At 42.6% G+C, this 132,643-nt stretch overlaps 2 protein-coding genes across 2 annotated transcripts; one reads left to right on the top strand and one right to left on the bottom strand.

Annotated features, from left to right (window-relative positions):
• The first annotated feature begins 22,856 nt into the window (after positions 1 to 22,856).
• LOC121616820 (roundabout homolog 1-like) lies at positions 22,857 to 44,132 on the top strand. Its single transcript, XM_041951628.1, has 28 exons — positions 22,857 to 22,987; positions 26,739 to 26,859; positions 27,852 to 27,990; positions 28,090 to 28,217; positions 30,243 to 30,251; positions 30,564 to 30,688; positions 30,790 to 30,961; positions 33,288 to 33,493; positions 33,596 to 33,677; positions 33,772 to 33,940; positions 34,047 to 34,213; positions 34,361 to 34,482; positions 35,465 to 35,699; positions 35,918 to 36,039; positions 36,205 to 36,376; positions 36,625 to 36,822; positions 37,551 to 37,577; positions 38,276 to 38,315; positions 38,510 to 38,664; positions 38,816 to 39,181; positions 39,270 to 39,389; positions 39,482 to 39,617; positions 40,317 to 40,457; positions 40,568 to 41,004; positions 42,090 to 42,230; positions 42,323 to 42,544; positions 42,633 to 42,787; positions 42,920 to 44,132. The coding sequence occupies exons 1-28, from the start codon at positions 22,868 to 22,870 to the stop codon at positions 42,932 to 42,934; spliced, it is 4,242 nt and encodes a 1,413-aa protein (XP_041807562.1). The 5' UTR covers positions 22,857 to 22,867; the 3' UTR covers positions 42,935 to 44,132.
• Positions 44,133 to 55,006: 10,874 nt separating this feature from the next.
• LOC121617529 (roundabout homolog 2-like) lies at positions 55,007 to 127,672 on the bottom strand. The gene is made up of 27 exons (XM_041952722.1): positions 127,618 to 127,672; positions 123,556 to 123,882; positions 88,028 to 88,185; positions 87,069 to 87,189; positions 86,777 to 86,915; positions 84,668 to 84,804; positions 83,273 to 83,284; positions 82,638 to 82,762; positions 81,464 to 81,635; positions 77,993 to 78,198; positions 74,582 to 74,663; positions 74,302 to 74,467; positions 73,623 to 73,789; positions 73,414 to 73,535; positions 71,592 to 71,823; positions 66,059 to 66,183; positions 65,789 to 65,960; positions 64,509 to 64,685; positions 63,333 to 63,359; positions 63,126 to 63,165; positions 61,402 to 61,529; positions 60,454 to 60,726; positions 59,433 to 59,595; positions 58,670 to 58,927; positions 57,674 to 57,879; positions 55,421 to 55,582; positions 55,007 to 55,281 (listed from the first exon to the last, which is right to left on the bottom strand). The coding sequence occupies exons 1-27, from the start codon at positions 127,670 to 127,672 to the stop codon at positions 55,007 to 55,009; spliced, it is 4,227 nt and encodes a 1,408-aa protein (XP_041808656.1).
• Positions 127,673 to 132,643: the final 4,971 nt, after the last annotated feature.

Below are 132,643 nucleotides of genomic sequence, written 5' to 3'. Positions count from 1 at the left end.
ATATGCTATTATGCTGCAGGATTTTTTTTTGTTTCAATGTAATAACATTTTTAGGCTTAAATGTCAGGTTGAAATATGTGTATCACACTAATGAAACTGTTTCCTGTTGGAATCTAATGGTGTTACCCTGCTGCATCTGTAGAGACTCACACACACACACACACACACACACACACAAGACAAGTGAAAGTTGTGAGTTTACAGCTCCTCTGTGGTTTATGTTATGCTATACTGTGCATAACATTGATCAACTTCATTCTAGTGGCTTCATATACTTATTTTAGGACACCGAATGTCATGTGTGACTCTCAGCACTGCCGCCCTGAACTGCTGAAGTGTTCCTACGGGCTCGTAATCATGGCAGTTCTGCCCCGGGTCTCCGAGGTCAGACGGATGAACAGCTGATTTGACTGTTTGACAACCTGTCAGCAACTGGCCTCCCACCAGAATAATGTATGCCTATGAGTGTCAGTGAGAGAATGGAAGATGAGACAAATAGCACCTGTTACTATGTGAACGGAGTATTTCTGACTGGCCACTCATATTCTACTGCTTGCTCGAGAGTAAAGAAGATGGGAAAATGCCTCTTTTTTAATATAATTTTTATTTGCTATTTCCCAATATCAAAATTCTTGCTTTTTCTGGCATCAAACAAAGAATCTTGTTTGTACAGTCTGTGCCAAATTAATATCAAAGTGCAAATTTAGCCAGTTCCGTCACAGCACTATAAAAAGCAGCAGCACCTTTTGACCTTTTGACCTTTTTGACTAACCTTATATATTATCGCCGGCAAGAAAAGTGTAGCAACCAAGCAAAACACGATCAGACATTGTTGGTATTGATAAATGCACACAGGGACTGAAATGAAACACAAACTGAAGAAGAAAATATGAAATGATGACATCAAACATCAGTATCTGTGCAGATTTAACAGGAGGAGTGGCAGCTTTGTTCGCTCTGAGCGTGATGGCTCCTCCATTTTCTTGAGCCACAGTGTGTATAGTAAGAGACAGATGACGGTGTGCTCTCCTGCCCTAACGCTCAACTTTGCCTTGGCTGCAGAGTGCTAATGCGATCTGCTTTTAAGCAAGGCGTTATAGGCAAGACGTGAGAGAAAACAGCAGTTTTAAGCAGTTCTTGTCTCTTTAATTGCTTATTCATTGATTGTTTTAGTACCTCAGTGTCATCGCATCCAGCAATTAACTGTAAGTCCTTCCAGCCTTATAGTTCATTGTTAAATTATTTGGCTCCTCAGTTGGAAGTAGTTCCACCTAGATCTATGAGTCTCGGTTTGTTGCTACTGGATGTGTTTGATAGCTTTAGTATTTTCTTGAGATGTACATCCTGTCAGCTCTCATCACTCTTTCTTAGATTTTGGGCCTGAATGTGATTTGTGGTGCAACAGAGCCTGATTTTCAACTGCCTCGTCTATCGACTGTAAACAAACTGCGCCTTCATCTCTGCCTTTGCATCTTCTCATGAAAGATTCACAGATGCGCGTAAGAGTGATGTGCTTTCCCAGGCTCCTCTCCAGTACGTTATCCCAGTGGCCTCCGAGCAGAGCTGGCTAATTATAGGATCACTGAATTCATTTGGAGCGAGTGAAGTGAACTAGGATTCACTGCTGGACTGATAATTGGATTGATTGGGTGCTGGGATTCCTGCAAACCTCTCTCTTTTAATGCGCTACTGTGGCCCTCAACAACTGTGGAGTTCTTCACTGTGCATGTGTGCCTGCGTCGGTTATGTCACTGTTTGTTGGTCAAAGCTCTGAATGAATAGCTTCTACTGGCTACATCGTGATTTCTGCGCAGAACATGCGGCTCTGCTTTCTCATTTTTAGGACAAAACCTTTTCTCATGGCAGTCCACCAGATATGTGCGTGTTACATGTGCCATGAGAAATGCGCCGCTGAAAGTCTCGCAGCGGAATGTTGACAGGCAATAAAACACACCCGCCCTGCCGCCGCAGACGTGCTTCTTTTCCGTCCACTCTATATTTTGAGTGTGAGAAGCCTCTCAAGATGAGTGGTTGTTTAATTGACAGCTGCTTCACTAACTGGTTCCCCTCACTGACAGATGAGGAAGTTTTTACACTAATAGCCATCGGACACCTGCGTGTCTTGTCAGTTTTTCCTTGAGGTTTGTTGACAGCGTGCGCAGAGACTGCGAGTGTGATGTAGGAGCGCTGTCAGTCTGATGTCTTATATTCTCGCCGTCACCTATTCTCCCTCACTCACACAAAGTGCCATTTATAAATAGTGCAGAGCCGAAGCCATGTGTCGTTGTTGTTGGCATGCATTTCTTTAAACCCCCTCCCCGTTTCTTGTACCTCTAGAAAAACAAACTGAATACATATCAGGGACAGAGACGTCATATCTGATTTAATTAGGGCTTTTCATACATTCCTTTCACGCATGGATCTTTATAACATATTATATTTATTTCCACTTGCAGTTTTGTGTTCTTATTTTTCCATCGCTTCACGGTTTTTGTTTATCTCAGTTGCACAGTGTGCTCTTTCCTGCATGTGTTATCATTTTAATAAGCTGATGTACAGTAAATAAACTAAAAAGTCCGAGGAGTTCATATGAAATGTATGGTCCGCACACAAAAGAATGGTAAATATCCTGGGTCAGGTCACTCATATTCCCTCTCCTCTTAGTGTATTTTCTTTCTTGGCTTTGCTTGTTTGAGTAGAACTTGGCCTTGGGTCTACCTCTCTCCACCCTCTCTATCTGCTGCTGCTCTGTTGGCATTGATTATCTCAGACCTGAGGTATCCGCTGTGTGTGTGTGCACGTACTGTATGTGCGTGTATCTGTTTCAGCGTCTCCAGCCCCGCTGCACGCTGAGAAGGCAGATATCTCTAGAGGTTCTGTAATAGAGCGGATACTGTTGCCTGCCTCGCACTGCCATGGGGGATGGAGGGAGCATTGGATAGTGGGGAGGGAAAGAAATAGGGGAGAGGGCAAAGGATGAGAGTATCCACCATTTATTTGCAGATATGAATGAAATCCTATCTGTTTGATTAGCCCTTTGACTCCACTGGTCACAGACGCTCCGAGTTTGAACTAATTGAACCGTGTTTTTTCAGGAGATATCATGTGGAATGTACTGCACTGTGCTTTACTGTTTCACGTCGGTTTCCAGCCATTCATTTATCCACTTTGTCGTTCGGGATTAAAGGGTCAGCTTGACCCAAACCAATAATTCACTCGTTTATCATGGTATCTATCCATGCAGAGCCTTTTGTTTCTATATACTGACGGTTTGTCTCTTAGACTTTTGCCTCAAAAAAGGATTTTTTTTTGTAATATGTAGCTTTGATGAACCCACCCCTTAACAGCACAATTTTAGAAAGTAACAGCACAAAGCCTGGTTCAATAGCAACAAACTGTTCTGTTACTCACGTTCACAGCATGTTCTCAATGGTTTCCATATGGTCTATTATTTTACTGGAAAGTAGTTACATTAAAAGCTGTTCAAGGTGATGCTGGTGGAGTATCCTGGGACCAGTTGTTTTGGAAAGATATGTTACTTTGTTGCTTTTTCTTCAATGCCCTGAGCACCACAATTCACCATTCAGCTCCTTTGTATTGGGGTAGCAGCAGAAATCTGGGGCTGAGCTGGGCAGCTCAGAAGCTGGGTAAACAAGTCCAAAACTATCTGCATGTCTAAATATCACTAGTGTTGAATGAGAATTCTTTTTTTTTGTAATTTGAGTGAACTGGTCCTTTAATGAAGAGAGGAAAGAGGCCCATTAGGACAGAGGAATAGGCATAGGTAGCGAGGGGGTAGTTGATATTGGGAATAGACACGTAACCTTAATTGATATTAATGCTTCCTCCCTTAGTATATGTGTGTCTTTAGGAACAGCAGCACAGCTAGATGACTCCAGTAGCAAATTGCTTCTGGGAGGGAGAAGTGCACGGAGCGTCACACTCTCATGAGCACACAGCAGGGAATGTGCTGTACATTGTTTACAGTATACACAGTCTGCCATGTTTAATAGCCCTCCCTGTCACTCCCATTTGGTTTCTGAACAGAACAACACGCTCGCAAACACCAGGACTTTAAAAGCTCCTGCATGTTAGTCAGCGCGCTTCAGTGGTTGCTATTAAACACAGGCTACCTTCAGCAGAGACACCTACTGGGTGGAATTACGGGTTTCAGTCCCAGCAAACCTCCCCGTTCCTCGCCTTGTAAATAACTGGAAGACTGCTGAAAATGTATGTTGACCTACCACGTTTCGTTCAAACCCCCGAGCAGTTCCATATTTACATGAAGCGGAGCGGAAAAAAAAAAAAAAACAGCGTGCCCAACAACAAACCAATTAATTTGGACACATGCTGCCATATGAAACGGTGAGTTGAAATTAAGAAAATGGAAGTCAACCATGGCTAGACAGAAAACCTTGGTGTAATTCGGAGCTCAGCGGTTTGTTGTGTGGGAGGTGGAGAAGCTAACACCACAGACTGAAGCGGAAATGCTAATTAAAACTGACCTCGACTCAACCCCGAGTCCCTCTTCTACATGCCATCTTTTTCTTCAGGAGGCCTATAGAGACACAAAAGCGAGTCTCCTCACAGACTGTGAAGGACAACATTTCATTCCAGACTGCCCTCTTTTCTCATGTCTTCCTATTTGGATCCAGACAGTGCTGAGTCCACTAAGAGGAAGACAGCTGGAGGGATTACAGTGAGCTAATTATAAGATATCTATCCATAATTGCAGCGGATTACGCTATTATTCATACAGAGCTTAGCTGCACAAATGCCTTAACCACCATCGCGTTACGTAGCATATATCACTATGTGCTATTCACTATTTCTACAGTTGAAACTAAATACCACATTTCAGTTAAAGTCGGCATGCATCATTGATGAGTCCGTTTGGCTCGTGCATTGGGGCGATTGTAGGACGGATAAGAGGAAATGGCATTCAGGTAGCAGATCACACAGTGAAACTCATTGCAGGAGGAGTGCATGATTTGACTTCTGGGCTGGCCTGCAGATGACAAACAGACACTTTAGTTGAGGAAATCATTTGAGCGAACAGAGTCTCATTGGGGAAATAAACAGAAGTCCTGTTTATTTCCCCACCTACTCACTCCTTCCGTACGTTAAGAGAAATTTATATGTGGTTATGAGGAAACTATTTTGAAACATCACCTTGAAAGTTTCTCCTTCTCTTCTTCATTAAGTTGCATTGTGAAATCAGCACTGAAATATTACCGCCAGCGTTTCAGCAGCTCAATGATCAACCATGAGATGAGTTGTAGCTGTAAGATCACACCAGATGTGACCTCTTGTTTTTGATTCTAATAATACAGAATGCTGAGCACATACTAGCTGCAGCAGTATGTGATGGTTATACTAGAAGTGTCTCACAGCATTTTAGTTTTAGATCTAGCTTGGCTGTGAGATAATCGTAATAAAAAGTTAGTATATTGTATTAACAAGCTAATAACATCTGTCATGTGCTAACTCTGAACTGTGTCTCGCTGCGCAGTGTCCCAGTAGAGTATGATATAAGGGGGGCAAGGGGACAGATGGTAAGTGACACACCAAAAAAATAGTATTGGCTAAATATGCATGTGCTTGTGAGTCCAAATTTAACAATCTCTGACCTGTGAATCGGCAGGCGAGTTGACATCACCAGACACCAGAAATTTGTCTTTTGCGTGGGATTCAGTGGAAGTGAGTTAGTGAACATTCGCAGAGCATGGCGTGTTCGCATGTCCTTCCATCCATATGCGCTTCTCTGTAGCCAGGATGACAATATGTTGTTTATCAACCTCGCTGGTTTTTAAAATAATCTATTTAGCAATATGTTCCCTTTGCTTTCTCCTACCTCCTGCCCATCAGAGCAGCTGTCTCTGTACACATGGTGCAGCAAGCCAACCTTAACGTTTTCTTTGCACTGCTGCTAAAACCAATTAAATTTACGACAACCCCTCCCCTCCTCCCAACTCCTTTCCCTCTGGTGTGTGTATTCATGTGTGCATCTGTGTATGCATGCCACCAAGGGCAATGTTAAGAGCTGATCAGGTGGGAATGTGACATACTTTCTGGTTGTGCTTGTGCCTGTCTCTTTCCTAATCCATATGGGCGCAGCACTAATTAAATCCAGCGGCTCAGCCATTCACACCACTGGCTGCTTGGCACGGAGCAAAAAAATCTGTCTGCGTTCTGTCAGGTAATATGACAAAACCGGCGGGGAGATTTTATGTGGGTGTGCGTTCACGTCGGTGAGAGAGAGGGCGGTGTGATTGAGGCCCGCAAAATGAGTTTGTTTGTGTGCAAAAGCGGGAGGGAGTGTTCTGGCCTGCAGAGAGAGAAATATTAATTCTAGTGCGGTGTTTGTAGACGGGGCAGTCGGATTGGCTGTGGAGGATGTAGATGTCTTTGTAAGAGGCTAGATTTAATAGCAGAGGGGACGTCATGTCATGAGAGGCCTCCTCACTGAGCCAGCCCTGCTGGAGTCACAGACAGACTGGCAGGCTGCTTGTGTCTCCAGAAGTGGGTGCCTCTCTCGGCAATTTCCAGCCCCTATCGACTCTAAACAGTATAAATGTGTGCCTCCCCTCGCCCCTGACCCCATCACTCCCCGCGGCTTTCTACCAGCTCCGTCCATCTCCACAGCAGAAACTTATTACTGTGTTTTAAGTGAGGTGGCTTTAGCTCCAGATTTATCATCCCCGCCTTTATTATTATTTTTTTTTTTTTACATTTTCCACAGATGTGCATGACTACTTGTCTGCAGCGATTTTATAATTGTCCGCTTGATGTGCGTTTCCCAGTAATTTCACAGGCAGTGTGTTGATGTCCTTCACGGATTGTGTGACAGCATGCTTGGTTAGCCTGTGCTGCTTGGGAGGGCTAATGTGTTGGTTTAATGGTGTTGTGTTAACAGGATAAAGATTTATGGGGGGGCACACCAGCATGTGTTCTGTGGTCCACACAACAGATAGATAAACAAATGGAAATTGGGTCCATTTGTCACTGCCCGGGCTTGCCTTGGATGCCGCGTACCTGTGGAGTGCAGAGCCCAGCAGAGACGTGACAGTTCGTCCCGGTCAGTGTCTTATCGGGTTTTCTGTCACAGGTGTCCCGGTGAGCCGGTTCCAGCAGCCTGCACACACTGCTGCTGGGTCACTGCTCCACCAAAGGATGGAACAAGGCAAACAGCTATTCCGCTGTCTGATTTCCTGTATCACTGGTTGAGTTTGATGCTGTAATGAAGATCTATATGCAGCTTGAAAGCCGCATCCTGAAAGAGAAGGGCAGTGAAATCTTTTAATCAGTGAATCAAAGCACATATTTTGCATTGATGTGGACATTAGAATTTGCAGTCTTTAGTCAGTGCCCAGTACTCACCAGTGTCCTTTTCTTTTTAATCAACGTAAGTTCAGGTAAAAACTACAGCGCAGTACTGATGGAATAAATATTGATTGGCAAAGTGTTATTTTCGGTTTTCAGTCACAACGTGCCCATCCTTTATTTGTGAAAATTCAGTAGTCCTTTGTGTCTGAGAATTACTCAAATTATTGTGTCACACTGGAGACACGAACACACAGGAAGTGACACTGACATTGTTGGGTAGTAAAACTTCCCATTTAAAGTAATGACGTGCAGAGATCAGGGTTTGCATCCCGAGTCCCGTGCTTCGCTATAGGTTTAGGCAATGAGGACACTTTGGGTGACGATAGGAAATGATTGTTGCTTCAGTTAAATGATAATAAAGTAAACATGAAACAGCCAGACTGGAAACGAACACAGCCTCCCAGACCGACGGAGGCCAGTTTGGCGACAGTGGAATACAGTGCTGAGGTGGCTTTCCCCTGGGCTTTTTGGCCCCTGGCACCCCGGGGCTGAGTCGGCTAATTGGACCGCTGGTTGCATGGCTAACTGAGCCAACAAGCAGTTAACGTTTACTTTAGCAACACAGTACAGCTATCTGTGCATCGGGAATCAGCCAGAGTCGAGGCAGAGCAGCCAGAGGACATTTGAAAGAAAACCGGAAATTAATTTCTCCATAAAATAAGATCCAGTTTCACCAAAATCAGTGAATAAAGAGATACTGTTGTATTTTTGTACAAGGTATACAGTTTTGTATTTGCTGGAGGAGTCCTAAAAATTCGACAGTGTTTTATGTAACACAGAATTAGAGTACTCCCCCGGGTGCAGGATGACTCATCAAGATTTTTTTTTTTGTTTTCCCAAAAATGACAAACTAAAGCTACAAAACCACTTTTTTTTGTCATTGTTGGGACGTTTGCTGAGGTATACGTGACATCCGGCACAAGAAGTGAGAAAAACACATCATTTTCATGGGAACTTCAAGTGTAGCCACCACAGGCAGACAGTCTAATGCAAGCGAATGTTTGTGACGTGAGCATTCTGCAAATCCATTCAGTGCCAACGTTTGCCTCAGCGTGTCGATAAAAAATAGAATCCGGGCGGCATCATGTTCCTAACAAAACATATTGCTGTTGCAAATTATTAGTATATAAATGTCATTTCCAGGAGACAGGGCCGTTTATTAAACACATTTCCCTATAATTTCCTCAGGGATACAAGCTGTGCCACAAAATGGGGAAAAATCTTCTCATGCGCTTGAAGTGCTGAGTTCACCAGAAGCAACAGCAGTTTCTTTGGAACGTAGAAGAAGCGGGTAATTATCATGTTTAGTGATAGCTTCCGTGGCTGCATGGACAAAGGAAACTCAAACTTCAGCATTTAGAAAAAAAAACTGTGAAATGTTAAAGCACTGCAGCGTTAACTCTTTAGCATAAATTGTGAGTCAAAGACTTCATCATATAAATGAATACACAGAGTGATCTTTAAATTACAAATTTGTGTTGGCCACCATACAACAGAATGTGCTCCTGTTGGGTTATTTATTGAAATATAAGACCCAGCTTTATGAAGCAAGTAGAAGCTCATTGCAGTTCTTCATCCAGCAGTTTTTCTATTCATTTTTCTCTCTCATTTTTTTTGCATTCATAGAAGAGAGAGACGTTGAGGCAGAGACAGACATGAAGCCACAGTGCAGTTGTGTGGTTTACTCTGGTATTCTGCTGACATGGGATCCATTAGGAGGGTTTGGGGGTTTAGAGGGGGGTGGTGGGGGTGGAGAATGCACAACGGGAGAGAGAAAAGAGGAAAGCGTGCATCGGCCTAAAAATCTAAGAAATCCAGCATAGTTGAAAGACTTTCGAGCAGGTTTGAAGCAGGAGAGAATTAAAAAAAAAAAGAGGATGGGAGGAGCAAAGCCTGGAGAGATGGTGAGATAGCTTAGAGGAAACAAAGGAGATGAGAGTAAGCAGAGATTGAAGCTGGAAGACAGGAAAACACAAGGGAGAGTGAAAGGAGATGAGGGTGTGCAGCACTGTACATGCAGGAAAAGAAATGAGAGATGAGAGGGGACTTGGTGGGGGGCTGATTCAGCTTACTTCGCACTGGTGGAGAATCAAAGCGGCGTGGTGGAGCCCATGCAAAAATGTAGACCCGTGGGTTTAGTGTTGCTGAAAAGATTTTCAGGTGTGCACTTGCCTCGCCCGAAATTGTCAATGACACACACCACTGACCTCATCCTGGCCTGCTAATTCGCTCCTATCCAGTTAGGTGAGTCACCTAATGTTGCAGAGGACTGACTCAGGATAGGTGCGTGTATTTCGACAGAGATTTTTCACGGAATACCTCACGCTAATGATAAGGCAGGGCGTCTGTATACACACTTAGTGATCTTTCCTGTGGTGCCCAAATGATACCCTCCATCCCTGTCATCACTGGAGCCTCGCACGCCAGCCAATGGGAGTGTCATGGGATTGCCAAGGAGATTGAAAACACCTGGAGGCTGGCATCATCCGACGGCGCATCAGTCTTATTTACATGGAATCAAACACGGACAGATGAATGTTTGTAGCCGCGGGCCTGCTGCAGTGTTTGTGATAGAGATTTTCAGAGCAACACCGAGCGGATGGGGGGAATAGGATGACAGGGTGCTGCGTTAGCTTCATTTTCCAATGAGCTTCATGTACTTACAGATGCTTCTCAGCGATGCACCTCTCACACTTTGCTCACTTTTCGAGGAATATATATACATGCAAATGTCAATTGTGCCTCTGACCACAGCATCAAACGGAATGAGTTATCAGAGACAAGACTGGGTGAAGCCTTCAATATCAATTTTTTTGTATAATCACGTTTTTTTTTTCCTCCCCTTCCTTTGCATATCATTTTGAGTCCTCTGCTTTTCCCTCCCCCATACCTATCCATGAACTCTCCTCGTCAGAAAGACAAATTACCCAGTGGGCTGCTCTTTTAGCTGTGCTTTCTGTACAATAATCAATTTGAGGACGAGAGAAAGAGAAGGCTAGAGGAACGTGAAATTATTCATCAGGGTCTTTCAGTAGCGGCGCTGTAGAGGTGCGGGGGATGGTAGGGGCTACCTCGTCCACCACGAGATAATTAGGGAGAAGGCCAAAAAGCTGAAATAAGGGGGAGACTGCAGGCCGGCAGCGAGAGAGAGAGAGAAAAAAAAGAGAGATGGCGAGCGGTAGATGTAGAGATGGGGGGATCATAGCTGCTCTGAGAGCAGTTTGTTGTTATATTTGGAAATCTTGAGATGGTGTTTAGTTTGTCGTCCCAGCAACAGACAGATACACAGGAGAGGATGAAGGACAGCCTGCCGGGGCTGGTGACGAGTGAAGAGGAAGTACGGAGAGGAGGGAGGAGGAAGAGCTTTGAGGGGAGCATGACTCGGGAGTCAGCTTCAGTTAAACTACTCAGGAGAAAAGAAGGATAGCGCGAGGAGGGGAAAAATGAGCCAGGCGGTCTCTCTCTCTCTCTCTCTCTCTCTTGGCGAGTGTTTACTCAGAGACCTCTTGTTTCCTACCAATTAAAGGGGCTGGGGGACTGCTTCAGCACGGTCCTCCTAATCTCCCTCCCTCCTCTGCTCGAGCTGTCTTCACTCTCTTCTCCTGAAATGTTTGCTCCGTCTGCAGTTTTTCAGCGTTTAAACACCTCACACATCGTTTAACATCATTTGAACCACTCGCACATTTGCAACTGTTTTTAACTCCTAGCGTTTCCATTCATGTGACACTCGGACTCATACATTTGACACTGACATTTTTTAAAGTGCACTCTAACTGTTTGCAGGTATCTGCAGAATAATCCGTAATATGTTTGTCTTGTATTAATTACTTGCATTATCTGCAGCAGCCTGCATTTTTTTCCTGCTCTTATCTGTACCCTTCTCTGCGCTGCTGCAATGACCCGATTTCCCCAGAGGGATCATTAAAGTTTCATCTTTCACCCCTTATTCATTTCTCTCTCCAGTCATTCCTCCCTGGTGCAGCTCGGTCCAAACCAAACAAGCTTGTCGTTATACTCAATTTCTCTTCCCGTTCCTGCTCTAAATCACCCGTCTTTAGCCACTCCGTGACTTGAAGGGGCTCTAAGTGCCAGAGACTACTGTTGGTAGGCAGTTTTGTGTCGTAATAGTATATGTGAATACATCACATATACATTACATTACATCACATATGGTCTTCTCAAAGGGTAATAAAAGATTGAGAAGTGAGAATTCAACTTGCTTGGAAGCAACGATTGTTTTACACCACCTGCTCGTAGTGCCTAGCACGTCTACTTCGCCCCTCCTGTGCACGTTGTTATCAGCATCAAACACCTGACTTGATGCACTAAATGGCAACATTTTTTTTTATATATCTCTGTGCTGAATCTCTTCACATATCCGTCAGTTGTGAGGAAATAATGTGTCAAATGCAGCCTCTACACGCGCCTTGGAGTCACGTGATTCTGCTATCTGTACCTGCACTGTCAGCATCTTTTCCCGTCACGCCAATGTAATTTTCCCCGGTTGAATAAAAGCATTGTTGTGTGTTGTGTATCTCACTGCAGAATATACGGCTGTCAATCATCATAATATGGCTTGGAATATAATGCCATAGTCTCAGATATTTGGGTGAAAACAGCCTGTGATTCTGTCTGGTATCTTTGTCTGATTCATTTTATTTTTTTTCTCTTCACACTGGAGAGTGTTATATACTTGCCCATAGCCCCTTTCTCTCCTGGGCCCTGAATTGTCTCTCAGATTGATGGGTAGGGTACCTCGGGGTACATTAGGATGCGTAACATGGCTGCAACTGTGAGTGTGTGTGTGTGTGTGCTGCGTGTGATTTGTACACGTGTGTGCGTGTTTGTTAATTCCTAACTTTGCCTGTTTTGGCATCCGCCTCGCCGTAAAGCGAAAACACTACATCGCAGCGACTGCAGAGTCGACCAGTCAGCGGTGCGTTCACTGTAGCTCTTTGTTTCTTTGTGTCTGCATCTCTTCTCCTACCCACGCTTGTACGTCTTTGTCTTGCTCACTTTTCTCTTTGTTGCAATGCATCGCCCTCCCCACCACCAGCTCTTCCTCATCCTCCTCCTCTCCATCGCCTGTCTTTGTGACCTGGGTGCACTCCTCCCTTGGAGTGTCTCTCCTGGGTTTTGCTCTTTATTATTTCTGTCTCTCCACACTCTGTCTTCTTTCACAAACAAAGGCCAGGTAGGAATTAGGGTATATACTCATTTAAACAAAGAATGGGCCTCTAAGCTTCACTAATGCTCTGTCTGCAGTGTGTAATTGCACATAACCTGAAGTTTGCCCCTCTTCGCTTTTTTGTGTACAGTTCATAGAAGGTGCTTATTTAGAACCCGACCTAGCCCGAGGAAATTTTCCAAGCATCACTGCTAAGGTCATACTGCTCAAACAAAGATTTCTATGGGCCAATATACTAGAATACATGTGTCTAAAGGTCTGACTGCTGCAAAATCTTTGTCACCAATCTCTCTCATTCAGACTGATTCATTGGCCTTATTAGTGGAAAAATCTAGAAATGTGTTCTTTGTCAGTGCAAAAAAAAAATAATTGACAGACTCTCTCTCTCTCACACACACACACTCGCATACAGGCTTCCCTCCGCTAACCATATTTTATCTACTCGTTAATGTTCCCAATTACTCTGTCAAACACTGCCAACGTTTTGCAGCGTGGCACGTTTATTGAAATGGTAATGCAACCATCTCAAAGTGAAAGTCTTTCATTCACTGGCTTCTAAGTGGATTTATTCATGACAATTTACTCTTCTCATGCAGGATTACACTAATGAGAGGGTTAAAGGGTGGTGTGTGTGTGGCTTTTCTCTGCTTTCATGCGAGGGACTCTTGCCCTGGAGAGAAAGGGCCCACGTTTCGACTGCTTCCAGCTCTCGCCATTATTGCAAAGAAGGGGACTTGATTTGGTTTTGTGCCACTCTCATGCTCATTGCTGTGCACTTCCTGCTGTCTAAAGGATTCAGGTGTCTGTTATTGCTTTCACAATTAGCAACCAGCCTGTTTTTTGTTTTTTTTTCATGAGATTTTATCTAATTTGAATCACAAACCAGTTTTGGTCTTGATTGTCTCTGTTGAGTCAGTGAATTGCTTCACACCTGGAACAGTAATAAAGCAACGCTTGTGTGCCACGGGACCAGATTGTGAGCCGTGCAGGAGGTCAGGTCCCCATGGACAGGTATTGTTAGCACAGATATCAGTACGTATGTAGGTCATTGTGCTTCGAGTTCAGCAATCCCCAGCTATTGCCTGTGCTCTATTGCCATTTTAACCTGCCACTGTCAACACCCTGTCATACACCTCTCTATGTCCCCTTGCTTGCCGCCCATTAGTGTCATCCGCCCAGCACAGTTGTTTGCTCTCTCGCCTCCTATTATCACTCACACAGAAGGAATTCCAGTTTTGTTTGGAATAATTAAAAGGCAGTTACTGCGTGACTGGAGATGGCGGTCAGGTCACACTTTTTCTGAAGCTTTCAGCAGGTGCTTAAAGTAAAGGACATGCTTAATGAGTTTAATTTCCAACGCACAGTTAACGTTGTTTACCTCAGGTGGTTGTATGAACTTATGACGATGGGCTGAAGAGCTCATGGTCTAAAAAAACAGGTGGCAATAGCAGTATAGGCATTTTATTTAGACTTCAGGTTCAGTCATCTCTGAAGCAGAGGTCAATGCTTGAATAAGAAAATGCAAAGGATGGCAAATTCATGCCTTCAGTAATCTTTATTATATAGCTATATAACACATTTCAGAGAAGTGTGTCCCTCCATGCATTGTGTGCCCAGAGGAAGGAGACACTTGCCCAAAAGCATTTGCACTGATTGGATTGGCCGAGCTGCCATCCTGAGTCTGATTTACTCTCTATTCATTTATTTTGCTTAACAGAAGCTTGATTTAATGAAATAACGAAGCCTCGGCAAAATTAATTAGAAAACGTACTTAAAAGCGATTACAAATGGATGATTTGAATGATTGTGTTTACGCAGTTGGTGCCAGAGGAAATCATATAACACAAATAATACTTAGAGCAACTGTTTTTAATTTATTTTCCCTTTTATTCCATTTAAGTGGAGGGCACCAGCTCTAACAAGTAGAACCCCTGTGGGTTGACTGCCACACTTCAATGACATACAGGTCAGTTGAAACTAAATATAGTAATTGCTCATGTAGCACAGAAGCCTGTCATTGTTGAAAGAATGTAAAGGAATAGATATAGCTGAGATACTATAGGCTATACTGTATCCACTGTATTACCTAGTCATCAAATAAGTGTAGCAACAAGTGTGTTATACACATACATTAGCAGACTTAGAGAAAACCCTACAGACACAGAGGTATTTGCTATGTTAATGTTAACTTTTGTACTCAGAGCTGATTGCTTTAAGACAATGCAAATTGGTTCATTATTATTTTTAATGAACTAATGAAAAAAGGAGATTTGGAATGGGTTTGCTGAAGTCATCTTTGGCGGAGTTTAATCGGGTGGTTGACATTTAGCTGTGGACAAGTCTTTTCAAATCTAAGCATAATCTGATCTCATCCCTGTGCTGTTTACTGTAGACAATGAATCATTATCCGCGACTCTGGGCTTCTGTACGCAAGGAGAACAATGGTGAATCATGGCGGTTAGACATTTGATACCACACGTTGAGCGTTGCGTTTGGTGCTTTTTGCTATTAGCCAACTTTAAAATTGTTTGATGTGCAGCAGGTGTGTCCAGTGTCGTGCAGTATGTGGTCTGATCTCCAGGGGCAGAGCGCCCTTGCTTTCCGCTGTCTGCTCCAGAGTAAATGAGCGTAAGTTATGTGTGGGAATGTTTTCAATAAAAACACTATGTATCCCATAAACAAAAGAACAAGTGTGTGCGTCTGTTTCTCCGGACATGTGTAGCAGCTTGTCGGCCAGCATTTCCTCTCAACTTCTCACAAAGCCTTAAATTGATAAAGTTCTCCGCAGCCCATAAAGATGTGTACAGCGCGGCACCGGCTCTTAAATCTTAAAGCCAAACACAATGCAGCGTCTGTGCGACTGTACTCACATGTGTCTCGCTTGATTCTCAAAGGCTTTAATATTCGACGCTGGTTTTGTTTCGTACTGTAGCAGCATGTGTTGGTGAGATGAATCATAACAAGGAAGCAAGGAGTTATAGAGAAGGGAGCTGAGGGGAAAATGTCTTTGCTGCTCGCTCTCTGAACCTGCACCACCCATGTTAAATGCAGTCATCACAGAACTCTGATCACCGTCCTGAGAATTGATGTCACTGTTTTGCTTTATTGACATGAGGCAGAAATCAAGACTTTTTAGGCAACAGCAAGAAGTGCGAGTCAACCTTTTGCACTTCCGTGTGATTGACAATTTTCCCTAACCTTATCAGAGCTGTTTCACCCGGCTCTTCTGCCACTTCACTAATTCTCCTAATCTGCTTCATGTCCGTCTGTCTCTCTGTATCTGCCCTCTCCTTATTCTCAGCAGCGCTTTTCCTTCTTCTCCTTTTTCCTGTCTTCCTTCTCACAGAGGGACAGGATGAGTGGAGGAGATTAAAATGGAGGTTACACAATCCTTTTAGCTGGTTTTAATGTCTGCCCCTCACGAGTGATGTGTTCTGCACGTACATCAACAGGATTAAAGTGTCAGAACATCCGAGAACTGATGAACCGGTGCATCCATCCTCGCACACACACTCACACGGCATCATGGTGCACCTAAAACCCCTGTCAGAATGCAGTGCCTCTTAATAGGTTGTGTGTATGCCCGTTGCACAGGTACCATCATTTCTGTCAGACTTTTTTCAGACTTTCTTATCTGTTGACATTGAGTTTTTCATACAAAGTGGATTCCAAAAAAGTTGGGACGCTGTGTGAAACATACAGTAAATAAATGTGATCATTTGCTAATCCTTTTTGACATTAACCCAATTGTAAACAGTACAAATACACTATATTTAATGTCTGACCTCATCAGCTTCATTGATTTTTGTAGATATCTGCTTATTCTGAATTTGATGCAGCAACATGTTTAAAACAAGTTGGGACAGGAGCAACAAAAGTTGTGGAACGCTCCAGAAACACCTGTTTGTTCATTCCACAGGTAAACAGGTTGATTGGTAACAGGTGATAGTATCATGATTGGGTATGAAAGCACCACTTTGTGAAACACATGATTGTATAATGGATGTTAATACATGGACTTATGAGCACTTCATGAAACCGCTGCTGGTAAACACAGTTTGTTTGCAGATGATTGCTTTCTGTTTTATTTATTATATATGTATTATATATATTCTATTTGTTTTACACAGCATCCCACCTGTTTGGAATCATAGTTGCAGGGCTGAACAGCATAACTGAGCAGACTTAGTGAAGAGGCTTGGTTGGAACTAAGACGCTGAAAACAAAACAACAAGGAAAAGAAAAGAAAAGAAGAAAGTATTAGATTGGCTGGGGTAAATTTGTGTGTTCTGTTTGTACTGTTAGCTTGTGCAGCAGGGTTATTTTATATCTAGCTGTGACAGAGACAGAAAGAGATCAAAATAATGATATTCAGAAAAAAATAAAACAAATAAATGTCTGCTACTAATCCAGACAGCACAGGTCAGCTTTAGGTTAGCATTCCTAACACATCTTACATAAAGATGTGCTTAGAGCTAATGCCATGGCCTGGCAGAGCTGCACACAGGGAAAACTCTTTGAGTCTAAAGGAGAGCAAGATAAAAGAAGGATTTAAACAGAAAAGTTAGCCTGACAAACATAACCGGCAGCTTTCTCCCGGTAAGCGAGCCTCTGTGTTGAGTTAATTGACTCACCAAACCTAAGATGGATTTATGGCCCTGCGTGCAAAAAGATGTGGTAGCCCTGGGACTCCTGTGAGGAATGATTTCTTTGCAGAAAATGAAATTCAAATAGGGGAGCTTGGGGAGGACAGGCAGGGAATTTTTGTTTCCTTCCTAAGCAGTGTGCGGCGTCTTCTGGATGTTAGTGTGTTATTCTACAAATCTCGTGTGGTGTAGTTATGAGACTGAGCTCATGCATGTATCCTAATTTGTATGTGGAAGACCTTTATTTTTTATTGGATTTGCTTGGTTGCCGTTCATATTATGTTATTGGCTTTGGTATGTGCTCGCAAAGGGGTGTTGGACCCACTGGACCTCCTGTGTGAGTGTGTGTGCATGTCTGCCTCTTTTTTTCGATATATCTGACCAGCTATACCGTGCACGAGCGGCACATATTGGTTTTTCTGTGGAGCAGCTGTTTCTCCTGCAGCTCTCCGTCTCTCCAGACTACAGCTCTGTGAGGGCAAGGAGGAGAAGAAGAGGTGGAAGAGGTGGTGGAGGAGGAGGAGAAGGGGGAAGACGGATAGAAGCAGAGAGGTAGGGGGTTGGGAGAGATCAGGAGATAGATTGTGGGAAAAGTCAAGGATTTCATATCTGCTGGGGTTGGATGATTGCTGTGTTTTTAAGGTTAGCTGTAGGTAGGTATATTTATATGTTTTCAAGCCAGTTCTCTGGGAAATTTTAGCCTGAGAAGGCTGGTTTGTATTTGAGCTGAAATGAATGTTTTTAAGCACTGGGAAACATTAAGACTTCAGGACAGTATAATAGATGCCAGTACTTATTTTTACTTATTACTACTTACTCATGGAATAATGTGTTTTAGTGCGGTCTCAGTCCGGAGTGCCACGCAACAGAGAAGGAACCATAATTCCAGCTTGTGCCTCTGTCTTTTTTTCTATTTTAGTATTTACACATCACTGACACAGTCTGATTGAATAGAAAGAAAAATAGTCGCACTCTACCTGCACTATGTAAGGAATAACAGAAGAAAAAAAGAGAAAATGAATCCTGTGCCTTTGCTTTACAAACTTGATTTTCTAGCGAGCATCCCATTGAACGTTGGATTTTTCTCCCCTCACTACTGAACCGCTTAGAGGAGGCCAGTGTGTATGAGATACTTGAATACATAACCGATGAAATCATGCATGTATTCATTAATAATGTATGGGGCTCTGATGGATTAAGACTATCATGGTATTCAGTGAATACTTTTGAATAATACTTAAATAGCATGTCCATTAAAGGACATTCAATCAGTGACATTGACTTTTAACTGTTTAAATCGTATGTTAAGTCAATACCAAACTAACATGTAGTTTTTCAAATGGAGGTTTTGGGTTCTATTTAACTGAACATTGAATACTTTGGTGGGCTTGGTGGCTGTTTTGGCTTTAAACTGTATCACTTTATCACTTTAAGGCTCTGGCAACCTGTGATAGGCATCTTTACTGGAATAAAAAGGAATAATTCAACAATTTGGGAATCCCTATCATCACCGTGAGGTTGCCAGGTAACCAGTGGGTACTGCAGAAAGCCACTGCTCCCAGCCAAGACATAGTCCAGCGCATACACCCCGCCTAAAACGATGTATAATTTTTAGAGATGAACAAAATAAAATATAGTGTATTAATTAGTGAGCCTTCGATGTGCTGGTAGATGGATTTTCTTTTGCCTTGAGGGTGGTATCAGGCTCCTCATCTAACTCTCGGCAAGAAAGCGAATAAACTTATTTCCCAAAATGTTGAACTGTTCGTTCATGCCTAAGTTCAACAAAACCTTGTGAAACCTTTTATGACGAAAGAGAAAACACTTTGGCGATTGAGGACTGTTCTGCTGATTCTGAATCTGCTATTGACAGTCAGGGTTAAGTGTCCCTCCATTTAATTTTCTCACAAAGAAAGCCATATTTATTATATGGTTGGCGACTAATTATGCAGATCGTGCTCAGACCTCGCTGACTGTACAAATGTGGTTTCATTCTTAATATTTAATTACTGGAGCCAGCAGTGCCATAGCATGTTTCCCTAGTTTTATTTGTGTTGTGCTTTTTTGTTATATGAAGGTTCTGATAAGAAAAATAATTAAAACATATAAAAATAGAAAACACATCAAACTAATGATGCGGAAATGTAAAAGTGTTTTACTCTCTTCTTCCTAAAATCCGTCAGCAGTCTCTAAATGGCCGTTTGGATTGGCTGATTGCTAATTGTATTCCTCCACTATACAGTAATATGAGTTGGAAGCAGAAGTATGCACAGCTGTCGTCAGCCCTGCTTTTGGCAAATCTTAGCTATAACTGATATTAAAGCGTCAGGGCCTTGCAGTAATGTTGACTTTGGGACATGCAAATGATTGCTGCACCAAAACAGTTGTACAGCTGGACGGGCAGTATGTAAAAGCACTTTGAATACGAAATGGAGGAAGAAGGGAGGGTTAGTTTTTGACTGTGGCGACAAAAGGTGTCTCCGGCTGTCTCATGCAGTGATGCAGCGTGATAAGGTTACTGTGGGTACCCCATCCCGCCCCTGTCTGTGGGGTTAGCTTGTGTTCCTATTTGGTACAGTGGTACAGAGGATTATTGGAGCTCGGCTGCAGCAGGCCTTTCAAGCTCTGGCTCAAGCTCCAGAGGACTAACAACAAGTCAGAAACTGTCAGATCCAGGGTAGTGAGGCCAAGGGCTGATGCTTTGAAGTGGGCTATGAGATTCTCATCTGGAGGGATCAGATGGAGGGAGAAAAGAAGACAGCGAGAGGTGCAAAGCTCCAGCTGAACAGGCAAGCCGAGTTGGATTCAGACGCCGTAGAGGTGGCTCTCAGTGTTAGAAGCCAGGGCCCACATGCTATGAATGGCTTCGGAAAACCTGTGAAATTCACACGTGTGCAACTTGTGAAATAAACAAGCATGATTGACAATTACGAGAGACGTGATGGCATGCAAAACCTTCAAACACTGATGCAAGAGAGGGAGTGAAAGAGAACAAGGGAAAACAAGATGAAAGTAAAGTAAAAGACGGAGTTGTTGAAGTTGACGGGGAGACACGGGAGAAATATTAATGATTCTGCAATCAAAGCGTGCTGAGACAAAAATGATGCCTGTGTTTTGATAGCGGAGGTAAGAAGAGGCTTTAATTTGTGTTGATTGTCCCTGAGATCAGGGCAGTCATTGCAGGTTGTTCGCATTTTATTAATCAGCCTGCAACGTTTTAAAATGTATGTATCCAGCAAATGGTGCCTGGTTTGCAATCGCCACAGCGATTTAGAGTTAGACGGTGCACATCAATCCGAGGGAGAAGCTTCAGCATGTGTTGATAAGTGCTAATAGATGACAAGAAAAAGCTGCTGAAGAGTGTCAACGCCAATCCTCCAATAGGTCTGGTTTTTACATGACATAATATTTACAGTTGTGTATGGTTGCACGGTTTTCACTTGGGCGTGCATGATTTCTTATTATAACTCAATAAGCAGATGCATTTTTCCCTCTGACAATATGAACAGTCACTTTTACAAGCACGTCCCAGATAATTTGTGTGCTTGCCCTGCAACAATAGCGTAACGTGCAAAAGCGTGCCAACTTTTCCTCGTTCACATGCACACTTACGAGAATGTTCTCCGCTTACCTTCGTAAGCTTCCTCTGCTTTTAACCCTCATCTCCCCTGACCTTATTTCTTACACTAACTCCACTGCTATCACTAAGAATAAATCTTTAACAAAGGGGCTTAAGGAAATAGTCTAGGCTTTCAGATCCTATGGAGACATTTGGGCCGCACAAGATAGTAAAAACAGATGTGTAACCTGATTGCTATTGGAATTAAAAGATAGTATCAGTCAATCAATCAACATGCGCATGCAGGCACACACTGTACGCGCAGCTCTGATGGTCTCGCTCTCTTCCTGTCTGCAGTAACTTCAACCATGTTTTTGTGTCCCACGAGGAATGCCTTTTATCATGTGACACGGCGGTGGTGTTGGTGGGGAGGGGGTCGTCAGACAGCTGTTTCCCATCAGCACTCAGTCAACTGCAGTCAGCCAGTCGCAGCCCCGCTCAGGGGATCACAGGGGCAGAGCAGCAGAGTGGAGCTCAAAGAGGCGCGGGGGCCAAAATACCTCCAATTAGAAGGTCATCCCAATTTGTTCTCCCATATCCACGGTGCTCATCAGGCGTCTCCGGCCCGCTTGTCCAGTGTTATGTGCAAATCTGAAGCCCGGCGGTGAACGAGTTGCCACCATCTGGGAGCGATTATGCCTTTTCCTCATTGTTTCCTGCCTTTTCACCCCAACCCAGCTCCGCTGAGTTCTGCTGTGCTGCTCTCTCCATGTTGGCTCAGCTCCCTTGGCTTGTTCAGGTTCTAAGCCCCCCCTGTAATTTAAGACTGGGAATGCTTAACGGCGGTCACTCATGCACAGGCGTCTACATTAGCACATGTTGTTCACCTCATCAGGAGCAGAGCTTTGCTCAGCTCTATGGAACAAAGGGTTGTTTTCATTCATGATGTACCCCTTTCTCTTTTACACGACCACACTTTTTTTGGACACATTTAGTGTTTCATCAGAAATGTGCTCCTCACCCTGCTGTTTCCTGCTTGAGGCTACAGCAGAGACCTTTATGTACGATCTATGGCGGAGACTGGAAGGAGCTGCCTGTGGCCACCAGAAATCACACTCTTCTGCTGGGCCTCTTGGAGCGGGTGCGAGTGTGCTTTGTCTCCAGTTCAGCTTCTGGCTGGCGAGCCCTCACTCTGTACGCAGGCTACTGGTTGCGGAAAGATGATAAATTGCTGCGGTGGCTTTCTGCTGTCTGCTAGTGGAGCCGTCTGGATCTCACCTTTCCACATCGCTCTGTAGCAGCGTATCTTCTTGTCTTACTGTCAGCCATTCAGACAACCAGCTTTCTCAGCAGCTTTTCTCAATAGACCTTGTCCCCTGCTTGAGTAAAGCAGTAACCACATGAGGGATCCTGGCAGATTTTGTCAGTTATATTACAGTGCTGAATTACATGAATTATGTATCTTATATATGATACAATAGATATATTAACAACTCATCACTATGACAGTATTTTGGGCAAGAGTTGGTGTGCTGTTCTTAAAATACGTGATGGACAAACCCTTTATTATGCTGTCTACAAATGGAACTCGTAAGGTTATATTTTTGACATTGGAGGTCAAGCACACAGCATCCTGCTGTTCAAGTGGTTTAGGTCCTGGGAACACTGTCCTCAGTGACTGACAGTAAAACTGATGGTGGCCCCTGTTCCCTCCCCAAAAGTGGCGATAATGTTGTGTTTTGTGCATTTCATTGCCATGCTCAGAACAAGAAAGGGGTAGACAACAACAACAAAAAAAATACAAGTAAAAAAGCTAGTTCCTTGGACTTTAACATTTAAAAAACACACATCAGCATGGACTCTTTAAAATCCCCACTTTTGAAAGCCTTTCACATCCCATCAGTCAGTCATTGACATGAAGTCCTCTTGTTCACACGACCCCACTCGAATGCACTAACGATGAGATTGAATATTGTGATTTATCGCTGTGAAGTCATGGGCTAATATCATTAATTTTATTGACCGTTCCGCTTTTCTGTTTGTTTTCCAGTTTTACGCGATGACTTCAGACAGAACCCAGTGGATGTTATGGTGGCAGTGGGTGAGCCCGCAGTGCTCGAGTGCCAACCACCCCGTGGGCACCCTGAACCCACCATCTCCTGGAGGAAAGACGGTGCCAACATAGACGACAGAGACGAACGAATCACAGTAAGAAATGGCCGCTTTGACCTCAAAGGCATGATATGTGACATTAAAGTGTTACCCTCTCCTCTAGCTTCTGTAACTTCTGGGGAAACGTGGGAAAGACCAGATGATGCGTCATAGAGAAAGGAAGCAAGTCCGCAATCTAGCTTTCCAGCCACTCTTACTGTTGGTTGTATTGCTCACTCGTGATGGAGCATGATTGTCCATTTTCATCTACAATGGTGGTTCTTTAACAAGGACAGCAACAACTCCCAGGATCCCATGCTACTTCACGACGTCATCAAACTCCACCTTTTGCTATTGTTTTGATGGAGTGACCCCTAGCTGCAGAAATCACACACCATGTGTTTAAACATTACAAATAATTCTGACCTTAGCTCTTACTGTGAGACGCCTTTAATCACAAGGCTCCACACCAAACTATTTGGTATAAATCTTTGGCATTTAGTTGCCCTTTTCTGACCCCTAAAGAACCAATTACCGCTCACCTCAATAATTTAAAGTACGGAAAACAAGCTTGTTAAGTCAAGATCCAATAACTGCCGTGTGGTCATGAGAACATTAAATAATAACATCAGTACCCGTGTCTTCTCTGAGATCCTGCACAGAGCAAAAAATGCCAGGAGCAAAAACTAGTGCATATGCAGAATATATTGCTTTTGATATGCCTGATGGCGAAAACACATGATCACAGGAAACAACACCAAGCTGGCACCAGCAAGTGTCATCATATGAGCTACAGCATGCTATTAATCTGATACATTAAGTTGTCAGTTGGCATCCAGGACGCTGCAGCGAGTTTCTTTTCATGTGTTTGTACACACTGAACTGATTCCAGGCCCATAAGCATCTGATGGGTCAGGCCAGCAAGTCCTTTAACTCAAGAACAGAACCAGTTTTGAGCACCTCTCGTGATTTTATTTGTGTGTGTATGCGCGTGTGTGTGTGTTGATTTGTTTATTTGAATGTCTGTGCACGCCCCAGGGGACACGCAGGAGCAGATTCAAAGCTCACGTTAGAGTGGAGTGACAGGTAGAGTCTCCCTGGGGGACTGTGATGGACAGAGCAGCTATCTCTGATTTAAGGAGAGGCATGGATCAGAGCCAGGGGAGGCTCCTCTGAGGGAAATACAAAGGCTGCTTTTTGCTTTGTACTTTCTGCGTGCCTGTCTTTGTCCTCCCTAATCATCTTTTCTATATGGAAATATGTCTTTGCCATGAGAGTTCACTCAAAGACATCACTTACTGTACAAAGACCAAAGGAGTCCACCACAAGTTATTCATGGCTACTTCCCATTCTTTTGAGTGTCCCCCTTGTGGCCTGGACCATCATTTATTAATACTGATATGCAGATAAAGTTGTGAGTAAATTCTTAATAACCATTTTTAGAGGACTCTCACACACAGGAAAAGTGATTTATGGATTTTAATTTAAAAATCAGCGTGCCTTTATACAGAAAAGTACATGTAAATCACACTCTAAGCAGCTTCAGAGTGTGTGTGCCTGTAGGGCATCTAAGGCTATGCGAAGAAGAAAGAGAACACACTGAAACAGAGCAGGAACGAAAGCTGAGGTTTCAGTGTCCGAGATGGAGGATAGACAAACCACATTTGGACTTCTTAGCAATGGAATTGCTGCTAAAAACGAGGAGCGGTCAGTCCAGGAAATAAAAAAGCGCCTGGTCTGCTCTTTAATCAGCTGCTAAAGTTACTAGTGCAGCAGTATTTACAGCAAACAGCAAGAAAGTTGCAGAGCAGAAGTACAGCATTAGTCAATGGCATCGGTTGTAGCAGGATCATCTTTGCAGTCCTTGGGGAATCATTTACTGGCATCATTACATTGCCACAAAATTTGATATTGGTTCATCAAGAGACAGTTATTGCTTAGACTTAGCAACCCAAGTGCAGGCGGATGTTCGGTGAATTAAACACAAATCTCTTGGTTCAGCTGGGTGATCTCAATCACCTTTCAATATAGTTGTGCATTTAATGAAAATATCAGTGCGTACTCTATGGAATGGAAAAGTGCAGTATGGGAAAGATTATGAGCCAATAATATTAGATTTATCCACTGACATTCAAGTAATTTGAAAAAAAAAAAGCCCTCATGTCATAGGTTCCCTGTTGCATATTTGCATATATTAATTTAATTTTATTAGTAACTGGGTTTGTCATGCAATGTATTTCTCTTGTATTTCAAATAGCTAAATTACATTACAATATTTAATAAAAGCAACATTCACGTTTTTATATATTTTGTATTTGTTTTGGTCCAATAAAATACTGTACAAATGCTGTCACTGCCTGCCAAAGCATGCACCCTGTCTTTGTCTATGTCAGACGTCTTTCACAGCAGTTGAAACACTGTTCCTGTATGCAATCGTGCAATTATGTTTTTAGTCATGTATAGAGCATTTTGCATTGACTCTAATTAGAGACCACACATCCAAAGCTAATTCACTGAATGCTAACAGGAACCTCCCAAAGTCCCCCACTTGTCCTTGAGAAGTTCATACAACTGCAAGTCGCACTAGAGTTTCTTAAATCCTCCTCTTTACCGAGCCATTTGCAACAGATTTGAAATGTCAGCCATAGTTAGGCCGGCTCTTGGTTGTTATTTATTTGGTGTACAGCATGAGCTGTTTGTGGAGGTGGTCGGTCAGCCTGGAGGGGGGATGACTAATAAATGAAAGGCTGTTGGTTTCGTCCCTGCAGCAGCAGTTTAATGATGCATTTCATCTGTGCGCTGGTGAGTGGACATTGCTTGCCACGCCAGGTGCTGTGTAGCATTACACAGACACAGCGCTTCAGGTAGCCTTGACCTCTGACCTCTGTCGAGAAATAGCACTAACTGTGCTATTACAGGCTGTGTGTGTGCAGGCATGTATGAATAGACTGATTCCATTGCTTAGTGTGAGCAGCAAAAAAAGCTTAAATCATAAAAAAGGGGTGCTGAAGGTTTAATTGAAGTTGATGCCTGGGAGAAGGCTTTAGATGTCTGGGAGGAGGGAATGGCCTCGTGTTTGTTTTGAGGTCTTCAAAGCAGCGTTCCCGCTATAGTACACATAACAGAGTACACATAACAGAGCAGCAGTTCACATCTGCTCACTGCTGCTCGGTTATCACCTCTAACACCAGGTAGCTGCAGACCATTGGCGCAGCAGCTCACATACAAAGCACCAGAAAGATAGCGGCTATAGTCTGTGGGGGTGTATGGTGGAGAGGGTATAAAAGAGTGAAAACAGTATGGAGTGCATATATCCTCTACCTCTTTATTGTGTGTGTGAGTGGGCCTGTGTGTGTGTGTGTGTGTGTGCGCTGATATCAGTATAGAGAAGGTAAAAAGTTTCGGAAAGGCTGAACATCTGAGAAAGGTCTCTACAAAGAGGCAGCGCCTTTGTTCCCAGGGTTCTGTGCTAATGTAGCGCTAGATATGAATTATGTAATTTCATAATGGGTGACCTTCCGTGTGGCTTGAAGTGCAAATTCTATTCCTTAGATGAAGAGATGCATACAGATGCACGCAGGCACACACAACGCTGCTTGCTGTTATGCCATCAAGTGCATAGAAATACGACCAAACCAAAGACGTGGTTATGTGTGGGCGGCATCGTGCATTAAAGTAATTACGTCCGCAGAGAAAACTTGAACATTTTATATATTAAAGGGTGCGAACCTGTAACTCGCAAACATAGCGCTCGTACGGATGGAAAGGTCTTGTGTGAAAACAGCTCTGTGTGCTTCATTTCTTCTAGATTCGCAGCGGCAAGCTGATGATCACCAACACCAGGAAGAGCGACGCGGGGAAGTACATCTGCGTCGGGACGAACATGGTGGGAGAGAGGGAGAGTGAGATCGCTGAACTCACCGTGCTCGGTAAAAGTAGCGGTTCCGTGATTGCATTTCACAGTTTTGCAGTGCTCCACTTAGTCTAAGTACCCTCTCAGTTCATGGAGGTTTAGTTTGCCAGCCCGCTACGTGAGGTCTTTGTCATCGGGGTATAACGACCCATTAATTATATTGATTATGCAGCTTTGGAAAGGTTTCCCACCAAACACGTCCTGAACATCTACCGCATCAATCTCTACAACCCCTCGAACCTTTCAGCACCAGAGCTCCCCCTGCTACCTCTAACAGCCCCTATTCCAATCGCCTCTTTCCAGCCTCTGTTCTCCAACCCCCACCTCGCCTTTCCCATCAGAATAGAGCTCTTATCGGTATCATATGGTTAGATGACCTTGGCTGAGGTTGGGAGTATAGCGCCTCAGAGAACCATTCAAGGCTGTGGGAGTAATCCTGCTGAATGGAGACACTGGTCAAATTACAATATGTCATTCAACAGGTTGTGCATAATAAATTACTTTGGAGACCGACATATGATTATCACTGGAATATAAATTATTTCCAAACAGAAAGTGCAATATGTATCGTAGCTCTCATAATTCAGTCATCCAGCTGAAGTGATGGGAGCAGACGGTATTCATAGTTGTCTTTGATCACGTTTTCATCAGTGATTTTCTGTCAAAGTGAAATATTACTTATTACCTATTCAATGTTTTCTGTACCTCACCAGATAGTCCGCTGACAGTGCTCACGTTCATTATATGAATTCCAAAGTCAACATTATTCCTTGCATCGAGCGAATGTTATGTTAAAACTATGACAGAAAATAAAACCTGTGATCATAAGACTACAAATGGTTTTGCAGTGAGGTGAGGCAGTGAGAGGCTGAAAAAACGGACATTTTTTCTTAGGAATAGATAGTACATGATGTGATCTACACAGCAGTAGCATAAAACAGTGCAGGGATGTGGATGGCATGGCGGTGATGATTATATTGATGTTTGTGCTTGTTGCTGTTCCTCTAGAGCGCCCGAGCTTCACGAAGAGGCCCAGCAGTGTGGTGGTGCTGGCAGACGAGAGCGTGGAGTTCCACTGTGTGGTTCACGGAGACCCTGTTCCCACTGTCCGCTGGAGGAAGGACGACTCTGACCTGCCTAAGGGCAGGTGATGCACAAAGACCGCCTATACGCCTTAATTTACCGTGCAAACGCGGCGCTCAACTTTTCCTTTCATCTCTTGACTGTGTGTCCATCCTGCCTGCAGGTTTGAAATCCTAGAGGACCATACCTTGATTGTTCGCCAAGTGGCCTCTTCAGATGAGGGCTCCTATACGTGTGTGGTGGAGAACATGGTCGGAAAGTCTGAAGCATCCGCCACGCTCACTGTACACGGTCAGTACAACCCACCCCTCAACGCGCAATCCTCCAACCGCAGCACCACCTTCACTTCTGTATGCGGGTCGCACACTTTTTTTCAGAGCTTCAGATTTTCCTTTTTTAAGATGCTTGCATGGCAGCTGCTTCTAGCCTAACTGGAGAACTAATCCGCTGCTGTAGTTTCACAAATTAGCAGGCAGTCACTTTTACCTCGCCTTTTATACAGACCTCGTTTTGCGCCTCAGGCTGCTGTTGCTCTCAAGACAGTACAGACAGGCTGAATTATCTCCTGGGTTTTTTTGGGTTTTTCTTTTTTTTCCTTTTCACTTCCTGGACTGAGGTCATATAATGTCTGCAGCAGACTCCAGTTCTAAATAATAGGCAGTATAGGATGTCGCAGCAGTTTGTTTACCATACGGTGTCATAGTAATGTCCCGCATGGACTGAGAAGAGCATGCAAAGTAAATGTTTGTGTGACCGCAGAAAATGGATTCAGTGGTCTGAGCCGTCCTGCCACAATGACACCCTTTAGTTCTTAAATGAGTGGCAGGAAATGAGCAGTAAGTAAGACACCTCTCACAGATGCACATACGCCATACACTGTGTGTGTGTGTGTGTGTGTGTGTGTGTGTATAATTCATTTCTACACACACGCAGACACACATATACACAACAGTGGCACAGTGGGTGACACAGACTGCGAGGACAGTAGGACTTAATTAACAATAAGGCAGGGCCGGCTGCATGCTGAGAAATGACACGGTTCCAATTACATCGTCTTCCTCTACCTCCCAAAACCTGAGAAAACGAGCGTCGAGGGGGACCGTACCTAATTTGGCCAGGAAATGGAGAAGGGCAGGAGTAACTGGTAGATGAGTAGAAGTTGCGTTATGGGAGGAAACAGAGAGCCACTTAAATGAATGTGTGTTTTATAATGAAATAAAAGATACTCTGTCTTTTTACTGACCGAGGACATTTGGTTGATATTAAACAGTTGCCTCTTGAAACAGATGTAGCAGGCCAAGGAGCTCACTCAATTTAAGGTTTGTACAGATCCCAAGTATGAGATCAATTGACTCTTCAGTGCTGCACTCATTAAAAAGATCTGCATTTTTTCAGGTATTAACGGGAGAGAATGATGTCTGTACAGTACATGATATGCATCTTTTCTGCCAGGGTGCTTAAATCCGGCTTTTCTACAAAATCATGCGCTTTACTTTTTCAAGAAGGCATTCTTTGAACACAAAAATGTTGAGCAATAGCCGCAGTCATCCTCTCGCTGTAGTTCCAAAACCAGCTGCTTAGCTAACCATTCATTTCACCATAAATCTAGTTTACAGATGTCAAAATGTACAGTGGTTCCCATCTTGAAATGTGTGGTTGCTTGTGTCGTACATTTTAGCCAAGCAGATGCCTGCATAGCACCAGCCACCAGTCCCCCCTTCTACCTTCCATCCAGACACAATGCCCCTTCCTCACCCCGCACACGTTTATGTCCTCATTAGGGGATTAGATCTTTGTCCGAATATGCCTCACGGCTGCCGGCTGCGTAACTTAAACCAGCAATTACTTATACTTTTCACACTTCACAGTCTGCTAGTCTGCTGGGTCTAATAGGGGATGAACAGCATGCCTTATCCTTTGATATCTGGCCTCTTTTTATTTTTTTTTTCTTGGTCATTATAGTTTTGGACACCTGAAGATATACTCTTTATGACACAGTCAGATTTACTGAATCATATACATTTATAAAACATCATATATATTAATGAAATTAGTTGTAAAATAACATGCATATCCTCATAAACACCAGGTTCAGACTAGGGAATAAATATTAGTGAAACAAAATGCAATAGACAGATAGTGTAGATGCATTCCTGTTTGCTCCTGTCTGTCCACTGTCCTTTCATGCTTATTCTGCTGTGCTCACCCATTCAAGCATGTGCCAATACCGTTGAGTGCATCATTGTAGTTCCATACCCTGTACATGCCTTCATTACTCATTACACTGCTCTTTTTTGTGTGTCTTTTCCCTTGTAGTCAACACTGGTAAGTTGTCATCCATCCCTCATCCACCTCATCAGACAGCAACAGGAAATCATGAGCCCCTGTTATTATCTGGAACTGTAATTCCATCCACCGATACAGTATGTAATTCATGTTATGTGTGCATGAATAGATAGAAACTTGCTGTTTATTTTCAATCAGGTAAATAAAGGTAATAATGGTAAATAGTGATTGTTTCTTGCTACATATGCATGTAGCCTTTATTCCTTGAGATTTTTTCTGCATACTGAGATGATCTAAAGCTGGGAATGAGGAAAATGTACCAGGCTGCCATGTAACTCTCTTCCTCTGCAGTGCCCCCAGCATTTGCCATACGCCCCAGGAACCAGGTGGCGGCAGTGGGCAGGACGGTCACCTTCCAGTGTGAGGCCACTGGCAACCCACAGCCTGCTATCTTCTGGCAGAAGGAGGGCAGTGAGGTGAGACTGACCCTCAGTCTGCCATCACACTCAATCACTACTCAGTGCAAATCACGCCAGTGAATGGGTTTCTAAGTCTGTGATCTCTGTCCCCCCTCCAGAGCCTTCTCTTCTCTTACCAGCCTCCGCAGCCCTTCAGTCGTCTTTCGGTCTCCCAGATGGGCAGTTTGACCATTACCGATGTTCAGCGCTCTGATGGCGGCTTCTACAGCTGCCAGGCTCTCAACATCGCTGGCAGTGTTATTACCAAAGCCCTGCTGGAGGTCACAGACTGTGAGTAAAGGAAAGGAGTGATTGAGGGCAGATGGGGGGACTTTCATTCAGCACATTTCTACCTTCAGTGTTTTGTCTTTTGGCTACTTTGCCGCCGCAATTTTCCTTTGTTGAGCAGGCGTATTGGGCTACAAACTGGCCTTGGCTGCGGACTCGGGAGACCTTCCCTCCCTTATAGGTGTGGTAGCTGGCCTTGGTTAGCAACTGCCAGAGAAGGGATTTCAGGAGATGTTGTTCACATGTTGTGCTCAAAAGGCTCTGTTTCCATGGTGATTGTGTGTAAAGAGTGTCTGGTCTTATCTCTCTTACCTCTATTTAATATAAATGAAGAGAAAAAGGGAATATAGAAAAATGATTATCCATTACATGTCCAGTTTCCATTAATACAACACAGTCCCTCGTCCTACTGAAGATTTCTGTGAATTAAAGCTTTAGCATTGACATACGATATGTTTTTAGGCCTTTTTATATGGAATGTGTTGTGAGAGACCGCCAGCCAAGTCCTAGGTGATGAAACAACTGTGTTAATTGTTTAAAAAAAGCAATTTAAATGTGCTTGAAGGCCCACACAAGTAATTACACACCGCCAGCAAAGCCTACAATCTCCCAATTAAATGACCTGTGCGATCATGAATGCATGTGTGTGGCTAACTTTGTACTGTGTACATATATTAAATTAATGAAGATAATTGCTTCAGGCTTAAACAGACAGTTACTGCATCTACACACTGAGTTGTTCGGTGCAGCCCTATTAGTGCTAAAAGATTATCTGCTGCTCATACTGGTAGTCTGCTCTACAGCCACCTTACCAGGGAAATGAGAGGCATCCACTGACTGAAAAATCTATTACATGTAATGGAAATAAAAAAGACGGGGTCGTGTTTTTTTCAGTGGTCTATAGCACAGCACTCTCGTCTGTACCTGTTTCTCTCCACTCTCCCCTCCCCCAAATTCTCTCCATCCCACCACACTCCTCTCATCCACGTTTGGAGTGGTGCATTTGTATGGAAATAACTGGTCCGCATTACCTCCGGCAGTTTTCAAAGCGTGTTTCCATCACCTTTTTTGGGGGGTATTTTTATTTATTTATCTGGAACCCCTGCCCCCATCCACAGGGTTTTATAATGTAAGAGAGAGAGAGAGAAGAGAGTTCTGTTATCTAAGTGGGATTGTTATTAGTCGGGCTTTGCCGTTGTGATTGGAGTCGGCTCCGGTAGAACCTACTGCCGAGTGAACGATTAGTTGCTCTCCGCTGGAGGGGAAAAGTTGATTTCTTTTTCCTTCGCTGCCTCCACAGCCACCTAAACCTATTGTTCTCTCTTTACCAATTTGCCTCTCAATATCTCTCACATCTTATCTGTCTTTCATTTTTTGGCCGCATTTCATTTTGTCTACTTTAATCTTTTCTTACTTTCATTTCTGTCTCTCTCTTCATAACTTTGATCTTTTGTGAACAACACTTCCCAATTTCCAATTCCATAATATACTGTTGACAGGATACCGCTTCTTTTCCGTTTTGCCTTTGTTCTGTAATGAGAGCGGAGATACAGACAGGAAAAGGTTATACGGTATGTGTTTTAGCCACTCCGCCTCAGCCACAGTCCTGTGACACACTTCAGTTAAGAAACCCTGTTTCCTCTATATTAGGAATAAAAAGCACAAAAGTCAGAGACTGAGATCTTTCCGGAATCTAATGCAGTGAAAATCAAGTGTTTTTGTCATCTAAACGTAACCTTGCTTTACCCGTACTGTACTTATAATGACCACAATGTTCCTCCGACCTCAAACAGATGCTTTTAGCTGCCAAAACCTGACCACAAAAGCCTTAAACATGTTTTGGCTTGAATTGCTTTTGTAGGCGAAACAATAAAAAAAGAATCAATTTCTCACTGTACAGTATGAATAACTTGCATTTGCAGTGAACAGCGATCTTCTCATTTTATTTAAAATAAAAAAAATACAAGTTTGGAGTTTCCTCGAAAACGTATCTGCTATGCAGGTCTGCCAGGGAAAGTTTGATCTGAGTGCAGTTTGTAGCAGACACCAGCATACTACAGACAACAGAAATTAAAACAGAAATTATTATCTGTTTTGCTGGCTGTGCCATTGAACAGCAGTTATTTCACAGTTTTCCTGATGTGAATGTCTCTCTGTTTTCTGTTGTGTGCTCAATCAATTTTTAAATGCATGCTGCCATTTTTTCAGTATGCTTTAATCCATAATGTTTCCTGTGTGAACACACTGTGCAGTCTGCTCAATATAGTGTTTAAAACACCTGTGTTAACATCATTAGTCTTTTACTTACCTGATTTTGTTGTTTCATTAGCCGGGTCGGACCACCCTCCGCCTGTGATTAGGCAGGGTCCGCTCAATCAGACTGTGGCCGTGGACAGCACCGTGGTCCTGGGTTGCCAGACGGCTGGCTCTCCACCTCTGACAGTCCACTGGAAGAGGGATGGTGTGGTGGTGTCTCCTGTTGACTCCCGCATGTCCATAGCGGACACAGGATCGCTGGAGATTCGCTACGCTAAGGTAGGGGATGGAGCAATACGGCAGTTTGTAGTTAGCAGCTGCATCGCCTGCGCTGAGCCGAACCAACCCACAGATTTCTGCCTCTGTATTTCCCCTCCTCAGCTGGGCGACACAGGCTTCTACACTTGTGTAGCGTCGAGCCCCAACGGAGAGGCCTCCTGGACCGCGTATTTACAGGTGGAGGGTAGGTTATGAAAACTGAGATGGAGGCTGTTAATAATCCTGAAGAGACCTGTGCAGTCTGCACTTTCATGAATTTGTTGGTATCTTTGTGGCAGAGTTTGGAGTTGTTGTGCAGTCCAGTCAGCCCGTAGACCCTAACCTGATTCCCAGCGCTCCATCTAAACCTGAGATGACTGACATCAGCCGCACCTCTGTCACTCTGTCGTGGAAATCAAACCCTAATGCTGGCGCAACGGCTACATCTTACCTCATCGAGGCATTCAGGTTAGACATACGTAGCATCCAGCATGTTTTAACTACTTACCGTATATTGCAGCTACCATCTGCTGAAGCTTCCCATGTACCTGTGTGTTGTCATTTCTCCCTGCAGCTACACATTAGGCAGCAGATGGGTGACCCTAGCTGAGCATATAAAGACACAGACCTTTGTCGTGAGGAACCTGAAGCCTGCAACTGTCTACCTGTTTATGGTCAGAGCGGTAAATGCTTATGGACTCAGTGACCCCAGTCCAATCTCCGACTCTGTCCGGACACAGGGTCAGTGTGTGTGCTTTTCACTCCTTTCCTCAGCTTTATTTCACAATGAGCAAATATCACTTGAAACTACAGACGCGCTGCATGTGTATTTCAGTTCAAATGATTGCGTCATTGTTGCTGTTTCTTGCCGTGCGTTTGTACCAACAGACAGCACTTCCACCGTGCAGGGAGTGGATCACCGTCACATCCAGAGGGAGCTGGGAGACGTAGTTATCCACCTACACACACCGGCCGTCCTTTCATCTTCTGCTGTCAGGGTGCAGTGGATGGTAAGAGGACCGAGCCATGATGACTGTCCTGCACACAGGCTACATTTCTTGCTACAAAAGGGTAGAAAGAAATATGGGAAAAGGTCAAATGGGCAGTTTTACCAGCAATGGTGAACACATGTTGTACATCAACAAATGATATAAAAGCTAAGGGGTTAAAATAAAATAATACCAAGACTGTCTGTAGCTCACAGAGTTTTTATCAGGGATTATTATAGAGTAGTTTTTTAGCCTCTGATATGTTTTCCCTTATTTTTCCAAGCAACATGAAGGGGTGAGCTCTCTGAGACTTTCACCAGAGATACAGTGAAGCGCAGAGATGTAAATAGTTCAGGGGGAGCATCAAGGCTAAAACTGTCTCGTGTGAAGTGTTTAGGGATTTATTTCATGCTGAAATTACACGTGGTTTTCTCTCTAAACATTTTTTTCAGCAGACAATAAACCCACCACACAGAGGAGGGAATTTATCTCTGCTGTGATACATTGAGTTTTGTTCCAAAATGTATTTGCAGCATTTTTCCGAGTGTGTTTGAGTGTGCGTGTGCCTCCACAGAAATCTTTTCAAGCCATCCTTTGTCATAATTATGTGGTTTAAAGGGAAAGCGCTTAGTCCTATCCTGGCTTGATTTGCAGCACAACCATGCTGAGGGGAAACTATTAATGACCTCATATTGTGGTTTACGGTGAGAATTTGCAGATATGAGGAAATGTTAATCTGCATCAGCCTAAAGGCACATGGAATTAACTGAGTTTAACAGATCCTTCCTGCAGGATGTTCACTCTCACACAAGACGAGGCTCTAACCTTCCTGATGTATGTTGTTTTAGCTCACATGCAGGTATTATTGCAGATCTCAGACAGCAATGAAAACTATAACATCGCTTTGATTCCCACCCAGCTCAGTTGCTCATGATCCAAGTGGGTCTCACTGTCACGTGTTGTGACATTTACGCTGCATGTTTTATCCCCGCGCCTCCGCCAGGTCGAGCAGCAGTCCCCATACATCCAGGGCTACAAGGTGCTCTACAGGGCGTCTGCTGAGCACGGTCAGCCAGAGGGGCAGTGGAGCGTCCTGGAGGTACGTGCCCCACGGGAGGATGGGGTGGTGATCGGTCAGCTGAAGAGAGGATCCATCTACGAGTTCAAAGTGCGCCCGTTCTTTGATGAGTTCCAGGGAGCTGACAGCGAGGTGAAGGTGGTCAGGACATTAGAGGAAGGTGACTGAGAACTTTTGTTCTAAAGTATTAAATGTACTGTATCTATAAATAGCTGCTACTCTTTAATTCCTTTTAATTTTTGTATATCTGGATGACTAAAAAAAGCCAGGTATTGCTATTTTTAGTGTGCAGACCTGTTACAAATCCATACCTGGGACGCACACAGCAGCAGATCATGTTTATGTCTGCGTGCTTAACTCTATGCTTCATTGTCTTAGCCCCAAGTAGAGCACCCCAGGGCGTTACTGTGACAAAGAGTGATGCCAACGGGACTGCCATTCTCGTTGCTTGGAAACCGCCTTCAGACCCGGAAGAGGCTGGAGTCATTCAGGAGTACAAGGTAGGAAGAGAAGGCTCTCCTGCACTCATGCTCTGAATCATGCATATCCCAGTTAAAATGTAAATGGCAACTTTGTGAGGCTTTGTGATGGAGCCTCCTGCGTTGTAGGATGTGTCCCTCGGGCAATCACTGTCATCTCGTCTCCTCCTCACCGTCTCTCGGCAGATCTGGTGCCTGGGTAATGAGAGCCGGTACCACGTAAACCAGTCGGTCGATGGCTCCACCTTCTCTGTGCTCATTCCCAGTCTGGCACCAGGAATCCGCTACAGTGTCGAGGTTGCAGCAAGCAATGGTGCTGGACCTGGGGTCAAGAGTGACGTCACTTTCTTTCAGTTAGGTGAGAGTCATCCCCAAAACACAGGGTTTGTTTACTAAGGTCAAACCTTCTACAATCTTTGTTAGCCTCCTTTTCACCATACAGTGTTAAATAAAGCACCATATTGTGCTCAGCCTGCTTTTGTATCTCTGCTGCTGCATCAACATTTTTGTACGCACTAAAATCTTCAGTTGTGCTTTCTGCACACCATTGCTGTTGTTTTCATGCACATCTAATGATTTCTCTCTTTCTGCTTTTTTACTGCTTAGACTCTGCAGGCCAGATGATGGATATCAGTGAGGAGAGAGACACTTTGTCTCAGATCTCAGATGTGATGAGGCAGCCCGCGTTTATTGCCGGCATTGGTGCCACCTGCTGGTTGGTCCTCATGGTTTTCAGTGTGTGGCTCTACCGCCACCGCAAGAAGAGAAGTGGCCTCAGCAGCACATACACTGGCATCCGCAAGGGTTTGTGTTTCTCTGTTGTGTGTGCGTGTTCTAGAGTTTGTGTGCGAGGTGCTCACCATGTCAGCCGAGTGCGTGTCTGGAAAACAAGTTGTCATGTTACTTTTGTAGGTACATTTGAAGGTCATTGTGATTGTAGGAGGGATCAAGCCATGACATGATGCCACAACACTAAACAGCATTTCAGTCTTCATCTCAGTGATATTTAGGAATACTTTCAGAGGGTGATAAGCACATCAAAGGGTGAAAATAACTCGGGTCTAATCTTCCTTTGACACAACGACTTCAGAAACAAATTTGCATTTGCGACTATGCAGACAGTCAAAGGCTGACCTTTAGTCGCCCATTTGCGGAGTGTCATTTCCTCCATGCAGCGCAGTTCTTACAGGCACAAACCTGTCAACCTGCCATTACCGTGTCGGCCACACTATTGCTGTTATTTTCCCCCTCTCTGTCTGTCTGCCTGCCTGTCACCCCCATTAACCTTCACCTGGACGCTCATGTCAAAGACAAAGGCGGCATGAAGGCAGATGGCATGTGGTTATTTAATGTTTGTACACATCAGTTTTTCACGTCAAGAGATGTCCGTCACACGGCAGAGAGTACGTGCACAGACGAGACAAAACGGCACAGCATGAATAACCAAGCACATTCAGTAGCTTTTATGATAGAAATGTTTATTGAAATGATTTCAGTTTGCTCACCTTACCTGTCTTTGTCTGTCCCAACAGTGCCGTCATTCACCTTTACACCTACAGGTATGTGCAGCGTGGCTCATCAGATCATGTAAATTATTATAGTGTTTATGTTTTATGCAGCTCAAACATCCCAAGATGAAATTGCATCCTGTCTCTCTGAATGATTGTTAAGGACTAACGTGTGCAATTCATCTTAGAAGGGGAAATGTCTGGAAGTGAAGCTGAAAGATTCAAAATGCTAAAACACAGAACACAGCAGACACAAATGAATGAAGTGAGATTAAATGAAATCATCAAGAAAAGGAGACAAATGTGATTAAATAGTTCTTCTCAATGTAGAAGCTACACGATACAGTATGTGATTGCAGCACTAGCATGTAAGCCCATCTGCTCGCTAGGTTAGGTGCATTTTATTAAATAGGGAAAACAGTTGAATGTATTATGTAGGACATTTTTTATTCGTTTGATGTTTTGCTGGTGGAGGAGAAACTGTCTCAAACAGTGTTTCTGAATCAGTTCTGAAGCAATGCTGAGATCGGTAAAGGCACAGGCAATTATTTGTGTTGTCTTCATGCACATTAAAGCATAGAGTTAGACTTTGTCTACCGATGTAAGCATGTGTTGAAGTAAGTCTAGACACTAGGCTTAAGATTTCTGCTTCGAATGTCTTCCTGCCTTTCATGGTTTCTCTCTGCCTTTGGCACTTCCTGTTGTTGACAGCTCTTCAAGGTTTAATGTTTTTCTGTTTCTCTCTGCAGTCGCATATCAAAGAGGAGAATCTGTTTGCAGTGCTGGCAGGTGAGTGATATTTTTGTTCCTTTGTGTTATATAAAGACGGACAGGAGGAATGCACTTACATTGTGGAAACACTAGGGGGAGGTGTCTCCCTGCTCTAACTGATGAAGCTCATGCATCCACCCCATGCTCCTTCATCAGTGAAATATGAAAACATCAGGTTGTGATTGACAGCACTGTTGTCCTCCTTGTTGCAGACCTGGCCTTCTCAGCATGGGTGAACCTCTGAACCAGCTGTGGCTGCCAGACAATTGGCCAAATGCATGTGCCAATCACAAGGACTGTAGCATCAACTGCTGCAATAACGGCAATGGCACTAGTGACAGTAACATGACAACATATAGCCGACCAGGTCAGTGTATGTCATCGTTCACATACTATAGGAGCCTCTGATATCCATGTGGCTTATCTAATAAAAATCAAACAGCTTCCAGCAGTGCTGAAGCTTTGTGACTTGCATTATTGCTGTTTTCACGTGCCACTTTGTTTCATGTTCCCTTCAGCTGACTGCATTGCTAACTATGGAAACCATCCAGAAAACAAACAGGGGGGACAGCTTGGTTCTGAGACGGCCATTTACAGCGATGTGAACCTCTCCAACAAGCTAAATGAGATTAAAACATTCACCAGCTCCAACTTGTGCTATGTGAGTCCAGGCGGAGATTCAGCAGCCACATATGAACCCATCCCGTACGCCACCACACAGCTCATTCAGGCCAGCATTAAGAATAAGGCAGCCACCGGTGGCACTATAGCAGAGCCTTTGGACATGCCCTGCTGGAAACAGCCCCCCAACTTGCCTCCAATACCAAAGGAGATGGTAGCACAGATGCAGTACAACATAATTGAGCAAAACATGCTGAATAAAGGTAAAATATGGTTGAATCTGGTTTGCTCTACACCAGTTCTATAAAAACAAGAAAGGTGTTGCAAGTTTGCTTGCTTCTTTGTTTTCAGATCATCTGCAAGGAAGCGAAGGAATGATCCATCCTAAAACTATCCCCTACAACCAGACACGGGATCACAGCACAGGAGGCTCACACCACAGCTCAGACAGAGGCAGCAACAGCACCTCAGGTAAGGCCAACAGCTCCGCGGCACAGTGGTGAATTTAAATGAGGCCAACCATACGTCTGTGTTTACCTGGAGGTCTTCTCCTCATTTCTCAGGGAGTCAGAATCAAAAGAAGGGACTGCGGGCCCCGAAGATCCCAAAACATAATGCTGTAAACTGGGGAGAAGCCCTGTCTCCCCCTCATGCTAATGCCTGTGACTGTGATGAGTACAGCCTACCCATGGAAAGGAGGTATGGGGGGAAAAAAAAAACATATGCATGTACTTCTAAACAGTTCACACTCATGCAAACACACATGCATAGCTCCTTTGTTGGTAGTGTTGAAGTTGGAACTTGAAAGAAATGGTTACAGTTGTGCACTTCAAAATGGCTTAAAATATGCACAGAATGTATGACTTTATGTCTGCATAAAGATAAAAATAGCAATATTTCTGAGCCAGTCATGTTAAATTACAGCCATCACATATTTTGCAAACTGTAGCCCATCATATTAAACTGACTGAAAAAAACAATGATGTGATAAAGTTATCAGACTCGTACAAGCACAATAGGAGGTATGCCGTTACCTACAAACCTGCCAAAACATGGCTGTATTGTCACCGCCACCACAAAACTAATTATACGATTTAGATTTTTGTCATTTTCAGACAGCCAGTGTACTATGACAGCAGCTTTTATATAGCTGGAATGACTTAATGAAATGTACAATGAACAGAAAGAAGCTTGTGTTCAAGAGATGCAATACAGGACAGATGGTGCAGAGAGCATATTGTTCATCTTTGTAGGTTTTTCTGTGATGGAAGTTTGTGTTTGGTGGAGGGCCGAGGGATTTGCATTGATGTCTAATGGGCTGTGACTAACATGTCAGGACTTTCGGCACCCCTCGTTCCTTTGGCCATTACCTCATGTCAGTTGTCCTTTTCTTATCAGCTTTGATCCAGAGGAGAGAATAGATGGCTGCCCGACTCCACCAGTTAGAGGGGCAGCCTCATCCCCTACTGAAGTGTCCTATAGTCATCCACCTATCATACCACCACAGGGAGACCAGCATGATGGAACTGAGCACCTCGGGTAACCATATTAAACCTTCCTGACGCTGCATGAAACAGTATTTAACTGACATTACATTTTTTTGTTGTTGTTGTAATAAGACTGCACATATTTTTTTATGCACTTTCCAGCCAACACATCGCAGGCCCTCCTTCCCCAACACACACCTACAGCTCCATACCCCTGTTCATGGACACTGACGGGCAGGAAGAGGATGAGGAGGAGGCAGAGGAGGAGACAGACGCAGAGCTCGCTGAAAATCACTGCAGCCAAGACCATAACCGGCAGAAGCACAAACACCAGCTGCACCACCCCTCTCCACACAAGCTGCTCCTCCGTGGACTGGAGCAGACCCCAGCCTCCAGCACCGGGGATCTGGACAGATCGGTCACAGGGTCCATGGTTAACAGCTGGGGCTCAGCATCTGATGACAACATCTCATCAGGCAGGTCCAGTGTTGTCAGCACCTCAGAGGGATCCTTCTTTACAGACGGCGATTTCAACCAGGCAGTCGCTTCCTCGCGGGATATCGTGGGCCTGCGCATGTGCAGATACCCCGAGGAGTCAGGTGAGAAGGCTTGTGGGGAGGAAAGGTTTTATTCTGTGTTCATATTAGCTCCACCAGTGCCATGGCTCTACGGAGGGTAGTGTCGGCCTGTCTTTTGGTACATCATTTTGGATGGATTGTCATCATGGATTTTGTTCAGACATTCATGGTCCTCAGAGGATGAAGTCTACAGTACTGAATTAAGTGATCCCTTGACTTTTCTTCTAGTGCCAACATTTGCCAAGTTTTGTTTTACTCAGTAAAATAACTTGATATCTGCCAGATGGAGTGGCATACAGTTTAGTGTCCATCCAGAGGCTGTATACTAATGACTAATGTAATCCTTTTTTTGTGAACCACCATGAGGTTGACATTAATGATTCTTAGTAAAAGAGTAGTATCAGATGAATCGCTCTGAAATATGGTATTGATATTCATGTTTCTATGGGATTAGTTATCCTTGACTTCTCACCTAGTTCCATCATAAGGTAGATTCATTTGCTACAGTGACTGTTCGCACGCTCATGTTAGAATTTAGCTCAAGCTCGACTACAGCCTCACCATGCTGCAAGTGTGCCTTTAACATGTTTCTAATTTCTAATATTTCCTTAACATTATCTACCTTGATTTATTTGCACAGGAATGAGATGATTAAGCAGATAAATATATATATAAACATCAAATATTTTACTGGATAGCACTAAAAGACATTATGTACATTTTTCATTTGTTCATGTATGATACATACATACATGTGTATGAATGTATCAGCCAAAGGTTTGAAAAATGATTGGTTTCCAGGAGTTAACCTGGGCTTCTCAAATCAGAGCAATATTAAGCCCTTGAAAGCTTGGTACTAAATCTATTTTTATCTAAACTTAAATGTCTCTTTAAAGGACTAAATAAGCAAAACTCATGAATTACTTCAATTGGTTTGTTTCTTTAGAAATGATTCATTAAGCCTAATAACTAATTCCTAAATGTTATTCTTAAGTCAGACATTTAGAATGACTGAATCAGTATTTATTTACATTTACTGTTAGTATGTAACGTGTTATGTGATGTAAAGATATAATATTTGTGCTGAAGCTGAGTGATGATTTCAGGCCGGCGGCACCAGCGACCCAGCAGCCCCATGTCCACAGACAGCAACATGAGTCCTGCCATAACACATAAAAGGCCCAGGAGGCATAAACACAACCAGTCTGGTCAACAGGGCTACCAACCAAAAGATGTCTTCAATGACGGTAAAGACTGAAAAAATTGAGTCGAGACTGACTCCTGTTTCTCAGCTGATGAATCTAACGGTCGGATCTCTGTGCAACCCCGGTGTCCCCAGACTCTTGCATGCCTCTGAGCTTCTCCAGCCAGATGTCCCACGGTGACTACAAAGTGAGGGGGGCCACGCTGCCTCGGATGGGCTCTGGGGAGGCGCGGGGTCGACGAGGCAGCGCCGGGACTCACAGGGTCAAGGAGGCTGCGTGCGAGCAGACAGAGAGCCAGGACAAGCACAAGACTCCGCTCGGAGGAAAAGGAAGCAGCAAAAGCCGACAGCACTCAGGCACCACTTGGATTATTATTTCGCACTTTTTAATGAGTGATTGAGCGACTGGCCAACTGAAATCGTTTCTCTCTCGTCTCTCCTTCAGAATTTGGGGACATCTTTCTGTACAGTCGTCCCTCTTTCCCATCAGGTCAAGCTCAGAGGGAGCCTGATGGCACTAATTCATCCAGCTTTATGTCATGTGGAGACTCAAGGACCAAACAGAGAGGACAGGTGGCATCTACAGGACACGTAGAAGAGGTAAACTGAAACCAGGAATCCAGATAAATTTAGTTTGGTGTTAATTTCAAATGTATTTGTTTTTTATTATGTATGACAGTGTACGTACATTAAGTGCAAGGAAATAAACGTGACGCTGTTTTGTTTCCACAGTTCCTGAAAAGCTAAGAAGCAACGTGAGCACAAAAGGAATTTCCTACAGTTGCTTCAGACGAGGGACTTTGACCTTTACGATACGGAAAGAGACTGCACAATCCATGCTGTTGTTTTCTATTTCAAATTTCTCATTAGGTGTTGGAAAAAAGAAAAAAAAAGTGCTCTCATGTGTAAGTCCGCGGACTTCAATTTGACGCACTGTTTAACGTTCGCTTTTTCGGGTGACCGGCTTCGTGGAGCCGGAACCGCTGGTCGCCCAGAAAAGTAAGATGAATGCACATTCGATGGCGGTCGTGAGTGTCTACGCAAACATTGTCCGTGACGACTGCTTGATGCGGGCCGTACATGATCTTTGCTTGTCAGTTGTCTTGTTATTTTACTGTAATTGTCATTCAGTCATTACCAGCCATCTTGTAAACTCTTGAAATTGTTTACTGCCACAGAAGTGCTTCAAACTCAAATTTTATATAACAGTGTTAATGTTTTATAAGTGATGTACATCTTGTCTTTGTATTATTTGTTCTACTTTGGTTATAAAAGCACAATCAATTAATTTTATTCTAAGTCATTATTCTATGAATTTCAGTCTGGAGGAAATCAGTCTTTGGAGTCTTGTTAATCATTTCAGCAGTTCACTTCAGGCTGAGAAAATGATTGTTGATTGTGATTGTGCATACGGTTGCGTACATTTGAGCTGCTTTCATTCAGATTTGAACTATCTGTTGTGTGTACTGAGAGAATTGCATGCAGATTCACCTGTAGGGGGTTTTACTTAACATCCTGACTGCTTTGTCCTCCCTTTGGGATGATGAAAAACCTGGTCATGAACTGGTTCCATTTATTGTTTTGAGTCCGTTTCATTTAGTCCTGTGTTCCCGTTACCTTGGCCATAACTTCTGGAGTAAGGCTGGACAATACGCTTCATTTAATTACCGAATATGAATCTCATACAGACCTAATTTCAATCATATAGAAACTTTCAGTAAGGATCATTTATTCTAAATTATATTATTTCCAAAACCTTAAACCGGACAAGTATCAGAAAGCCAGTAGAAGAAAGTGAATATTATCAGGCACTAATGTATTAAGAGTATACATATATATATTGTATATATATAGTTTGTTTATAATTCTCAATTGGTCATATTGTCCAGCCCTGTTCTCTAAGTTATATATGGAACTAATATGTCACTTTAACTAATCTGTTTGAATAAATATGGCTGTTCCTTAAGCAACAACAACAAATAATCTTTTAACTCATTCTTTTAACCTCAAGATATTTTGAATATCCTCTTTGCATTTTCAAATGAAACACTGATTTTCAACCAAATAATCTGAAAATATTCACAGGCACACTTCCCTCTTTTCACTCCTGTCTACAAACAACCCTGCCTTCTACAAATTATGTTTGCATCCTGCTAATTTGCATTCATAATTACGTTGCGCTGACAAACGCAATCGCTGCCTGGATCAGGCGCACAGTCAGCGTTTGTTTGCTTGAATGAAACGCCACATTATATGTACCTGGCAGAGAGGTGGTTTTGGTGGATGTCAGGTATACAAAGTGCAGGACTGTGACGCCAGAATCCAGGGTTCATGTCCAGACTGTAGAGGTAGAACTGTACTGTTACTGGTACTGTAGTAAAAAAGCTGTCAAAACATAACCATTAAAAAGTTTAATAATGCTGCCTATTTGAGGTGAAAACAATTGAAATACATTGACAGTAAACACATATTCAGTATAAACATCTTTGCGCATGTGTTAATTAACATTTTCTCATTATGTTCACAGTAAACATAATTCAATCAGCATTACAAAACTTCAAAACGTATATGCTGTTGCTAATTAGTGTATATAAATTTAATTTTTAGGTGACAGGGCTCCTACAAAAGGTGTTTTTTCAAGTTGGAACTTTAACAAAACTAAAAAAAAAGTATGATGTATTGTGTTTCCTCGTTCTTTTTTCTGAAAAAACAGATATGAAACACACAACAGCACAGAAACATTCATCTCAGCAACTCATGGGCAAGTGGAAACCTGGAGTTTTTCTTTAAGACCTGGAGAAGTTTCAAGCAAATGAAGCTCATACAGCACAAACAGTCACTCCACCGTGACCCTCAGCGATTTAGACCAGGAACTCTATTTAATACAATTGACATTTTAAATGGACTTTAAATTGATTAAATCTTGTAAACTGAAGTGGGAAAAGCTCTAATTATTGAACCATTGTTTCAAATGAAAACATCTTCAAAGATATTAGTTCATTCCTGTTGTTTTAGTTCAGCTCCTGACTTCCAGCTGTCACCAGGTTTGGCTGCACGTCTCCGAGCTCGTCCCGCAGGTAAAGCCGTCCCGTTCTGTGGTTGTGAGGGGAGGTGGATGAGGAAGACAGGTGTGCGATGAGACATGCTGTTTATTCACTCACTTATGAACCTTCATCAACAGAGCAGCTGTGTGCTGTTGAAAGAAATATATTCTTTCACACGTCTTTCAATGGGTGTCGGGTTGACTTTCCCACGACTCGCACAGTAAGTGGTGCATCATCTGCAAATAATTACAGTGGTTTCATAATTATATTGAACTCACTGATTTATTAGCAAGGTCGATTCTGAACCAGCTCCACTCGGCAGGGATGAGGGAGGGGAGTAAGTGACTTTTGTGGTCCTGTGGGTGGCTCCCTCTGATTTCACCCAAATGTGACTGACTGCCTGAGAAGCCCCAAACTCAGGAATGAGTCCTGGATAAACTGGTTTGGAGAATGCTCACTTTGTTCTCAATCTGAGACCTTCAGGTTAGACTCACGTGTACTGAAATTTATGTTTCTTGGTTGACTCAGATTTTAATTAGAGATTATTTGAATATTGATGAGGGTTGCTGATTTTACTGTAGGGTGTCCTGTTTGGCTTTTTGATCTGAATGGAAAAAATATCCAAAACTCCATAGCTATCGTCAGTATTTTCATATTAACAATGGACCACGTGTCTACTTGTACAGAGAACTTTTCCCTGTCTTCAGTTCTCCACAGCTCTACAAGTCGTTGCTTTGGTTGTGGTTGGCTTGTACTGTTTTATTTAGTCACTTTCATTGCTCTTATCATCATCAAAAACTCTAAAAACGCACTGTATGCTACCTGCCAAGCACCAAACTGGAGACAAAGTTAGCAACTAGCTGTTGGACATGTTCAGCATTTAGCAAATGAAACGTTAGATATTTCCTCCAGGAGCTGGTGGAGACCAAAAACAGAAATATTAATCCAATTAAATTCTGATGTTTCTCCATGTCTGTTGAATATGCAAATAGAAAACTGATTTCTATTGTTTGTCATATCATCTTAGTTGTCTGTGTAGTTCATTAATGTCACTTCAAGTTGCCGGAAAAGGTTATTACAAGTATAATTTGTTGATCTGTCACTGTATGAGCATGTATCAGGCAGTACAACCTTCTTACAAACTGCTACTTGGCCATTTTTCTAATCACACCTCTCAATGCAACACCAGTTCAGTCCTTCATCAGCACAACAGGACCTGAAAAAGCTTGTGTGAACAGAATGAAGTAAAGAAAGATGAGGAGCATTTTTAAACCCAGAATCACCAACATCAGCTGAGTCTACTTGACAAGCTCTCCTGTAGACTCGCTGATCCACAATAACCCACATTACTCAAGTCACTTCAAACAATAGTATGTACCTTTCCACAGCTTGTTCAGTCTCAGCTGCTCTCACACACCTGCTTTGTGACAGTAAGTAAAGTAAAGCTCAAATTGTGCTTAGCAACACAAACTTTTCAATATTCTGATGATCTAACAATAACAAGAAAATCACTTTAGAGCTGAAGAAACTCTACAGTACAGATTTCTGTATTTTAAAGCCATTGTGTTGGGGAGTGTAATTTGGAAGAACTTTATAAGCCACAGTAGGATAATTTATCAAATTTTATATTGATTGCACACAATGAGCCAAGGAAACACTAAACACACACACACACACACACACACACACACATAATGGAGAACATTTCCGTATGATGCTTCCTGTGAAAAGATGTCATCCTCACACGTAATTGCTGACATTTTGTTACCTTTCATAAAGAATAAACGACTGCATTAAAAGTTGTTTGCCCATTTACAATAGGTGAGAGGCACAAAGGCTACTTCCAGTAAAACCTGTGAGATCCTCCGTGTGCTCCACTTGTGCGAACAGGCTGACCTCCTTTACAGCCGTCAGCAGCCACGACACAGTGTGATCCACCTTTTTGGTCCAATTAACATTTCAAGCTTGAGTGATGTGATTGCCATGACTAAATGGTGGGTGATGTTTAACTCATGCTGTGAAAGATAATGCCCACTCCAATCAACATCACTGACCCCTAATTGCTGAGTATATGTATATATGTATATATATATATATATATGTGTGTGTGTGTGTGTGTGTATACATATATGTGTGTGTGAGTGTGTATTTTTTAATCCTCTGTTTATAAAAGATTATCAACCTCTTCATTGCTGCCTCTGAGGCAATGGTTACACAAAAAAGATGGAATGTGCATAACTTAAATGGAAAACTTGAATATGCAATATTTAATGTTTTTCTCCATCATGTTTACTGAGTCATTCATGCAACCAGGCGCTTCATGAATTATTCCAACAACTTGATTGCAACCAAATAGAATTAGAGCAAGATTCAGCTCCATGAGTTATGCTGTTTTCTTCTACTTCCCAACACCATGAATGGCTGCCTTCATGCCCATCTATTTCTTTTTCTCTTTTTTTTCCTTATTCAAGGACAACTGTCTACAGTAGGTTATTCACAAGTGTTTGCCTTGGTTTCTAAGATACTGTGTGTGAATGTGTGTGCGTGTGTGCGTGCTTGTGTGTGCTGCCAAGTCTCATTTTCAATTTTGTGGTGTTTATCCAGCAGATTCTCTGCAATCTGTTGACAAAGAGCCGGCCATGACAGCTAGGGCAAATGTGGCGGAATTGCGAGAGAGGCTGACAGAAAAAGTGAAACTGATGGCTGTCAACCCTGAACAACTCTTCATAAAGTGGACGGATCTATGGAGACAGTATGGCTGAGTGCTGCACGGTGAATGAAAACGTCTCCCCTGACCTACCAGCTGTGCCACACCATAAGTCATGTGGATGTTCAATTTTCTCACACAGCAAACGCTGAATGTAAACATAATCCAGAAAACGCTTGCTTTTGTCGAACCGGCGTACTTTGGCCTCTTGAACTGGTACATGCATAGGATTTTCAGCATAATGAGGTTTATTGAGGATGTGCAGGAGGCACTGTTGCAGGAAAGAAGTCTGGGGGTGATGAAGACATTGATTAGCTTCACAGCAGCGGAATAAACAGGTGGTGGCAGAGATAGGCGGCGTGTCTCAGCTCCGAGCGGCAATGTTTTCCCGTGTCACTGACATCCTCTGAGGCGAGGAGGGCGCCAACGTTGAGGACTGGGGGAGGAGGTGACAGTGGTGTTGAGTGAGACGTTATGAGTGGAGGGGGGCAGGAGTAATGAGTGCAAATTTATGATTTCAAATTTATTGCAGGGGTGTTTGGGAAAGATTACTTTCTCTTAAAGCAGGCAGTTGGTGAGGAATTAGGAGGTGTCAGAGATAATGAATCTGGTGGCGAGGTGGGGCTCGATCCATCAGCGCTAAATTCAGATTTGTTTATGGAGATATATCACTGTCTGTCACCATAAAAGTTGACTGCGAACCAGGGGAGGATGTGTCCTACGGTGCCAACAGAGGAATTACTGCGGCAGATGAGAAGGGAACGCTAAGTTGTCAAAAGCTGCACTCGAGGCAAAAAGGATGATGGCGCGGCCTTATCTGGCATCAGGAGCGAGGGGGCAACTTTTAGAGTGCACACAGGCTGACAGTGACTCAGAAAGATCCTGAGATGCGATTTTCTAGCACAATGAGAGACAGAAGGCTGTGACAAAATAGATAGTAAAAAAAAAATAAAAACTATTCAAAGTCAATCACAAATATATTACGCCACAAAATGCAAAAACAGAATGTGTGACAAAATGTTTTAGGATTTACAGAAAGTAGTTTGAATCCATGCATTCTGATGGTAAAGGATGGGGGTAGTTTTATTAGCTGTGTTAAATGCAGCCAGTAAAACCCACTGTTGGTTTAAAGATCCCATCCATCCATTTTAAACACTTCCGCTTTAAATAATTATTTATGTCTGATCGTTTTCCCACAAAACTACTTCATTAAAAAATCTCCTTCTCCCTCATTACAAAATCCAGAATCCATGAATATCTAAATACCCCTCATCTAAAAAAACTGTAACTACTGGACCAAAGATTCCTTCTGCTGCACTGAAAAGTTCATTCTCATTACGAGTGTCTAAGGTGAGTGCAGAGAAACCTTCCCCCCTAGCAGATGACTGTGAAAACAGTGAAGATTAAACATCCAAGTGAAGCAAAGCTAAAAAAAAAATAAGTCCCATTTTGGAGTGGTGGAGGGGGCTTTGAGTAAAACCTGGCCGGCAGGTGTTGTTGTCTCAGCGTAATTTGATTTCGAATTAAATCTGAGACTTTTTTGAAACCTGACAACCCGACTGTAAACGCACTGGCTGTTACTTTACTTGGGACTGTTTTCGGATTGGCTTGAGGCATCTTGCCCTGGCTCAGTGAGATTCACACGAAAACATCAGCAGACAAATTGTAAGTCAAGACTGTTGAAGAAAAACTTTGAGCAGCAGTGCAGAGACAATCTGTCCTAACTAGAAAGGCGTGACTGCAAGCGTGCCGCTCCGCTCTCCGGGGGAGCTTCCAGCAACAAGAGCTGGATCTTGGTTCCAGGATTAAGCAGTAGAGCTGTTCTCCACTGTGTCTGGATATATAATTTTGAGCAGGCATAGATAAAGATACATATCAATACCAGCATGCAAAAGTCTTTTCTGTATTTACTTCAGTGCCATCAGAAACCTCCAGGAGAGGTCTCGCTTCCTCACGTCGGCGGCACGGTGTGAAGTGGCAACATAAAGAAAGTAGATGAAGCATCAGGGTGAACAAGATGAAAATTAATTGGTCACTGTGGGAGCTAAAGGCCAGGAGACCACTGGCCTTTAGCTTACCCTCAGGGTAGTGGAGCCGCTGAGCGGGACCCGCGGTCTCAGGTGGGGTGCATGTTAACCACCACCCTGTTCCACTGTCGCAATTAGCCAAAATGTCATGAGTCAGAAATCAGCCTTTGGAGGCAACGCTACAGATAATCATCCTGAAAAGGTTGCCCACTGCATGTTGGGGAAGTTTCACAAAGTGATGCAGCGTTGGCATCTAAAAAAAAAGAGAGTGGACGCTTCCCTTTCTTCTTCCCTTAAAGCAGCAATAATGAATATTTGAGTTCACAGCAGCTCACATAGCGTTCTGTATACTTAATGTAAACTTGGCTAAAGGCTAAACAAAATGCAGTGTAATGAATGCAGTTAGGTGTCTCGCCTGAGCCTCGCACGGTGAAATATAGCAACCTGCTTTGCAATTCATGTTGGTCTTGTTTCAAAATACATAACTGAGCTTTACAAGCTACTTAATCACACTGACTTCGAACCCTTCGGAAATGTATGATTCTCACAGTTCTTCTGTCTAAAACTGGCTCCACAGTCGGATGGTGGCACTTAGAAAAATCCTCTGTGTAAATATGCTGTTACTTTTTGCATGTTGTTATATCTTGAGTCAATACGAGTACTGTCTTGTGTGAGGCTGATTTTGTTCGTGTAACATGCAGCCTGTCATTATTATCATTATTATTATTTTCATATCATTTAATTTTCCCCAGAAAATGGAGTGGTTCACTTTCTTTCTATTTTCTATTTTCTTTTTTCTTTATCCTTTTTTTGTGGCATCCACAATCAGAAAGCCCCTCATGCAGGCAACACTCACTGATTTTCTTCAATATCTTCATCTGTTCAGTTTGAGGTGGCGAATGCACCTGCAGGATGGTGAAAAACGCTTAGTTTGAAGCGGGTATTCACAAATTCCTTCGATGAGTGATGTGAGTTTGTAAATGTTGTTTGTCATAGAATCTGCTGGAAATAAGTCGACCCTTATTCTATCTATTTATGCAACAGGCAGGTAAAAAGTGGGGGTCAGCTACGGGCAGCTCTCCTGCTCACTCCAGGTCTTCCAGCTTGAAGAAGCAGCACAGATTTTACATGATGACTGAAAAGGTATCAAAACCTCAAACAACAAGAATACTACACTCGTACGGCAGCTTATAAACCTGCAAAACACCAAGAACTCTTTCACTTTTAGCCTACTTACAAATGATGAGGAAAATGAAATATAGACATTTGCACCCACTTGCTGTCTCACATTATTATTACACTAACATTAAAATACAGAACATAAAACTGTTTTCTTTTAAATAGTAAATAAAAATCTGAATTGATTGAATTAATATGGTCCCCTGTGCTTTGTTGCCATCATTACTTTGAGTGCTTTCCGCAGATAAAGGATGGCCATTCCAAATATTTTCCTGTCTTTTGTAGCTGTGTTCAAAGAAGTGAAGCAGTTTGAGGCCAAATTGTTCCCCTGAGTGCTGAAAAAAAAAATATCTCGGCAGTAAACAACAGTCAGAGGAAACTGCTTTTTCGTCCAACCAAAACCACAACACCCCATGAAGTGACCGTGCCATTACAAGACCAGTACATTAACTTTAGATGAAGGAACTGTAGCTCTGTGAATGCAGGTGTAGCCTCATAATTGGGCTCTGTGGGCTTGGCTATGTATTTCCTTTCTTCCATTAAATTCACATGTACTACAGGCTGGCTGAATGAGGAGGAGCCTGATCAAGATGTGGTGCTGGGATTGTGCTGGGGGAGGGGGTCTGGTCAGGACAGCCAAATTGTTCCCAAGAGAGTATAGAATCGACTGCACAATACCAATTCTTCTGTCCCCGTAGCACTTCTTCAGACCCAACCAGCTGGATTTAAAGCTTAAATGGTGGATTGCACATGATGCCCCCTGTCTGCACAAGCTCTGCAGAGAATCCTGATCCTGGCTGTCCGTCCCAAGATACAGATACAGCCAAGGTGTCCCACGCTGTGTATTGCACCTATTGCACCTTCACATGAAGTCATCCTCCCCAGTCCAGATCTGTGCCAGGGGAGCCGTCACATGGTCCACAGGTAACACAATGGCTGTATTCCAAACGACCTGCTATACTTGCAGTGCGAACGTGATTTGGACAAACTGTAAACAAAAGTGAAATCTGCACTATGCCAAAAATATCCAGATGTTGTATTGATTCAGCAAAAATTTCCAGTATGCATTGCACCAGTCTACCTCGCCCCCTGTTTTCCCACAATGCAAAGCGCTAACTGTGCCAACAATTGTTTTTTTTTTTTCATATGCCATTTCATCAATAAACTCACTTCTGAGAATTTTTGAGACGAGAAATCGAATCAAAGATTTCAAACATCGGTAGTTTTGCGAAAATGCGACACAACGCCGGTGAATCTCCCAGGTAAGTGTTCATCTTTCAGAAAATTGCGAAAAAGCACGTTCATGGCTCTTCTTGTTTTAGAGAACGAGGGGGTTCTGCACAGTAGTGCTGGTTTGCCATTATCCACATTATTGTTTACTTCAGCTTTCCAAAACTGGAAACCGGCTGCGCCCGGCCAGGCATACTGCAAAATAAATTCAATGTAATAGTTTCATACTGCACACTGACATGAAAAACAGTATGCAATATGTACTGCATACTGCGCTCATCTGTAATATGAAGTCAGCATGAGTCTCCTGGCTTGTCAGACATGGAATAAAGCTGAATCTGGAATTTGTTCAAGCAGTGGTCAAGACTTTTTCTTCTTTTTGATCAGGGACATCGGTCAAACTTATGGATCGCTATTTGCATGTAAAAAGATTTCACGGGGCGTACACCGTAGGGCACACCTATTTAAAAAACATCTAGAGCTGCTGGATCAAAAAATAAACTGAAGGCAGAAGTCAAGAAAAAGATCACTGCACTGAACCTCCCAGCTCCCAGCAAATTTAACAGAGCAATGGCTCAAAACCACATGCACTTAGTGTCTTTCCCATACATCTGATTTATAGACTCCCTGGAGGATTTGAATAAAGGAAGATAACTGTCTGGGCACCTACAGTAACTACACTATTATTTTATTCCTTTTTAGCTATGTGACTTTGCTTCTGAAGATGATTTAATTTATTATATAAAAAAGAAATGACATATCTAATAACTATATTTCATATAAGATATATGAGATGATATGAACTAGCTTGAGTGTATAAGAAGGATTTGGAAATCACAAAATGGACTCAAAGCGTGTAAGTGCAAACAGACTCATAGGCGCTGTGAGGAGAAACCTGGTTCATTTTCACATACACATTTTATTTTGCATCATAGGATTGAAAAACGGCCCTACTGTATGTGGCTGTGTATTCCTGAGGGCAAACCAATCTGGCAGGTAAAGATTCTTCAAAGGGAGAGAGAGCCATTACCAGAACGATGATCAGAACAAAACCATTTAAACAAGTGTAAAGACATGGCATCGTAAATCTCATTGGCAGAAAACGCTAAATGGCTGCAATTTCAAAATCTGGAAAAGTTTTTCAAAAGAATTTGGCAGTAAGTTCTAGTCTATACATCTCGGTAAGGTGACAGTGTCGATCCATGACCATTCAACAGTGTAGTACATTAGAACAAACCTAGTAGCATTTCTTTGATGTTTCACATCATATATAGTTGTCATTAAACTCTTCATCTTATTTGTCTTCAGGTGACATCAGGACATTTTGGCCACAAATATTTCCCTTTACTATCACACTGCCCTTTAAATATTGCATTCAGTATTCAATATGTCGCTGTATGTAGTTGGAAAAGAACTACCAAAGCAAATATATAGATATTTTTATTACATACTCTTTCTGGGAATGGCAGCGAAGTGACACATACCTATTTTCCTATGTTTTTGCTTTGGATATCACAACCGATGTGTTGCTTTGTTACCATTAAAGGTTTTGGTAACCATTCATTGAGAGCCATTGTTAGTATAATGCATAATAGGATTCCCAGCAATAGTATGAAACACAGTTTGTTATATTGGCATATCATTCCCAAGTAATTAACTGTGTCTTTTCCATGTAACTCTCAATATATGAGTATTTCTCAAAACAATTACAGCACAGCCAAGTATATATCTTCTGTTCAGGTTCTGTTTAACATAGACGTCCCTCTTTGCCATCATTGATTCTCCTCCTCAGCTCAGCTGACAATGGGTTTGTGCTTATTTTTACCAAAAACGCTCTGTGCAAAGTACAACAATACAGTAGCTTCATCAAAATAAGCTAACAGTTTGAGCATTAATGAAAAATGATTCACAGTAATAAATCACAAAAGAGACAACATTGGGTTTGGCTTGCATAGCAAAGCAAAAGAAAGAGAAAAACATTAAAAAATATATTTACAAATTATGCAAGTCCTTTCTCATTTTAATTAGTCATTTTGTCGGGATGTTTTCTTCTTCTCCACTGTGTGAATCTTTGTACAGCGTGTGACAGAAAATAGAAGCGGACATATAACATACTGTTTACTCTTTTGAAGAGGGGGATGAAAATAACACTGTGAGACTGGTGTGTCTGTGTCTGTACATGACATTTACAGCTCTGCATTTTATCTCGCACTCTGCCTCTTTGTCTTCATTCCGTCTCCTCTCCGTCTTCCAAACATCATTCTGTGTCACTCGCAGAGAGAAAATCTCATAGCGCTTACAAACAAGGTGTCCTGGGACAGGCAGCAACTGCAGGGAATGATGCTGCACAAAGACTCTGAAAGAGAGGCCGGTGCACACACCAAAGACGGCAATGTGAGCATTTCTGTTTCACAACATCAGGATGTATCTCAGTTTGGATGCAAGATAGAAATAAATGGGTTCTACAACTAGCATTCTTACTGAAAATGGTGGCATACTTTTTCCAAATCTACAATTGTGTGACAAGATGAATAAATGTGAATGCAGTGTATTATTTCTCTTGGCAGATAAAGGCAGCGCTAGCTTGTGTTGGATTACATGCATTATGTGTCATGTGCTCACAGATGCATCCTCACGAGGACTGACACTTACAGTGTTCCCTTTTCTCTGTGCTGTTTGTGGGAGGGTGCCCGTTGTGGGAGGGATCTGCGCCAGGTCTCTTGTGGGATCCCCTGCCCAGGGTGGCCCTGTTGGACGCTGTCGTGCCGCTCCAGGAAGCCATATGCTGCCGCTCCAGCGTCGACACGGTCACCATGCACTCCTCAGACGGGTCTGAGGCCGCAGCTGCCCACGAGCTGTGCATGCGGGAACCCACGCCGTGCAGGGACTTCATGACTGGTGTGTGGGCTGTTGAGTGGATGGTAGATGAGGGTATTTGGCAAAGGATGCTAATGAGGCATCGCGGTAGAGGCGCTCCTCGTTGAGTTTACTGTAATAGAGGATTATCTAATAAACAAGGTCTGAGAGTGCCAAAGACTTGACTCACCGTCTGTGTTGGTGTCTCTTCGTCTGGGCAGAGTCCCGACCTTGTCTGTCTGCGGCTTGAGGCCAGTCAGTGGTGCCCTCTTGTGGCCAAGGCTATGCGTGCCCTGTGCACCGTGGTCTGCGTTGCCAGAGCTATCCGAGTGACACTGCTGAGAGCTTTTCCCTATAGCGAGTAGCAGAGAGAATTAATGGAGATGAAAATGTGGCTCAGCATGCTTGAGCAAGTATTTAGCTCACATACAATGGATAAAAATTGACAGTGAAGTGTGGATACTTCCCTCTTCTTAAACACAGAATAGCGTTACTAAATGCTTTGATCGGAAGGCCTCACAAACCATTTTTGGCAATATTAACGACCAGTTGTATGATGTTCAAAACCTCAAGCAGCGTTTGAATATTTTACTGAAATCAGACATCATGGAAATCTGAATTAACAAACACGCCATTAAAAGCATGAAGCCACGACTGCAATATGGAACCCCCTGTGGAAATACTGCCACCACCCAGGCTTTGTTCATGATTTGTTTCACTGGGCTGCAGATATCTCCTCCCTTGAATGCATTTCTAATCCAGCCACTTATAACATGTGACAGCCAAACACAAGACGATAAATGTTTGCATTGCTAATTGTTTGTCAATATTTTTAGTCACGCTGACCCGTATTTTGCCCTGCGACGGGTAATCAAAAGTATTGAAAACACATATTCTCAATGCACAAGTCAATCTCTTAACCTATCAAACAATGGAATCTAAAAATGGTACAGCTCAGTCCCCGTGGGAGAGGCCTTCAAGTGAATCTCTAAAGAAATGCTTTCAGGCAGAACCCTATTTATAAATGCATCAAATCTTAAATGTTAGACGTGTGACTTTTCAGTACAGCACTACTAAAGTTTTTAAAATATTCTATGTTGTGGTTTTGATGTCTATGCGAGAAGAGGCATCAAATAACTTTTAACAGACTGTCTGAACATCTCTTTGACGAAGAATACTGACAGTGAAAAAAGGGTACCCATGATTTAAACTAGATATCTGAACAATTTTGAGGCTATCACTGTTTTACTTTACACTAATTATGGTTTCTACATTACCTTTGAGTGTCAATCACTGTCCCTGCTGGCTACATAAAGATATTCCTGATCTGCTAGCCTAAAAGACAACCACTAGACTAGCATGTGGGGGCTTGCACATGTGTGATTAAATGAGCTACTGTATGCCTTGGACTTTGTTCTGTGCAGTGTGTCCGTAGGTGATAGTTCAGCCAACCAGCGGACCGTGTTTTGCGCCTCAGTGGCCCAAATCCTACTGGCAGACACAATGTTGATATTGGACAATTCTGAAAAACCTTGGAATATGTTAAATAATTATGTCTTTACATTATTTATATGTGTGCGTGGCAAATGAAAGGCATGAAGGGAAAGCATGAAGTCATGGTTTATAAAAGCCAAAACTGTGGTCAGACACACAAGCATCCACTACCCTGACCCCCACGCACTCACATTTTGCCTTCTCTGTATTTATGCTACGTAAAGATAGCACTTCTTCCTGCGCTGGCACCGAACGCTGTCACGGGAGTTAAACTGTCAGCTGCAAAATCGTCCAACATGAACAAAATTCCTACGGGTGCGCCGCTGAGTGGCTGCGGTCTCTTCAGCTACACGCGGGAGGCAAAAAAAGCAATGTGTCTGCACTTTTTTATACGATCTGTCCACTTTTACACATCTGCATGCAGGCTTATGCTTGCATGTGTGCTCCAGGTTAGAGATAATGAGAAGATAACACAATCCAACAATCCATAAGGTGCACAGGAATCAATAATTATGTCCAATTTTGACTTTTATGAATAGATGGATAGCCATGTTCTTAAATGTAGTGTGCTTTTTAATAACAATGAGTCTAATCATAGCTAAAAACAGCTGGATATCTTACTTGAATATGTACCTGTGTTTCTGTCATCCATAACATTTTCAGTACTTTTATACATCTTAATATTCTTGAAATTATTTGGTATATATTAATACATAATCTATTTATACATGCTCATATCTAGCATCACGTTATCTATGAAACTATCATTTATCCATGTCTATCTGCAGCTGCATTGGCCAAACGTCAATACACTTTGTGCAGCAGAAATGATGTGGTGATGAAGCCAGTCAGCTGTGGGCCTGACTTTTTTTTCTGCAATGACGCGCTGGTCTATTCATTTAAAAACAGCGACCTTAATCAAACAATTTTTACCATATGCAAGCCATACCTGAGCCCTCGAGGTTATCCATGCTGTGACCAGGAGTGTATTCAAAGCCGCACAAATTCTTTGACACCACAGCATATCGCTCCTCCTCCTCCTCCTCGTCTTCTTCAGACAGGAGAGTGGCCCCCAAGTCGGAGCCCAGTGTACTGGACATGAAGTCCATCGGAGGGATGGGGGTGTTGGACACATTTGGACTGCTCTTCATGTGCCTAATTAGTTGTGGGGAAATACATATAAATGAACAAAATACATGTGAAAAAGCACTGGAGGTCAGATAATGAGCAGGGAAAATGCTGCAAAACGAGTTTCAGAATGCAGAATCAGTGCATATTCAGAAAGGATGCAGAGACTATGAATGCCTGCAGTGATTTCTCTGATTACTTTCTCAGCGCTGGTGTGTGTTGTCCTAACACAATGGAGTTGTAATTGGACTGGATAAAGGATATCTGGATGGGCAGGGCTGTCACCAACATGCCTGTTATCTCCCCCACAGCTGTCCTCCATGATGGCTCACATCCCGCCATGGAGGAGATGCATGCATAATTACCAAGTCTATTTACTGATGTCAGAACAGCATGTTAGACTAAACCCAGTCATTACCCTCCAACACGTGTTGCCACTGCCTTGTCAAGTTTTCCAATGCTCCATCAAAGGTGTAATCAATGGAGAGCTGTTTTTATCGCTCACAAGAAACACGGACCGCAGGTTCGGGCTGACACATGTAAATACCAGCATTATAAGACGCCCAAACATTGGCCATTGATATGCAAAACCCAAACTATCAACAGAATAAAATGAATAAAATTACAGGTATTGCTACTACTCTGCAAAGCAAACGTATTTGAACAAAATTGGGATGCATACACACAGTCTAAGGCTTGAAATGATCTAAATGTCACACAGATCTTTCTCCTTTTTTTTTTTTCAAGAAATACATCAAATTATAGAAGGGAGGCAGTCTTAAAAAAATAGTTAACTGGAGCTTCAAAAGATCCTTACCACGCCTGCTTGGCCACTTCGTACTGGTAAGCTCTGGTCAGCTCATCCAAGTGGGCCTGCAGAATGGACTGCATCTCCTCGTGGTGGGCGGAGCTGAGAGAGGAAGAGGAGGGCTGGCTGAAGGGAGGTGCTGCCGGCGAGGAGGCTCTCCCTCTCAGGGGGGGAGTGGGACCTCTTTCCTCCTCTACCTCGTTGTCCAGATTCTGGTGGCGGTAGGTCTGGACGGACATGGGCGGGGCCCAACTGTTGCTGTCGTATCTGGCATGCAGACAAAACGCTTTCTGCATTAATCATCACATTGACTTTGCTGAACAGCTGATTGCATTATTATGATGAAGAGAATGTGAAATGAACACAAAAATATTCTCACCACCTACGATAAACCGGCCTAAACTGATACTAAACTGATCTTCCCCTCGTCAACATTGATCATATTACTAATATTAGTAGTAGTGACAGTAGTAATAGTTTTTTTCATATTGGGAAAATAGGCAGCAAGATAAGTTTAGCATTGTGTGAACTGTGTGAGGCTCTCGTCTAGGCTCTCTGATGGAAGAAACACACACACACACACACACGCACACACACACACACACTCACACACACACACACACACACACACACACACACACACACATCCTGGACACAGGTGCAGGATAGTGTGACCTCTGTGTTTGCATGTGTTCCTTCTCTCAACGTGCATTTCCGTGTTTGGGTGCATCTGTTCCAGGGCCGAGATTGATGAGATATGAACGCATCTTACCCTCCTCCGTGGCTTTCCTGGGGGTAGCGGTCAAGGTCAACCTCGGTACCAGGGAGAGGGTGCATAGGTGGTGGAGGCAGGGGAATGTTAGCCCAACATGTCCCATTTGATTTAGAGGCCTTCGTTCCACCTTTCACCCTCTTTTTCTTGCCAACCTTTGCACCTGGGGGCAGGTAAAGAGGGAAGGAAGTTTAGTCTTGTCTACACTACATTAAGAAATCCCTGTATGCTCTACACACAGACGTTATTCTATACTGAATTCACACACACTTGAACACACACATGCCTTGGAAGCTACCTTCTATCTGTCTCTGCTATCTGAACTTTTTCAAACCTGTCTCCCAACCAGCGTTCATTATTTCTGCTTTTTGTGTGCTGACAGCACATTAGGATTTTTTTCTGAATGCTGACATTTCTTAAAGAGGCATCAAAACCTGCGGCGAACCACTTTAAGTTGCTTTCACACAGCTTCCGCACTTGCTCAACTTAACTCTGGTAAGCCTGACATTTAGCTCCAGCACACAGCCCATTGTGCAAGACTACGAAAGCAGAGACAGAGATGCCTCCATGACTTTACTAAATGTATATATGCTGCATAAATAACTCAGAACTCTCAGGGATTTTTCCGCCATCACTAATCAAGTTAACCCAAAGAAATGCGTCATGATCGCGTGACATTTCTGGGCTAGATAAGCTCTCAGGGTAGAATTGTGATGAAGACAGAAGAGTAATTAAAAACACTATCCTAAGGGTCCATTCTCAGTAAATATGGAAATAAATTCTCTCCTTTTCATTTTGTTCTTTCCCTAGTTGAGTTTGCCAACTCCCTTGTAGTATTCTCTCCCACAAAAAAGTAACTACCTGTCATTTTATGGCAAAATGTTGCTTTTACTGGGCGTTCAAGCACTGCTGCAGTCCAAAGACATCAAAGATACGCACACATGAGTGCAAACATCACTCACGCACACACACACACAGACAAAAACCCAGAATTGTGCTCTATTTTCATCATGGCTCGTACCACTGCCAGGGCGTCTGTCAGTTAGCGAGTAGCCCAGGTTTGCTATTTCCTGCTGGGCTTGGAGAGAAGCCTTCCAGCGGGGATCTGGCCTGTCCACAGCCAGCTCGTGGAAGCTGTTGGACTGGAGAATCTGAGTGGTGGCGTAGGGGGTGGGCTGACTGCCTCGCGCTGGGCTGCTGTAGCCTGCCTTCCCCATGAAGTCAATACTGCTGTAGATGGCACCATCGGACAGCATGGTGCCCGTCTTCTCCACTGCTGCGGACGGTAAAACATCTGAGACAAAAGAGGAGGGTGACAGACCGAGGAGGGAAAAGGAAAAGGGATCATGGAGAGATAAGTTGACATGAAGTTAACGATCTTTAAGGTCATTAACACTCCCTGCTGCTCTGGCACTCTGTATTAGTTAAATACAGGTCTCAAATGGACTTGATATAAATGAAAGTGATTATCTACAACCATAATTAGCATGCATCACACTGTGGAAGCCCGGTGGAGTGGTCACAAGAGGGATATTCAAACAGCGCTAACCTTCAGCTCTACTGTCTTGCACACATAAAGCCTGCAGCTCATCGGGGTTCCAATGGGCTGAGGGAACATGCAAACACACAAATACACAACACAAACACACATACTTATTCATACGTATCAATCTCACACATACTTGTAAAATGCACAATGGCAGGGCATGAGAAAGAACGACAGGCAAAAAGTATAGCAAACACCACAAACTTAAGCCAAATATCAGGCTTGTCAAATCACATTAGTAAAGTATAGCCCTCAAAGGCTCTTTTAATTTGTCTGCCTCTGTTTGTTTCTGTGTGTGTGTGTGTGCATGCTTATGTGTGATGTCTTGTCACTGTGCTTCCCAATGGATGAGCATCAAAACTGTCCGACCAGGCATCGCTAAAACTGTATTTTCCATCACTCAAGCCTGTTTATGTTCCTTACCTCCTCGGCCAAAGTTGCCGCTGCCCTTTGGACTCCCTAAACCCCCGTTAGCTGGTAGGCTCGTGGACGGCCAGGAGTCGGCCAACCAGGGGAGGCCTGGGTCACCCGCTTTCAACAGCCCCGGACGACTGCGAGGGGTTGTTTGTGGAGAGACACAGAGAGGAGAGGAGGTGAGACAGAGAACCGGTGGCATAGTTAAATATCTAGCTTACACCGCAACAGTATTGCTCATTTTCTTCCTGCTGCATCAACAACAAATTGATGTGAAAACTCATTCAGCATATTCTCGCCCATGGAGCAGCTCAGCGCACGGGCGACAATAAACAACACAGAGACATAAAATGGCAAGTCTATAAATCAGACTTCTGCCTCCCCTTGACTCCACCACCCCTAACTCTCCCCGGAGATAGAAGGCAGGCCTAAATACACACTAAATCCACTTTAGAGCCTTAGCACAACAGAAATTTACATTTTAAATTGAGAATCATGGGCAGCCTCTGGCAGATCAGCTACACTGGTGCACTGTCTCCATAGCAACAGAGACAGCAAAAGCCCATTAGGTGGTTTAGTAAAGCTACCGTGTCATTTTGTCTTAGTGAAATACAATGGTCATGAATACAGGCTTTGACTTCAAGGCAGGAAAGTTGCGGGCAGCAATTCAGGGAGGGAGAAAACAGACAATTTACAACCACTTCGTATCAGCTGCTGCAAAAATGGCAAAACATTCACATGCCTCGTGCATCCTGTTCGCATATGTTTACTTAATGTGAGGCTACACAGTGAATTTTCCACTGTGGCTGAACCGCAGAGTGTCAAGGGAATTGTTCACAGCTGACTTGGTGATGGCTCAAAGGTGTTCAAACAATTACGTCAATAATTTCCATTTTAAAATGCACACGCATGTACATACATTTGCATACATTTGCTAAGAAACACATGCCGGCACCAACACAACGGCACATGTGTGAGTACACAGTGGGAAGATGCTGGCTAATGCACACAAAGGGGTTAGGCAAGAAAGTTTATTTTTAGCGCATTATTTGCAACATTTGCTCTAGCTCTGGGCTTGCCTGCTTGTTTAGGTGTGACAAAAAGGAAAGAGGGAATGAAGAAAAAGAAGAGAGCCTTTATTCTTCCGCTTTCTGCAAAGCAAATGTGGCCCTGTCTCTTGTTGTTTCAGTGCACTTTGATATTCAGTGGATACAGAGGTAGGCTTCACTTTGAGCATTTTGAGCATGCCGGAAATTCTCATGGCCACCGAGTGGAGTCTCAAGGTCCGGCGCTTTGTTGCTCCATCCCCGCGTACGACCCATCGCAGCGCACCGTGGGCCAAGCCTTTCAAACAGCACATTCATCACCTCTCCCCTCCTCCCACGACCTCTCACTCTGCCAGCAACCCGAGATGAACTGAGCTGAGAGCCGGCGAACAAAACAGCGGCCCACCTGCATTAATTGGTAGCGCTCACTTCAAAGGAGTGATTAATGATTTCATCAAGTGCACATCAGTGCAAATCATACACCGATATGAGCAAGCGGCGGGGATATTGGAACATGTATGCAAATTGCATTCATCATGAAAGAACTCTTCATTACAGGTCTTACAATGGGCTCTTGTCATCGAGAAGGCAGACGGCGCATTACATTGCGTGGCACTTATGTCAAATGTCAGCTGGAAAGCTGTCATGCAGGGTTTCTGGTTTTTAAAAGTTAATTTAAATTCTCACCTTCCATTTCTGATCAGGCCTCTGTCTCTTTGGAACGTAACTTGCAGAGAAAAGAGGGAGGACAGAGAAGAGGCATTCAACTGAAATGATTTTGTCAAAAAATGTGCAGTACCACCATTATTTTCGGTGATGTTACTGCTGTCAAGAATGTAGGCAGGTAAATTCCTGGGATATTTCGATATATAATGCATACATGTATAGACATACCTGCACGGGTAAAGGTGAAGGACTGAACTGCAATTCAAAACACAGGAAGAGGGTTCATAAAAGGTACATGAAGTGTCATGAATCAAATGCAGTTGCAGCCACACGAAGCAAACAAAACATTCATGAAATCAGGTGTGGAAATATGGATCGAGCTCTTTCATCCTTGCTCTCGTTGTTCATTTATCACCGGCGGTGTGTCAGCACCGATCACATTTTAATGAAACTCGGGGCAGTAATGCATCTAACCACGGCATTCCAGCATTTTCTGAATTACGCTGATTGCCCCGGGGGATAAAGTTCAAATGAAGGTGACACATTTGACCCCTTTTGCCCTGGGGCATCTGAATCACTCTCTTTAATTATTTCTCCAAAAAAACAAATTGGAGCATGAAAGCTGCCTTAAAAAGAGACAAAAAAACAAGAGGTTTGTTCTGAAATGAAATGTTTTTTCATTTGACAAACGTGACACCTCAAAAACAACAAAAAAGCTACTGATGCTCCTTTTAAGTATCTCATATTACTTGAATATCATTGAAGTTGGTTCAATTATATCCAGCATATCAAAAGAAATCATTTACTTTTTTATATCTTAACCGTTCCTTAAAAGTTGCTATCTTTTTTTTTTCTCTAAAATGGAAATGTGGTGTTGTGGAATTAAACTCCTCAATTTGTTTTGAGAGAAAGGATCAGAGAACCAGCACTCAATCATGTAAATCCCTATTGAATTAGGAAATCACAGCACTCTCTCCCCAAGCCACTACAATGAAAGCTGCAATACACATTATGATAATGGCACACAGCTATATGCTTGACTCACAGAGGGATAAGAATATTTCATACGTAAACCTAGACGCGCCTCGTGTTAATGTGCAAACAACACCAGCCATGGTCTGATAATGGAAGGGGATGTTAAATTACTTATCTCGCATGAATGTATTAGAGTGTTGAGGTGCGGTGCTGATGGAACTCAGCACAGTTGATGCACATCACTGCACAGTGAATTAAAGTCAATAGGGCCTATTTCCATCTGTGCTGAATATATTTCCTTTGTTCTGCATTTTAGCCAGCTCAAATGGAGTCGCATCAGTGATGACATCAGTTTTCGCTGGCGAGAGAGACCGCCAGTGCGCTTGGAGATTTTGTGTTGATGCAGAACCATGTAAATTGATTTTTTACCTGCGTAGTTGCTGAGTCCCTTCCTCTTTTTTCTCCTCCAGTAAAGCCAGGCACTGAAGCCCATGAGGACAATCCAGCAGGCCCCTCCCAAACCAGCGATGAAGGCCGGCTGCTTTACCACGTCTGAGATGCTGTTGTTGCCCTCCGATCCTGTCATTATGTCCCTCAGTTCTGCACCTGGGGGCACCGCACACACAAAGCCACACCCACAGCCAAATGAGCGGCTGAATGTCAATACATCAGTATGAACAGATGATTACGTTTCAATAGCTGTGCACGAAAATCATTCTGGATAAAGCTGAAATACAGCCAAGACATGTCTCAAATGTGAAGCAAAAAATACACAAAAATGAATAAATATCTGACACAATGAGAATGAAAAACAAGCTAACAAAACCCCCCAAACCACTGCCAGTATTATCTGTATAACTGTCCACAGGTATTTGGTTAACTCACCAGGAAACTCAATTAAGGAAAAGAAAAAAAAGATAATAATAACAGCAAACAGGCCAAATGATGCATTTTAAAAGCTAAATCAATACAGCATATATCAAGCATCAAGACCACAGGAACAGCCAAAAAATGAGGAGGAGGGGGGGGCGTTGTGGTAAAAGAAAAAAAAAAGCATCAGTGCATCCAATATGTAGGCAGAGTAAATCAATTCAGCAGTGCACTTATCAACTTGAGCTGCAAGACAAGGGATTGACAGAGCAGCTCTGACAGAGTTTGATTTTCTGTTGCGGCTACTGTGCTGTGAAATTAGATTCACAGTCTCCAGCAGGAAACCCCCCCACCACCACCACCACCACCACCATCATTAAGCTTCGGTCCACAGGCCTGTGTTTCCCTTTCCCTGCGTGTTAAGGGTGTTATTATATATCAGTCAAAAGTCACAGATGAAGAGCATCTGGCATTGGCTCTGATATTGATTCTGGGCTTATATACTCTGGGCATCCTTTAGCTATTTGATAAGATGTGATAGTCTGATAAGCTCCTACAAAAACACTGTCTACTTTGTTAGCACCAGCTGCCCACATATTGAAGAGGATTATTGATATGGCTAACAGTACTTGGCACACTGCTACCAGACACTACACTTAATGAAACACTATTGATTTCTCCGTAGACGTCTGCGTTGTAAAGCGCAATCTTCTTTCTTCACGTGCAATAAATTGATAAATCATTTTTCCAGACCCCCCGATCTGTGATGGCGACCCAGGTCCCCCATTATGAGGTCATTTCATTTGACTCAATGTTTGGCGTGCGTGGAAGTGGATTACCCAAAATGATGAGCTGGGGTTTGCTCTTGACCCCCACCCCTGCGCTGGTGCCAGCGGCCACCTCCACGCGGTACTGCACTCCAGCCTGCAGCCCCCCGACAACCACTGAGCGGATGGTTGCATCCACAGACTTATTGACATGAAAGCGGGTTTCGTTGGCCAAGCACCAGATCTGACAAAGACACGCCAGAGAGAACTCATTGTCAGGTTGTACAGCACATTACTGAAATATTCAGTATCAGGTATATCAGGTGCAGAGCTTGATCCTACCTTGTACTCCTGGATGATGCCGTTCTGTTGGTCGGAGGGAGGAGGGTCCCACGACACGCTGATGGACGTGCTGTTATGGCTCCCTACTGTCAACACTGTCACTTGCTGCGGAGGGGCACCGGGTGCTGACGGGTAAAGAGATTAAAGAAACAAAGGAAATAGATAAATAAATAACAAAATGATCTGGCGTATTGTTTTTGAACAGAAAAGTGAGCGTCTGCTGCTTTCTTCTTCATGTCAAAGAAGGATTCGTCTCACCCGCTACCTCAATTCATATTCATACAGTAAGCCATACAAGGTATTTTCTAAGCCAGCGTGGCAGATGGCTAGCAGAGCACTTCATCTCAGTCTCATATCTTAATGGTAGGATTTTTTTTGTATGACTGGGAAACACTGTGACCTAAAAATACACCACTGTTCCATTATATTGAATTTAAGATTCTATTATCTTACCGGCATCATAAATTATACACATCAGGCATCTGAGGTCCAAATTGTGCTTTACTAATTGCACAAATGATAACCATTCTGAACAGAGCAGAAAGTTTAGCTATGAGTGGAGTTTCCTGTGCCAAGAAAAAAAAAACGGCTGAGCCCAGTAGCTGACATCACTTCCATAATGGATTAGAGCCATTAAGGCCACACATAAATGCTTCCAAAGTAGTTGTATTCCATTCTGAATGTCTTGTCTGGATGAAAATGCTCAATGTCCATAACCTTTAATGAAGATTCTGAGATGATTCGTCAAAATAAATGTGGTGCTATGCTTCACAGTGCCAACTCAGCTCCTCTTTCATGGGCAATTTTAAATGTACCAAACTGTGCTGATAACCTGCATGGACAGATTGGCGATTCAAAGAGGCTGCGGGCAGCAGGAGGCAAACACCATGTCTATGTAGCTGAGCAAATCATCATCTCTCACTGAACGGACTACATAACTGCTCTGGGCACACAGTTTCTCATGATTCCCATTAAAACCATCGTTATGTTCTGACTGAGTGGATGAAATAACTACTCCGAACCCAATTAAGCAGCTACAAAATAATAATGCTATCTGCAGCGCAATGTAAGCAAGGCACCGAACGCCACAGCAGTGCAGAGAAGCCAAAGCAGGTGGGCCGTGACGGTTTTGTCTTGTTTGCCACCTGGCCAGAGAGCAACATGGTTGCTGTGACTTAAATTCTCCAGATGGGATTGGTTCAGTAAATGGCTGGAGAGAAATGCGTCTCAGCGAGGCAACAGCAAGCAGTGCTCGCATCGGTAGATCAGAGTAATAAAGCAAGGACATACCAGGAGAGTGAGAACGAGTGAGTGTACCAGGCCTGAGACTGACCTCTGCCAGTCCTCTGACATCTGGAAAGCTCTCAACATCTGGTTCAGTTAATACTGAAAGTAAATAATGGCAAAACAATAGTGTTTTTATGTTGGGAAACAAACCCTGAATAATTTAACTTGGGCTTTACAGAGTGGCTCTGAACAGACAGGGCATGTCGGCAAACTACTTGACAGCCTGGCAGTACAAAGGAATTAAATCTGCCATATGAGACGCAATTTATTTCTATTACATTTAACAAATTGACTCAACCCAGTTTGAGGATATCAATGTTCAGCCATTTGGACTGTATTGACTTTCTGAAGTAATTACTGTTAAACCATCTCACACAGATGTACTATCACAACATAGTGTTGATTGTACGGCCGAGAAAGCTAAATGACTTATTTAATGACAGTCCAGCCAAATATAAAACGTTCCTACACCTCTGATGTGTTTATGCTGAGACACCATCTGGCAAGACACAAATAATCTAAACACTGTGTAAGATTTAGGGGGATGTAATGGCAGAATATGACAGAAATGGAATACAGTATTCATAAGTATGTTTTAATTAGTGTATAACCACCTGAAAATAAGAATTGTTGTGTTTTTGTTGCCTTAAACTGAGCTCTTTATATCTGCAGAGTGTGCCATGTTGCACCGCCATGTTTCTACAGTAGCCCAGAACGGACAAACCAAACAGTGGCTTCAGAGAGTTTTGCGGTCACCTTAGGTTCACCTACATGCTTGGAAAGGATGGGGTGAGGTGAGGTGTATTCAGCTAGTCTGCAATCTCACCCCTAGATACCACTAAATCCTGCACACCGGTCCTTTAAAAGAAAACATTAACCAGTATAAATGTAGGTGGAGCTTAGTGAAAGGAAGTCAACCCTGATTTGGAGTGCCTGTCAATATTGTGAAAAAACAAGACTTTCCTTGTGGTTGCTTGGCTAATTAACAAATTCTAAGGCAATCCATCGCATTTGTAGGTCAAATTTCACCAACAAATCAAATCATTCTTATAAATCTGTTGAGGGAAAAACAAACAAACAAAAACATCCAATGGAGCACAAACCGCCACCTGCCTTCTTAACAAAACTTCAGCCTGTAACAGTTTGTTTATTGTTCGTCTTTTTGATTTGATTTTCCGAAAAATAATCCATGGACACAAGGCTGTTCAGTAGCCGAGCTGCAATATGCAGATGTTGGGTTTTTTGCACCAGCACATGAACGCAGAATAATAGCTGTGGCTTGAAATAATGATTTAAAAAAAACCTGTTCAATAGTGTCACATCGCCCAATTGGATTGTCAGAACAATCCCTGAGCTCGGGCTAGAAGCTGTCTCTCACAGTCTTTAAAAAAACAAAAAAACAAAACAAAACAGTGAGAATACAGCCTCGTTTCAGAGCTGTCAGTTAAAATGTCATACTCATTTGTGGTTATACTGATTATATCAAATGTTCTTTAGTTCGTTTTTTTCACACACTTCTGTGTTACACCCTGAGCTGCTGCTGCAAACAGTTCCAGCAAGAAAGCAGTAAATGTGCGAGGCTGTTACATCTCGAGTGCCTCTTCATATGCTAACTGATTCCTACTATTCCCAAAAGACAGCTGTGAGCACAGAATATCAGCGACTGCTACACGGTGCATGTGGAAATGAGTAGAACGAACAGTAAAAAAAATAGGAGGGCGGCAAAATGGACAGAAATCTTGCACAGTGACCACAGTGACCACAGTGACCACCACCATACTCATTCAGTTTCACATGATTCTTTACACTACGGTCACGCCAAAGAGGACATCTGCTCAAACTATAAAAGCATAATTTTGGTTAGCTGATGTGAATGCACCACCAAGTAAGTGAGGTCCACTTATCCCAATGTCAATTCAGTGGTGCTGTTTCAGCAGACTGATGGAACTTGGCCAGTCAGTCAAAGGCCTACATCAGGAGAAGACAGGAACCATTAAGTGTAGTTCTGCAATTTCCGAACAATCCCTGAGGATGAATAATGGCTACAATACCAGTAATGACTCAGGATAACATTACAATAAATGGTCACAACAGCAGAAAAGGTCAAAGAGCATGCTCTTAATAATGTGACTAATACTGATATTAGGACTGATGAACACAGTAGCTAGAGAGCAATTTAAAGCCATTAATGCTGAGGGAGCATTTCAGTTTTTACTCACAGCTGTGCAATTAAACAAAAGGCACTTAAGCTGCTTAATGTCCCGATATAAAGGGGTAAACATAACCTGCTATGCAAATGAGTGCATCAATTAAGCTAATTATTCACAAATTTGTCAACACTGCTATGTCAACATACCTGTGCCAATATAACACACCTGTCATGTAAAATGAACTCCATCTAATATGATCAGGGAGGTCTGTTCTGCACAGGACACTAACCATCCTACCCTGGTCTCATACTATCAGTATATCATCTGAACAGCTACACCTGCCCGGGACTTTAGCACACCGTAGCATTTCCTTTAATTTGCCGTCAGCAGTGGTGGAAAGCCTAAGGATGCTGTGGATAACAGTGATGGCGTTGAAAGCGAAGAGCCCACTGCCTCTGGCCACAATGCCCTCACCAGCAACTCATCAAAGAGTTGCGAGCACCATTAATCTCAACACTCAATTTGACCACGTATATAGTGGGAGACATCAGCTTTTTTGACCTCCGAGTCCCCAAAGACGCCCTCCGCTACGGTTTCACAAGGGCAGTAGCGCATTCCTGACCTGCCAGTGATGGATATCGAGTGTTTTTTCTTGTAATTCTGCAGATCAGCACATTTCTCGTCTCTTAGTATCGGTAGATCAAGCCAATTTTTCCTCTACCATGATGCCTTGTCTCCAGAATCAGAGCAACTACAGCATGTGCACCGGTCCACAAAGACCTCCAGTGATCCTGTGTGGCCGTTTTAATTGGGCTATGGTCAGGTGAGTTTCTTTTTCTCCACCAGCTGCATCCCCTTTTTATAGCCCCCCAACCCTCCTACTGCGAGGAAGATGCATTAATGGCCTCAGCATGAGTTGCTCTCAGGACCAGCCGTGCTCCACACAGTCCAGTTGATGCAGCACTTGAATGCAGCTACATGAAGAGCTGCCCCTGCCCAGCCAGCAGGCGAAACACAACTTCTGCAAATTAAGCATGCAAGCTCGCTCTTGACCTTGGAAATAGTTTGATAAAAAAAGCCTAACTATAAGGCCACTGACCAGCCTTTTCCTGAGCCTTTAACCTTATTACTTGGCAGTCATCAGTGGATGGAGTGGAGACGGATCTGATGCTATTAGAGCTCAGTCGTTGTTATAGTATGTGTTATCCAGAGCATTTGTATGACTAAGGACTAATTCTTGAATGACTATTTCTACTTGGTCAAGAATCAACTATGATTCATTTAGAAGCCAATACAGACAAGAGGTCCTAAAAATGTTATGGATTAAATTATAACAGCCACTTCGCTGGCACGCCAACAGATCCATGTCATTGATAAGCAAAATCTATACGCTAATGAAGACCATTCGATGTGGTTGAAAGTTTTCAGACACAGCTATAGTGATGAGCAAATGATGTTAAGTTACACTCAATGGTGCCACAAACTGTTAACCTAAGGAGAATCGGTAACTGATTAATTAATCAATTGACCTGCAAAGCAGAAGGACAGCAAGAAGTGTTATCACAAATATAGCTCTCTGGAGATTGAGACTGTGTGTGTGAGTGTGTGTGTGTGTGTGTGTGTGTGTGTGTGTGTGTGTGTGTGTGTGTGCATGTGTTGTGGGGTGGGGGGGTGGCCACAGTCCTGGTTGATCTGTGACGGAGTCATGGCAGCAGGGGTCCACAAAGGAGCAGAGAGAGAGTTCAGCTTATGTCAACAGAGACAGCTTCTGACCTCCCCCCTTTGCCCACCAACCCACAGAGGCCCAGGCTTGTCAAAGCCCCCCACTGCGCTGTCTGGGAGACCTGTTTTCACACATAGGGGACATGGCACTGCAGCAGTATGCATATGTGGTTGGGTGTACTTGAAATGCCATTATCCATTACTATCTAGCCATGAAGCCATTAGTAGCAGCAACTACATATGAAAGTAGGCAGAATCATTTACACATGCTTAAGTATAAGTAGCTAAATCTTACATTTCTCACAACATAAAGTCAGCAGAGAAATTGATTTTTATTTTTATTTGTCAGAAATGTGAATTAATTTGTCCATTACCTTCTTCCATGGTGCGTGCTGTCATGGATTCACTGTCTGCACCCTGGAACTCATTGAAGTATGGCCGCACTTTAATCTCATAGACGATGCCTTTCTTCAGACCAGAGAGAGTTACGTCCCTCTCTGAAGCGACCTTCAGGTCCTGTATCTGCCACGGCCCCGGGGAGGGCAGTCCTGACGTCTGCCGGAACAGAACGCGGTAGCCTTGAATAAACTGGGATGGATTCTCCACCTGAGAGAAGAGGAGAAGGAGAGCGAGCGGGATGAAGACATGCCTCATGGTAATGACGCGGGAGGTGGCATACATCTGCGTGTAAACTGCTTTGGAGCCGCGGATCAGCATTCAGTTTGTGTCCTCTGTCAGTGACATTGCACGCTTTGTTAATCATACAGTTTAATTAGCAGCAGAGTAGCAAGAAACCACACGACGAGTGTTGCAGAACACTCGCCAAAGCTGAGCAGCACCCCTGAGTCAGACACCTTCAGCACAATATGGACACAAAATAGATACAACTCATAGTAATGACTAGTTAACAAGGGCAGAGGCAAGAATCTGCTTTCGCAGGTGATATAAAGCTGCTCTTTATCATCAGACCAGTCGAGATACATCAGGACGGATCTCTTTTCTTCTCTCTCTCTCTGTAGCCTCAGTCCACATGTCACTAACTAAATGATTTGTGAATCTAAAACCCTTATGAAGGCAAAAATATGTTACTTGATAAAGGAGTTATATGTTTGAAGCCCTGAATCGGAATAAATTATCCTCTTCACTTCCCTATTGTCTTGTCTTCCCTATTGAAAACAGCAAAGAATTAATAAAAACCGAAACACTTTAAATGTGTAGATTAGTCTCATGCACAAATCTTGTTTTCCTGAGGCAGCAGCTTTGCAGATCCCTGATCGTATTGTACATAAAACCGGCAGGATTTGCATTGTTGAAGTTCATAGAAAAGCATGCTCAACAGTACAAACCAAGTGAATAAAGTCTGAGAAGTAGCCTGTACATATTGAGTATATGGGCCAGGATTGAGTTTGGTTTAAGAAGACGTCTGGAATGAGGGTCATGGTTATGTCTATGCAGCTTGAGCATGTCTGTTTTGTCATGTGACATTTAGCTGAGTAACAAACTGCCCAATTAAAGTTTACCGAAACAAGCACATTTGTGCATCAGGACATGCACAGGGCAACAAAAACTTCAGACCAAATCCAACAATGCACGGAAACCACTTTAACAGAAAAACCTCTGCTTGACATTAGGTAATGAATGGGTGCTTTTCCCGCAAACGGAGCCTGGTCAAACAGTATCCGTATACCCATTCAGATCAACCACAAACACAGCTTCATCCTGTCACTGTGTCAGGCTGCAAACAGCATTACAACACGCGGTTGTCACACTGACAAGCATGAAGTAGCAGACGAGTGTAAGCCCATCCTGGGTGTGTCATTAACCTACAGCAGCAGGCAGTAGGGACACCTTGCCAACAGACAGGAATAACATTTCCCAGATAAAGGGCTGACTGCAAACTGCCTCCAGAAGTGACACATGTAGCACCTAATGGTGATGTATTTGTCCCGCATAGAAACATTAGTCTTGATTCCTGCATCACCTCAAACCATTCTAAATTGATGGAGCACCAGCTGTTCAGACTATGAATCCCACAGTGTTTACTCTGTGTGTGTGCCATCTGATCCAAAACACCGTGCCAAGTATGTATAAAGTTCTCAAACAAGCTTAGGCGAGATTTGTTTGCTACTCTGAAGGTAAAAGAAGCACAGTGACAATGAACCGCTGTCGCATTTTTCAGACGTTTGAAGTACTCACAGTCCACGTGACCTGCACTGAAGTGGAGCTGAGGACCACAGGGTTATGCATGCTGACCACCACGTCACCCAGCTCCTTCTGCACGCGACGGTGGTCCACTCCCTGTGCTGTGGGGCTGATGTCTGGGAGAGAGAAAGAAATGTGGGCGTGTGGTGTGGATTGTGATGCGTACTTCAAGAATCCTTTATGATCCATTCTTTTTTCTTTACCTTGGGTCCGGACAGGCTCAGACATGGGGCTGGGGTCCCCGAGCCCTTGAGCATTGACTGCCCTGATGATGAACAGGTACACAGTATTGGGCCGTAGGTCCTGGACTGTGAACTCAGTGGTCTTCACGTGGTCCGCCACTGTCTGCCAGCTGTTACTCACTGACTGACTGCAGAAAGAGCGTGATTAAATCTTCATTACTACAGAAGAAACCTAGACAGCTTATTTGGGGCAACACTGGCTGGAGACTGGGAGCTAAAATCATATGTCACACAGTGATGACATGCCAAACTCACTTGTGAAATCGTTTGAAATACTTCCTGTCACAAACGAAAAGAGCAATCAGAATAACAATCATCTACGTCTTTGTAGTCCTTTCTTTTTGTCAACTATTTGATAAGGAGAGAAAACGCTAATTCTTATGTGCCAGTCTGTCTGCTTGAAGTGAGCTTTTATTTGTCAAATAATTAGCATTCAAATTTAAATACCAGAATACCAATAAATACCAGTTTTTCATTGTTGTGAAATGAATGGTGAAACTGTGGGAGATAAGCCATCCATAATTCTGTTTGAAACGGTCTTGGCTTGATTGAACTGCCCACAGAAACACCCCACATCTGTTATTGCCATGAAAGTACGGGGTCACTAAATGTAGCTCGAGGCCATAGGTCGCAGACATACCCAAAGGCCTCAATGACATAGGAGGACACTGGGGAGCCCGCCTCTGGCCCCGGTTCCCATGACAACGAGATACTGCTCTTGGTAACATCAGTGACCTCTGGCTTGGAGGGCGGCCCTGGGAGAGCAGTTGCGTTGTGAGACATTAAGTCTACGAGGTCGGTGGACTCTGACAAAGGAATAAATGCAGAGACACGAAATGAATACCTGCAAAAGGCAATGTTATGCTTGATAGGCGGCAAATTGTGTTCAGTTTTCATATGAATTTCCTACGGAAGCAGACCTCTGACATCCAAGTAGGCACTCCATGACGTTTCTCCACTGGAGCTGGTGGCAACACAGGTGTACAGCCCCAAGTCAGACAGCTAAAGGAGACAGATTATGCTATTATCATTAAGGTTCAAACAAGGGTCCATTTAATTGACTGATTGATTGATTTCATTTATGGATTTTCAGACAGAGAAAAAACAAAAATCCAAAGGACAAGAAGTTCCTTAACAGAAAAGTGGAAAACCTTGCTCTGCAGCACAGGAACATCAGTTTGCTGCCACACTGAGATAATATTTTAGCAGCAACAGATTCACAGCAGAGTGCCTGTTCATGTTATTATTTCTTAATATGACACATATCAACGGATTTATTCAACTTCCTCTAAGTTCCAAACAGGATTGACTTGATTTTACTCAGATGTATTGCTTGCAAATGTATTGCTCTAAGCTTGTTATCTGTGAGCCACTCTCTTACACTTTCATACAATTCATTTCAAAGAGTGGTCTCGGTCTCGCTGACATCATACTCCAGGTTAAGCAGAATCATCAGCATAAAGCAAGAGCTTGCAGTTGCTCTGTTTGTGGGGAATGCAGATAGACAAGTCCTTACCCTTTCCACTGAAAGAGGACTTATCTCAAATTGATCGGGAGAAATATTTTTATCTTTGTCAAAAGAATTAAAAGATGATAGTCCACATTTCCCTGAACCACAAGGTAATTTAGCAACCTAGCAGCAATAGCTGGAAAAAAAATATAAAAAAATAACTAGCAACCTTCCATTTATCAAAACATTGCCCGGCTTTGTTAAGAACTTTCCATCATTTCTTGGGCTGATGTGAATAACATCCACATAAAATTGGGACATATATCTGGTTTGATTTCTAAAAATGAACATACCGGTATTTATCCTAACAAATGGACAATTTTGTCTTCCTAAAGTTGCTAAAAATATAAATCTCATTGTCTATTAAGAGCTACAAAAATCTACATAGTCATCCAATCTGCACTTCTCTGGTTAATTCTAGTCTTCTTCATTTGTGCAAAAGCATCAAGTGCAGCTATAAAATACTTTTTAAAAAGAGTCCAGACTTTATCCACATCCTTGCTACTGAAAGCATCAGCCCCATCAGCCTATGGTCAAAACCCTCAATTGTGTATGTTTTGCACATCTGAGCCTAAGAGCGGTGAGTTCGCTGGTTTATCTGTGATTTAAAACACTTATAAATTGAAAAAAATGACTTTATGATCAAAACCAAGGACGCCTGATGGAGAGGTCTTTTCACACTCTGAGGCCAATCTCAACTCCAATATGAACTGGCTATCTGCAGACACTCTGGCAGGTTTGGTAATTAGATGTTGTAAATAAAAAAATAAAAGAAAACCTTACAAGAAACCAAGTTCAACTCTAAAAATGTAATACCCATAAAGAGTTTCTCTGTTCAGCTTTCAGGCTGCACTCTGTTGCTGTATTCCACTGAATCCAATATCTTTTGTAACTCTGATCCCAGATGGTTTCTACAAGCTCTTACGTCAGCCTGGGCTTTTGAAGGAGGTTCGCAGCTAGTAGTACAGTAAAAATGCATTAACCTCCACTGGCCCGCATTTGGCTCGAGAAAAGCCGGAGAGTGGATGAGAGGCAACTTTAACACCGGCCAATGAAAAAAAAAGAGCCCAGTAAGAGCTTACATTAATTTTCTTAATTGATTTCCTCCAATAATAGTCACCTCCCATTCCCTGAGCCATCAACATTATCATCATCAGTGCTGACACAAGGAAATAAGTGATATGACAATCTATTTTATATAGGCAATGCCTTAGGAGCCAATGATGAGCATGCTATCTCTCAAAAGAGAGCGGAAGAGAGAGTGATGCAGAGAGAGCACTCTGACACTGTGACAGGACACTTCATATTGCACTTCCTCCATTATATTAGCCCCTTTAGACTCCTCTCACAGGTCCCTGTCCTTGAGTCGAACTGCTGCCTCAGATTCAGACTAAATAGCAGTGTTTAACAACTTCTAAAAATCAATACTCCCTATTCATCTTTTAAAAGCAACCTGACTGCACTTGCCCATTTCAATTACATTCAGATGACATCAGCTGGCAGATGAGAGAATTCCTCTTTCCTCTTTCATGTGAGATAGAAGGGTGAGATGTGGCCATTTGCTTTTGGTTTGTATGTGTGTCTATGCACGTGCTACACATGCAGATCCTTTTTTGTGTTGACAGTGCAGCGGAAGGTAGGTGATGAAAATAATGAAACACAGACGCAGAATAGAAGTCCTTCCACTGAAGCAAAATAATTACATTGCATTGTATACATGCTTAACCTGCAGGTGTGAAATGCGTGCAGAGTATGACTATTTGCAGGCACACATCTAAAGGCAGATTCAACTGATGTGGTGCTGAGTACTCCATTTACATTTTGGGGTAAAACATTCTCTCAAAGATTAATTAACAATCCTTTGTTTTTATGAATTAATCCTCGAGTCCTGATGAAACCACTGCATGTGAAACCTAATTGCTGCAATTGGCTGTACCACTTCAGGTAGAGCAAAAAGCAACAGAATCTCAGTTAAAGATTACGTTCTTCAGCAGGATGCTTGTAATCAGACAATTTAACCCAGGTGTCTTAACAGATCATTCTGCTTTAATTACAACATCAATTTTTTTGTGTTTTCGGCCATCACTTAATAATCTTAATCTTAATAGAAATTGTTAATTGTTGAGATTTGGGAACGCAGCAGCATTGCTTATAACAATCTGATGGCGCAATAAAGAGAGGTTTAAAACACACAGGCTTGTTCACGACCTGTCTAACTGTCTGACTTCCCCAGCTGAACTTCAGTGCAGCTGTGTTTCCCTGTTTTCCAGATCTCAGGAATTACGTTGATTTATGTAATATATGTATCTGCAATAAAGTTCATGGCCAAAACGACTAAAATAAGACCTTTATTGCAAACTGGAATCGTCCTTTAAGTCACTATATAACTACAACCACAATTCCGCAAAAAGTTAGGATGCTGTGCAAAACAAATGAAAATAGTTTTTGACATATACTCAGTTGAAAACAGCACAAAGACAATATATTTAATGTTTTAACCTCATCAACTTCATTGATTTGTGTAAATATCTGCTTATTCTGAATTTGATGCAGCGACAAGTTTCAAAGAAGTTGGGACAAAAGACTGGGAAAGTTGTGAAATGCTCCAAAAATACTGAAGGGAGCATCCTGGAAAGGCTCAGTGGTTCAGAAGCAAGGATGGAGTGAGGTTCACCACTTTGTGAACACATGACTGTATAAAGGACACAACCTTTTTGGAATTAGGGTTGTAGTAAGGCAGTGTGCCACATAATGCTACAGGCACAATGCTGCATGCTAACTCCTATGTATATGCAGTCTCTCTGTAATCACTATAACCCACCTTTGTACTCTGGATCTGAAGACTGCCGTGCTCCAGCAGGGAAAACCGCGGGTCCTTTCCAAGCAGACTGACCCCATTCTTTCTCCAAGTGACTGTAGGCTCTGGGTCCCCTGACGCTTGACACCTAAGTAGGGACACACCACCCAGGGCCTGCGTTTGGTTGGATGGGCCCTGCCGTATGATGGGTGGTGGGCGGTCCTTCAGAGCTGAGGACGATAGTTAAGGAACAGGTGTTATTACTTGAATGCATTTCTAGCACTGTAATTTTGATGTTATGATCTTGGCATGAAACAATGACTCTCTGTTCTAACTGGTTAGATTTTGCACGATATGTGGAAAAAAAAAATGACCTTATCGGAAGGTGTTAATTTGTGATTGCGGTAATTGCATTAGCAGTCGCAAACACAAGATGTCAGGGTTCAATCTGTTGGATTTGTTGTGAGAGGAAGTGACTGTTTTGTGGGCCTTTTCAGCAGTAGGGCAGTGTGCTCATGGCACTGCATCACACCTCTGAGCTTTAATTACTAGGTGAGGATTAACGATGCTTCACCCGTGGTGCTAATTACCATACCTTCTTTGTAACACCTCTCAACACATTCATGCCTGTCCTCTCTCTTCCTACTCTGACTCATGGCTGCACCTCCTCCTCTTGGCATCCACCACACACACACACACACACACACACACACACACACACAAAGCTAAACTATGAATTATCATGCCAAGCAGAAGAACAATTCATCTCTTTTAAAGCTTTTTAAAACATGTTATATCATCCCAAACAGCCTCTGCACTCTGCAACTGTAATTTCTGGAGTGTTGAAGCTCTCTAGGCCTTGTTACCTCCCCGCTCCCAATTTCTTCACTGCCGCTCTCCACTGTTATCAGATCTGTCTCCATTTGCACAAGTGTTTACAGCAGTTTCCCCCTGCCTTATCTTTCATCACACCTCCTCCTGCACAATGAGGAACACAGCAACTCAAGCAGACAGGCCAAGAAATCAGATACAACTCGGCGCAGTAAGCAGAACCACATGTGATACGCCAGTCATTAGGGAGGCTGAATTGTTTGCATTCATGTGGCAATAAACAGTGTTGTGAACATGAAATAAATTCCTCATCGATCGGTCTTCCACAGGGAACTTAAGCATAAGATTAGTCTTTATACTGGCTAACGACAGACAGTCTAGCATTGCATTTTCAGGAAAACATTACATCCACTGTACAGCAATCTATCATTGCCCCAAGTGATTAGAGAGCCAACAACAACATCCTACTGCTGTTTCTAATTTAGCTGTAGTGCTGTAAGAAATCCAATCATACACTCCAGTCTTAGTGACAAAGGTAATAACAAAATGTTGCTTTTTGAGAGTGTTTATCACTTATCACTACCAGAGGCTAGTCTGGCTGCAAAATAAAATGAATTACTCTACAGCCAGTTTGCAGATAAAGGGATGTTGGGAGATCTAATTACTAGTGGTACCCCTGCTACTGAGGGGATGTTGATTATTAAAACAGTTTTTCAATGATCAATTCCTACAAATACTACACCACTGTTTAGGACTAGCGTTGAAAGGTAAGTCTTCTGGAGCAAGGTCCTGGTGTGTACACTGATCAAGCGTTGCACTGGTAGCCACTTAAGCCTCCAGGCATTCTCAGTGACTGTAGTAATCTCTCTACACTCAAAATCTATCTCATATCAAACTCTCGCCCCCTGTAGGCTTTGAAAAGAGTATATCTTGGGCCTACGTGGACGGCAGCGGCTGTGGTCAGCTTGAATTCCCAGCAGTTGCGATGGATTCTAGTGGTGACCCAGTTTCACATTCATGGAAACCTGGGAAAAACCACTTGCACCGCTTCAACATCTCAACTGTATCTGTACGCTCAGTAGGTTCCAAGCAAAATTTCAGCAAAAAATGGAAAAAATGGCTCGATAAAATGTCTTCCTCAGCTTGCAATCTAGTGTACGTGTGGATTAGAGTGCATGACTCAGGACAACTGTCCTGCACACGTTAATTCTACACAAGAATCACTATAGCTTCATCTTTAAACTGCACCATGTACTTGTTTCTCAAGTCTAGTCTGGATAACTGATAAACCTGTCACACATCTAAAGCAGCGCCCAGGGCGGGGCACTTGTCCATATCTGGAACTTCAGAAAGTTTTCATTCAGCGAGGGAACCCTGATCTTGAGTAATGCTAGAAACAGCAAACAGCTTCCAAAAGCTCACTTGATATCACGACAACTCCCCGTTTACAGCCATCAATCATCAGGCATTTCTCCCATCCCCAATGCTCTACACCAAAATTTGGATATTGATCCATCTCCTCTGAGTGACAGAACAGGAGTCATTTCCTCTCCAAAAAACACTTCAACAGATGTTAATTTAATAATGTGTGGGAGAAAAAGCCAAGAAACAAATGGAGAGGAGGGCATAAACAGCTCCCAGCTGGCAGCGGCTCAGCACTTAATGCTGACATTAAAGCTTTGTCAAAAAAGTGTAAAGTGTCTCTCCATCAAGGAGAGTTTTATTTTACACAGTTTCGGTCTTTTCAGACCATCCAATTTTACCACAATGAGGTGATAATGAAAAGCATGATTGTGGGTGACTGGCTTTCAGAACATAAAGATGCATCTTCGCCAGTGTAAGTGTGGGCAGAAAAATAGCCTTTCATATATGGTATTTAATGTTTTCTACGGTCTGGACAATCCTGCAAGCTTATGTGTGCATTTTTGTATGATTTCAAAGCAAAGTAAGCAATAACAGCATCAAACTAAGAGATGCACCAACATTAAATGCAAAATGCTACTGACAAGGCTCTTAAATTTTGCTGCATGTTGTTAGCACGGTCCCCCAGTTTGAACAACATTGTTAATGTGATTTCTGGAGGCTGAGTGAAATATGTTCGATGCTTCCACAGCCTTGAACCTGAATGATGTTATGAAAACATGAAAAATAAGTTGGTTGTTCAGACCTGTAGATAATTAATTAAATGACATTCTGCACCGCCTACTCTTCAAGTTATACAATGAATTTACGTACGTCGTAATCTCTAAGCAACGTCATTACGATTAAGTTTACACTTCGTCTAATTTACATATTATTACATCAGGAAAGAACAGTAGTGTTTCTGTCCTCTACCAGCTATTTGTAGAAATCCCTCCAGATGATACCATGGGGAGAAAAAGTAATGGCTTCATTCTGGTGGAATTACCTGTGTATTGAGCCATGCAATCATGCAATAGTGTTTGAGTATTCACTTATACTGTGGATGTGACTCCCTGATGCATAATGTACTTAACAGAGCGTAGCAACAGAATCTAAGTAGAAAATGTTTAAACAAATTTGTATTTAGTACGTGTTGGAACTTTTTAAATCACATTACAATTTTTTAAAAAAGTAGTTCTCATATTTTAGTACAGTATACTGCACTGCTAATCATTTTCCATCTTTCTGTGTGTCTAGGCTTACCGTCTGCTACCTCAAGCTGGGCCTTGGCCATGATGCTGCCTGCCACAGTGAGGGCCTGGCAGATATAATACCCAGCATCAGAGCGTTGCACAGATGAAATGGTCAGCTCTCCGTTCACGGACACAGAAACACGGCTGTCTCCTTGTGTCGGCTGGTTGGGAAACAGAAGATCCTGCAGGGAGTGAAAGTGAGATGTAAAAGAAAATGTAATAAACATAATAGGATGGCATACTTGTAGCAAGCCAAAAGTATAAAATCTACCAACTGGAATCTCTTTTAAAGAAGTTACTTCCTTACTGACAACATATATTGAAAGAAATTCCTGGCCTTCTTCTCCAGCTGTCTTCACGAACCCTCATAAACTAGATATTGTGTCCCACACACACTTCTCCACTGCCAAAAATGATGACTGGGACTATTATTGCTCCTATACATATTATCATTGTATGCAGATGATACTCATTTGTATCTTCCTAAAACAGTGACTTAAACTATTCTAAAAAATTACTTTGCCAAATTAAGTGTTGCCTGTCAGGTAAATAATTAAATTAACTGATTTTATGTATTTTCGACTCTTTGGCCAACTGACTTAAAAGGGATCACTGTTGTGTTGAAGATACAGTACGCATTCAATATAATTCTATACTCCAACAGTCATATGCAATTCAGTTAGAAAAGTGGGTCAGTGTCTCTTTCCTACTACTTGAATGGCAGTTTACCCCCACAGTAATAATCCTGCTGTGATAACCTGCAGTCATGGTCCTGAAATTGAGGCATCAGCGTTGTCCGTTTCTGCACCCCAAGCAGACAAGCTGATGGGCAGGAAAGGACATTAGCCTGCTTTCATTATGTCTAATGACTCCAATGCAGCACATGACATTGTTTCTTGCTCAGTGAATTGGCCGGGCAGATGGGTGTAGATTAATGATAAAAGACTACTTCATTATCTGTATGTGGAACAGAACCACACTTTGCTTTCCTCTGGTATGAGCCTTTTAGTCAGATCCATGGCCATTTTTTATATTTTAGATAATTTGTTCTTAATGCTGCTGAAGAATTTATGTCTGTATAGCAAACTGTGGCCTAAAAAAGAAGTTATTAATTCCCCACCGTGCACAGATACCTACATAACATGACATAAACAAGTACATTTACTCAAAATCCGTATCCTCACCTGGCTACCCTCTCGTTGCCAGAAGACAGTGGGCTGAGGTTTGCCCCTGGTCTCACAGGGAAAGGTAGCTGTTCGTCCTTGCGCCACAATCTGGTCTCGGGGTCGCACCACAAACTGGGGTGCCTCTGAGGTTAAAGGTAAAATAAAGCAAAACACAATCGCAACACATTTGCACAGACTTGCAAAGTTCATATTAAAGGAGGACTAGTCAAAAAGAAAAATGCTTGGACGGAAGGTCCAGCTTCAAACGAAAAGGTTCATGCATTAGGTCTTTATTTGTTTAAGAACTATTTCTTGACTATGCCAATCACACAAGCCATTCATCCGGCTGCCACAACATCAGAATGAATGATAGCTAATTAGGAGGGTGCCTTAACAGCCTAATCAGTTCAAGTTTTTGAACTAAAGCATATCAACCATACTGTATCTTGGCCTCCATTTTTAAAAAGAGTGAGGAGGTAAATCCACTGTTTGCCAGGGGAAGTCAGGGGTTGATCGTAACAATGTACATATGCATGTCCAATAGTAGTTCGATGAATGTGTTTGTGGAATGCCACAACAGTCCATGCATACATGTGCGTGATCAAAAACAGAGAGAGAGCAACGCATGCACAATGGGATCAGCTCTTACTTACCGACGGGGCGAGCTGGTGACACAACAATGGTGTGGGTGAGATTAACACACAACACAGAGAGAAGGACAGCAGAGGAGTAGAACAGAGGGACAGGAAAAAAAGAATGAAAATCAGAAATGAATGAGATGGAGTTGGGTTTCCATCCATGAAGTTCGGGGGAGGGGGAGGGTGGAGCTCAGTCACCGAAAGCAGGTGATGGCACGGGCCTCAAGGAAATAGCACCTTGGCAACATTAGGGGAAGGGTAACGAGTGCCAAAAACCACTAGCTGAGCAATTTATCTGTAACACTCTGTTTGTGTTACAAGAATAACACATTCACACAGTTAGCAAATCTGTTTGTATATCAAGTGTCTCGTGCCAATGAAACAAACCTTTGACAAAGGCAGGTTTAGAGTAGATTCAAATTATAATTATTAAACAATTTGAATAATTGCTATGTGGCTGACTGTCGTGTATTATTTGTCTTCTCTCAATATCAGCCCCAAAAGAACTTTAATAATAATAATATTTCAAAACGCATCACAAATAGCTAGCAAAAATATATTTTAATATATTTTCCTATAAATTTCCTTGGTAAAAATCACATCTTTTCAACGTTTACTCCCTGGGTGCAGGTTTTGTATTAGTAAACCGTGTTAACTTACAATTCATGGCTAATGATATTTTACTAAACTACACGCACCAATCTGGCCTAACATAAAGGATATATCACCAAAATATATATTGTTTGGCTTCAAAACCAATCTTAAGATTGGGTCAGGATATCTTCAAGGTATAAGACAATTCATGCATGAGCAACAGGAACAAGAATAAGAATCCAATATAATACAAAATGTAGAATAAAAAAAGGAATGAACAGTTAATGTAATGAGATCTGTGAGGTACAATGTGTTTGATGGTTTATGATATATTTATTCAGGTGTTAAGAATGTGTATGTTGTTGGCTGGTTCCAAGTGAACCGCTACTTATCTTAATTTGCATGCACAGAAAGCAGAAGGGATCTGACTTGGCAAATAACACTATTTTTTTTTTTTTTTTACAACATCAACCTTTACTATGAAATACACTCCTTCTCAATTTTTATGGTGTAAATATGGAGTGAGTGGGCTGGATGGAGAATGAGCCCCCCAGGAGGAGTCATAACAGTTCACTTAAAGCTGGTTAGACTGTTCATATCTGGAGCCTAGCTGGAGATCTGAAACAATCAACTACATCAGCCTGCTATATGAAAGAAAGGCTGAGGCCAGGCCCAGCCTTTCAGCAGGGGGGCAATAACACTCGTAAAGTGAGCAATAAAGGAGTGATTGTCCTGTGGCCTGCTTCGGGAGATACAGAAAATATCAGGGATGGGTTATGAGCTTTGCCACAAGTGAGTCCATAAGCAGTTACCCACCTCTGATAGTAAGGTAGGCAGAGGCCTCCACTTTACCCACACGGTTCTCTGCTAGGCAGGTGAAGGTTCCCTGATCACTGACTGATGCTTTCTTGATCCTCAGCAGGAAGTCCTCTTTCTCATATCTGATATCGTACCTGGCGACAGACAGGAGCAGTGACATCGAGTCAAGGCGACAACTCAGGCTGATTTCACAACACAGGGAGATCAATAACAATTATATGCATATTAAAATGTTCATTCTAATAAAGTAAACACACATGACAAACAATGAAATTGAATCAAGGTTCTGTAAACTTGTGTGATGCTTTAGATGGAAGCTTTTTTAAAGGTTGTGTCATTTTTGATAGAATAAAGACAGACTTTCTAAGGCAATTAAGACTCCCTGCTGCACACACTCTGCTACAGAGGCAGAAAAAGGGGAGCAATTATGCTGAGATGAAGGCATGGCAAAATGAAAGGTGCTTTCAGCTGGAACCCTAGCTGTTCCACTATTTCAATATTTATAAAGATGAGCCACCCACTGTGGTGTAGGCTACGCAGTATGCTATAGTATGTGTGTTTGTGCGTGTGTGTGTGCGTGTGTTTGTGTGTGTGTCGGAGAGGACAAGCAAAAGAAAGGGAGACAGAGACAGAGGGAGAGATAGACAAACAGTCTGAGAGTAAGGGAGTGGCACAGCCTGACAAACTGAATTTGATGAATGAGCTGAGCAGTAAGATATGACTAATTCATAGATATGTTCCATGCATCAGTGTGTGTCCACCAGTGCAGCATACTGTAAGGCAGCAGTGGCGCAGTTAGAGGAGAGAAACATCTCAGCTAGCAGAGTTTGGATAAGCACCTCAGAGGGACTACAAACAGAATGAGCAGAGGAGAAAGGAGTGAGGCTCTCCCTCTCCGGGGTCCCTTTTGGCGCGAGAGATCCTGTGAAATTGTCTAGCCAGCCATACTGATTCAGAGATGGGAGGCAAGTCAGGCAGAGAAATGGCACAAGGGGTGAGAAAAAGTCACGTTTGAAATAGACGTTCAAAAAGGGTGTGGGCAGAATATCGATGGGGGCTGTGGGGTCTGTCCAGAGTCTGGTGAGGACTCCATTCACAGCACATCCTCGACCCAGATACAGACTTCCCAGGAGGCTGACGGGTTTTCGGAGAAGAATGAAAGAAGTGGAAGGAGGGAAGTGAGGCGAGGCAGGTCTGAAAGTAGGACATGTTTCTAGAGTCAAGGGGTGGCGAGGTAGAGGGCACAACTCAGGTAGGCAGACAGGCAGCCGGACGGAGAGACAGGCAGTCATTACAGTCTACCTGACGGCTACCTACCGTTCTGTTTTCATATAGCAGCGATCGCTTGTAACAGGTGTTAGTTGAACTTGTAGCACAAGTAATGTAAAATGTTTCTCTGTTTTCAGGAGATGACAGGCTTTTAGTAGTCCTCTTCAAAGCTGCATAATCAAATTAACATAGTTGACTAACTAGGTTTTGTGCATCACAGGCTCCACATGTACAGTACTTTTGTTTTATCTGTTTAGTTAATACTCTTGCATTTGATTTACTTGAAGGTTGACTCGCTTGATAGCAATTCTAGCTGTAATTGAATGCATATCCAAGAACATGATCCATAATTAGTTTTAGATGTCAAATTTTCATCAATCAAAAGCAGAAGCAGGAGAACAGTTCAGCTCCATGAATAAATCAGTCAAAGAGATTATAAAATTATATGGAAATGCACTACTTCAGATTTCTGAAACATCAAATGTAAGGACTGCTTAAACCTAGCGAAGACATTAAAAGGTTTTGATGAACAGCCAGATTGTATAATGAGACATGCTGTAATTAAAAGTATCAAGCACTGAGCAGTAACTATTAAGACCCACACGACAGGCCGATAATGACTTTAAAATGTGTTCTAATGGGTTTGCAATGCAATTAATAAGTGCTTATGTTGTAGGTCCACGAGGGTGAACCAAACCGAAGGAGCGCCTTATGATCTGAGACGATCCACTACAACAGCCTCACAAACACCAGCTGCTATTAGCTGTGCTTCAGCCTTTATGACTTTTATTTTATAAACATGCACACACGGACATATGCAACACACACTTCCCTCACCTGCTGCGGGGAATATCCACGTCCTCCTTTTTCCAGCGCAGTGTAGGCTGTGGGTCACCATGGACCTGACACCTGAACTCTACACTCTCGTCAACTAAGACCACCTGGTTCACAGGTCGCTGCACAAACACTGGTCTCTCTGGATGAAGGCAGTACACATAACATAGATGCTAAATATACTTTTGACAGAGTGGTAAATACTGTATATGCTAGTGTGCAATAAACATGGGAGAAAAAAGTCCCGCTTTATTCTTTTTTGTGCCAGGCTCAGAGTGTATGTCAGACTTCTTACCAAACACTGACAGCTGAGCTTTTTCGCTTTCTCTCTCTCCAACCATGTTGGCTGCAACACACACATATATCCCTGCGTCAGTCTTCTTGGTATTTGAGATGGTCAGCTTTCCTCCCCGAACCTGACAAAACAATACATGTAATTACGAGCCAGCTCAAAGCAAACTGCAGCAGTTCCAGGTAAATGTGTGTAAATAACGTGCGTTACTGTGGCTTCAATAACATGTAGGTAAAAGGCTACGCACATACTCATAGAACTGGAGTTACATCCACTAACCATTGTTTTCCTCTATAACGCCAACTCTGGTAACATGTTGAAGGTAGCATTGTGAGCAACGCACAGCAATCACTCTGCTGCTGGCTGCAGGAACCAACACAAAGTCTTCATCTACTCCCAACATCCAAGGGCGTGAAGATTCAGTGGATTAACTTGATGGAACTAAATAACCAGATTTGTAGCTTTGATGTAGGAAACGTTGCTTTTTGCGTCCTCTCACGGAGTCAGAGCTAACGTTATCTCCACACTTCATGCTGCAACATAAGCTCAGCTGGTTTTGTTGGTACATGACAGCCGAGTCTGCTCGGTATGTGTGTCTGTTGTTGCTGTATGTAAATGTTCCTGATGGACATGCCCCCGTTGTACACTGACTACTGTACTTCTATAATATACTTTGGGTTTTCTGCCAAATAAATGCTGCTGAGATGCCTAATCCTACCGTTTAAGAATGAATCACCTTCCATTTACTAATTAACATTAATTATGGGGCAGGTTACTCCTTTCATGTGGATGTAGGCATGTACCTTATTTTTATAATACACTGATATAACACTCACTAGGAAAAGCAAAAAAAAAACCCAAACATGATAGAAATTTAAGGTCATATCGTCCACCCCTAATGTGAATAGGTGAATCCTTGAGTTTGTGATTCTGAGTATGAGGGTCATGTAAAAGGAACTCACCGTGATCCTGTCATCTTTGAGGTCAAGACGAGCTTTGTCTTTCCTCCAGAAGGTGGTGGGTTCAGGATGCCCGCGTGGAGGCTGACACTCGAGACTGGCAGTCTCCCCGAGCGCCACCACCACATCCTGCGGGTTCTGTCTGAAGTCATCGCGTAACACTACGAGGCAAAACAAAGGGAGCAGGGGTTGTTACTCTGACTGCTAGAGTGGCTCATTCAGCTGATTAGTTTGAAGTTTTATCAGATTTCATTATGTGAACCAGAAAGGTGCTCTGAGACTGAGCTGTCTTGAGTTTACTGACCTCTCCCACCTTTATCTAATGTAAGAGTCCAAAGAAAAAATCAAGACCGCCTCGCAAGACTCTCACAATTTCTCAGTCTTTAATAATACACCTGTCCCCCTGAGGGTTTATGGGCTCCTCTTTGATCTCACTGGCTAAATGTACAAGCGTGTAAAGCCAGGTAGGATTAACAGTACATTATACATAGGATCGACACCTGGAAGAAGAGCAAGAGAAGTAAGAAAGTAAGGAAAGTTAAACTTCAGAAGCAACACCAAACAATAGAGGGAAGGTTTTTAATTCAAACACCACAAAATGTCTACAACCCATGACACACATTAAAACACCAGAGCCACACAGCGGTGGCAGCAATGCACATGTTGGGGTGGGTGAACATGGGAGACCTCATAAAGAGTCCATAATTCAACAGTTTCATCCTCTGGGGAATATGAATGCATTCAGTCCATTAAAGTTAGTTTCTTGTGTACAAGTAATAGCAGTCCAGGATTAGTTGTAAAGCCTGATGATTGTTCTTGAGGGGAAGTCAGAGGGTCACCAAATCATTACAATTCATCCTCTGGGAAAACTTGATAGCCACGGACATTTTCAACAGATTATTAGAAATGTAATACAACATACGAGAGAAACACTACAATAACTGTGGGTGAGTGTAATGCTATGGTTTACTGTACAGTATGGGATCTACTGTGGGAACCCAAATATTTACTAGACACCTGCAAAATTAAAGGTCAATAATGGTGAACGACATGAAGTTCACTATATTTAGATTTCAGTTTTCAAAGATATTATTTTGACGAACGCACCAGTTTGGCAGAGACTCTTTGAGGATTTTTTCTGAAACCTTGGATGAAAACAGCACTTTGAAGGTGGGCCTGTACTTTGTAGCGAACACAGGGTCAGACCTTGGTTACTTGAAAAGAGGCTGCACCACTGCATGCACAGACTAGAAGAGAAAGCACCAGGGACCGTGGATACTGACTGAATCAAAAGCTCCTTTATGCACCTTTATGAAATGACTGGGGAACAGGTGCAAGGTCTCATTTAGGACCAGGGGTTTCAAACAACCCAGTTTCACATCAAAATGTGTAATAGCTACATTGGTCCACAGCCCAAAACTGTGAGATAGTGTCAAGTTTCTGTCAGTGACAGAAACAGACACACGAAACTTGACAGTCACATGACGTGGATGCAGGACAATAGAAAACAATAGGCAGAAAACTGCACAAGTATCTCCCAATTTTAAAGCAGTTATTGTGAAACTAGTACATTTTGGGCTGTGGACCACTGTAGCTATTACACACTTTGATGTGAGACTGGGTTGTTTCAAAATATCTCATTAACAGTAGCAAATGTCCCAGAGATGTTCTTGCTGGAGGGTTATAGTGTTTCTTCTGAAAAATATACTGAAACTCTGCCATACTTGTGGTGAGAGGAATCAATACTGTAGCTGCAGGAGGGGCAACAACTCTATAATACTAAGAAAAAAAAAAAAAGCTGGAAAGAAAGGAGCCTGGAATTATGACAGCTACTTGAAATACGGATGGTGAAATATGCCAAATTCTTTTTTTTTTATCTTGAGCGTACACACCTTTAGTTCATTAGAATTCCATTTATGAGCAGTTTTTTCTGCATCCTTCCACTGTTGGACAAGCATTTTAATTTATCCATGGCAGAGATGTCTGTGCTTGATTTTTGTGTGTGTGTGTGTGTGTGTTCAAAGGAGCGAGAACATTAAGAATTGTCAAGCAATGCCTGTAAAAGCCATACTCATGCATTTTGAACAGAGGCATGAGCTAGCTGCTGCCAAGTTGAAAGGTTACAGCTTCAAAACTTCCTCATTCTGTCACAACTGTTCAAACAGTACTGCTTTAAGTAGCTACAGGAATGACTGGACTGTACGCCGTCACTGGAACTCTGCTTAAAAATAGAGATCATGGTTTAGATGCTGTAATGAGTTGCGGCCGCTTTGCATTAATACATTATGACATGTTGTTCTTGTGAAAAGCTTTACTGTAGGCCAAATTTAAATAATAAAGTGCCGTGTGTGACAACAATCATGACTGTGAAAATAAAAGATAATTAGATTTGTTCAAGACTCACCTGCTTGTGAATAAAAATTGGCTGCCAAGTGTCATTTCAGGTATAATACATGACTAATTGGTGAAAAAGTGGCAAATCTATTTATAATTCACAGTTGCTGTACGTCTAACACTAGTTAAGTGAATATATTCAGCATTTTCTCTTTTCAATTATCCCATTTATATACACCAGTTTACGTACGTGTTGCGACTGGTTTTCCAAAAAACGTCTGATGTAAATCAAATGCACAGCGCGTAACTAAAACTAAATGATAGTTTGTAAAAGTCGCAGCAGCACAGAATGGAAAAAAAAAAACTGGCTTGTTGTTCAGTTTGCTTTCCGTCCTCATTACAGCAATAAGCTGTTGTGCTGATATACCGCAGCATACATTCCAAGTCCCAGAGGACACCTCCAGTGAGAAAGAAAATCAGGAAGGAGCCAAAGGCCCTTTAGCCCAGCTGTCAATCACATCCAGTTTGTGCTGCAGCAGTCTCAGTCGCAGTACTACTTTGGCACAGACATATGCCTAGCTGGCTGTCACATGGTGCTATACGCTTAGTGACCCATTCCATAGACAAAACACTCCACTCATCCAGTCACACAACTACCTTCCTGTTCCCGAGCTGTCATATTAAAGATGCTTCTATAACAGCAGAGCCGGTCTCAAGAGGCTGTGAAGCGCAGGCACGCACAGGAAAACTGGATAATTCAAGACATGAAGTGAAAGCCCAATTACACAAGCGAATGTACAGTATCTGTGATGATAATCAGAAAACCCTAACTAACCTAACAAAAGAGACAAATAATAATATGCTGCCTGCTACAGGTACTAATTAGATAGATCACAGTATCAGACATTTGCAATTATATCATTTAAAAGTCCCCAAAATCTGAATTTCTCAGTTTCAGTGATACTTCCAAAGTGCACATCACCCCAAAATTACAAAGATAAATAGTTGAAGGTTTTCATTTGTTTTATGATTGATGGTGTACATAGTAAATCATGTCCAAATAAATGGGAAGTGAATAACTTATTACACGCAATCTCCAGGTAATAGGCTAGTGCAAATTTGAAAGGGTATGGGGGTGGGGTCTTTCTCCAAATACAGAGGTTGTGATTTATTCAATCCCGACAGCATGCATCACCCCGCTGCAGTGACAGCCATCCCACACCCCCAAGACTGCTGTGGGCGCCCCCCCCCACCCCTGTTTCCTGCTCTCACTGAGGGGCCTCTGCAGGTTTCTGTAGGTGGTGTTCACGAAAGGCATGTGAAATGTGAGGTGGGGGTAGTGTTGTCCTAATCTATTGGTTTCAAAATGCGGAGGCCCTGTGGAGACAGCACCCATGTGTAGTCTGTTGTTGGGTGGTAATTATTTCAGATGGCGGGGCTGCCACCACCGCCTAATGTTGTCTGATTGAGTATTGCTCAATTATTCAAACAAGCTATTCAGGGGACTCACTCGTTCACCAGCTTCATTTATCAAATCAGAAGGAGAATGATTTGTAAATGGGCTTCATTTCATGGCACAATGGGTGGTAAAAAATATGTGACAAGGTGGAAGTATCTGAATACAAATAGCTATACAGGGACTCATTATATGATTAACAGGAGGAGGAGGGTCGTGTGGTTGTTGCAAATTTCTGCTCCATCTTAGCATTCTGATTTCTGGAGACTCTCTTCAGCCACAGCAGCCCTCTAGAACTGAATTTAATTTCACTATTTCACAGCAACATCAAATCCATGAAGATCCCACTTGAGATCTTGATGCGTGTTGCTCAGCTCACAAGCTCCCCAAATAATTCAGTAGTGGAATATCAACTCAATTTGGTACCAAATAGTTGGATTCAGAGCAGCCTGTTTACTCCTATACAGTACAGGAGGTGATGTTTCAAAGCGTTGCAGTACATTTAACAGGCAATAGATTTCTCCGTCTCGTGTATCCATTAAGCCTGCACGCATTTACTGAAGTGTCTCTCGTCAAGGATGCAAGTCAGACTGAATATTTCTACGGCTGTTCGTGGTCTCTAGAGGGGGAATCCTTCTGACGTGGGATCCTATGACTAGTGGATGGGTTGTACTGACATGTAGTGCACACATTCATATCCTCCAACAACTTTCACTGGCTTTTTCTTCAACACCATTTCAGTTTATCCAATACTTTGATTTATTACAATAATACTTGCAAAATGAATTGCACTCCCGTCATCCTCTGCTGCAGTTCATGCTCAGTCACTACTAATTAGCTAATGCTAGCATGCTAACACGCTAAACTGGAATGCATTCGCACTTGGAGGTGCTAGCATGGCTGAAGACTCTCTGGTCTTGTTTAAATTATCGGGAGCAGCTCAAGTGTGACTGTTTGGGGTTCACTTTAACAGCCACCATGTTTCTAACATTTTTAATAGGAAATTGTCTCCCTGTTATAATTTGTATTGATATTTTAAGATTAACAATGCAATACAAAATCAATACAAAATGATCAAGCGGACATCAGTTTCACCTATAAAATGCAGACGTGTCCTTAGAGTAATGTTAAACGTAATGTAACCATAATCCAAAATTAGACAGGCAGTTATTTTTTCCAGTTTGGCCATAAGTGTTCATGCGTCTGTAAACGACAGGACAGGAGAGTTAGGGAAATGCAAACTCTGATGCAATTAAGGAGTTGCATTTTCTAATCATTTTTGACCTATTCATTTAGCGCTAATTGAGTCAGTTCAGTACATTAATTGAAAAAGACATTCATTCGCTGCACAACACAAAATGGTAAATAAACAAGGTGTGACAGACAGATGGTGACGGGTGACAAAATCACAACCCAATTAACTCATGCATCATCTTGTTTATTTTGTAGTGATCTGCTTGTTTCCTTGTGCATGCGTGTGTGTGTGTGTGTGTGTGCCTGATGCAAGATGCAAGCAGGCTGGTGGTCCAGCAAGGGAACATATATATAACCTCACACCTTTCAACCCCATCCAGAAGAAAACTGTTGTGGTAGTTCGCTATAGCAATACTGCAGAGGCAAAAAGAAACAGAATTGTTGATGAGCAGGGAGGAAAGATGAAGACACTAACACCTTGCAAGTTCTGCACGTAACAGATGGCTGTATTTCCATCCGGGAAGCACAGGTGCAATGAAGAAATGATGTATTGCATGTGGACAAATTTCGCCACAGAGCGGGTTCAAACAGCAATCGGGTGATGCTATTTTAGGGGAAATTGTTAAGTAGAATCTCTGTTTTTAAATATGCGACGTGCCTGAGCCTTTTGTCAGGCACTGCGACGCTAAAAACAACCATAATACTATTATAAAGGCTTATTCAGTTACTGATCCAGAGACAGAGAATGCATTACAACAGCTAAGTGATTTCTCATGACAGTGTGCTGCTAAATTTTGGCTTGGAGTTTGCTGAAGATCCTTTTTGAACACGATAGCCTGTAGGGGGTGTGTCACTTTCTCAACAGCAGTCAAGGATGTCCCATATCTGTCACATGCATAAAACGCACACTGACGTATGCACACACACGCAGAAACAACAAAAACAGCTGCCCTGTTCTTATATCACAAACTGTGCTGATGACCACAGCATATCATCGCTGTTTAAGGGGCAGACAGAGAAGCCGAGACAGATATGCCGACACACACACAGAAGGGGGGAGAGTTGGGTGGGAGGAAAAATATAGAGTGTAGAGGGCTATTTGCATTGGGAGTTTTTTTTTTTGAATAAATAAACAACTTAACATGTCTGTGCCCTAAAAAAGTCATCAGCAATCAGTCAAGACTACGATCAGCGGGGAGATGAGGAGCGTTTACACAATGTCCCCCGAGGCTCAGAGCCCAGCGCAGGCGTACATTACCTATTATAATTCTACCCTTACAGCAGCAGGACACGGCATGAGTAAATCAAGGCCCGCTTTCACAGAAGGAATATGCTACGCAGCATTTAGAAACATGTTTAGTAACATTATGATGCTCATGGAGAAAAACATAAGGATGCAAAATGACAGCACTGGTTTGGAATGAGGGGTAAACTGAATCCTATTGGTGAGAGTCTAATAACTGATTGTGTGACAACTTATTGGCTAAAGTTATTAAAACAATCCTTTTATTTTATTCCGGCATATTTATCAGTGACGGGCTATCTTTGAGACCAAATGTGACCCAAGATCATTTCCGTTTTTGAAACCCGACATAAAATGTAATCTCGAATGCAGGATTAGGACAGGAGCTCCATGGTAACCAGCGTCAGCAGCCTCCAAAATTACAAGCAGGCAGCTAGAAAAACCTAGCACCGCTTCGCTTTGCTTTTTTGGCATCATTAGTGTCAAGTCCAATAAGCGTCAATACGACGGTTGGAAATAGACGCACGGCGAAAAGTGAGCGCGCCTGTGGCAACAAAAAATTTAGCTGAGTTTAGGATGCAACTTCGTTTCTAGACACTGGGCATGACTATAGCTAACGGAGGCAGAACTGAATGCTGAATGCTGGTTTCCTTTAGAATGATCCTCGATAGATAAACGTGAAAACAGCATTTCGTTTTTGCCTTTTCACCCTAATTTGCACTGCACACAACTGTAGGGCCCATATATTTGAATGTGAACTTACACTTTGGGGTAGACTAAAACATATTTGTTATGCATTCTTTGGCCTTTGAGTCAGGAGCGAGTCAACCACCATGAAGGGTTAACAATAAACTCTCTTCCATTGTCATGTTTAATTAACCTCCATTCTCTTGTCATGTAATGTAAATTGAAGTTGTGGATGGTATAGGAGGAGGGTTCTCCCTCCCCCCCCCTTCCCCATTCACTCGTCTCACACTTGCCATGCCTCTAGTTACAGTAACAGCATTCCCTCAGACCACATTTCCACATCTATAATTAATTACTCCTGTCGCCATGCATTTCTTCACCCGAACACATTCCTCTATCTCTCAGGCTAACCAATGTAAATCTGCTCATGCCTGCTCCCCAGACTATCTCATCTACTCACACCTGAAAATCCGGATGCACATTTGTGTGCACGGCATTATGCAAACATTTGTACATGACCTTAGTCCATGATTTTTGAGTCAAGAATGCTTAATCCGTCCTCATTAATTGTAATTCTGTGTTGCTATCTTGAGAAAACCACTCCCAAATCTGATTGGGCTGGGAGGCACAAATGACCCATGCTCATAAACCTGGACACTGGCTCTTATTGGAGGAACATAAAGCGTAAGGACTAAAAAAAAAAAGAAAGAAAATGGAAGAAAATATAGAAATATAGAAAAAGATCACCACATTTTCCCTCACAAAACCATGGATATCATAGACCCTTACAGCAATATTGTGGAGATGAACAACATGAGCTGGAAAATGAGTCAGGGATCAGAATCTAGCCTTTTATCCGCCTTGTTTCACTAAAGCAGTGGTCACCCAGGGAGAGAGCTTTTCCTACATGCACTCGTCTTCTCTAACTGAAATTATGCACGCTGCTGTGTTTCACTGCCATCATCATCGTCATCATCACAATGGAATGAACTGGCTAAGCAAAAGCTACATGCATTCTCTCACAGATCTTTAAAGGTTAAAAAAACAGAGCTTAATCTGTTTTTCTGCACCTTCACTGTAATTCTAGCAGCCACTTTTGCTCTGCTCTCTATGTCCACAAGTGATGATGCATCGGAAATCTTCACTGTATATGCTCTATAATAGGCTATATCATATTTCCCTATTGCCTTGACTTTTATGGGTTCCAATAGAAGAAAGTGATGTTAGAGAAAGCAAAAATTTCAACGATAATCTGTGTATCTACACCATCCAGCATGATTACACATATCTCATGATGGCCACCAGAGATGGTGGTACTAAGCTGTGTTTACCACAACATCCTGGTGTATATCCTTCTTTGCATGGGTACATACAGATGGGCCACAATATGTGCATGTTTGGATAGTATATAGATATGTATGAATGCATTTGAAAAAATGCTGGGAGCTATGAAGCAGAGCACTGCACCCCCGCTACTGCTGCCATTCAGCACAGAAAAAAAAGAAAAAAAGCCTAATTAATATGGTAATGTCATGCCACCACATTAACTGATAAAATATGGTATGCTTTGTTGCTTTGACTGCACTGATTTGACCTTTAATCTCTAAATGAGTAAATGAAATGAAATGATCGAATATGAGTGTAGTACACAAGGTTCATGGGACCTGGGGGTGAATCTCCTGCCACCGGCACCCATTCACCCCTAACTTCACCAACCAACACACAGGACTGACATAAACTGGTATCAGGGGTGGTCAATATAAAATTGGATCATTATTAGATTGTTAAGGATTATTTAAAAAAAAAAAAAAAGACATATCTGATCACATTTATTTCAACATAAATAAACATTTTCATCCCTTAGATTTTATATCTGGGAGGTAAAGGTTGGTTATCCATATTGCTAAGTCCTAGTTAAGCATTTAAAAGCCAGAAGTCACTTTCTAAAAGGAAGGGCTGCAGGTATATGACTCTGTAACCGTAAACTCCTCCCATCTCCACCCCAGCTCCCATCAACCAACGCTCCACTGAGCAGCTTAGAAGATTATTCACCCCAAATCTCCGTTAATCACATCCATGCACACCCCCTGGTGAACCCAAGGCCACCCAGCACAGATCCTGTATGTATAAAGTGAGCAGCTGTCGCTGACCTGCTGCTCTCAAACACCTTCCCAGACTCTGCCTCTTCCATCACATAAACCGTCTAAGCAGATTAAAATGCACAATCTATCAGAAGAAAGACTGTGGTGCCACTTCAGAAAATGGCATACATTTTTTATATATGACATTTCCATAGACAGATAGGTATGGAAAATCAGTCCAATCTTCCAGTGATCGCCCATCATGGGGTGATCAGTCTCCACTGAGAGAGCACGTCGCTCCCCGTGTGAACACACACATGCATATTCATGCACTTGCTGGTGAGGGTACATACTGACACACACAGAGGGAGGTATGTGCGCAGACACAATCGCATATAACACCTCCTCCTCTGTCTCTTTCTCTATCACACACACACACACTCACTCACACACACTAAAGATAAACCTGCTCAATCCATCAACATCTTTATGCTGCAGACATTCACGTTTCAAGTTAATCATCTCCCTCTTCATCCCCTGTCAGTCTTCCTCTCTGCTTTTTCACCCGCACCTCCCTTTCATAGTGCATTTTGTGAAAGGAGGTGGCTTCCTCCAACTGTTCAGACAATTCAGTTTAGCCACATACCTCAATATTAGTCCCAACCATCATTCTCCTCCATAACAATCTCTCACTAAAGGCAAAAATGTATGCAATGCCGAACCTAAAACCAAGGTCCAAGTAAAAACAAACAAAAACAGACTAATTCAAATACAGCAGATCATTATTTGAGCAGAGTGTGTGGTGCACTGGTTGACAAAATAACTGTAAATACTGACATGGCTAATCTCAGCACAGCTGTTAGTATTAGGTCCTTTAATCCTGGTCCAGATCGGTGATGTGCTCACACTGGCTTGGGGACAGATGAGCAATAGCCACCAGGCTGCCAAGTGGGCTAAAGGCAGCAGACTGGCCTGACGCTCACTTTTAGACACGATAAGCCGTGAATCTGTGGGTCCTGGAGGGCAGCTCCAAACAGCACCATCTTTGTGTTGCATCATACCGCCTTTTGACTAAATATGACGGATTCTGCTGCAATCACACACCCAGAGTCTGAAAATTCTAAAATATATTATTTCTCTCTCTCTCTCTCTCTCTCTCTCTCTCTCTATATATATATATATATATATATATATATATATATATATATATATATATATATATAGCGGTCACAACTATTACAGAGAAAAATAGGGGTGGCTGACAAAGACACCGCATGCACTCTTCTGAACAGAGGAGATCATTTCCTTCATTACAGTCACATACATATTGTGTGTTGTTCTTACATTTTGTTGGAACCAGCAGTGACAGGCAATGATTTAGCAGAACTACACATAAAATGTGTAATGTTGTTACACTTTAAATAGTATTTTTATAATGATCGTTGATACAAACACACACTGTTTTTCCTTTGCCTACTTTTTCTTAAATTAGTTTAAAATGTGTGCAATATTTTGATGAGACCAGTATCCCTGTCAGCACACAACTGAGCTGTCGCTATTGAAAAGTAAACAACTGCTGCGATTTGCTGCTTCTCTTTGTCTCTTTCTTTCTCTCTTTATATTGGCTTTACTTAAAAAAAATGTTTTAAGACTGACAGAAACAGCACACAGCTCTGCAAGCAAACACACACTACATATTACGTGTATCAATTCAGTTTGCTCAGATGTTCTCTGTATAAAGAAGGATCTGACCCATTTGATTTTCTAATCCCATGTTTTATCTGATTTTATCAAAATCAAATCATATTTGTTGATGCTTTCATAACCTGTCAATCAGAGTTCTAACTGACATGCTATCGTTCATTAAAGAGAACTCCCTCTGATGAAATACAGTGCACAACGTGGGGATGGTCGGCTTCCCTGCAGGCGATGTAATAAGCCTTTAAATCATGGTAAAAATGACTGCTGCGAGAGGCTGACTCTGCAGTACAAGGAGCTGCACTTGTCTGTTGCGGACACACTGGAGCCAGTCTGCACCGACTTCACAGTCTGATCTGCATACGACGCCATGTGCCAAACCAAGTTGTGGGTGGTCAGACGAACAAGAGAGGAAAAAGAGACAACATCTGCATCGCGTATCAGTAAGAAGAAAGGTCAGCAGTGTAAGACATGCAATAAATAGACTGACAGATGCAAGCACGGACATGGATGCCAACACATATTCTCTAGGTACAAGGCGTAAGGAAACTGACAATCCTGTCTTAATCTTCTGGATAAGGAAAATCAACGAACGCTCCCACAGCATACAAACAGGCAGCGCAAACAAAACATACCCAGTTGGCTTCCACAGCTTGTCCTCTTTCAACTCATTATTGAAATTCATAGATTATTCACTGAATTGAAACTATTTAATAAAATCATGGCGTCAAAACCGAATGAAGGGAAATTCCTAGATAACTGCAGAGTGTCCTGTATTTACCTTGAGTTATTTTTTTTGCCATCAAGCAGGGATTACACAGAATTTTAATGCAATTCAGCAAATCGGAAATGGAATGACATTGATTAACCCAGTGCTGGTCTTAGACAAACCTACTTGATAAGTGCAAGCACCAGAATGCCTCATTGACTTAGATAATCCATTTAATTGACTTTTAAAAAGTTCTAGAAATGCCAGAACAAATTAACAGGTTGTTTTCCTTTCACCACTGATTATCAAATCTTCTAATCTTCTCGGAAAGCATCCAGATGCTTTCAAATGCACGTTGAAAGGGACTCGGATGCAAGAGCATTCTCTGCTCGTCATAATGTCCTTCTAAGGTGGTCGGTGTTTTTCAATGTACAAAAAAACGACAGGCCAGGCGATGGGAAAAAGAGGAAGAAAATGAGGAACAAACAAGAGGCCAATCAATAAAAGTCGGCTTTTTATACTTAATAAAGCGGTATTCAGCCTGTGCTCCCCACACTACAAAGACTGCACTTATGATTGTTAAGTTGCTCCAATTACTGGCTGGCAGAGGCGTTTGAGAAAAGCACCATTAACCGTGGCATCTGAAGAAACAGAAAACAGCCGGGTGTTTTCTCTCAGGGAATGTAATTGATGAGACACCATGGAACAACACACCCACTGGAGCGTCCAGTCCCACGGCAAATTATTACTTGGCTTACAGTACGTGTGGAGTCTACCTGGTTGCTGTTTTCATGACATTTGGTGCCCGACTATAACATAGCATACTGTCGGAAGATACTATGAGACAGAGACAGAGAAGTAATACAGAACTGTCAAACATCCACTTCCAAAATACAGTATTAAACTCCTTTCCTTTTGAATTGTGCTTAATTTCACCATCAGGAAAAATGAAATGAACATTTCCTGAGTGGAGATTAACATGTGTAAATGTATGTGCCTTTCAGCATTTAGTATTTTCCTGGCAGCAGCAATGTGTGTAAACACAGCTGCAGTCAAAGTGTTTCCAGTAGACAGCCTAATCAACACAGCAGCAGAGGAATCATCCTTCAGATTGACACACTGGGTCTTGAGCCCCCCCACATCACTAATGCTCTTTTCTAAATTCTCAGAATCCGAGGCTTCATATAAGTAAACAGTTTCTGTATTGAACTATCGATGTATTTTGAAGTTTTGTCAGAATGAATTCCAAAGGCTGAGTGATGCTGAAAAAGACTGCTGAGGTAGCACACAAACAAGTGGTGAACACGGTCATCGAACAGCAGCAATGTTCGGGGCTTGAACTGAGTTTACGTGTTACTGCATCTTTGGAGGTCTCCTCTGGGTGCTCAGGTACAGTCCAAAGACATTAGGTGAACTGGCAACTCTAACTCTCTGGTAGGCATGAATGTGTTTGTCAGTCTGCGTGAAAAGCACTGAAGACTTGTTCAGAGTGAACCCTGCCTCTCTGTGCTGAGACAGATTCTGTGCTCTGACTTTGAACAGAACAAGCTATTTAGTGATATTCTAATAAATAAAAGACAGAAGAACTGTTCAAAGTGGGACACCAAAGTAGGCAGGTCACTTTCAAGTTCTGCTTGCCCTGCTAATAGCACTTATTCTTACTTGCTGTTGGACTGCGTGGCTTTAAGGATGGCAGTGTCAGTCTGCCTGTTCTTTATGTGGTCCAGATATCTCAACAATTATTAGAAGGATTGCCATGACATTACAGACAGACATGCATGGGCCCCAGAGGATGAACCCTACTGATTTTGGTGATCTCCTGACATTTCATTCGGTGCCTCCATGAGATTGACACTTTTGTTTGACTGTAAAATATTTCGCCAACTGTTGAATAGATTGGGGTGAAATGTTGCACAGACATTCATGATCCTTGGGGGATGAATAACATTGAATTGGATGATCCTTGGAGCTTTAGTGCCACCAGCGGGTCAAATCTTTAACTTGTGCATCTAAACATCTACGACACGGATACACAAAAACAAAGATGGTGAACATTGCAAACGTACGTGCTAAACAGGACTGAATGGATGTTACTGTAAAAAGTTTGGTAAAAGTCACTGATCTCACTATTAAAGGGTTAACTTACTGTATCTAATCACATGCAGACTGAATGTGAAAAAATGAATGTCTATGAAGGCAATATGTGGCAGCAAATATACTTGATGTGTTTTATATACACATATCATGTAGTTTTGTACTCATTTTAATTCTGTCGCACTTATTTGGTAGTGGAATGAAGCTTCAGCTGCCGACAAATACAAATCATGCTTTAATTGATAGGGAGGTGGCGTGTCCTTTTAAAAAGAACACGGCATGTGGAAATTCAGAAAATGTTATCAGTAAAAGTCAGGTGAGAAGCATTCACGGATGTGCTGGGCTTCAGCCAGATAGATTACTGTAGAGCTTAAAAGTCTCCAACATATCTGGAATCACATCTCTGTCCCCATTGGCTTAATGGACTGAACCCTATGGGAGCCCTCACTCCCATGTCACTCCGCTGCACCACTTCTGGCTCAACAAACGCTAAAAATATTCCGGCATAAAGGTGAGCGGACTCCACATTCCATTCAAAAATTTCAAAAGGCTATGATTTATCCTGTAAGTGCGAGAATCTTCTTTCAGAGCATGCTTAAGAGCTCGAGGAATCTCATCCACCTCGTCAGCCATTTGGTATAGGTATTAAACTACCCCCCCATAATCTCTTTGCTGGGAGATGGGGGCAAAACGTAATCGGCTCAGATAACTAGGGTATCACAGAGGTGTAGGCGTCCATATCTATCATTTTTGCACTACCTTTCTTAAAAGGGCCGCTCTTTCGCTCGAAATTTTTCACTTAGCTCATTTGTCTTCATCCTATGGAGGCTGTCAGAGTTATTGCCAAGCAAACAGGATTTCTTTGTTTCCTTATCATTTAATTGATCAGCGGGACCATCTGTAATAATGAATTGTTTCTGAGCAAATTCCTAAATTACAGGGCGCAGCATGTAGCAACAACTTCATTAGCTGAGGCTTGAGTTTTTATCAGGCTGAAACGTTCATTATAGCGTTGCCTTGCATTCACGCTTCCATCTGCAGTGGAAATATCGAAATTAGAGCAATATTTCCTAAAAATTTACATATTCCTTTCTAAGCAATTACACCTGGATGAGTTCTGCCGCAGACTGTTTGTACTGTTACTTCTTTGTTTGAGCAGTATGTATGAATTAGTAATAAGACCAGTGATCCCCTTGCTGCTAAATAGGTTAGAGGAAAGAATATATAATTATGTATGAGGGAAGATGGGGGTTGTGAGAGACAGCTCTACAGATGAAAGAGCAGACAGCCAGATAGCAAGATGTTGAGGGGAATACATTGTAGAGAGAGTGTTTATTCTGGATGGGTAGCTGTATGGTTTCAACCTTGGTGGGTGTGCTGTTGAGCACTGCATGGCTGAGTTGAGCTGCAGTGCAACTCGCTGTGGCTCACTCTCGAAACCCTCACCCACAGAGAGTTCCCCAACTGTCACATGCCACTGAACCACAGTAAACAACACACACACACACACACATGCACACACAGCAGAGCCATTTTCATTAACAGAACCACTGGCACACTCAGCCCAGCTGGTCTCTGAGTCGACACTGGAACTGCACATCTGGTGTCAATGCTCTGTTAGAGGGAGGCCATCTGGTTGGATGGAGGGAGGGGGTGACAGGAACGGAGAATCAAAAGAGATTGGGGAGGCAACAACAAAAAATAAATAAATGAATAAAAAATAGGCCTCTCATCAATACTGTGTCATTCAACGTATGCACATAAAAAATGGATCTGTTTTTCAGATGCACTGCATGCACTGCATGCATTAGTCCTGTTCCGAGTAAGAGGATTAGATGTCAAAGTCAGGTTTGCTCTCCGAGCATTTGGAGCTAATGGCAATGAGCAGATAGCATGTTTAATGGCTCCGACTCTGAGCAAAACACACGTCTTCTCAACATGAATAATGTTCCCTCTGTATTGTCCTTTGACTTCCGCAGGGAACTTAATATTACATAATACATAGAAACATGAATATTTCCTCAGCGTTCCAATGTGACGTGGCTGTACATTTTAGCTTCCCTGGTCTTCTTGCTGTAATGTTTTATGTTATTCCGTGTTGCAGTGCCTACCAGTCTGTTTGTATTAGAACACTGGCTGTTGAAGGCATGCCCATATAGGATCCATGTGATGCTCCAATTAACTCTGTTGAGCTGCATTTATACTGGGAACTACACATGCAGGGCTGTACAGCGGTTGACTGTGTCACAGAGATGCTCCATCTACAGCTGCAAGCATGCTGCCAATGCGTAGACACCAGAACAAGCCATGATAAAATCAACTCAGTCACCTATTGGTGCGCTGGCACGGGTCCAGAATGAAGAGCGAAGGCGCTGTGGTGGTTTGTATCCCTAAAGAGAACAGGTGCATAAGCAGAAAACTACCCCTACCCTCCTGATTACATTATCAATGACTCATGATATCCTCTTGTTAATTTTTACTGACCACGGTTCGACCCCGAGGCCGACAGAGACATGTGATGCACATTTAGGTCTCACGTTTGTGGTGATGTGGGGTAAAAGGTCAGAAACCCTTGGATGCACCAGCAGAAATGCACTTTACTTCACGTTAAGGCGCATGTACACGTACGCACATGCCTGCAAACACAACCACACGCACACAAAGTGGCTCCTGCCGCCAGTGGCCGACTGAATCATGCTCTTATTAAACCTTGATCGGAATTCGAGCTAGGGCATTATCCACTTACAGTTATTAATGCTGCAGCTCTCTTGGGAGGACAGAGCAGGCAGTGAGGGAGGGATGCACACCGCACATACAGATGCAGGCATAAAAGCTCTATGACTGGAGATAGGATTGTTTACATTATATGCGTGGATGAGGTTTGCATTATTTCAACGACTAGAAAATTGCTGCGCCTATTCGGTGAGGAATTGGACAAATGGGAAAAAAAAAGTAATCCCTTAACAGACACATTGTTATCAAACCAATCAGGGAAGTGGTGAGGACCCAGATACTATAACCATGCACTAGATACTTGATGAGACAAAACAAAATTGCTCCTAAAATCCTAGCCTCAAGGGAGACAAAGAAATGGAGATTCTCATTTTACTTTTTCCAATATACTTAAACCTCAGCCCCTGTTAATTAGAAACCCAGAGACATGCCTTCTTTTGGTGAAGTTAATTAAAAATGTGCACACTTTACCACTGCTATGAAGACGTATGCGGAGAGACATAGGAGTAAGAGAGGAGTGAATGAGAGGGAAAAGAAAGGGAAATTGATGGAGAGTTCATGTTGCACGCACAGTAATGGCAGACGGGAAGGCAATTAGAAGATGTTAAGAGGTTGGCTGATTGAAGGTCTGTAAGTTCTGTGATAGAAGATGAAGAGATATATAAAGAAAAAACTTGGTTTATGCTGCATTCATATATGCTGCAGTGTTGCAGAACTGAGTGGAATTTGCATTGCTTCCAGGCATGTGAGCTAAGAGCTGTGTCTACAAAACACAGAGCTTGGCAGGTGCACAAGGAAAATATCAGCAGCCAAAGTGCGTGAATACTTTGTCTGTGTTTGTGTGTAAACTGGTGAAATCTTTGCAGTGAGTCATAGAGCGGGGCCTTAAAGTTTCACACCTCCTTTCACACCGAAAATTGGCAACAATTTTGCTAATCGATGAACCGTTTCAATGCCAAAGACGTTCTTGTTGCCCCTTCACATCTCTGAATATGCTCCTGTTTTCTTCTTCTTGTCTTCATAAACTGAATATCTCTATTTTGGAACTTTGGTCTGCAAAAACAAGCAATTTCAAGACGTAGAATTGCGATGAATATTTTCTTTTTCCATTTTCCGACAATTTATAGAACAAATGATTCATCAATTATGAGAATAATCATTGGTTGTTGGCCTATTTGACACTATGGGACATGCCAAAGTCATCGAAAATGCAAAAGAAACTCCTGCACTGGCTATTGGAGATGATTTAAAGACCCAGTTCTGGTTTTGCTTCGGATTTGTGGCTTTTATTAGTCCCCCTAAGGACAAATGTTGACTGTAAACCAATTTAAATTGCTGCCACCCACACAGATGCTTTTAAATTGGATGGGACTGTTAATGTGGGTGTTTTTCTTGAGTTTTAGAAAAAAACTAATTTTCAAGATTGTAAAGATTGTAATCTTTACATGATCATCAACGTCATCGCAATCATAAGACGGCTGATTTTAGCAGCCTGACATCCTTTTAAAATCTTAAAACTGCTTCCAAGAGTTGCAGCACCTGAAAGTACATCCGCCAAGCAGCATGAATTTTCCTCCCGGGGAGCGCATGATACCAGCAAGGTCTCACTGCCTGGACAACACAGCGATACAAGGGGAGTGGCGGCTGCTGAACGCGAGCCAGACCAGCTCGACAGGGGGAGGGGAGCGCATGCAGGGAAAGGGAAGCGACAACTGTGGCTGGATCTGGCTTTGATGAGGAGGCATGAGAAGAGGGGAGGCTCAGTCTTCAAGGGAAGCAGGTGTGTGAGGAGGTGATAAGGACGCCGAGGCAGGCACTACACACACACGCGCGCACACACACACACACATGCAAACAAACAAAAATACTCCTGCAAATACCACTTGCTGAAACCGTTCATTCAACTTCAGCACAAAATTGAAATGGCATCCCTTCAAATAACTGAGCTTGCATCTGGTGCAGTCTCTAACTTCGTGTTCCCTCCCACCGCGAGAAGACAGACAGAGCATTATGGCGTCAGAAAAGTTAAAAAGCTGAAGAGGATGAAGACGATGAGCAAGGAAAAAAATGGGAGAGAGGCTGATTTAAGGAGCTAATATTGTAAACACTTCTTTTCTGGGGGCGAGGATGTGTGTTTTAGTATGTGTCCACCACAAACACATATACATTAATGTGTGAGAGTTAAAGCCTCCCTGGGGAGTGCTTTGTGGCAATGTGTGGTACGGAACAGAGAAAAGTAATTTATGGATAAGATTTTTTTTTTTTGGCTGGCTTATTTCAGAATCCATTAAGATTAATTAAGTGTTGCTAAATGTGGTGCTATAGAGTTCCGATTTCGCAGATGCATTCTAATCATTAGCTCACAGTTTATTCAGCCTGCTTAACAGCTGCTAATAGCCTGAGTGAAGCCAGACCAGAGTGTTCTAATGGTTTGAGAACAGCAAGTACGACCATTGGACTGGCGGATGGCGAATTAGTGATTGAGAACGTCTACCGCGGCGCTAATGTATAATCCACGGTGTGTGAATGTAAATCTGAACCCCACACGCTACGACATGGTATGCACCTGCCCATGCTTGTTAATCAAAGGCAGGGAGAGAGTAAGTGAGACAGAAAGGAGGCAATTAGACACTCTGTCATCAAATATTTGGTTTGTTTGGCAGGAAGACTGCATTAAAGAGTGAAAGAGACACAGCCAAGCACGCTCAGCCTACTCCATATCCACTGTTATTTCAGATAGACTTTGCACAGGCAATTATGGCCAATCAGGGATTAATTGAGCTAACACAGAAGGGCGGTTTTGGAATAGTTCTGCTTTAGCATTCGTCCTAAGACCAATTAAAACATCATCGAATTGATTGCCTGTCTGTTCGCTACAACCGCGCGTGCATTTGTCAGCGCACGTGTGCATATGCGTGTATGTTCGCATGTTCACAAAGCAGTGCATATATGCCTTAAATCTTCATGGCAACTGAAAAAAAACCACACAAACTGCTGAAGAGGACTGTGTGATTTTGTGGAAAGGTTCAAGAACAAGCCATTAGCTGGACCTTGAGCTGAGCTTGCTTTGACAACTCTCTTTTCCAAGGACATGTTTGCAGTTCTAAATACTTGTTTGGTTTTCATCGCTCATTTAGATTACTGCACTGACCGACACCTGCTCAACAATAAAGCTACTTTGCAACGTGGCAATAGTAATCAATCAAAAATAAGATTGTGAGTCAGTAAAATAAATAATGCTCACACAGGACACTAAAATATCAGCCAGCATTAAAGCAGTGATGCAGTTCTGTGGTTTGAAATGTATACCAGTGGGTCAAAGAAAGGGAAACTAACACTGCCATCTAAGTAGCCTCAGGGAAGGCAATCGCTGAGAGATACCTGGTCACCTTTGGTATTTAAACCAGACTTCAGAGCTGTGCCTGGCGATGTAACTCTGTTTTTATATGCTGTTCAGATCTGAGAGATAGCTGCTAGTCTGATCCAACAAAGCCTTCAAAAGTATTAGTAAAATCAGGTCATAAGAAATGACATAAATTATCCTAATAATCCACTGGTCTGCATGGGAGATGATGAATTCACACACGCTTACTCATGAATTAAACGACATTTGTCAAGAAATATTTTGGTTAATTATGATTGTCCCTCGTCCTACTGAGCCTGGGTAAGATTACTAAATGAATTCATTTTAAGGGCAGAGCTAAATATTTACAAAATGTTCTTGTTTTGTGGCAGTGTGGCACGGGGCACTCAACTAAGCACAATCTATGATTTAAAAAAAATCCAATATTCTAAATACTTAATGAAAACATGAATCAATTCAATAAAATATGCAAAACCGACAGGAAAAATGTTCATATTTGATGCTGAAAAACATCTTGTGTGGATGACTGCACGAGGATGGACTTGTGCTGTAACTAAGTCGTGACAGAAGCTGGTTATCTGAGGCTGGCAGAGAAAAGGAATGGCCTCTTTACCAGAGCACTCACACAAATTTGTACCATGACTTGCATGGAGTGACGTAAGTGCTGTCTGTATCACATAAGCTAACCTTTCTATGTCATTCTGATGTGATATGTCATGTTAATTCACCAGTGGGCTATAATTATGGTATATTTTATGTTTTAGAGTAATATTTATTTGATAATGGAGATCTGTTGGCTGTATTAAACAGTTAAAACAGGACGATAAATAAATTGACAATTTCATTGTGTTTTAAAACGAAAGACAAAACCAAGTATGGATGGCGACCATTACACTACATGACATACAAAAAATAGTCCCAAAATCATTAAACGATGTTCGATGGGTCTGTTTCTTCCTATCAGCAAAAGCTTATTTTTCCATTTCAACATACAGTTGGGTTGCACTTAGCAACTAAAAACATCATGTGCTCGACTCTCTACAGAGCAATTTCCCCCTCAAATAAGGACTGATGGAACCCAAAATTTGATCGACTTTGATTGGTCCTTATATACAGTAAGACAACAACACAGTTTTATGTGCAACAAATTGGCAGCCTACTTCCAAATAAAGCTAATACCTTGACAAGTATAGACTCTGTCCATTCCAAAATGGTCAAAAATTACACAGACATCAACTATACTGTATATAGAAAACACACACACATGGTGGCAATGGTATATGTATATGTGTATGTGTGTGTATATATATATATATATATATATATATATATATATACACACACCTTTACAAGTGAGTGAACATAAAAGCTTGGAGAGCCACATCCATTTTCTTCACAGATAAAACACTAAGACATACTGTAGCTCAAAAGCACAAAAAATCATCTTCAGCCTGTTTATTGTCCTCTCATCCCCTCCCTGTAGCCATTGGCATTTGACCACACAATGAGCGTGCAGTTTACCAAACGCATCACTTAAATCCACACAAACAGTGCTTTTTGGCTTAGCAAATTCCATGAATGGAGAATCATTTTGTTAATCCTCTCATCTATTTTCCACTCAATAAATGACACACCTTAAAATACAAATTAATTATGCTAAAAGCCCCAAAAACTGTGTGCCTGTGTTCCTTCACGTGGATGATGAATTACATTCTGCATTTGAATGTGAAATACTAAAAAGCCCTTAAATGTCTGACTCTAATATTAGTTAAGCAAGCTCAAGCGGACTGTTTCAAAGTTTAATCAGAATGATTGCAAATGCTTCAGCAACAGTCTAAAGAGATGTTTAATTTCAAATCAATAGAACCTTCAGGTCAAGTGTTAACACCTTACTTTTCTTGATATTGAAAGGAAAAAGGGTTGATATCCAAAATATGTATTCTCCTATTTAATCGTCCTTGAGCAGGCTCTTGCTCATGACTGTAGTCCATATTCTCAGAATCACCACAAAAGGTTTTAAAAACAGTACTGTATTTATAATTTTCATTCATTCATTTTACTTAATCACAATCAATAACATCTTTATTTACAATTCAAGCCATGTGAATGGCAAATGGACATTGTTGCATGTATTTGATTCAAGAAGTATCCGAGTAGATTCAAACATATTTAGACAAGCAACACCACGATGCATTATCATGATTGGTTAGGTGAAATCTGTGGAAGAGTTGCCAACTAGTGGATGTGTACTGAGGGTATTTGGAGGAGGACTCCAAAAAAATTGATCAGTTTAGAACCATTTAGCCCCACAGGACAGGAGGTAAGACATTTTTCAGCATCTTGTCTCAACGGAAATCTGTTGAAAGAACAACTGCAATGACATGTTGGTACAGAAAGGTGAGATCTCAGGAACACCTGGGTGCTTAGAGGATACAGAGGCAGTCAGTCAACTCCTTAGAGAAGTAAAAGAAGGTAAGGGCAGCCTGGTGATCCTGTGGTTGGACCTTGTAACATGTTTCATACCGCGCACGTTGGTTTGAAGAGGCTCTTTGAAGACACCTTTGCTCTTATTGGGATGGTGGCAGTGGTGATGGTGGTGACTGAGATCAGCAAAGCCAAAGGAAAGGAGTGACAACATCTCCTCCAGGAAGAAGGGCATGCAGATGTAGAGGAGGTGAGAGTTAGCAAGATGGTGGGGCTCAGTCAGCAAGGAGCCTGGACAAGGTGGGAAAACACACTATAGTGGAAGGTGTGTTCACCCTGCCCTGTGTGTGCTGGGTGAGGGCCTCCTCAGCAGCTGCCCCAAAGCATTGGCCAACGGCTGCTGTCACTGGCATGGTGACCAAATGCTCAAGGCAGTTGCAGTAGCAGTCACCAAACCAAACCACAGAGAAAGCCTTCAGGTAAAGAGGGCAGGTCTGTGGTTTGCTGCTACTGGGACGCAAGCCAGGACTTGATCAACACAGGGTGAGGAAAAAACCCCAGTAACAACACAGATGATGCATCCCAGTGCATCAGAGGGATGCATCCTGCAACCTGTTATGAAATATTGCTGCAAAGAGTCGCGTTGCAATTACCATTTGCAATTATTTCTTAGGATCTGTTGTCTATCATCGCAAGCAGAATATGTAGAAATGGTTCTGCTCAAAACATCTTAAATAGCATGTTGTTTACGAGACTTGATTGAAGATATGAAGATGAATTTAAGTCTGGACAGCTTTCCCAAGCAGTTGACTGTTATGGTTTGAATTTACTCCATTAGATATGACATGAGTGCCACCCTTTTGACATTGGTATTTGTGTAAGGCCCAGATCACAGTCATAGCCTCGGGCAAGGCTGAAAGAACACAACTGACCATGAATTGCCTCATCTGTTGGCTACGGAAGTGCCTACTATCCAATAGGCAGAGGATGCAGACAGGCAATAACAACAAACAACACGATTGTTTGAGGGGTTTCATGACCCCTTGTGACAACTGCCTCCCCAACTAACATCCATCAAAAGGGAAATGATGAGGTGTATGTTTGTTTGTACTTTATATGCATTTCTGCACACTCTGACAGAGAGATGTCAGCTGTGGAGCCGAAGCGATTTTCCACTGGCATCCATGGAGAAAATCCGGGTTGGATTCAGAGCTGCCTGGCTTTTCTGATGTGTAAGAGTGCTGGAGACAGGCCTAGAAGGTTTAAGCAGATTAATTAGGGTGTAGCGAAGACTGTGAAGAAATCTCTCTTCCATAGATGCTATATCCACTGACACAGCTTTGCAAAGTCCCTGAAATGTGCACAGTACCACCCGCATCTTGCTGCAAGTCTCCCATAGACGCACAAAAATATACTGCACACACAAATGGAGGCGACACTGTTGGAGGGCAAAAAGTCTGCCATGGCCCCCACTCATCCTGTCTCACTCCAGGGTTAGTCCAGTAATCGTATCCCTCCCTCTTCCCCTGAATGTATTTATCCTTCCTGTTTCCTTCTCACTCTGTTTTTGCTTAGAAAACATTTCCCCTTGTTAGCACACTTGCAGGGAAAATGCAACTCTGCTAGGGATGATTTTCATTTCCTGTCTCTTCATCGTAACGTGGTGTTCATGCAAGCTTGGTTGCCCATGACGTGAACAAAAGAAACAGCCAATATGAGAAAGAACCAGATGACCCGGGGATTAGCAGCCGTGAAAGTGGTGCAGTTCAAAATGTTGATGGAGGTTAGCTTTGTGTAGCAGAATGGGTGTTGCTGCCAAGATACGGAAAGTGAAAAGGAACCCATCCAAACTCTACCAAAACTTGTTATTCCTTCTACACTTTCTGTGAACGCCCAATTATTCCATCTTATCTCACTGCACTGATTGATATTGAAGAAAAGACAAGGGCAGAAAATAGAAGCACCCCCCCCCCCCACACACACACACCATCACCACCACCCTCCCTGAATCCTCATCACCATCATCATTTTCATCATTACATGAAATATGACCGAGAGCATAATCCCACAATGCCGTGCAAATGTCGACGTGAGTTAGCGTCAAGAAGACACAAGAGATATGCATGCATCATCTGGCCAGGAGAACATCACTTGTGGGGAGACAGCCAGAGGCCCTAAGGAGGGGAGGCGGAGAGGAGGGGGGAGAGTGAAGAGGAGAGACTGAAACGAAATCGTAGAGGGAGAGGAGTGAAGGGTGCAGAACAACAGAAGGGAATTGAGAGGAAAGTGAAAACAGAATGAGGTACAATATTAGGGAGGAAAAAAAGAATGAAATGAGTGGGACATTCAACACAGCACAGGCAGGGAAATAATACAGAGGCAATCAGAGAAAATGGAGGCATAATATCCCAGTGCTGCATAATCTCCACAGATTCAAGCATAATGCATAATCTCCACAGGTTCAACAATACACCATGTGCCCTAATTCTGAGCCAATTACAAAGTGTGTGCTGTTTGGTTGGTCGGCATGTGTACACGAGTATGGATTTGATGAGGAGGAGCTTGAATGTGGGAGTGAATTTAGGATTTATGTGTGCGTGTGTGTGTGTGTGCTTGCTGGGTGTCTTCTGAAGGGTGCAGACAGCTGGGGTGTCCATGCACGCAGCATCCCTGAGCCTTTTCCTTCTATATACTCTAATGCCCTTCAATGACCAGATTAAAGCCCAAATGACAAACGCACAAGGCTGGTAACATCTGTTCTGGAACACACTGTCCATCCCTCCCCACGCCGAGCTCTGTTGGTCACTCCTCGGTCCCAGTCCCCATGCGGACAACATCTGCAGCAATGGACTAGTGCACATTAACTATTGGAGCATGAGACCAAGCTAACCCACTAACCATGAGAGCATCCACCTTTACACAGGAGCACAAGTGCTTTATAAACGGCTTTCCACACTGTCTTCTGTTTTGAATTAAATGGCTGTTACCTGTATTACTTTGACGACAGCCTGGTTCAATAACAGTGACTCATTCTCGAGTGCAGCGTTTGCATCTTGCTGCTATGGTTTTTTCTCATGATGCACATGGATTTGGTCTTGGAATTGGTACACAGCCTGGGGTATAAAGGGTTGTTGCAAGCAAATGGTAAAAAGAGGGAAAAGCAAAGTGTTGTGGCCCCTTTCCACCAAATGCTGCTATTGTGCAACACCCACTTAGCCTTGTTGTGTCTGTTTCACATTTACACTCAACTCAGCCAACAATAACCCTTTTTGCTGCCATATACAGCAGCCAAACACCGGTTGTGACACGAAAGAGCGTTTCTCGAAAGCGTGAGTTTTTAGGAAAAGAAATGTTCCACTCCTACAACAAATGCAATTACACGGCATGCCATCCTCATTGTGAACCAGCGTAAAGTGTCTTTAAGTACGATGTTAAGCCAGTAGAGACTCCACGACATGTGCTTGCTATCACATTTAATTCAGATAAGGGATTTTTACAGCTGCAGCGCGGGACTTAAGAGTCCTCACGGCAAACGGTAAAAGGAGCTCGGAGTGCACAAAATTCCACAAGGTTGGAGACATCAGATCAGATCTTAAAAAAAAAAAAAAAAAAATTAAAATTAAAAATAAAGACCCCACAGAATGTTGGAGGTCTATGGACTATGTAAGTGAATGAGAGATCAAAACAGTCTATTTGGTGTTATGGACAGAAAGCAAATCACACTGAGGTCCAGGCAGTCCAGGACGGTTAGCAGCTGTTTCATTATCAGATACATCACTTAGACACTTAGTTTACTGGCTCTAAATCTGCCATCCAGTTCACCCCTCTGCCCTCGCAACACCAACAGTAACTACTGCTTGCTTTACACAAACAGACACATGTCAGATGGGATGGAATCTTATTTGCTGCCTTGCTGCAATTACCTCCTGTACAGCAGTGGAGAATGAATTGACACACACTGGGGTGCAGCACTTTGAAGCTCCGTCTGTATAAAAGGCAGTGACAGGCCATAGAACTGCGTGCACTTTGCCTTGTATAGAGCATTCATTTCTGAAATAACCTAACCCAGGTAAAAAGCATGAGGAAGCAGATGCTTGAGTGCGCGGGCTTGGGGGGTGGATAAAAGAAAGATACTACGTTCAGTGGATTTCATGAATTAATCAAGCTTCTGGATATTCCCTTTCCTTTTTACGCACTGAGGTGTGTAGCGGGGAAGCCTGATGTCATCCCGCTGCTGCCCCGGCCTTGGCACTCTCCACTTCTCGTGAATCACAGGATACAATGGATAGAGTTGTTGACGATTTCTGGGCGAACCGATGTGATGGAGGTGAATGAATGGGCAAGCGGAGGTCTAGAATTTGACACTTAGCAGTTGTAACAGCGCTTTGGCCTAGATTGGTGGAATGTTGGGTTGGCTACATGAATAATAAACCAACTGCAGAGCCCCCCTGGCTGGCTGGTGATGTTCTTCACTCTCATCACCCCAGTCAGACCTGAGACCACAGAGGGGAGTGGATACGCTTACTCAAATTAGTGGCAGTAAACCATGAAAATGCAAGACACATATTAACTCAAAGACTGGCTTCAAGTCTGGCTTAATATAACGTAGTATAATCTTCATTCTTCAGTGGTGTCCTTTTCTACTGCCTGTGAGTGAGTCACCGGATGTCGTCTTTTTTCATGTGTAACAAATGTGCCTGAAGATGCCATCTTATCCAGCTTTTTATGCCGAGATTGCGCATCAATCACTGCACAGCAGCAATTATGAACTATTATCATTTCGCTGAAAGACACATGACTTAGCTTTGTCTCACTCAGACACGGTTGGATGTAGCTTTCAGAAAACAGAAGGCTACACCCAGCTGCAGCTTCCATAGATGACAGCAGCAATAAGTTACAGCTGTATCTGTACCACTGTGAAGGCCTCATTCAAGGTCTGCTAATGGAGTAGCTTAAGGCAGCGCCAACTCATCTAAAAGGAGATGTATGGCCATATTTCAAATTCAAATGTTGAAACACGACTGCATTAAATCATAGCCAATAATGCACAGTGGGCGGCATCACAATATACTACCTTGGAAGGTAGACAGTGGGGTGTAATGAATCATTTTGTGATCCATCATGTTGAAAATGGATTGTGTGGTGTAGTCTTTGCCAAGTCCCAGCCCAAACATGTGCACCCAAAATAAAAATAATCAAATGTCTCTGTATGAATAGCATGGATGAATGTACATACTGTATATCTGAAAATATCTAGGATCAGTTTTATCACACGGTATTCTCTTGGGCGAGTGCGACTTAAGCACTGAAACTCAAGGCAACTTTGACATGATATGTATTTTTTCTCACTGTACAAGAGGCACTGTCTGTCAGATAGGGGCAGAGAAGCTGGAACCTGCACCGCTCCACGCTGTTTTGCGGGAGGATTTTTAATCTTTGGGCAGGCCACCTCAGGCAGACAGAAATATGTGGTTTATTCATAACAGGGATCCTCAGTCGTGGGCTGTGACAGGTGCATGGGAGCAGCTTGACCCAGTGTGACCTTTGCTAGAGTTTTGCCAGTGACTTCTTAAGCACGGTCACTGTCATACAGTGTCAAGGATGACGCTGACTGCTGCTGTCATTAGATTAGTCTTTACAGTGGATGCTGCCTTGTCCAGCCAAACATTTTTGAACTGATACTGTCAAGTTGCACTAATTTATGAACTCTTTACAAAACCTTTCATTCAAGACACAGATTAAACTATGTCTTTTATTTTGAAGGAATTCCAATAATAGCCCTAAACTTGCTAATGCATTTGATAAAACAGTAGTCAAATCATTTATATGAGGACAAACAGAAACCAGTTGAGCTCAATGTTGAGCCAAATTATAATTTAATCCTTTTTTTATGGAAATGTGTGAATTAAATAATGTTTATTAAAGTCATGTTTCGTGATGGTGCTGTAATGGACGACATTGTACTGAGACGTGTTTCTAATTTACACACATGAGGGGGCCAAAATATGAGAAAAACCTCTCAATATAATGTCTAAGTCTATAAAGACTAAGTGTACAACACCTGGCTTTGACCTCACTGATTAAACATATAATTTAATTAACACGTATAAGACAGTGTTCACTAAATTATAGACATGATAACGGTAAACATTGCGGCAGAGCAGTTGTATTGGATTGCATTTGTTGGGTGTACCTAACTAAACCGCTTTGAAATACTCACATAAAACCTGGAGTAAGTTTATTAAAATAACACTAATTGACTGAAAAATGTAACATGCTGCATTGTATCTTGAATTTACCCATACATGCAGCTGCAGAATTAGAAAGCTACAACAAGCTTCAACTCAGTAAATCCAGTTAGTATGCTTCCTCACACCAGGCATATGTTTCTTCCAACCAACTGTAAGAAAGTGCACCAGAGCTCTTAAAGGTGTTTGCATGGTCCAATTAACACCAGATGCTAGCCCTTAGCTAACTTACCGAACCTCATAATGCACAGACCTCCAAGGAGTGAGCATGGTCCAGTTAGCACCAGATGCTAGCCCCTTATCTCACTGTCTTCAGCCAAAAAATATGCATAAATTAGTTCCACTTGCCTGGTCTGGCCACCTCTGTATTTGCACTGTATTAAACATCAGACCACTAAAAACAGATGAAAAATAAATATCCTATACGTTTTCAAAGCCCTAATTGTTATTTTTTTATTACTTTCATTACTTTCACTGACACAAAGACCAAATAAGAACACTATTGCAAAGGTTGTGTGGCCATTTCATCAGCCACATTAAAGGCAAATATGCCATTATAATCAACCACTGTGCTAGAAAGCAATTACAGCAAGTACTGTATGCGCAAAATGCAAATAGTCCATTGGGATTCTACTACTGTAACTGGAGTGAGAACACAGATGGCAATCTACTATGCGTTATTATTATACATACATCTGACATCCTGCGTCACCTCATTGAAAGCAACACCCCAGCGTCCTCCAACCAGACAACTCCAACCTTCCTAAAATGTTCCTCATCATTGCAGACAGAGTCGCATATGAATCAGTCCAGAGTGAAGACACCTGCAGCAAACAGCTTCCAACTGTTGTCCACCATTATTCAGCCCAATACACATTATACATTATAGCAGGATTAAAGCTACATACAAAATGCATTAGTGGAGCACTTTTTCAGATTTGGGTTTCAGTTACTGCTGTGTGTTTGGCTGCCTTGACGTAGCTGCTGTAAGCAGTTACGTACAGCTTACTGGCACTGATACTTAGGCGCTGCCTAACTACAACAAGATGCCCCGACTGGAAAAAATGCCTCAGTGTGATTGGGATCTGATACTGGGGGGGTGGGGGGGGGACTGCGATGTTTCTTACTTCTTCCAGTGTGATCACCACCTATAGCTTTTAAACAATTTAGCTTGTGCAGTGCAGGAATACAGCATTACTAAAGATGGACGATACACGTCCTGTCTCCCGAGTGGGCGTGGTCACATCTCCCCCCCGATCCCCATTGGGCCTTTTAAAACACTAATATATTACTGATGGAATATTGCTGGTCCATGTCAAAACAATACAACATTAGATACTGCACTAACTTGATTTTTGTACCTTATTTTGCAGCACGTTTTAACTGCTAGCTTCATAAGCTTGTCTCTGATCTCCAGATCTCAGGAGAATTGGTTGCTGAGACAGACAGAGCTCACAAGAATGTGACAAGTCCCCCAAAGGGGCAGGACGGTGGCGACACCCACGTGACACAGGTACAGGAAATGATTGTTAAGTGTGCCATCATGTTTCTGAACCGCCTCTGGCTTTACACATCTTAACTGTGCCTCTGCTTGAATGACATCATTCAAAGGACAGGAAATTATAATATTCATTATAACCCATTATTTTGGGTTGCATATTACGGTCTTATGAGGCAATTACTGCAAGTGTTTCAATTTAAGTCAATCAATTTGTATATCTTATAATTTTGTAATATGAGATGGCGGCTGATGGTGATAATGGCAAAAAATAACGAGAACACATATTTCTCCTCAACACCTCAACGGCTGAGAAAGATCAGTTCTAATCAGCTGAGTTCACAAAATTCAGTGCTCTGTACCGGCTTAACGAGAGCAAGGCAGAGGAAGGCAAACAGGGGATAAGTACACAGGAGGGCTGTTGGACTGGCAACAGATGGTGCAATGTGGCCAACCTATCTACTGACAGAAAACATTGACAATCTGCCTGGGAACACACAGGGCTGGCTGGCAGGCACTAACTTTGGATGTTGTCAATGGGTAAGAGTGAAATGCATGATTAATGGCGACTTGCCACTTTCCGAAACACCAGAGAGTGCCTCCCAGTAGAAATCCTACTGAGCCTTACTGTAAGTGGTGTACTACATTTTCAGAATCTCACCACCAGCACTAACTAGGAGCTTCATAATATTAATGGATGACCACAACCTCATTTCTAGTATCAGAAACAAGAATACCACCCAGAATCCAGATCTGGATCTACTGGATGCTTGACCAAACACAAAGACTTTGTAATCCACTCCCCACGTGGTGCATGCCAGTTGTAAAGCGCACATATGGAGGTGGGGATAAACGATCCCTTCCGTGTGATGCACTTTGGGGGAGAATGCCATTTAATGCCTGGAGAAAGCATGCCTTTGACTCTCAAATTATGCATATTAGGCTACTGTTGTTTGCTGCATAGTCTTCAGTGCTGAATGGCTCAAAGGAGTACGCATCACTACAGCGACATTTTAATTTGCCAAATCTTTGCTTTAGAGGCAAGTACCTGCAAAACTGTTGACCACAGCTGTATGGTCAGTACAGAGCAGCTGCTTTTAGCTTGCTAACATGTCAAACTGAGATTGCTAAATTATGCCTAAGGTACATAATCGTGTTTGCATTTTCATTGTGACCGTTTAGCTGAAAGCACTGCTGTGCCCTTGGACGGCCTCACAAAGTGACTAACAAGGCTGCAGACTTAGCCGCTGCCCATCCCAACACCCAATGTCTGCCCAATGCTCACTCGCTAACGCTCCATCTCAACATTGCATTTCTTACGTTTTGCAGGAAAATTTGTGACAATTCTCAAGCTACGTTTAATTTCTTACATACTCCATTTTGTAGGTCTTGGCTCAGGGTGCACAACTGCACATCCAAGGAAGCATCTGAAGCGTTAATTCTACAAAAAAAACCCTCAATAAATATCCAGCGGGCTTAATCTCTCATCAAAATAATTACTACCGTGCACCAAAAAACACAATCCAGATACTGATTTATTAAGCATTGTGGCTTCTTAGGTTGTTGGCCGCCTGTAACTGGGGGGATTTAACTGATGATTGTCTGGCTGAGTAACTAGACTTCTAATTCACTTAGCACAGTTAAACGGAGGGAGACTCATCTTGCTCTTGAGTTTTGTACTAATGATCACCCCTCCACCCACACCTCCCTTCAACACATCGCTGTTTACGTCTTTCTGTCCCCTCTTAATAGTTTGAGGGAGCTGTTCTAATTCCATCAACAGCCACTCACTCTGATGATTAGTGCCAGTCCACTGGTGGCCTGGAGGTCGCACAGTTGTTTGTTGATGTTGCTCTGAAGTAGTGCTCAGCTGCAGCGTCTGAATAAACAGACTGAAGATGTGAAACGCTAGCTCGGTGGTTGGCCGTGTGCGATTGTACACACTGACAGCAGGTGACTGTTGATTATTAAAGTTACAAACTCGGATGTGAGACACAAGTGACGTGCTGCAGCAGTAAGAGAAACATGAGCCTTGTTTATCAAGCAAAAATACAAGACCTTCTAATAATAAACAGACATGGCCTCATTTCTCTGTGAAATGGCTGATGTTATCATCTGTGTCAAATATGCACCCAACAAGACTGTGCAGGAAATAGAATTTCAACAAGGGTGAAAATGCCCAGTGATGGTCTTTCAGCCGATACAGTACTTGTTCCCGTACTGGCCTTGGATCAAATTTGCTTCTGTCCAGGGTCTTCTTATTTCCAGTCTGAGAGTAATTTTCCACTAAAGCAAGCTGCACATGTGCTCAGTTTAAACCACTTCCCATGCAAATCCAACATCATGTGAAATACCTGCACGATAGCAAAAATGAAATAATCATGCAGGTGGATTAGAAACATGTTCATTTTGTCTTTATGGACATCACGTTTGTATTGAAGTGAGCCTAATGTGTTAGCAGGTAATAAAACAAATGAGAGGAAATAAATGGTGAGGAAAGCATAATTATTTCTACAGATTTAAAAAAAAGTAACATTTTTGACATGTTCTCCTTTTTTACTACCTTACCCACAGTCAGAAGATGTCTTGAGTTGGTTCAATCATCCAACACAAGACATACAAATATGATTTTGCTACAGTACTAATAATTCTTTCTCATGATCTTTACCACATACTACTATGTAGAGATGTTATTTCAGTAAGGCTTGGTTAATAGCTACTCCACTTAGTACTATGAAGTATATTATGTGTTTTTGCCAGGCTGCCATCTGTAGATTTGTCTGGCATATCTACATAATTTACATATTTTAAGCTTTGCCACCATCTTAAACAGCTGAAGCGTTTTGCATCACATGGAAATGAATAATGCCCCCTCAAATTTCAGTCACACTGTAGCTCATAAAATGCACGACGAACCACCAAAATTGAGTTTGTACAGCATAAATGCACCCAAGGGAGCAGCGCCCCTCTAGTTAGCCACATTTTCTAAGCCACTGGTCGAGACACAATACTGCACCCCCATTAGAAAATCTGAGGATGTGTGTGGACTCTGAGGAAACAGACCATTTTGAGCCAGGCTCACTGTCAGCGCATCCCCACAGCACTTTCAGCTACCCACTTGCTCCCACCCGCAGCATTGCATGACAACTTTGGCTGCAGCAATACTGGCAGGATCCTGCAGCCCCTGAAGGAGTCATGCGATTATGCATCCCTGTAGCCATGATATTCTGAATTACACAAAGAAGACTAGAGGCTGCCTTGGTCCTACTGTCTTTTATGTAAGAGGCGCTCCAGAAAAAAACAACCTATTGACACTGTCTGCACAAGAGAACGCAACATCGAACAAAATAGGCTAGCGTCTGTTATTCCATCTGGTAAACAAGACTTCATTTGTACAGTTGTGAGTAAGATATCTGGATGTAGCTTCTTCTACTAGGTAGTGAACATCACAGATAAGCAGGGTTAAGAGGGAAAAAAAATCAACGCAAAGAGGAGAAGTGAAGCAACTAAACTGTAAAGTACACAGTCATTATGTAGCCATCCCACTTTAAAGAGACCTGACAATAAGGAAACTGAGAATCCCACAGTCGTGAAATAGCAGATAGTTGATACTGACAGTAATATTCATTGGGAGTGGGATCGTGTCAGTCCTGTGTTGGGTCTGCATGGACATATAGAAGCCAAGGAATACAGAAACGTATTTAAGCATGAAGTGCACTCCGCTGTGCAAACTCTGATCACTCTGGATATCTATCTATCCATAACCCCATGTGCTATGGCCTGCATACAGATAGCAATGTGCATAGAATTCATGAAGAGACACAAACAAGGCTTCAAGAATTACCCAATATTCGACAACAAATCATTCAAGACTGTCAAGAAACACTGAAGCTGCCCTGGAGCCAAAATGAAAACACTTCCATATTTACTTCTTGATATTTAGATTTGGCTCCTCTGTGGTTGGTACCTGATATTAGCAACAATACATGGTGTTTATTATTCTACCCTCCATATGTGTTGCTGACACGTAAGTAGCGTACCTCTCTTCCAACAATAGAAAAAAAAAACCATTTCTCAATAATAATTGCAGCTCCTACACTTACAATGCATGTGACAATTAACTCAGAAAATTAATTCAGAATGCCTGTTTGAGCTGCAAAACACAAATGAGCTACGGAGAACCAGAAAATCCCCACAAAATCACTCTGACACAGTCATTGTGTTCATAAAGTCGGCCTCCATTCAGTCAAGGGAATCAGTGGAGCAGCTATAACATTTGTCTCTTTGACACTGTAACGACAGTTTTGGGTCTGTGGGTTCTTTATGAGAGAGAATTATTCACAATCGTCAAATACAACTGTGCTGTTCAAGATGTGCAATGGAAATGTGATGTAGAGTGCAGTGTAAATTCTGATTACAGTGAGACAGCGATGCTCTTAGCTTTAGCACTAGATCACAATCAACTAGAAGATCAAACACCACAATGTCTCATTTTATCTAGAAAAGCCAATCCCACACACAAACACACACACACAAACTCCTATTTAAGGGCAGATTTGTGTCCTCTCAAATACCCAGCCTCTACTTAAGCATTAGTATTTCCAGGACAGTTCACCGCTATTGATTGAGAGAAAGGCGAGGAAACAGCACCAGTAAAGGAGGACAATAGAAATATAAGTGTCTAATGTGGAAAAGGCAATAAGACAAAGAGAGGATGTGGTGCACAAAAACACACCAATATCTTGTGATGATGTCTCCAGTGAGTTGCTATTAGGTTCAGGGCTCTTGTTTTTCTTTTTTTTCTTCCATTTCCCCTTAAAGCCAAATATAGTTGGGTGACAAACACAGCAGCACTGTAAAGACCATAATTCTGATGGGGAGAGTCTCCTCAAATTCTTATTATAGCAAACAATATACATAGTTAATACATTACGTCTTATTTTATTATTCAAAACAGGGCAAAATTTTCTTTAATGGGAATGTATGAAGAAGTGCTTGTGCAGGTAAATGTTTTGTAAATTTACAATGAAATTGCAACGTACTGTTTGTCTGATTTGCCTGTTCCTTGCTTGTGTAGCACATCTGTACGAGAGTGAGAAACGGAGAGCAGGAGAGACAGTGTGGGTGTCTGTGTGTGCATGCATGTATATCTGTGTGTGCGTCCGAGCGTGTGTGCATCTTGTTCATGGCAAGAAATCAGCTCAGTTTAGCACATAATGGAAATGTGAATAGCCCAGAGCGCCTCTCTCCCACACAGGGAGAGAGCTGGCTGGGAGCATGCTGCATCTTTCCAAATCCAAACAGTGAAAGGGAGTTAGCTAGGTTAAAATCCTGCCCCCTTTTCTCTCCCTCCCCGGAGCGATTCACAGCTCTGCCCATACATTACTCAAGCAGGTCATCCAAACAGGTCTCACTAGCAGTCTGAAAACATATTCACACGCATATGCGCACACATGCCATGCACACACGCACACACTTGTAGGTTCAGCGGATAGGTGATGCTGCCCATATTATGACAGATGACATCTTATATATGGATCCCTTAGCACAACAGCCCCAAAATGTTATGCTTAATTTAACATAAACTCTACCTTTTTCAGATTCAGCATTAACACACTTTCACGTGTGCATATACCACATAAAAGGTTACCAACCTCAATACATAACTGCATAATAATTTTTCCATTTTTGTGTCATGCAACACTGAGATTCCTTGGACCAGGGAACTACCTTTGTGCCCGAGGGACATGATAAAAACTCACACTTACATGCTACTTCTAGAGATGCATTCCGGCTTACGGCCTCTCCGAGATAGTTTCGGGCCACGCACACGTAGCTGCCGTCGTCGGGCTTGCTCCGTCGCCCGTGGACGATGCGTAGGAAGAAGAGGGACCCGCTGGGCAGCAGCATGCGGTGGGAGCGGGGGTTGTCGCGGTCCGTCTCAACGCGCTCCCCATCTTTGTACCATTCCACCGTGGGGGTTGGACGGCCCTCTGCCTTGCAGTTGAGAGTGGCTGGTTCCCCTTTGGACACAATGAGGTCAGAGGGGTGCTCCACAATGCGGGGAGGGAAGTCTTCCTGGCGGAGACGAGACCCTTGAGGGAAACAAGAGAGCCAAGAAGTCCCATTAAAGAAATAGCCTCAATATTTACGTGCATAAATAATGCATTTTAATTTTGCTGCAGCAGCAACAGCAGCATGTTTGGGTGAAATGCCGTCAACTAACTGACTAACTAAGTAGAGTTAGCATGAGCATAGACTTGGTAAACACAATATTAAAGTGTAGTGCAAAAAGAGCAAGGCGGCATTGCGAAGTATCACCAAAATAAGAACAGAAAATGACACAAAGCTGAGTGTATGACAGGAAAACAGTCTACATCATTGTTCTGTTTTCACTGCTTTTCAAACAGTCGACCATAGATGTACACACATTTGTAAATGTGATTGGTAGAACAAAAAGTATACCCTTATTTCATTACAGTCGTTGAAAGGAAAGTTGATTCGTGTCAGGTTCTTACTGGCTGCACTGTGTGCTGTGTTACTACACTCAGGCTCACATATTTACTTCCACAGACAGGAGCTGAGGAGTCATTACATCTCATTAGCTTTTTCATTAACACGTTCCATCAAACACTACCATCATCAAACATGCTGTCTCAGTGGGTGCAGAGCAGCGACTGATACACTGAATTTTTCACTTTGTGCTGTAATGGCGCAGATATGCAAAGTTTACAATTCGTTTACCTCCTGAAAGGCTACATTATTATGTTGATATATATTTTAAGAAGAGGAGAGGAGAGTAGACAGTCCTCAGCACATGTCCAGAGGATGCTTTCCAACTATCCAGATAAGATTAACGTCATAATTTGTGCAACTGCAGCCCATCTTACAGCCCTTGTTCTGTTCAGTCTTTCCACTCATTTGGCCATGTGAACACCTGCAACGCCTTTTCCTAAATCCCACCTCTACATGTCGCAGAGGAATGACCCAAATGTAGTGCCACTGTGTTTGTTTACGGACATGACACCATCACAACTCTCGTCTGTTTCATGGTGCATGAGCACATTATAATATCTGTGTTAAAACGTCTCCCTTTTCTGTTCTCTGCATGCAAACAAACCCGGAGTGTAATTTTGGAGTCGCTAAAACAGACTTCTTGGACTGTCATACGGCAGAGAAATAAATAAGATATAAATAAATGAAAATGATGTTACACAGGCTCTTGTCTTTTTTCCTCCGACGGTGACAAATCATACAAATTGCGAAGGCAGCCATGATGATTGGCTGCTACACGGCAACCAAAATAAAGCTGCAAACCTGAGTAAAATTGATGTGACAGTCTATAATGTTAAGAGGTTTGTTGACAAAAAGCATTCCATTAGCTGGCGCCAACACACCAGACCATGGGGATATATTACGTTTTTAACATGTTTTTAAAACCCTATACATATGTCTCTTGGCTGAGCAACATTTATGTGGATCCACAGCGACACACAAATAAACACACAGCCTGTGAAATACTGACTGCTTCTAATTGGTTGTCCCATTACCGAGTCTCCACTGTGGCTAATGCAGAGTTTGAGACTTGCGGTGACAGACAACAGAATTGAAATTAGATGATTTAAATTGTGGGTGGCTCAGTGGCTCGGCGGTTGGTACTGTCATCTAACAGCAAGAAGGTCCAGCGGGGTCCTGTCAGTCTGTTAGCTCTGGACTGGCAACCCGTCCAGGGGGTTTGTCTGCATTCTGCTCCATGCATGCTACAGCGCCCCATGACCCTGAATATGAATAAGTGGGGATAGAAACTGAATAGATGGATGGATATTTTGATTTTCTATGCGAGTCCTTGAATAAATGTTGGCATTTAAACAGCTGAATAGTCGTGTATTATTACCTGTGCAGGTTATAAATGAAATGATAATTTCCCTGCAGTCTTCGAGTAAGATTTCTTGGTAAAGGCACATTGAGAATAGCTTTTTGGTCACAATGTGGCACATCATGAGCACAAAGCTCAAGTCTTTGCCAGTCAGTCTGTTTATGGGGATCTGTCCATGGTGCTGAAGCTGAAACTCAAGATCTTGCAGAAAAAACCTGGTCAGGCGCATGTTAAGGTAGGACCACTCCAATAAGGGTCACTGGGAGGTGACATCTGTCTACCAGCAGAGTTCAGAGGAACTCAGTTCAGGCTTCAAACCTGAAAAACATTCCTTTCATTGTCGAGCAAAGAGCAACTGTCTGTCAAATTCGTTCTGCCTTTCGAGAATTAAAGTATGAGACATCACAAGCACAAAGTCAGTCCGAGTCCTGCAAAGTCAAAATCAATAGTATTGATAAAAGACTTAGGATTGATACAAACAGTCAAAATGGGCACACTGTCCATTTTATATGAACTGTATTGTGCACAGACTGCAAAGTCCTCTTTAATAGATCACAGATTACCTACAGGCATAGTCAGTCAGACACCATCTATTGGGATTACTTATGCCTCCTTCTTACAGATGTTTGAATTCGAGCTCCAAAAAAGGCTGACATGTGCACAGAGCTACCTGTTTACACATATACCTGCAGAATCGATTACAAGCCAACGCAACCCCGCAATTAATCCTACTTTTGTGAAGCCTGTAATGTCTTTGTTGAGACTGTGTCATCGATGTAAAACAGGCTGGACAAGAACACTTTGCAGCAGCTTTCTAATGCAAACAACTGACCTTAGAGTTCACTCAACACCTTCCTGAAATTATGTCGACAAAAACAGTTCACTGGGAGCTTCACAGAGATACTGTAGGATTCACTGCGTCGCTTCCCTTTAGCCTGCACAGATGTGCTGTACCAAATAAACTAGCAGCTGAAATGTCCTGGAACCACCCAAATCTGCGCCTGCTTTACGTTCCGCACACACCTGCACTTCATTTACTCCACTGACACAGATTTATGTTCTACGGGCTGTGGGGGACACAGTGGTACAAACCGGTGTAGTGATAAGGACGACACTACCTGTCGTGAATCTTCGATATGTCTCTTAGGTGAAGCTGCATTGGAGCATTTGTACAGCGGGTCCATGCATTGCATGAGTGACCTGCAGACCGGAACAGTCAGGGGTGAATTTCCAGACAGTGTGAGTAAGCACCTTCTCTATGGCACATTAGACATTCCAGCTATAGGACACACAGTTAGCTCGTTCGCCTCAGCAACCTTTTGCACAAGGCCACACAGAATGTGACCCAAGACAGTGTAAGTCCATGACAGCAAAGCGTGAGCACAGTCTGATGAACTACAAGTTAGCAACGCTTTTGAAGGACTATAAGTACAAGAAGGCAGCACGGGGAGCTAAACAGATTCAAAAGAATAAATATCTCTTTTCTTTGAGAATACAAAAAAAAGTTGAGCATAGACTCGTTTTTTTATGCATTTCAAACCACAGTAGGCCTTCCTGTGCACATCCTGGCAGCGTAAAAGCTGCCAAAGATTATATTCAAGTAACAAATGTGTTCAATTAAGGCAGCCCTCATGAATAAATGAGCAACTTTCGTCTACCCAAGCGGCCTGGCGCAATATCTTACATCCAGACTAAATTAACCAACTATGATATGGCGTGTTGGCTTGATGCATTTCTGATTTTAAACGCCCGCTAATGGATGTGGAGCAACAAATCCAGTGTAACGCTCCATCATGACACCACACTCCGCATCCTTCTTCGCGCACTTGAACTGATGAGACTATGGGTCGAACGCGCCTCAGCTCACATCCCAGCGTGTCCCTCTCCAGCTGGGTGTGAGGCGAGACTTCGTTTCAACCACAACCCTCGAGCATATACGTGTGGACAAACTTACCGTAGGTTTTGGTGCACAGAAGTCCACAGAGAAAGAAATACTGTAGAGGACCCATTCTGGCATATTGGCCCCGTGAGCTATCGGCGCGTGAATTCCTCCTCAAGCGAAAAAAAAAAAACAATTAATCAGTCAATCCCGTTTTCACTCCTGCGGCTTTGTGACAATTTGCTGCCTCAAGTTAGTGAAGCAAAACAACCGAAACAGTTATTTCAGCCGCTGAAAGAGCTCATTCTCGTGTCCGTTCTTCTCCCTCTCCAAGAGCGCACCAGTAAGCAGTGGTCTGTCGACTCGCCGACACGTTGGGGAAATTTCTGCAGTCACCAATTGCAAACATCACCGCCGCCCATAGACAACCCCAGTTACCGGTGGCTCCCCCCCGTCCGACCGCATTCCGCTGACACTTCACCGGGTCCCGGCGCGGGGGAACGCGTCCATCCTCGCGCGGGACAAGTTGAGAGATGAGAGGCGGAGATGGGATTCAGCCAGAGGTGAGAAGCTGCACGGTGCAGCACGGCGCAGCCCCTCCTCTCCACTCCCCGCTGCCCTGGGAGAAACGCACACAATAGAGCCAAGCACTAAAACTCAGGAGTGATTCACACTCTGGACAATTGGATTCTGGTAATGACGCTCATTAGTGCTTCTTTCCTTTTTTTTCTAGGAGATAATTTACCATAAACAGCTAATACTTTGCAGCACAATCAATATGCATTTAGATTAAAGTAAGCTGCTGTGGCCATTGTGTTGCTCAGGTTTTTGGCTTCTTTCTTTCACTTCTTTCTTGGATGTCTTAACATTGCCATGGGTGGATTTTTGCTGCTACTATTTAATTGCATTTAGTTGCATGGCTGTCCTTTTCATCTTACAAGTAACAAAATAAAACCCTAATTGAATGTCCTTTTCTTACAGAATTGCTTGTGTCTTTTGTTTCTTCTCATCTGTTTTATTTACATGCAGCATCAGGACCCCATCCTATACATGAAGGACAGTTTACCAGGTTTACTTGGTAGACCAGAGCAAGGAAATGCTCTGGTCTGCAACACTGCAACTATAACTTGAATTACAGTAGATTTATCACTACAGCTGTTCAGCTTGTCCAACAAACAAACATGCCTCTTGTGTCTTGCAGATCTGAGCAAACTTGCTGCATTATTTCTGCATTATTGTTCCTGTGCTTATTCTCCAAACCCTTTCAATCCCACAGATATGTCTGCACCGTCCTGTCGAAAATCACAATGTGCTCAAAGAATTTAAACAAAGCGCCCCAGCTTTACCAGGCGGCATTTTATGTTCATGTTCACGGTTAAAAAAGCCATTACAAAGGTGTGCAGCTGTATAATAAAACGGCACTCCATTCCTGCCCACTGCCTCAGGTGCTTATCCCGCCTTGTCATCAATACTGCTCAATACTGTCGATAGCATTATAAATGCAGTGCCTCGCAATGAGACGAGAAAGAGATGGGCTGCAACGGGGGCTATTGATCCAGAGGGTGAAATTAAACCATTTTTGGCACAGTGTTCACAGCACTAGATCGAATAATAATTGTGGGCGATGGCTAAATCGAGGCTGTATGAAGGGGGTGCAAAGTGAACACAGTCATTTAAACTGGATGGATCTCATCCATCAGAGAATCATGTTTTCAATAGAATTCTCCTGTCTGATTGTTCTTGTGGCAGCTCAGCTCAGTTTGTGGTGTTGTGAGGACATCTTGCCTCTCAAAAGCTTTTTGTTTACGCTTCAACAGTGCAATCCTTGAAAAAAACTGAAGTGCTGGAATATATAAGTGGCATTTTGGAGAAAAGGAGCATTGTACTTGCATTCCTATAAAAATGTAGTGTGTTTTTTTTTCCATTTAATTTAAATTGCACAATGCATGTGGAGGATTTAGGTAACTTGTCACTGATTGTTTTTCAGACGTTATGCAGAGAGTCACCTTAACCCGTTGCACGTCCATGACTTTCAGAAGTGCAAGGAGACAATAAATAAATTGGCTTTTCAAGAAATTAATAACGTCACAAACTCCATCAAGGTGAACTTTTACGATCAAGAACATGTTGTACCAAATGACTTGAGACACACTAACGCTGCTATTCATCATAAGCACTTACTGTTAAGCAAATGTTAATATCAATCTCATATCTCTTCTCAGAGAGAGTTGGGAGAGTAATAGACGTAGTGGACAACTGCAGTGGACCTATGCCAAAATGGCAATGTCAGTGCCTAGAGACGTATACGTTTACGGTTAAGAGTTATAGACATGGAGTCTCAGACGGTGTGACCATTACTGTATATGTTGAAACACTCCTATATTGGTGGCTAGTATCACATCAATAGACAAGATCCACTGTAAATAACACAAATGAGCATCACCATGTCGCAGGATTTGGCCACATCAGTCAGGTTCAGTCCATTTTTCGCTCAGTGGCGACCCAAAGCTGATTGTACAGCATCTTATTGTCTAATACAAGGCTTGGGTTTCAATATATACATATGATGTATTGAACAATTGAGCACACATTCTGTTTGAAAGCTGCACAGCAGTGCTCTGCTGTGTTGAGCTGACATGACAGCTCCGGTTTTTGTCACCACATCATGTGTAATTGTATAGCACTGATTTTGTGTTCGTGTTAGCCTGCTGAGAGAACACTCTAAATGGCTAAGGTCCATTCACAGGCCCCAAGCATTACTTTTTATGTAAAATGCTATAATATGTTGACAAAATATGAAACATATGTTCAAGCGCTCCATGCTCTCCTGCTGCACTTACACTGTATAAAATCAGACACCAGTATGATGTATCAAACTGAACTGGTATTTTTGTAAATCATAACACTCTGAGTGAATAGACGGCAATCATCTCTGACTGAGTCGGTCTTACTTACACCTCGCTTATGGCAAGAAGACACAAACTGACAAACCTTCTGATAAAAGCTACGATGCAGCCCGGAAAGGTGCCTTCACATGTGTTTGGGAGACGGAAAACAGCATTATGATGGAGGAATCCAGGAGAAAATGGCATGTGGCATGAGTAATTGCATAATGGCATTTGAAGTCTAGCATAAGGTCAAAGAAGAGAATGTGCGTTTACTGAGTGAGGTGATTTGATGTTTATCTTTGAAGCTGAATAAGATAAGAGAGGCAGAGAAAGACTCTCTCATCACACACTGAGACAGTCATGTTTCCAGGCAACGTGAGATTCCGCTGCCTTTTCTTTCACAAACCAAAAGCAAAAGGGGCTACCGGCTCTCATTAATCTACCTCTCCCTCTCTCTGTTGATCACACATAGGAGACAGTGTCAAGGTCACAAGTTTTGTCCGCACCATTACCTACTCATAACCGTGTTTGTCCAAGCCAGGAGTGCTGCAGGTAACAGATGGTGTGTGTGACAGTGTGTTCAACACCAGACATGCTCAGCCTTACTGAGAGTAGACATGTGTCCTGACCACAAAGCCCAAACCTGCGTACAAGTGACAAACGTCTGTCTAACAGCTTAAGGTGTTCAGTCCAGTGGATGCATGCTTGAAATGTACACCAGTGATTTGAGTTTTTTCATATTATGCACAACAAGAGAAATTTAAAGCCACAGTGAGCAGTATTAACTGTTTTCAACCACAGTGGCACTGTATTACATAGCTTATTAAACAGCAGCAACAATATATTTGAACACAGTTGTCGTGGTTGGGCTTATATCTCAGTGTAATAATGGCATGTGCAAAACAGGAAGAAAATAGCTTTGTGCTGTAAAACGTCTTGAAGCGGTTTGTGGGCTGTAGGGTGGAGCTGACAGCTACGTGTTTAGTTAATATACAACACATTAACAGTGTAATAGAAACATGACTTTCACTTTGCTGATTTTCCACATTAAAAGACATTCAATGGAGCCATTTCTTTAAAGTACCCTAGACTTCCCCTTACCATCAATAAAATACATTTTTATAGCTTTTTAAAAAACATTATTGCTCCCTTACTTTTATTGTGCTCCTGTTTTTTCCTATTCAACATCAAATACAGGACAGAGGAAAAACTGGGTATATTGCTCCACTGTGACCGTAAGCTCCATTTAGCGGGCTGCTGGTTTCAGCTCATCATATTAGAGTGCAGATCACTGAGTCACTCTGGTTCTCAAGTTGCTCCACACGATAAATAAAGATGAGCTGTAAATTATTCCATATAAGATCAATTATGTTGTAATGTATTGTACCATCCATCAGCTGCAGTGACTTGGGCCTTTGGTGGCTGTGGTGGGTTTCCGCCTTTGCGCATGTCCCCCTATTGTTCAGACTGGCTGAGTTCCAAAAGTTATTAATAATATGGTTAATGCGTGGGGCGTGTTTTCATGGCAGTCAGGGAAATGTGCTCCGTGCCTCCTTACAAATGCAACATGAGGTAGTCGGGGGCAAAGGCAGACGATGCAAGTCTTCTGTGTAACAACAACAGCCAATACAACACTGCACAGTAGATTTTGAAACAAATCATAAAAATTGATGGCCACATGGCAGAATATTGCACCTGGATCAGTATCGCTCTGATACTGTTCAGCCTTTCAGGCTAAAACAACACAAGTTGGCTCATCATATTCCATTGTCTCGTCACCTGCAGTAAGAGAAGATGCTAAATCAACTGACAGGCCAGTTCTCTCAGAAAATCCAACAGATGCCTCTAGGTTGTGTGATGCTGCCAGCAAACACTAACTTTTCCCATCAATACACAAAATCTTTATGCTCTTTGGGTTTTTTTAGGACTTGCTTAAAGTGGCACCACGTGCACTGACTAACCTTGCCTTTTGATCATACACATATATAATTTAGATGATTTGGTTAGCCTACAGAGGCCTTATTGATTAGCAAGTGCTGCTGGATTCAAAGATGCTGGATATTGCATTTACCAGGCATGGAAAGAAGACTAGAATATTTTGCTTTAAAGTAAATTTTTTTCAGTTGAGACTTAATAGACTTAACAGAGAAACAAGCCAAACTCAGACAGTTGAACAAAAAAAACATAATAAATAATAACAAATAACAAAACTC

Source organism: Chelmon rostratus, chromosome 14 (genome assembly GCF_017976325.1).
Source record: "Chelmon rostratus isolate fCheRos1 chromosome 14, fCheRos1.pri, whole genome shotgun sequence".
In the NCBI taxonomy this organism is placed as follows: Eukaryota; Metazoa; Chordata; class Actinopteri; order Chaetodontiformes; family Chaetodontidae; genus Chelmon; species Chelmon rostratus.
Note: the sequence above shows the minus strand (reverse complement) of the source record. Positions and strands in the feature narration are given on the sequence as shown.

What these genes read in the sequence shown, in the direction of transcription:
- LOC121616820 (XM_041951628.1), top strand. Translation starts at nt 22,868, where the DNA reads ATGGTGGCAGTGGGTGAGCCCGCAGTGCTCGAGTGCCAACCACCCCGT. An exon ending in TACCTCATCGAGGCATTCAG is followed by an intron (nt 33,941 to 34,046) that starts GTTAGACATACG and finishes TTCTCCCTGCAG; the next exon opens with CTACACATTAGGCAGCAGAT. An exon ending in GCAAAACATGCTGAATAAAG is followed by an intron (nt 39,182 to 39,269) that starts GTAAAATATGGT and finishes CTTTGTTTTCAG; the next exon opens with ATCATCTGCAAGGAAGCGAA.
- LOC121617529 (XM_041952722.1), bottom strand. Translation starts at nt 127,672, where the DNA reads ATGGGTCCTCTACAGTATTTCTTTCTCTGTGGACTTCTGTGCACCAAA. An exon ending in GGCAACGAGAGGGTAGCCAG is followed by an intron (nt 81,636 to 82,637) that starts GTGAGGATACGG and finishes CACTCCCTGCAG; the next exon opens with GATCTTCTGTTTCCCAACCA. An exon ending in TATGTCATTGAGGCCTTTGG is followed by an intron (nt 73,790 to 74,301) that starts GTATGTCTGCGA and finishes CTCTTTCTGCAG; the next exon opens with TCAGTCAGTGAGTAACAGCT.